The sequence below is a fragment of the Canis lupus genome, chromosome 17 (assembly GCF_003254725.2).
Source record: "Canis lupus dingo isolate Sandy chromosome 17, ASM325472v2, whole genome shotgun sequence".
Taxonomy (NCBI): Eukaryota; Metazoa; Chordata; class Mammalia; order Carnivora; family Canidae; genus Canis; species Canis lupus.
In genome coordinates, this window is record NC_064259.1 from 58351118 (window position 1) to 58457558 (window position 106441).

The window sequence follows — 106441 nt, forward strand, 5'->3', positions numbered from 1 at the left end:
GCAGAAGAATAGGGTTTGTTCTCTTCCATGTCTCTGACAACTATAGGAAGAGTTGAAATTACTTATTACAGGTCAAAATAGATAACTCAAAATAAAATTGGCCCAAAAATTCTTCCTGGGATTTACCATGTCACTTCTCTGCTTAACATCCTTCAATAGTTCTTCATTATATACCCAATAAATTCAAAATTCCTCAACACAGCTTACAAAGCTTTTATAACTGACTTCAACCCACCTAGATAGTACATCTGTTTTAAACTGTTCTCCAATCTGTTCTCCCTTCTCTGATAATAACATCTTGATTTTATCTGGGGGGAAATACACTTCCTCAGTTAGAGACAGTCTTGGTAGAGCTCTAAGTAATGTTTATCCACTTCTTCTGGTCAAGGCTCAGGTCTTTTTTACCCAAAGGGGCCAATCATACCCTCTTCTCCCTTGAATGCAGATCTTGAGTGAAGTAACAGAGAGACTGCAATTTGACTGGAATTCATTCATCTTGACAGAATCCCCTTGAACAGACCCACAACGAGTTCCTGCTTACTTAGATTTCTGGGCCATGCCTGATTTCTCCTTTTTCCAGATCCTGGACACTAGCCTCCCTTCAGTTTGCTGAATGATCCCAGAGTCTTGTTTGTTTGTTTTATTTAGCTTAGCCAAAATTATTTCTATTGTTTGCAAGGCCTTGATTGTCATACCAGCTTTGTAGCCTCATCTCTCACATCCACCCACATGCATCTGTGCTCCCAACCTTCTGGAACCATTGGCCTATCCTTAGTATAGACAGGCCTGGCCCATGGTGATGAATGAATTCCATGATGTTTCAGGACTCTGCCCTGGCCTGCCTTTTTCTCCATGGTCAGCTCCTTCTTACTCTTCAATATTCAGCTCAGTTTTCTCCTTCTTTATGAAATTCCATGAACTTCTCACACTACAGTTAGCTGCTCCCTCCTTTGTGATCCCTCAGTATTTATGTACACTTCTACCATAGAGTTTATCAAATTGTTTTATCTCCTTTTCTCTCATCTGGCTGCAAGCAATCTTAGGATAGAGGTTTAATCCTATGTAACTGAATATTCTTTACTTAGCAGAGCTCCTGGAACATAGTAATGTTTGGTGAATGCATGAATGAGGACTGAGACATCTCCCATGCAGGAAGGAAATAATTGGCCAAGTGCTCCCCATTACCAAATGGGACGTACTGTAAGCTGGCACTACATAGGAATATATCTGAGGAAGCGATTCCCTAAAGTCCCAGGGGTTCCAGGCTTGAAAGCAAGCAGGCTTGCTTTGTCATAAATAAAGGAAGGAGGGGAAAGAGATTTTTATCTGAATTGCTGGATGTCATCACCCAGAACAAACTTGGAAGTCATATGCTGAAGACAGCAGTCAGAGTCTTTGAATGATTGTAGATCAGAGGACCTTCCCATCCCTAGCAATTTCTAATTGGACTTTTGAACTTTTAATTAAATTAAAAATAAACTTTATTGTGTTAGTCCTCTGAGCCCTCAAGATTTATCTGTTATAGGATCTAGCAAATACCTTATCTATTTAAAGAAACTGAGATTAGATGTGGTTTTAACAAAAAACCTAAAATTTACTGTTGCTTTGACTTACCAGTTGAACAGTGAATGGTGAAGAAATGAAAATCAAAGGTACAAGGTTAGAGCTCCAGGCTATGCCATGTAAATATTTAGTGAAAATGTCACCTGTGATGATTGATGTATTAGCTATTTATTGTTGAGTAACAAATCACTCCAGAAATTAATGGCTTAAAACAACAATCAGCTTTTATCATCACTCACAGTTTCTATGGGTCAGGAATTCTGGAGCAGCTTGAGGTCTCTCAATAAGGTTGCAGTCAGATATTGACAAGGGCCTGCACCTGGGGTGATAGGATCGACTCACTCACATGGGTACATGACTAGCAAGTTAGTGCTGGCAGGTCGGTTGCCCTTGGGTCTGTTTGAGGGTCTCGTGAGCTGGTGGCTGCTTTCCCCCAGAGCAATTGATCCAAGAGATCAAGGAAAAGTTTCCATGTCTTTTAAGATCTAACCTTAGAAGGCACATACCAGTAATTACTTCCATCATATTCTATTGGCCACTTTCCCTCAGACCATCCAACTCCCATGGAAAGAATGAACTATCAAGGAGCAGGATTTGAGGTAAAGACATCAAATATTACTCCTTTTTCTTTGTTTTAATGATTTCATTGTACATATGTGTTTTAATCTGCTTCAAATGCTCTTGGAAGTAGGCAGGATTTGAATAATGCTAATCCAAATTGCTATGCAGTTGCCACCATGAGGGGAGCTTTTAGCTAAGAATAGTGTGCGGTCATGACTCTTTTGGCCAGAACAGAGTTTTGAGAGGCTTTCCCCAACTCTAGCTTGTTTTCTCTAACACTCAGCTTTCCTGAAAACTGGTCAGTTTTTCTAATTCATTCAGGTTTTCCAGGTATATTTTTATATTTTTCTCACTTGCTACAGCTATCATCTCTACAGGTGGCTGGGACTATAGATTGAAGAAAGAACAAGGATCAAACAAATGTGAGTTGAACCACTTACAAATCACTCCAGAAATTAATGGAACAAATATAATGTAACCTAAAAATCCTCAATCGTGTCTTTAAGCCAGACACAATGACAAGAGATGGTCTTATAGCATTACAACAAATATGAATATCTGTAATGTCTCTCAGATCAGAACTTCAACTTTCCTCATCTTCTTTTTTCACAATTGTATCAGACTGAAGCCATAATTTCTAGGACAACTCTGCATTATTCTTGAATTGCATACTAATTGTCTTCCCTTTAAATGTTTTTTAGATCCTCATTTATCCAGTAGTCTTTCTAAAAACCCCGTTGAGCTAATTACTGTGTCTAATTAGGTTCCACACATATCCTGGGACAGATGAGACTCTCATCTTTACATATGAGTAAGAGACAAGGAAAATAACAACAAAGAGACGGCTAACAACCTAGAGAAAACAGAGAATACCAAAAGTAAAAGAGTAGCATAATTTCAAAAGATATTTACTTAAAAAATAAAAGTAGGCTTAAAATCTGTTTTGTACACTCAAAAAATTTAAAAAAAACATGGACTCTGTAAAGCAAGAAATGAAACAGAAGATAATAAGATAGACTGAGTTGGAAAAGGATTGGGAGGGGTAGTAAGCAAAGCCACAGCAGAATTTAAGAATAAAGAGCAGAATTAGCAACACATAAACCCAAATCAGTACTGTAAACAATTGACATCAGTAATTTTCCAAGAGGAGGCCAAGAGGAGGAACAAAAGGATGAAAATTATCACAGAGGAGATAACAGACATGGAGAGAAGGCCATAGAAATCCAACACATAAATATGGATCCTCCTGAGGACAAGGGAACCATAACCATCAAAGATATAATGAGAGAAAGCTTCCTTAGAAAGTCTGATAAAAGACCCGAAATCACAAATTGGAAGGAATTCATCATGTCCCAGGAGAAAAAAATCTAGACAAATTTTGATTTGCAAGTATAAAGACATAATCCTACCAAAGTTAGAAATATAAGAAAACAACCCCTGCTATTGTTTGTGTGCTGCTGATTACCAGCTATGTTTTCACATTCTTGTCTGTTGTGAAGGTAGGGTATGATCCCACCCTGTTCATAGAGGTGAGGGTTTCTGTGAAGAAAATGGATATTTTGATGTCAAATCCTGAAAAGAGAAAGATTCTAGGGTAATAAAAGAGGACTTGGAAATAGGAAGAAGAGGGAGCTTTCTCCGTCTGAGCCTCATTCACCTAGGCCTGGAATCCAAGGAGTGACAATGTGCTCAATATGCTTCTAAAAGAAACAGAAGAATCTTGTCTACCATATAGAGAGGCAAGTCCAGGACTAAGGGAGTTAATGACTTACTGTATGCCAAGATCTAAGAATAATATCTGGCACATAGTAAGCACTTGGTAAATATTAGCTATTATCACCATCATAAATATTATTCTATGTGATAAAATAACTGCCATAGTCTTGCAACATATGACTAGCAAAGTTTTATTGTTAAATGCTATACCTTAGACTTTGCTGGGTTACAGAGATTTAAGGGAAGGGTTTGTGCACTTGGTCTCAAGGAATTGAGAGGAGGGATCTCCTTCCTTTTAGAGGCCATTGTTGGTCATGGGAGTTGGTAATAGCTCTGATACAAAAGAGAAGCTAAGGTGAGGACAAAAAAGCAAGACTGGCTCTCAGTTTCAGCCATCCCTCCCTGTGTTTTGAAAGGTGAGTCAGTTGGACATAAATCTAGTGTAAAGGTTTCTAGGCACATTCTGCAACCAAAAGCAAGGGGTAGTAGTTCTTTGGGTCACTGGGGCCTGGTCTTGACCTGGAGACAGGTGTTACAGTAGGGAAAATCCTGAATGGTGCCATTCAAAGCTTTGCACAGAGCTGGGGCCAGTGGGACTGCATACCTTTTCTCTGCTATGCCAAGGTCACTGAGACCCTGATCCCCACCATGCATCCCAGTAAGCCACCAAGGTAAACTGCCTCGATATGCTCTCCCAGAATTCTGCACTATCACACAGCCTTGAATCTCAGTTAGATGAGATTCTAATTCATTATGTGTAGGTGAATGCCTACGCAGTAGCACCTGTGTGAGCATCTACCTGCATCCCTGATAGATGTAGCCAGGGACACAAAGTTCTCTGGTTTGACTCTCCCATAGTAGGGCTACCTCCATGGCTTCCTAGCCTTCTATCTAAACATCTGACAGGTAGTTTGGGCAGCTTAGTATGGCAATTCAATTCTAAGAAAGAGAGACACCTTCCCTCGTGTGTAATACATTTGTAAGTCTCAAATTACTCAGATTGCAGTAGTCTAAACACTCTGGCCCTCAGTGCCAGTGTACTCAAGTCTATGCTTCCGGGTACGGGCTGCAGCTGCTCCCACGCTGGGTCATTGCTCTCTGCTAGTGCTACGAGAGTATAGGAACTACAGGACTAGCTAGAGCCCTAGAGTAAAAGGGTAAGCCTCACAGCAGTGCATTAAGCCTTCATGCAATGAGTATCCTCCGATGCATGAAGTAGTGATTCAGTCTATATTTGTGCAACTCCAAGGGAGGGGGAACTATTTCCTAAAATAATTCATCTTCAGACCCTTAAAGAATTATCCCTTGTTTTAAATTAAAGCTAGCTTCATTTAACATCCAGTCCTTTGTCTTACATATACCTCCAGGGGCCATATCAATTCTACCCATTCTTTCAAAGACAACTACCATGTTCCTGAGTCTCCTTACTTCAGCTCCTTCCATCGGTCCTCATCTGGTGGCTCAACTCTGAGCATGCTTATACTCTTAAGTGTAGTACGAAGAGTGCAGTAGTCCGAGTGTGGGCTGGTGGGTACCAACTACAATGAGATTTATCACTCTCTTGTTATAGACGGTGTGCTTTTTTTGGTTATCATATCAGAATTTCACTTGGTTAGCTAAATTTGCTAAAAAATATCATCTGCCTTTCCACTCTTCCTCACCTGTAATTAAGCAGTTGTTTGTGCATCGCCAGGTAGAAGTCGTACCATTCAAAGCACAATGCCTTAATTACGGTTTAGCTCACTATAATAATCATCGACTTCATCCTACTAGGCATGATCACTACCCAATGGAATTACCACTTTAGATGTTAGCTCAGGCTCCACCACCTTCGGCCCCAGAAATGAAAAGCTACCGGGCATTACATCAGCTCGGGGATTTTCGGACCAGCGAATTCCGGCCCGCGCGTTTTAGCCAGGCCGCCCTTTGTTAAGCCCCGCCTCCAGGACGACCTTCCTTGGCCCCGCCCCGAAGCCCGGCGGGGCCGCCGATTGGCTAGCTGGGGCGCCAATCCTAGCTCCGGGGCGGGCAGTGCCGGATAGAGCCGCCGATTGGCTAGCTGGGGCGCCGCTTGATGGCGTCGGGCTGGGGCGCCGCTTGATGGCGTCAGGCTGGCCCGCCGCAGTCCCGGCGGTGGCCCGGGGGCGAAGGCCTCCCCTCTGAGAGGGCCTGCGACCCCAGCTTGCTGCGGCTACGGGGGGCGGAAACTGGAGGCACAGGCCTTCCCTACACTTCGCCATGAGTTTCCTGATCGACTCCAGCATCATGATCACCTCTCAGGTGAGCTACTGCCTCCCTCCCCAGAACCCCTCAGCCCCTCTTCCGTGAATTGTCTTCTCGGGGTTTCGGAGATGCCGGCTGACCCAGGGTCTGTCTCGCCCTTCTCGTCCGCCGCCTAGGCCTGCCTCTGCCTCATCGGTTTCCGGAGCGCGGGGAGAGTGTGGGACCTGCCCTCATAGCGGCCGGCCGCGCCCTCACCCCGCCTCTAGCTCCCCGCTGTCTCGTCCACTTTGGGGACAGTCACGGCGCCTCGGTGCTCAGAGCCGCTGCCTCGAAAAGAGCGCGGTCCCCGAAGCGCCCCCGAGCTTGTGGACCGCGCCGCTGACCCGGGAAGAGTGGTTCCGGGCGCGGAGTACGCAGCACGCCAATCGCAGCTGGCTCCCGGGGACACGTGGGCACCTTACTGGATACTTGGCAGATTCTCAGTCCAGATTGGCAGCACTTTGCTGTGGTCAGCTCAGAGATCTTCAAAGTACTGTAAGGTTTGGTTTGTGCACCAACACCGCATCCTTTCGTCCTTTTTCTGCTGCCCATGCTCCTCGGATCTTTTTCTTGACCCTCCTTTCTGACCCAGTGGGCACCTTCATTCATTCCTGCAGTCAGCCGACTTTTATCCACCATCGTATAAAAACTCTTGTGGGTACAAACCCAAATAAACACTAACTGCTTGTTCCATAGAAGCTTTGTTCAGGAAGCCTCTTGCTTTTTTAAAAATTTAAGTTCAATGAATTTACGTACAGTGTATTACTAGTTTCAGAGGTAGAGTTAAGTGTTTTATCAGTTGCATATAACAGCCAGTGCTCATTATATCACGTGCCCTCCTTAGTGCCCGTCACCCAGTACCCCATCCCTCCCATCTCCCCTCCAGTAACCCTCAGTTTGTTGCCTATGGTTAATAGTCACTTATGGTTTGTCTCCATCTCTGATTTCCTCTTATTCTTCCCTTCCTTTCCCTATGATCCTCTGTTTTCTTAAATTCCACATATGCGTGAAATCATATAAGTGTCTTTCTCTGTTTGACTTATTTTGCTTAACATTATACCCTCTAGTTCCATCCATGTCATTGCAAATAGTAAGTATTCGTTTTTTATGGCTGAGTAGTATTCCAGTGTGTGTGTGTGTGTGTGTGTGTGTGTATCACATCTTTATCCATTCATCTGTTGGTGGACATCTGGGCTCTTTCCATAGTTTGGGTATTGTGAACATTGCTGCTATAAACATTGGAGTACAGGTGCCCCTTCGAATCACTATATTTGTATCCTGTGGATAAATCCCTAGTAGTGCCATTGCTGGGTCATAGGGTAGAAGTCTCTTGCTTTTACTGGTTTTCATTGTTGAGCTACTCTGGTTTTTTGTTTTGTTTGTTTGTTTGTTTTTCTTCACAGCTTTTACTGTAGCACTAATACTTATGTAATTATGAATTTATTTTTTGATGTCCTGTTTTATCCAAGCCTTAATTCTGCCCCCCCCCCCCTTAAGTACAAGTACTAAACACAATTATTTGCTGGCCAACTGTTAATATTTGTAGAAGCTCAGATTATCTAATCATTGATTTTTTTCCCCACTCTCCCAGTAGTTGAGTATATTTTCTTGCTCTTTTTTTTCAAGCGGCAAATGACAGAAACAGTTCATCTTGAACTGTTCAAATGAAACTAAATCTTTGACCCAGTTTTCATATTCCTTCATCCAAATGCTTCTGTCTTTGGAACAAAGCACTGTCCGTGTCTCTTGAAAAACTTTAATTATGGCATTTTTAGAAAGTATGAAACAAGGAACACTCTAATAAGATAACTTTTAAATTTTACCCTTAATATAGTTTTCAGAATTGTTTTTATTGGCTCATAATATTCAAATGTATTAACACACAAAAATCTGGACTCATAATTCTCTTGCTTTTCTAACTTTTCTTAGTCTTTTCTAATTTTTTCAAGGCTAATTGCCCTTTCTGACAATTCAGGTTTGTTTTTAGCCCAACTACCACCTCAAGAAAAATGACAATATTTCAGTAATTTTATTTTTTCACTCAATTTTTTTTAAAGATTTTATTTATTTATTCATGAGAGAGAGAGGCAGAGACACAGGCAGAGGGAGAAGCAGGCTCCATGCAGGAAGCCTGATGTGGGACTCGATCCTGGGACTCCAGGATCACGCCCTGGGCTGAAGGCAGGTGCTAAACCGCTGAGCCACCCAGGGATCCCCTACACTCAATTTTTAACGGGAATGTGAATGAGGAGATTGGCATTGCATTATAGCCTCTAAGATTTTTTAACATGGATATAATTGATAAGTTGATGCAAAAAAACAAGTGGCTTCCTGATTTTTTTTACATTACTTTAACTTTCATATGTGCTTTCACACACAATATTAATTTTTTTAATTTTATTTATTTATTCATGAAAGACACACAGAGAGAGAGGCAAAGACAGGCAAGGGAGAAGCAGGCTCCATGCAGGGAGCCTGATGTGGGACTTGGTCCCGGGACTCAGGATCATACCCTGGGCCGAAGACAGGTGCTAAAGCACTGAACCAACCAGGGATTTCCCAAAATTTTAATACTCTTTACAAATGAGGAATTAAGACCCAAAGAATCGTTTGTGTTGACTATTGTCTGCCCATATATTTGTGTAGCCACTTCATCATTATTTTGGTATCAGTAAAAATGTCAGTTTAGAGAGGTTTGTCCTGACCTCCTACGCCCAACACAGTAGCACCCATTCCAGCCACCTTCAATCTCATTTTCTTGTTTTATTTTTTTAGCCTCTATCACTATTATTTATGTCTGTTTGATGTAAACTGCATGAGGTCCAGATTATTCTCTTTCTTGTTCTCTGCTGTATTCCCCAGCATCTAAATCAGCTGCTGAGGGGATCCTTGGGTGGCTCAGTGGTTTAGCGCCTGCCTTCGGCCCGGGGCATGATCCAGGAGTCCCGGAATCGAGGGCCACATCAGGCTCCCTGCATGGAACCTGCTTCTCCCTCTGCCTGTGTCTCTGCCTCTCTCTCTCATGAATAAATAAATAAAATCTTAAAAAAAAAAATCAGCTGCTGATATGCAGAGGCCCAGTAAATATTAGGTAAATAGTTAGTTACGTTAGAAACCCCTCTTCCTCATTTTTCCTACTTTGTGTGAACTCAAAGATTTATTTTAAATGAAGTCTGTGGGGCGCCTGCCTGGCTTCATCATAAAGCATGTGACTCTTGATCTCAGAGTTGTGAGTTTGAGCCCCACATTGCATGTGGAGATTACTTAAATAAAACCTTGTTTTATTTTTTTTTTTTTAAGATTTGTTTATTTATTTATTCATAGAGACACAGAGAGAGAGAGAGAGAGGCAGAGACACAGGCAGAGAGAGAAGTGGGCTCCATGCAGGAAGCCTGACATGGGACTTGATCCTGGATCTCCAGGATCACGCCCTAGACTGCAGGCGGCACTAAACCGCTGCACCACTGGGGCTGCCCAAAACCTTATTTAAAAAAAAAAAAAAAAAAGATTTTGTTGATTTGACAGAGCAAGAGAGCACAAGCAGGGAGAGCAGGAGAGGGAGCCCAATGCAGGGTTTGATCCCAGGACCCTAGGATCATGACTTGAGCCTAAGGCAGTTCCTTAACTGACTGAGCCACCCAGGCGCCCATTAAATAAAACTTTAAAAAATAAAATAAAATAAATAAGTAAATAAAATAAGACTGGGGGCACCTGGCTGACTTAGTCAGTAGGGCATGCATCTGCTGATCTCAGGGTCATGAGTTTGAGCTCTATGCTAGACATAGAGCCTACTTAAAGAAATAAAATTAATTAAATAAATAACTATTTCAGACTTCATTTATTTTTCTTGAGACAATCAGGTGTTTGTTCCATTCCCCTCATAATTTCTCTGAATCTCTATCACTGTGCTCAAAGCCCCTTTTCCATCCTCATCTCTTGAACTCTTAGCAGATGACCTTGCCTCCTACCATATCAGTAAAAGTGAGGACAAAAGATGGTCTCACTACGTTCTAGGTCTTAGTCTAAGCAGTTATATATGTCTGCCACCGTTCCCAGCTGCCTTCCTCCCCTGTCAGAAAATAAAGTGCCCCTTAGTCTTTAAGGTTGTCCTCTCTATCTGTACCTTTGATCTTTAGCATAACTTATGTAAAATGCTTAAAAGCAGAAGCTTTGGAATCAGCCATACAGACTTCAGATTTGATCCTGATTTTGACAATTATTATCAATGAATTCACTTCTCTAAACCTCAGTTTTCTCTGAAATGAGGATAATCACACATACTTTAGATTTTATGATTTAGTGAGATTATAGTGCTAAGTATTTAGAGTTCCTGGAATATAGTAAATGGTCAATAAAGTATAGTTGCTGCTAATCAGAGTAAATTATTAACATCATCAGTTCAGTTTCCCTGTTAGTTTTCACCACAACTAATTGGCCATAAGGAAATTTTATGTAAAAGATAAACTCCCAAAAAATAAAATGGAACATTCATTTAAAAGGACATAATGAAATGTGAAAAATGAAAAACAAAATTAAAAAGGTTTATTTGTGAAATACAAAGTATTTGAATACATCCAAATGTGTATTGTAGGTTCGTGGTGATGCTATACCAATAAATGAATTTAATTTGTGGATTGTACCTAAGTCGTTCATTCATAGCAGTATACTTTTTTTTTTTTTTTTTGCTTGTTGAGTTGTCTTCTCATTTGATATCACATTTTCTTTTTCTTTTTTCCATAGAATTTTTTCCTTCATTAAGAAAAGTATCATTTTCCAAATACTGGGATTTGTACATTTGTAACTGATCTTTGCAATGCACTGTGAAAACCTTCCACAATACTGTCTGTTCTTGGTGCATTGTCACATGCCCCTTGAAGATGGTGACTATCTTTCTCATCTTTGTATCCCCAGCATTTAGTACAGCACATGTAAGTTATCACTAAAAAAACTGAAGTTGTGTTCTTTAAGAACAAACCGTCTTTCACTGTGGACCATTTACCTATTTAGCAAACGTTAACGGAGAGCCTGCCATGTGCCAGGCATTGTGCAGGAGCTAAGAATACAGATTAGCATTCAAATATCCTTGTCCTCACAGAGTTTACAATCTAATGTCTAAGAAAGTGTGTTTAAATTGTACATTGCAAAACTGTGTGGCAGGTGCTTTGGAAATACAGGATAGAACAGGATTATATAAAAAGAGCGACATATCTTTGAGAGGTCAGAGAAGGCCTTCCAGAGGTAGTAATTAAGTTAAGACCAATAGAGAATGGAGAGAAGTTCCTGTCAGAGGACAATGTCCATAAAGTTCTTTATGTGAAAGAGTATTGTGTCTAAAGACCCATAGGCAGTTCCATGTGGCTGAAAATATGAGTTTGATGGACAGGAGGGACACAGCAAGAGGCTAGAGGAGCCTTCTAAACCATGCTCAAGAGTTTGTGCTTCCTCCTAAAGTTCATGGGAAGGCATAAAAGAATTTTATTCTGAAAGTTCCCAACCAGTATAAGAAAAGGGGAGTTTTGGGGCACCTGGTTGGCTAAGTTGGTAGAGCATCTGACTCTTGATCTCCAGTTGGTGAGTTTGAGCCCTGCATAGGGTTTAGATATTTAAAACAAAACAAAACTGTTTAAAACCCTGGGTGGCGCAGTGGTTTAGCGCCTGCCTTTGGCCCAGGGCGCGATCCTGGAGACCTGGGATCGAATCCCACGTCGGGCTCCCGGTGCATGGAGCCTGCTTCTCCCTCTGCCTATGTCTCTGCCTCTCTCTTTCACTGTGTGCCTATTATAAATAAAAATTAAAAAAAATAAAGTTGTTTAAAAATAAAACAAAAAAGAAGAAAAGAAGAGCTGTGTCAGAGTGTGTGTGCCTGTACAGAGGATTCTGCTCACCAGTAAAAAACAAACCAGCTTTTAAGAACACTGAACAGTGCTATCATGTGGCTACTATCTCTGATGCCAGCTTGAATCAAAACTGACAAAGTGGGATCCTGCAATCTCTTGGTTTTACACTGAGAAGGAAACCATTTTATATGGATCAGGCAGGATTTTGGAGAAGATAGGAAAGTTCCGTGAAAGAAAATACATTTAAAAAAATCAGTTTTGGGGCACCTGGGTGGCTCAATGATTGAGCATCTGCCTTCGGCTCAGGTCGTGATCCTAAGGTCCTGGGATTGGAGCCTGCATCTCCCTCTGCCTGTGTTTCTGTACCTCTCTCTGTGTGTCTCTCTTGAGTGAATAAGTAAAATCTTTTTTTTAAAAAAATCTGCTTTTCTATCACTTTCCTTTTTTTTTTTAATTTTAACTCCTTTCCCATAAAGTTTTATTTTTTTAAATATAAATAGGCATCTACTCGGTGTCCATCGAAAGATGAATGGATAAAGAAGATGTGGTTTATGTATACAATGGAATATTACTCAGCCATTAGAAATTACAAATACCCACCATTTACTTCCACGTGGATGGAACTGGAGGGTATTATGCTGAGTGAAATAAGTCAATTGGAGAAGGACAAACATTATATGGTCTCATTCATTTAGGGAATATAAATAATAGTGAAAGGGAATAGAGAGGAAGGGAGAAGAAATGGGTAGGAAGTATCAGAAAGGGAGACAGCACATGGAAGACTCCTAACTTTGGGAAACGAACTAGGGGTGGTGAAAGGGGAGGAGGGCGGGGGGTGGGGGTGACTGGGTGGCAGGCACTGAGGGGGGCACTTGATGGGATGAGCACTGGGTGTTATTCTGTATGTTGGCAAATTGAACACCAATAAAAAATAAATTTATTATTAAAAAAAAAAAAGAAGGTGTAAATGCATGCTTTGAGTTTGTGTCTGTGTGTTGTGATATCTGACCAGGGATAATAAAACCTGTCTTTCATACCCACAATAAAATATATATATATATATATATTGGCATCTAATGTAAAGAGCAAGTTTCACTGGCTCATTTTTTGATTTGCTAGCTTCTCTAGCTAAAATGATAATCATAAGATTACAGGAAAAAGTATATACTTTCATTTTTGCCTAACTTAAACAATGTTCTTAAACATGGATAATTTCAAAACTTGAAGAGCATTTTAACATCTTCTTCCAGTGTTATGGACTTTAATAAGTAGATCTTATATAAGTGGATCTGGTCTTTAATCTCTGAAATAAGTTAACTGGTTAGCAGACCTTTTATCTTAAAATAGTCTGTATTGGGCACTTCTCAAAAGATAATATGTATTAATATTCTATCTTCTTTCTCTCCAGATACTTTTCTTTGGATTTGGGTGGCTTTTCTTTATGCGCCAACTATTTAAGGACTATGAGGTAAGAGGAGAACATTTTGATTATGAGTCTACCAAATGAATTTAGATTGTTGTAAAATGGGCAAGAATGGGGTACCTGGGTGGCTCAGTCAGTTGAGTGTCCAACTCTTGGTTTCGGCTCAGGTTATGATCTCAGGGTCAAGAGATCAAGCCCCCTGTTGGGCTCTGCACTCAGCATGGAGTCTGCTTGAGATTCTCTCTTCCTCTCCCTCTGCCCCTCTCCCTTCTTGTGTGTGCACTTTCTCTCTCTCTAAAATAAATAGATCTTTAAACATAAAAATAAAATAAAATGGACAAGAAAAATGCCTCTGTTCAAGGAAAGTCATGATCACTTCCAAGATAGGAAGTTTTAGCCAAATGAGTACTATATAATTCTTAAGTTGGAGAATATGATTAGGCTTAGTTGATGTTAAAAAAAAAAAAAAAGCAAATCCTATGTAGCCCAGGAGCAAAACTGACATGCCTTAGTAATATCAGTATAGTAGACAGTTATTTTTTGGAAGAGAATTTCACTTACAGTGTCTCCTAAATGTTCTCATTTATTTGGGTATCTGACCTTCAATGTTAAGGACTAATCTTACATCCTAAGTTAATACCAAAATCTTAAGTCTAACCTGGTTCTTAAGCCTTGAGTTCATAGAGGAGTACCTGGGTAGCTCAGTCCATTAAGCATCTGCCTTCAGTTCAGGTCATGATCCCAGGGTCCTGGAATCAAGCACCACATTGGACTCCCTGCTCAGTGGGGAATCTGCTTCTCTCTCTCCCCCCTCTGGTACTCTCTCTCGCTCTCAAATAAATAAATATCTTTTTTAAAAAAGCCTTGAGTTCATACAAACACCAACCTAGACTAGACATTTCGTAATTAATCCTCACTTAGTAATAATAAGCTCAATGGTTGTAGACTACTTTTAGATCATTCTAGATGTTCACCATTAAACCTCTCCAGGGAGTTTGGTTTGTTGTCTGAAAGAGTCCAGGATTCTAGAGATTCTGCTCTGCTGGATACTTTAAGCTCTCACCACCACCACCGCCCCGCCCCCCCCCCCGCCCTGGGGTAGGTTCCAGAACTGGTTTGAGGTCTGCAGAGTATTGAAGAAACTGTTTTAGCACAAACCTATATATATGTAATAAATCTGTCCTTTTTATGTCAGTGTGCATCAGGAATTCTGAGTGCTGCTTCTGACCCTGTCACTTCATCTTGTGCTTTAAATGTTTCATCCACAAGAGGATGATGGTAGTAGTGACCCATAATTTAAAAATACTACCTACTTCCATCTATCTTTTTAGCTCCAGGCAAGTTTATATTAGGGCCTCATTTCCAGTGACTTGAGAATTTTTTCATTAAGTTTTCTGACTTGTGACCAGATTATCAATTAAATATTTCATGCAAGGAAATGACTTGTGTTCTCTGTTTGACTTTTAATAGGTACGTCAGTATGTGGTACAGGTGATCTTCTCTGTGACTTTCGCATTCTCTTGCACCATGTTTGAGCTCATCATCTTTGAAATCTTAAAGGTATTAAATAGCAGGTGAGTGAGTACTAATTAGCTCTTCTTGTGAAGATACCTGTGTGATCAATCAGGTGGAAGCCTTAACCTGAGTTCCATTGTTGAAAAATCCATGTTTTAGTTTAATCTCAGTAACTAAAAATCATAGCAAATATGTATCCCAGTCACCAAATAACTGGTTTGACACAGATTGTGAAGTAGACAAAAAAAAAGGTCTAACCATAGCTCTGAGGAGTTGAGATTGTGGCTGTGAGAGCCTGGGTTCCAGGCTTCATTCCTAGAAGTTTTATTCTTCTCAGGCTATTCTTTGAATCCTGCTAATGGCCCTTCCTCCAAGTTAGTTATGTCTGGGCTTCTCTGAAGTCTGAACCCAGCTTTCACTAACTGAAGTTACCTTTGTTGATTTCAGGGGCATGGTCAAGTCTGTCTGAACTTAGTCTTCTTTATTTATTTATTATTCCTTTTAAAAGATTTTATTTATTTATTCATAGAGATGCAGAGAGAGGGAGAGAGGCAGAGACACAGGCAGAGGGAGAAGCAGGCTCCATGTAGAGAGCCTGATGTGGGACTCAATCCAGGGTCTCCAGGATCACGCCCTGGGCTGCAGGTGGCGCCAAACCGCTGCGCCACCTGGGCTGCCCAACTTAGTCTTCTTTAAAGCATATTTTAAAAGCAACTCCTATTCCCCTCCAAATAACAAACCTATTGTTTATTAGACAACCTGTCCAAAATATTTCTTGCTTGTTAAACTACAAACTTGAATTTTTTTTGTTTTTTTGGGTTTTTTTAAGATTTTATTTATTTATTCATGATAGACATAGAGAGAGAGAGAGAAAGGCAGAGACACAGGCAGAGGGAGAAGCAGGCTCCATGCAGGGAGCCTGACACGGGACTCAATCCCGGGACTCCAGGATCGCACCCTGGGCTGAAGGCAGGTGCTAAATCGCTGAGCCACCCAGGGATCCCCCCAAACTTGAGTTCTTAAAGACCATTGTTTGTGTGTGCATTATATCAGCTATTTTATGATGACTTTGTAGTTTTTATCACTGCATGGAAAAATCTTTTAATAAAGTGGCATTTGACTCTATAGTCAGGAATCAGTGCTGAGCTAAGTTGTATAACTTACTTCAGACTTGAGACTTACGGAGAGACTGTATTCTCAGATTCATTTGAGAATCAGAGTTGATAATTAATGTCTCTTGATGGATAAATCAAGAATTCATAGCATGTTAAAACAAAGTATGTCCTGACTCTTATATTAAACTAGTTCTTTAATAATCAAAACCTTTTTTAGATAAGCAAGATACAGGTCATATGACTAATGAGAATAGACCAACATTCTTTAACTTGCTAATTACAAATAATAAATCAGGGATCCCTGGATGGCTCAGCGGTTTAGTGCCTGCCTTTGGCCCAGGGCGTAGTCCTGGAGTCCCGGGATCGAGTCCCAGGATCCCAGGATTGAGTCCCACATCGGGCTCCCTGTGTGGAGCCTGCTTCTCTCTCTGCCTCTCTCTCTCTCTCTCTCTCTCTCTCTCTCTCTCTGTCTCCCATGAATAAATAAATAAATAATATTTAAAAAACAAATAATAAATCACAGTTGGGAACTTTGCTCTCTAACCAGAGGTCATCAAGTAGTTCAGTAAAGCGCTAGATAATAAACATTTGAGGCTTTGTGGGTTATACAGTTTCCATAACAGCTACTCAGCTATGCTGTTGTAGAGTGAAAGCAGCCATGGGTGATGTATAAACAAATAGGTGCGGCTCTGTTCCAGTAAAATCTCACTTATAAAAGCAAATGTTAGGTGGTTCAGTGGTTTAGCGACGGCCCAGGGTGTGATCCTGGAGTCCCGGAATTGAGTCCCACATCAGGCTCCCTGCATGGAGCCTGCTTCTCCCTCTGCCTGTGTCTCTGCCTCTCATGAATAAATAAATAAAATCTACCTCTCTCTCTCTCTCTCTCTCTCTCTCTCATGAATAAATAAAATCTTTTTTTAAAAAAAGGCAGATGTCAAAAAAGTAAAATAAAAGCAGATGTCTGGCAGGTAATAGTTTGCTGACCACTTATCTAAGTGTCCAAAGAAAAGACTATGGCTCAAATATTCTACACCCAAAATTGTGTTTGGTAGGAGATGTCTCCAACTTTTAACTCATTTATAATTAATTCATATAGTAAGACACATCACTCAGTTACTTTGATATATATTTCTTAAATAGTTTATCTTAAAGAATATAGGAAGTTGCATTGGTGAAATCTGGTTGTTATTTGGGTGCTTTTGGGGGGCTTCTGTTTGTATAGACTAAGACATATTCAGTTACACCTATTTCCTTCATACTAACATTTGGCCCTGCTGTGTAACAGAGTAAAAAGTTGTCAGTAGATCTAGACTAAATGGTATTGGCTTTCCGTAGCATAGCTTTTAATGAATAGCTCTTTGTTTTATGATGCCTGCCCGTCCATTTTGAGGGGAACAATTTTGAGGGAAAACAATGAAACTCATTTTCATGTTTCTCTTGAAAGAATGTTGTTGAAGAAAGACCTTGTTAATTGCCTTCACATTCTCTTTAGTAAATCTTTGGAGAAATTTCATTATGGTCTTGGTAATAATTCAGTAATAATAAATCACTAATAATTATGTTTCCTTGAAGCAATTGGTTTTCCTATAGCACTGTCACTTACATTTAACTGATCAGATTTTCTGTTTCACATCAACCATTGGAAACTTCAAGCTAAATTTATGATCCACTCATATCAAGTTTTTAGAACTCTGTGGTGTGCATTTTCATAATAGTCATCAGGCCTGGCCTGCTTTTATACCTATCTTTTCCCACTTTCTTACAGTTAATTTCATCACCCTGTATTTTATATATCCTCATAAGCCACTTAACTACCTAACTCTTTGAAGACCCACGTGTAAGTTTAAAATCTGCAAATACAAAAGACAGCATCAATAAAGTGAACAGATTCCCCAAGAACGAGAAAAAATTTTTGTAAATTACTTATCTGATAAGAGACGTCTGTCTAGTATATATAAAGAACTCTTAATAGTTCAATAATAAAAAGACAACACATTGAAAAATGGATAAAAGATCTGACTTGGCATTGCTCCAAACAAGATACAGATGGCCAGCGGGTCCCTGGGTGGCTCAGTGGTTTAGCACACCTGCCTTTGGCCCAGGGTGTGATCCTGGAGTTCCGGGATCGAGTCCCACATCGGGCTCCCTGCATGGAGCCTGCTTCTCCCTCTGCCTGTGTCTCTGCCTCTCTCTCTCTCTTTCTCTTATGAATAAATAAATAAATAAATAAATAAATAAATAAATAAATAAATCTTAAAAAAAAAAAACAGATGGCCAATAAACACATGGAAAGATGCTCAGCATCATTAGCCATTGGCAGGGAAGTGGCAATCAAAACCACAATGAGCTACCACTTGATACCCACCAGGATGACTATAATCAAAAAGACAGTCACAAATGTAGGCGAGGCTGTGGAGAATTTGGAACCCTCCTATACTGCGGGGGAGAATGTCAAATGGTGCAGCCACTCTGGGAAATAGTGGCAGGCCTCAAAAAATTAAGTAGTTATCACATGACCCAGCAGTTCCACTCCTGGGTATATCCCTAGACAGAAATGAAACATGTCCACACAAAAGTTTGTACCCAAATATTCATAGCATCACTGTTTATAATAGCTTAAAAGTGAAACAATCCAAATGTCCAGCAACTAATGAATGGATAAACAAGATGTGGCATATCCATACAATTGAATGAATATTATCTTGCCATAAATAGGAATGAAGTATCAATAGATGCCATAGCATGGGTGAACCTTGGAAATATGCTAAGTGAAAGAAAGCAGACATAAGACAACGTGTAATGTCCAGAATAGACAAATCCATAGTGACAGAAAATAGATTAGTGTAGGAAGTTGGGAGAAAAGGAGAGCTAATGGGAACAGATACACTATGGAGTGATGAAATACTCTAAAACGTATTTTGGTGATGGTTGCACAACTTTGTGAATATATTAAAACCATTGAATTATTTATACCTTAAATAGGTGAATTATATCTCAATAAAATTGTTTAAAAAAATCCACAGATGGGCGTTGGGCAAAATGGGTGAAGGGGAGTGGGAGATACAGACTTCTAGTTACAGAGTGTGTTAAGTCAAGGGAATAAAAGGTATAGCACTAAAAAAAAGCCCTAAAATTTTTTTTAATCAATTCATAAAATACAGTTTATAAGCAGTAATAAAAATAATGATGTAAAAGAAATATTTAAGTCTTTATAGTACATATTACTATTAACACTTATTTTCTTTTAATTATGAGACTCCCAGTGGTAAGTGAAACGATAGTCATTCTACTACTGATAGTATATGTTGTTATGTTCTTATACACTGCCTATGAATATAACTAGAGCATTAACATTCTCATTTGGATAGGTAAAATTCTTAGGAAGTTAGGATGTTCATCTATACGTTTCAGAACTCTAAAATATATTCTTTAACCTCTATAAACAATCAGACAGGAGCTTGCTTACCTAATTGAATGGGATATATTCGGTATTGAGTTCAAAGAGCAAGAGATCTTTTAGAAAACTGAAGAGAAGGAAAGTTCCTGCCTTCTTCCCCTCCTATTGATATTCTTTGATATTTATTTCAGTTCCCGTTATTTTCACTGGAAAATGAACCTGTGTGTAATCCTTCTGATCCTGGTTTTCATGGTGCCTTTTTACATTGGCTATTTTATTGTGAGCAACATCCGACTATGTGAGTATTTATAATCGTGAGTATTTTACCCTCTCGTGTCAGCACATAGATCGAAATGAGGATTTATGGGGATTGAGGCTTTGGAAAGCTCCATTTCTATGTAACTTTCAGTAGCAACTGTTGTTTGGGGTGCCTCACACACAGCCTCTTAAAAAGTTTGGCATAAAATCAATGTTGAATAGTTAGGTAATTGGTGCTACTACAGCTATACTTCTGTCTCTACTAGAATATCCCCCTTAACTCAACCCCCATCTTAATTTCAGCCAAATTCTTCTTACAGTGATTAGGATGCTTTCTCTAAAATCTGTATTACTCCATCACTCATTTGCCAAGTGAACAAGCCAGTCAAATATTAATTAGCATGATTCCATGTACGTAAGTAGAGCAAGCTCTGAAATACATATCTATTTAACCTCACAGTCTCTCTCTTCCTTCCTAGTGCATAAACAGCGATTACTCTTCTCCTGTCTCTTATGGTTGACCTTCATGTACTTCTTCTGGAAACTAGGAGATCCATTTCCTATTCTCAGCCCAAAACACGGTAAATGTCTTATGTGGTGGGGAGGGGGAAATAATTTTTTTTATCATTTTCTAATTTTGAAAAATAATGACTATTTATAAACTTCTGATTATGGCACATATAACAAGTTATTTCTCTAAAAACAGTCTGGTTGTGGTTTTTGTTGTTTTTGTTTTTGTTTTTTTTAGATTTTTTATTTATTCATTCGTGAGAGAGAGAGGCAGAGACACAGGCAGAGGGAGAAGCAGGCTCCATGCAGGGAGCCTGACATGGCACTCGATCCCGGGTCTCCAGGATCACGCCCTGGGCTGAAGGCGGTGCTAAACTGCTGAGCCACCCAGGCTGCCCAACAGTCTGGTTTTAAATTGAATTTCCCTTCATTCTAGGAAATACCAAATGCTGGCTTTGGAAACTACTTCTGTGATTTTAGAGCAGGCAGTTTTGACCTTAGGTTAGTGAATGAACTTCAGGAGAGCAAGGGGTAGGGGAAGTTGTCTTTAACTTAAAACTTCTGATATTGTATGCAGAATTATGGGGAAATATTTGTATGTTTATTTGGAATTAAAGTATCCATAAGCTTTTATAAGACTCTGAAAGCAGTCAGTGACCCAAAAGGTAAATGACCACTGCTCAAGTGATGATATATGTTGTCTTTAGGGAGTATATGTGAAATTTGGGAAAAAGCAGTGACATAAAACATAAAAATAGTAGATAAAGAAAAGCTTTCTAGGAATCAGTATGTCTCCTTACACAAAAAAGTTCATTTTAAATACAAGAGCAGGGGCACCTGGCTGGCTCAGTTGGTAATGTGTGCAACTCTTGATCTTGGGGTCATAAGTTTGAGCCCCACGTTGGGGGTAGAGATTACTTAAACAAATAAATACTCAAAAAATATATTTAAATATAAGAGCAAATCATAGAGCCCTAATTTCTGTGCTAAAAACCATGAATAGTAAAGTGTCAGCTAAAAGCCCTTCCAGAACTACTTCAGAAATATATATGTGAATATAGATATATATGCCATCTGTAAGGAATATACTGGTACTTTGATACTGGAGATTTTTTTTTTTAAGATTTTACTTATTTGAGAGAGACAGAGATAGTGAGAGCAGGATCAGGGCAGAAAGGGAAAAGCAGGCTCCCTCCTGAGCAGGGAGCCCAACATGGGGCTCAATCCCAGGACCTGGGATCATGACATAAGCCAAAGGCAGATGCTCAACTGACTGAGCCACCCAGGCACCTGGAGGTTTAAAAAAACACATACATCTATTCATTTTACTCTCATGCTGTATCAGGATTCTTATAGCAGAAAACAGAATCTACTCTAACAAGTTTAAATCAGAAATTTATTTCAAGGCATTAGGGAGTTTATAGAATTTTTAGGAAAGCAGGACATCAAACTTAAATGCTGCATAGTGAAGAGTAACATACAATCATACCACAGTAGTCAACTGGTTAAAAACCCCACTGAAGTTGTCACTGCCCCTGGGGACCTGTGACATCAGGGATCAGATAGAGGACCTCTGCTCCAGTGGCCGCAGATCCCAAGTGCTGTCCACACTCCCATGTTAATTCACTTCTACATTTGAGGTCTCACATAGGCATGTGAATTTGATACAGCCCAGGTACATTCAGAACCTTAGCTTCAAGGAAATCTGGGAAAGAATATTTGGCTTTCTAGATTCTGTAATACAAGAAGACCATGCTAGAAAGGAATCAGAGTGAATGTTGAGTAAACCAGTGTCTAGAATCTACCATGAATCCATTTGTGTCTACTCCTTGCCTGAAGCAGGGATCTGATGGAAAGAGGTTTTGAGATTATGCTGCAAGAGGATCAGAGAAAATGCACAATTTTAAAAATCATATGCAGGGGTCCTTGGGTGGCTTAGTCAGTTAAGCGTCTGCCTTAGGTTCAGGTCATGATATCAGGGTCCTGGGATTGAGCCTGGTTTCGAGGCTCCCTGCTTAGTGGGGAGTCTGCTCCTCCATCTGTCCTTCTCACTGCTTGTCTGTGTGCTCGCATGCACTCACTCTCATATAAATAAATAAAATCTTTAAATAAATAAATAAAAAGCGTATGCACTATCCTAACTTTTTTTTTTTTTAAGATTTTTATTGATTTAATCATGAGAGAGAGAGAGAGAGAGGCAGAGACACACAGGCAGAGGGAGAAGCAGGCTCCCTGCAGGGAGCCCGATGTGGGACTCGATCCTGGGACCCCGGGATCACTCCCTGAGCTGAAGGCAGATGCTCAACCGCTGAGCCACCCAGGCGTCCCTATTCTATTTTTAAATTAGAAATAGCTATTATGAAATTTCAAATAACATTTAAGAAGGTCAAAAAAGTTAAACACAGGCAGCCCCGGTGGCACAGCGGTTTGGTGCCGCCTGCAGCCCAGGGTGTGATCCTGGAGACCCGGGATCAAGTCCCACATCGGGCTCCTTGCATGGAGCCTGCTTCTCCCTCTGCCTCTCTGTCTCTGTGTGTGTGTGTGTGTGTGTGTGTGTGTGTGTGTGTGTGTGTGTCTCATGAATAAATAAATAAAATCTTAAAAAAAAAAAGTTAAACACTAGGTTACCAGAAACATTCAAACTATTAGCATGGTCTACGAGACCTTCCAGGACCTGACTACTGCTGTCTTTCTCTCTGTGTCTGTCCTATAGCCCTACTGAATTACTTGAAGTTTCTAGAGCTGTTCTGTTAGGACATTCCTTCACCTCTTGTTTATCTAGAAAATGCCTATTCTTGCAATATTCAACTCTTGTCAATTCCTCTTAAGATCTTTTAGGCCATCACTAGGAGATATTAATTGTTCCCACTTCAATGTACTTCTCTCACCTCTAACCATTATATTACTTGTTACCTTTTCTGACTTCCTCATTATCTCGCAAGCTCCATGAGGAACTTGGGGTCAAAATCTGTATCTTGTCTTTGTATCCCCTGTGTCTAGTGTGGAACCTCGCACATAAATGTTTAGTGCATGTTTACTTAATCAGTGAATAAAAAAAAAAAACAATTTCAGGCTCTCCAAGGTAGTAGAAGAGTTTAAGAATGTAACACTCTGGATAGGAATTTAGGGTTTGCTAATATGATTAGCATGCACATGTCCATGTAGGGAAGGATTTGGAGTAGAGAGGCCTTGACAATATAGCTCTCAATATGAACTATTTCAAATAAGCCCAAGAGAGACAAATTCGTAATATCAGAAACAAGGCACAAGAATGATAAAAGGCCCCCAAAGCTGTTTACAATGATAGCACACATGTGCAGCCCAAAGACAAGACTCTGATATCTGTCTTCAGCTTTTTCCTTGTGAGCAGTGAGTTCACGTGACCAGTGTAGCCTCCAAGGAAGGAGGCTTTCCAAGCCTCAGGAAAGATGAAGACCATCACATCTTTTCTATCTTAGTCCTTTTTTTTCCAAATTCTATAGAGATATTGTAAAGAAGACACTGAGGGGAAGAACAAGGAGATAGTTTTAGTTTTAATCTTTCCTTTATGCTCCAGGAAATAAGCATTTCGATTTTGCATCTGGTGTCTAATTGACTGGACTCAGGGAAGTAAGTAGGAACAAAGTTTTAGGCAATGGATGAGAAGCAGCCAGGCTTACCCTGCCATCCTTGAGCCTTTCCAGGACTATCCCAGCAACCAGTATGACTTATTACTGTGGAGACCACAAAAAGACAGTAAGACCTAATTCTTACCTGTAATGAAAAGATGTCTGTAAAAGTACTCCTTGTGCAGTGCCTGAACCTAGGAATGTTGGAAGGCATTCCATAGTGGAAAAGAGTGAGGGAGGCTAAGAAAGTACATGAAGTGCACAAAAATTAATAAAAATTAAGTGTATGCCACTTCATCCATCTGTCTTTCCATTTATTAGCTAGAAAAACAAGTAACAATTGACCTTAACTTCATAGAAATGCTAGGATTAAATAAATAGTATCTTCAAAGTTTTAGACCAAGAAAAGATATTTAATAAAGGGACATCGCCTTAAAGGGAATAAAAGTAGAGGGGACATTTTTCTAGTTTCTTATGTTTAATAACCTGTATTAATCCCTTGGGCTTTTTTGTTACTAGATGAAAATTATATACCTACAGTCTGTAAACATTTGCTGAACATCTCCCATGTGCCAGGCAGTAAGAAAAACAAACATCAATAAGACATGATTTCTTCCTATAAAGAGGATGTAAAGAGGTATGTGGGAAGTAGAATCAACAGAATTTGGATGAGGATTTAGTCATTCATTTAACATTCCACAAATATTTTTTGAACACCTAATTTTACTTTAAGTACTGGAGATACAGCCATAAACAAAACAAACTTGGTTTCTGCCCTCCTGAAACAGCCTTTGGTAGGAAGGATTGAACAGTAAATATATAGACAAATAATTGCCAATTGTGATCATTATGAAGGAGCAAACAGATTACAGTGATAGACAACAATGCAGATAAGGATGTAAAATTAGATGCAAGTGCCTAGTCAGCCTTTCTGAGGAAGTATTTTAAGCTGAGATTTAAAGAACAAGACCAAAGATAGACCCAGCAATGGCAACAGCACAAGACACATGTAAAGCCGTGAGGCAAAAAAAAACAAACAAAAACAAACTAGTGTATTCAAGGGGAAGTAAAAGACAATGGAGACTAGTGGTATAGATTTTTCTGTTTTGGTGACTAGATGGTTGATGATGTCATTCTCTAGGATAGGTTATGCAGAAGAAGGAGGGTAATTCGAACTTGGGATATGTTGAATTTGAGTTATGCACATCCAAGTGACGTTCAATGTGCAGTTGGATACACAAGTTGGCAATTTAGGAGAAAGGTATGGACTTATTAGTCCTCCTGGAAATAACTCCAGGAATCTAAAAATTTAGGCACCATTAGCTAAATGCCATAGATGAACCTGGGGAAATAGGCAGAATTACCCATGGAAAATGTATAGAGTGAAATGATGGAGGATTCTGGCCCATTCTGAGCAGAGAAAGACCAAGAAAATAAAATAACTAGAGAAGTAAAGGGGATGACTGAGGGAAATGGTGTAAAAGCTAAGAAAGGAAAATAATTTTAAATAGTATCACAAAAGATTAAACAAAGATCAATTCCAAATAGATTGGAAATATCATTGAATTTTGCAACCAGAGGAAAATTTGTGACCATATTACAGTAATGGTTAAGAGTATAGGCTGTGGCGCTTGGGTTTGAATCCTAACTCCCATTTACTAGCTGTGTGGCCTTAACTAAGTTACTTACCCTCTCAGTACTTCTATGTCCTCATCTGTAAAATGAGGTTTTTCGATAATACCTGCCTCATAGGGCTATATCATGAGGAGTAAATGAGTTAATACTGCTTCAGGCAGTGCCTAGTACATAACAGGTGTTTGATGGATATTGCCATTACAATTATTAGTGAAAGCAGTTTTCTTCAGGTAGGAGAATGGGATGAAAGTTGAATTGCAGCCAGTTGATGAATTAATGGAGGTGAAAAAGAGGTGATAGTAAGTGTAAGTTCCTTTCAAGAAGTTTGGCTGCAAAGGGTGAAATAGAGGATTGACAACTAGAGGGAAACTTCAAGGCTAAGGACAGACTTTCTTCAGAAGGAGACTTGAAACTGAAGGAAAGAACCAGCAAGGAAGAAAAGATTGAAGATAAAAGAGAGAGGACAGGTGATGGAACAAGATTCTAGAAGAGGTAGAAAAGGAATAAGATCAAAGCACAAGTAGAGAAGTCTTAGCTTCTTGGCTCAAGCTTACTCTTGTTAGGAGGGAACAAGTTGGGAGGATGATTGCAGTTGTGAGTATAGTAGAGTGAAGAGAGTATATGTCTAATGACTTCTGTAATAAGGACATTAGCTAAGGAGGGCAAAGACTGGGAAAATGAAGTTTATCTACTGGGGTGGGCGGATGGCACCTGGTGGCTCAGTCAGGTACATATTCGACTCAGTCAGGTACATATTCAACTCCTGATTTCAGCTTAGGTCATGATCTCAGGGGGGCTCCGCACTCCTCGAGTCTGCTTGAGATTCTGTCTTCCACTCTCCCTCTGCGCCTTCCCACCCAATGGTTGTACTCTCTCTCTCTTTAAAATAAAAACTTTAAGATTTTGTTTATTTATTTATTTGTTTGAGAGCAAGAGCACGAGCAGAGGTGAGGATGTGGGGGCAGAGGGAGCAGACTCCTTGCTGAGCAGGGAACCTGACATGGGGCTGGATCCCAGGACCCCAAGATCATGACCTGAGCTGAAGGCAGAACACTTAACTGACTGAGTCATCCAGGCACCCCTAAAATAAATAATCTTTTTTTTTTTAATTTATCTGCTGAGGGGAGTGGGAAGAGATGGCTGACCAAGGGCAAGAAAAGGGTTCCTCAGTAGTGTCATAAGCTCTGTTAAGACTAAGACCATAAATCTGTAATAGCACCAATATCCGAATGCATTCTACCAGTTTTAGCAGCTCAGGCAGAGACGCAGGGAAGATGGAGTGTCAGATAGATCCAAGATTGGGAGTTTTCAGGATCAGCGCTTCAGAAGGAGGAGAGTCAAGACAGAGTCCTAATGAGAGGAGTTGAAGCAAGCAAGTGTGGAGTTCAGGCTCAATGAAGAAAAAAATGGAAGGTAGGAAAAACCAAAAGACCATAGAGACCAGAGGTCACAAAGATCTCTGAAATGGTGTAGTGGAAACACAGGAGCCGGAGGACTGGAATGTTGGAATTTCAATTTCAAACTAACAAAATTCCTGAACGGCAGCCCTGGTGTTAGGCCAGAGTGGATAATGCTGAAGTGGATTCCATCCTAGAAATAGGAAGTGAAAACAAAACTAGTTTTGTCCTGTGATTCCAAACTTCCTGGCTTTTTCTTCAGCATTGCTTTCTCTCGTTTATCCCAAATATCAACAGCATGAATTTTAACTACTAATTTTCAGCATTCTCAAATAATAGGAAACAAGTGATAGTTAGAATACAACTGATAATTTAAAACTCACATGTCTGCCTTGAAAATACTCATTCATGTATGTATTCAGCTCATTTGTTAGATGCCTTATATGTTTATTGACAAAAATGAATAAGACATAATAAATAAGCTCATAAGACCTAAAGAGCTTATGATGACCTAAGGGGGAAATGTATATATTGATGGTAAGTATAATGGAAAGGATTACCTGGTATTTATACTTTTCCAGCAGATTTACTTTCCTTAATTTTTTTTGCCCAACTTTTACTAAAAGTACTTTGTTTTGTTAGAGTTGACACTACCTTGAGTAAATAAACAGTCAAAAAGTATTTTGACAAATATTATTTTAATATTACCATCACCCAGTAATAGAGATGATTCTGGAAGCATATGGGAGAGGAGGAAAATCAATAGACTTTTATACATATATAATGGACGATGTACATACTGCTAATAAAAAATTTGGCTTATTTAGTATGTAATGGTTGATTTCTGTGATGTTTCCTCTTGCAGTGCCATTTTGTCTTTTTCACCTGACATTAAGGTGCTTTGATGTTTTTAGGGATTTTGTCCATAGAACAGCTCATCAGCCGAGTAGGTGTGATTGGCGTGACTCTCATGGCTCTTCTTTCGGGATTTGGTGCTGTCAACTGCCCATACACTTACATGTCCTACTTCCTTAGGTAAAAAGAATGTCTCTTTTCTTTTTTCCTATTACTTCATGAATACGTGTGTCCTATCATGCCATCATCATTAATACTTAAATATTAGATCCGTGACACTGCCTTTTTATTCTTTCGCTCTGTCCTATGGACATTGTCCTAGGAATCTCTCAAAATAAATAAGTCTTATCACTTAGATTGTTTGCCCTTTAATTGTCCTACATTCACTGATTTTAAAATGGTTATTTTAGAGTGTCTGAGTGGCTTAGTTTTTTGAGCGTCCAACTCTTGATTTCAGCTCAGGTCATGATCTCGGAGTTATGAGATTGAGATCGAGCCCCCTGTCAGGCTCTGCACTCAGTGGGGAGTCTGCTTGAGATTCTCCCTCTCCTTCTGCCCCTTTCCAAGCCCACAAGCATTCATGCACATTCTCTCTCTCTAAAGTAAAAAATGTTTCTAAAAAAACAGTTATTTCAATCAGATCCTCTTTACTTCCTCTTACACTTTTTAAAGGCACATTTCTTGTGGACAGCAATGTTAGCTAATCCCTACTTCAGTAAATCAGCTCCTCCTAAAAGTAGAAAGTAGAAGACCATATGCCAAATTGCAGGTGTTCTTATATGTACATCGTAAGTGTCACTGGATCAAAGCTAAGAAAGACCATAAGAGAGCCAGTTACCTTCCACTGCCCTGAGACTGCAAAACTTTTTGCTCTCAAAAATGACAGCAGTGCTCACTTCGGCAGCATATATACTAAAAATGACAGCAAAAGCATTTTTGCTTTTTATAGTCTATAAAAAGCAAAAATGCTTTTGCTTAAATTCTCTAGAAAAAGGTCCTTGAATTACTAACAACTGAGGTTGATATGTTTCTCCAGCTGCTTTGTATTTATTATGCCCAAGGATGGATCCCAAAACAACTGCTAACAGTTTGTGCTTCTTATAGAAATGTGACTGATGCAGATATTGTAGCCCTGGAACGGCGACTGCTCCAAACCATGGATATGATCATCAGCAAAAAGAAAAGGTAAGATGTCAACACGTTAAAAAACTTGTCCTTAGAATTTTTCGACAAGAAAACATGACTTTGAATTAGGGCTAACAGGGAATTTCATCGTACTCGTTTTTATAAGTTAAGGTACCATCAGAGATTTAGTGTCTAGTCTTGCGTGAAAGAAATTTTCAAATTCCACTATTTCCTGACTTTAGATAAATTCTCTTGAGATAAACTGTTAAAATAACTTTTACATTTGAAGGTATTCTTCACTGGATACTTTTAAAGTCTATTGTCCTACATTTTTACAAGCTTTTGCATCCATGCCTAGTATCAATCTTTCAACTTCCTTTTCTCCAACTACTTAAAAAAAATCCTTCAAGACTTTTAGCTGTTGTCATTTTTATCATTTAAGAAGTACTTTTACAGTGTATGCTTTTAGAGTGGCCTTTCTAGAAATCTTTTTTTTTTTTTTTTAAGATTTTATTTATTTATTCATAGAGATGCAGAGAGAGAGAGAGAGGCAGAGACACAGGCAGAGGGAGAAGCAGGCTCCATGCAGAGAGCCTGACATGGGACTCGATCCCGGGACTCCAAGATCATGCCCTGGGCTGCAGGCGGCGCTAAACCGCTGCACCACCAGGGCTGCCCCTTTTCTAGAAATCTGTATCACAGTGGGTTACAGCCTAGGCTGTAGATTCAGACTATCTGAATTTGAATCCTTGGCCCACAATTTAGTGTGGCCTTGAGGCAATTACTTTATGTCTTGGTTTCCTCATCTGTAAAATGGAGATAATAAGTTGACATGTAGAACTCTTAGAATAGTGAACAGTACAGAGCTAAGGAAAACTATTGAACTTACTAATAGTCTCTGGGGGACAATCATTAGGTTTTAGTGCTTTGTCTTTATTCATTCATGTATTTTCATTCTCTTAATAACTATAGGAAGCCTAATTTATGCTAGGTATTGCACTAAATGCTGAACTCATAGAGATAGAATGAGGAATGAGATAAGTTACCGGGGTACCTGGGTGGTTCAGTCTGTTAAGCATCCGTCTTCGACTCAGGTCACAATCCCAGGTCCTTGGGATCGAGCTGTGCATTGCTGAGCAGGGAGCCTGCTTCTCCCTCCGCCTCTGCCCACCCCACCCTACCTCCCCAACCCAAGCTTGTGTTCTCTTTCACATGCCCCCTTCCAACAAATAAAGAAAATCTTTGAGAAAAAAAATATAATAAATTACTGTTTTCATGAAGCTCATTACTGTGCTTTTTTCAAAGTTGTATTCCCCGGGCAGTCCCGGTAGCCCAGCGGTTTAGCGCCGCCTTCAGCCCAGGGTGTGATCCTGGAGATCCGGGATCGATGTCAGGCTCCCTGCATGGAGACTGCTTCTCCCTTTGCCTGTGTCCCTGCCTCTCTCTCTCTGTGTGTCTGTCATGAATAAATAAATAAAATCTTTAAAAAAATAAATAAACAAATAAAGTTCTATTACCCAAATAAAAACAGTGGCATAGAAGTTTTAAATTGCATGAGTCTTGGGCACCCTGGGTGGCTCAGTGGTTTAGCACTGCCTTCAGCCCAGGGCCTGATCTTGGAGACAGGGATTGAGTCCCACATCAGGCTCCCTGCATGGAGCCTGAGCCTGCTTCTCCTTCTGCCTGTGTCTCTGCCTCTCTCTCTCTCTCTCTCTCTCTCTGTCTCTCATGAATAAATAAATAAAATCTCCATAGTCACGTCAAAGAAGGCTTAATGTAAAAAGGTAACAATAGACTATAGAAGATAAAGAGGGCCAGACTGGCCAGCTCATTATTTGTCTCCACTTGTGTACATTTGTACTAGGATATTGAAAGTAAATACACATGTTGTATATACATTTATTCTTTGCATTTTGTTTACATTCATTCTATACGGCTTATTTTACATAAAAATGTGAATGTAGATTTAAAAGACATAACAGTAAGAGCTACATTATTCAATACTGACAGATAATTATAAAGGAATAATACTATTTTGGTTCCTGGGATTATTCTCTCATTTACTATATTTCTCGCATTCATACGGAGAGATGAATGTAAAGATATGAATGACCCCTGTCAAGTATGGATGTACATTTTTTACAGATTGTATTTATTTATTTGACAGAGCGAGCGTGCAGGAGCAGGAGGAAGGGCAGAGGGAGAGGGAGAAGCAGGCTCCCTACTGAGCAGGACCCTGAGATTGTGGCTTGAGCCAGAGGCAGGTGCTTAGCTGACTGAGCCACCCATGGACCCCAGATGTACATTTTTAAAAAATGTTTTATTGAGGTATAGTGGACATACATTATGTTCAAGTATACACTACAGTGGGGATCCCTGGGTGGCGCTGCGGTTTGGTGCCTGCCTTTGGCCCAGGGCGCGATCCTGGAGACCCGGGATCGAATCCCACGTCGGGCTCCCAGTGCATGGAGCCTGCTTCTCCCTCTGCCTGTGTCTCTGCTTCTCTCTTTCTCTCTCTATGTGACTATCATAAATAAATAAAAATTTATAAAAAAAAAAGTATACACTACAGTAATTGAACAATTCTATACACTATGCAATGATTACTACAGTAAGTGTAGTTATCATCTGTCACCATGCAGTGTTATTAAAATATTATTGACCATATTTCCTAGGCTGTACTTTTCATCTCCATGACTTATTTATTTTATAACTGGAAACTTGTACCTCTTAATTCCCTTTGCCTATTTTGCCCATCACCCCCATCACCCTCCCCTCTGGCAACCACCAGTTCTGTGTATTGGAGTCTTTTCCTGTTTCATATGTTTATTTGTTTTGTTTGTAGACTCCACATAGAAGTGAAATTACACGGTATTTGTCTGTCTGACTTATTTCACTTGGCATAATACCCTCTAGATCCATCCATGTTATTGCCAGTGGCAAGGTATCATCTTTTTTTTTTTTTTTTTAAAGATTTTATTCATTTATTCATGAGACTCACAGAGAGAGAGAGAGAGAGAGAGAGGCAGGGACACAGGCAGAGGGAGAAGCAGGCTCCATGCAAGGAGCCCGATGTGGGACTCGATCCTAGGACTCCAGGATCACGCCTTGGGCCAAAGGCAGGCGCCAAACCACTGAGCCACCCAGGGATCCCCAGGTATCATCTTTTTTAATGGCTCTGTAATATTCCTCTGTGGGTATAGTGTGTGTGCGTATGTGTGTGTATACCACATCTTCTTTATCCATTCATCTATCGATGGACAGTTAGGTTGCTTCCCCCTTGGCTACTGTAAATAATACTGTAGTAAACATAGGAGTGCATGTAGCTTTTCAAATTATTGTTTTTGTTTTCTTTGGGTAAATACCTAGTAGTGAAATTACTGGATCCTCTGGTAGTTCTGCTTTTAATTCTTTGAGGAACTCTATACTGTTTTCTATGGTCATTGCATCAGCTTACATTCCCACCCCTGGTGCATGAAGGTTCCTTTTTCCTCCACATCCTTGCCAACACTTGTTACTCTTATTATTGTATCCATTCTGACTGGCATGAGGTGATATCTCATTATGGTTTTGGTTTGCATTTACCTGACTAGTGATGTTGAGTATCTTTTCATGTATCTGTTAGCCATCTGTATGTCTTCTTTAGAAGAATGTCTCTTCATGTCTTCTGCCCATTTTTAATCAGATTATTTGTCTTTTTGATGTTGAGTTGTATAAGTTGTTTATATATTTTGGATATTAACCCCTTATAAGGTACATCATTTGCAATTCAGTAAGTTGCCATTCAGTAAGTTGTCTTTTATTTTATTGGTTTCCTTTGCTGTGCAAAAACTTTTTATTTTTATGTTGTCCCAATAGTTTATTTTTGCTTTTGTTTCCCTCAGTAGAGGAGACATATCTAGAAAAATATTTCTAAAGTTAATGTCCAAGAGATTATCACTTGTGTTTTCTTCCAGGAGTTTTATGGTTTCATGTCTCACATATAGGTCTTAATCCATTTTGAGTTTATTTTTGCATATAGTGTGAAAAAGTGGTCTAGCTGCATTCTTTGCATGTAGCTGTCAGGTTTTCCCAGCACCCTTTATCAAAGAGACTATCTTTTCCCTTTGTATATTCTTGCTTCCTGTGTTATAGATTGAGTATTTAAGTGTGGATTTGTTTCTGGGCTTTCTATTCTGTTCCATTGATCCATACTGTTTTTGATTACTGTAGCTCTGTAGTATATCTTGAACTCTAGGACTGTGATACCTCCAGTTTTGTTCTTTCTCAAGATTGATTTGGATATCTGGGGTCATTTGTGGTTCCATACAAATTATAGTATTACTTGTTCTCATTCTGTGAAAGAGGCTATTGGTGTTTTGATGGGGATGTCATTGCGTCTGTCTGTAGGTCGCTTTGGGTAATATGGACAGTTTAACAATATAAATTCTTCCAATCAGTGGACATGAAATATCTTTCCATCTGTTTGTCTTCTTCAATGTCTTTTATCAGTATTTTATAGGTTTCAGAGTACAGGTTTTTACTGCCTAGGTATTTTGCTATTTTTTGGTGCAGTTGTAAATAGGACTAGTTTTTCTTTCTGTAAATAATTTTACTTCTTTCCTATGATTTTGGATTCCTTTTACTTCTCTTTTTCTTGTCAGATTGTTGCAGTTAGAACTTATAGTACTGTGTTGAATAAAACTGATTAAGAGTGGGCATCCTTGTTTTCTTCCTGATTTTAGAGCAAAAGCTCTCAGTTTTTCACCATTGAATATGAGGTTAGCTGTGGGTTTTTCATATATGACCTTTTTTACGTTTAGATAAGTTCCTTCTGAAACTATTTTGTTGAGAGTTTTTATGATCAAGTATTGAATTTATCAAATGCTTTTCTATTAGGATGAATATATGATTTTTATCCTTTATTTTGTTCATGCGGTGTATCATGTTGATTTTGTGAATACTAAACTGTGTTTGCATCCTTGGAGTAAATCCCAATTGATTGTGGTAAATGATCCTTTTAATGTAGTGTTGAATTGAGTTTGCTAATGTGTTGAGGATTTTTGCATCTATGTTTATCAGGGGTATTGACCTGTAGTTTTGTGGGGTTTTTTGTAGTGTCTTTAGGTGTTTTTGGTATCAGGGTAATGCTGGCTTTGCAGAATGAATTTGGAAGCCTTTATTCCTCTTCTATATTTTGGATAGTTTTCATAGTTAACTTTTATTTGAATATTTGGTAGAATTCACCAGTGATTCCATCTGGTCTTAGACTTTTGCTTATTGGGAGGTTTTTTTTTTTTATTATTATTACTGATTCAGTTTTGTTGCTAGCAGTTGATCTGTTCAGATTTTCTATTTCTTCCTGATTGAGTTTTAGAAGATTGTATGTTTCTAGGAATTTATCCATTTCTTCTAGGTTGTCCAGTTGGTTGGTTGGCATATAATTTTTTGTAGTAGTATCATATAATTTTTTGTATTTCTTTGGTGTCAGTGGTTGTTCTCTTTATTTCTGGTTTTATTTATTTGGGTTCTCTCTCTCTCTCTCTTTCTCTCTCTCTCTTTCTCTCTCTTTTTTCATGATGAACCTGGCTAAAGGTTTATTAATTTTGTTACCTTTTCAAAGACCCAATTCTCGGTTTCATTTATCTTTCTATTTTCATTTTTTAGAGTCTGTTTCATTTATTTCTGCCTGGTCTTTATTATTTCCTTCCTTCTACTAAACTTGGGCTTTGTTTATTCTTTCTCTAGTTCATTTAGGTGTAAGGTTAAAGTGTTTAAGATTTTTCGTATTTCTTGAGATAGGCCTATATTGCTATAAATATCCCTCTTAGAACTGCTTTTGTTGCATCCAAAAGATTTTGGATGGTTGTTTTTCCACTTTCATTTAACTCTATGTATTTTTTTGCTTCCTCTTTGATTTCCTAATTGACCTTGGTTGGTTAATAGCATGTTTAGCCATTATGTGTCTCTGTTTTTTCCAGTTGCTTTCTTGTGATTGATATCTTGTTTCATACCTTGCAGTCAGAAAAGATGCATGTGATCTATCCTGGAGAATGTTCCATGTCCACTTGAAAACAGCGTGTATTAAGCTGTTTTAAGGTGGAATGCTCTGTGTGTATCTGTTAAGTCCACCTGGTCTAATTCAGAAATATTGTTTATTTATTGATTTTTGGCCCAGATATTCCATTCATTGAATGTAAGTAAGGTGTTAAAATTCTCTAGTATTATTATATTACTGTCACTTTCTCCATTTATGTCTGTTAACATTTGTGTATTGAGTTGCTTCAATGTTCTGTGCAAAGATATTTACAGTTGTAATATCTTGTTGGATTGATTTCTTTATCATTATCATTATCATGCCCTTTTGTGTCTCTTGTTAAAGTCTTTGTTTTAGAGTCTGTTTTGTCTGATAAGTACTGCTACCCTGGCTTCCTCCCATCTCCCATCCCCAGCCCCACCCCGCTCTTTCATTTGCATGGTATATGTTTTCCAGCCCTTCACTTTCAGTCTGTATGTGTCTTTGGGTCAGAAGTAAGCCAAGTAACCCATCTGTATGCTGCCTACAGATGGGTCTTGTCTTATTTTTACCCATTCAGTCAATCTATGTCTTTTGATTCAACCATTTACACTATTTACATTTTAAAGTGATTATCGATAGGTAGGTACTTATTGTCCTTTTGTTCATTGTTTCCTGGCTATTTTTGTAGTTCTTCTGTTTCATCTCTTACTGTCTTCTTTTGTGATTGATGACCTTCTTCAGTGTATGCTTGGCTTTCTTTCTCTTTATATTTTGGTTATCTCATATACATTTTGGTTTTGTGGTTGCCATGAGGTTCATATATAACATCCCAAGTATGTAGCAACCTGTATTAAGTTGCTAGCCACTTAAGTTCGAACATATTCTAAAAGAAAATTTTTTACTCCCCACCCCCATTTTATGTATATGTTGTCATGTTTTATATCTTTATATTCATCATTTTCTTCTATTTAGGGAGGGCCTTTTTTTTTCACTTAAAGAAGTCCCTTTAACATTTCTTCTAAGGCCAATTTAGTGATGATGAACTACTTTAACTTTTGTATGTCTGGGAAACTCTCTCCATCAATTCTGAATGATAACTTTGCCAAGTAGAGTATTCTTGGATGTAGGGTTTTTTTCCTTTCAGCACTTTGAATACATTATACCATTCATTTTTTGTTCTGCAGAGTTCCTGCTGAGAAATCAGCATCATGATAGCCTTATGGAGTTTCCCTTGTATATTTTGCTTCTTACTGCTTTTAAGATTTAATATTTGAAATTTTAATTACAGTGTGTCATGGTATGGACCTCCTTTGGTCCATCTTGTTTGGAACTCTTTGCTTCCTGGACCAGAATGTCTATTTCCTTCCCCAGGCTAGGGAAGTTTTCTGCCCTTTCTTCTCTCTCTCTCTCTTATTCTGCGACGCCTATAATGTGAGTGTTTCTTTTCTTGATGTTTTCAAGAAATCCCTTAACCTGCCCTTATTTTTTTAATTCTTTTTTCTTTTTGCCATTCAGCTTAGGTGGCTCCCATTACCATATTCTAGATCACTAATCCATTCTTCTGCATCCACTAATCTGTTGATTCCCTCTAGCATATTTTTCGTTTTAATTATTGTATTCCTCAACTCTGGTTCTTTTTATATTTTCTTTCTTTGTTGAAGTTATCACTGAGTTCTTCTCTCCAGTCTGGTAAGCATCTTTATGATCAATACTTCAAGTTCTTTATCAGGCATATTGCTTGTCTCCATTTCATTTAGTTCTTTTTCTGAGGTTTTGTCTTGTTCTTTAGTTTGGAGCATATTCTTCTTTCTCTCCTTTTGCCTGCCTTTCTGTTTTTGTTCTGTGAATTTGATGGAACAGCTACTTCTCCTAAAGTTAAGAGAATGCTCCTCTGAATGGTCACCCTCTTTGTAGGTTGTGTGTAACTGGTAATTTTGGTTGACTGTCTGGAGCTGTGACTAGCATGGGCAGGGGCTCTTGGAGCACTCTTCTGCATCTGCCTTGGTGGGATTTTTAGAGCTGAAGTGGGTGTGGGCTAAGATGGTCCTGGGCCTCTGCAAAGACAGTGCCTTGTCAGGACAGCTGAAGCTAAAGTGGGTGTGGGGGGGGTAGGGGGGTGTCCTAGGCCTCTCTCTACAGAGGGCCCTGGCAAGACAGCTGAAGCTGAAATGAGTGCAAGTGAGGGTGTCCCAGGGCACTCCATGCAGGAAGCACCCTGACAGGTGGTTGCAGCCAAGGCTGGCACAGGACAGGATGCTCTACTCAAGTGGTGCCCTGGCAGGACCACTGGAGCTAAAGCGGGCACAGGCCAGGGGTTCCCAAGGTGCTCCACACAGTCAGTGCCCTGGCAGGGAAGCTGGAGCTGGACTGAAGCATCTGTGAGCCAAGAGGTCCCAGAGTACTCTGCACCAGGGGAGCTCCAGCAAACCATCTGGAGCTGAACTGGTATGGCCCTGGAGCATTCTAGGGTGCTTTGCACCTGTGTCTCCTAGTGAGATGGCTGGAACTGTAGTGAACACTGGCTGGGGTGTCCCAATGTGCATTGTTTTGGGGCTGCCTTTGTGGGACAGCTGGGACTCACTGAGGTGAGTGAGTGAGTGAGTCTGACTGGGGTGCCCAGATAGTGCTTCTATCTGTACTATCAAGGTGGAGGGGGAACATAAATTGTGGTGCTTGCCAGCCCCTCCCACCCGGAGGTAGTTCCAGCAGCTCCCCTGCTGTCTGGTAGGGTTCTAGAGCTGGCTCCTTTATATTCTTGTTGCTATTCTAAACCACAGCTTTTTTTTCTGTGCCTCAAGGCAGACAAATCTGCTAATGGTCCTTTAGTACTATTCCTTCCCCCTGCCCAGCCTCCCCAACCCCACATTTCACAACATTGGGGGTGGAGGGTTCCCTTTAATACCGAGTCTCCATTTGTTTTGCCATTCTCTATGTGGTCTATCTTTTGTGCAGAAGCTGTTCAGTCACCCTTAGTTATTCTTCAGGAGGAATTGCTCTATAAATAAGTGTAGATTTGGTGTGTCTATGGAGGAGGTAAGTTCAGGGTCTTCCTCTATCGCCATCTTCAACCTTTTCCTTGGATGTGTACTTTTTAAGCCATTTCATCATAATGGTTAGGAATTCTTTTCCTGTGGTTGGGAATTGGCCTTGATCCATACATGTATCCTATAGGTTTTTGTCTAGTCAGAATCTGGGATGGTTTGTGGTCCTGCAGTAGATCTCATTAATTTGAGTGGCTCTCAGAAGAGTCAGCCTCCCAACTTGGCCAGGTGTTAGCCCACTTAGCACAGCAGTGGAGCTAACAGGGCAGATAGGCAGCTAACATGACAACACTGGGGCCCTTGGAATTCATACTAGAAAAACTATTTTCACAACACTCATAGTTGAGAGGAGTAATGGCCAGAAAACCATTTTTAATGTAACAGCAGAGGGCCATAGTGAGATGGCATATAAGAAATATAACATCTGTTATGTGCAAAAGAGTTGAAAATGAGGGTGGGAAAGAGGCACGCTGTGTTCTCGCTTGGAACACTAAAAAGAAGATGAGGTTTATAGTATTTAGAAAACATTCATCAAACACCTTGTTCAGTTAGTAAGAACATGATGGTTTAGTGATCAAAACCTTCAGTTTTTTTCAGGTTGAGAGAATTAAGTCATCTGTTACATTGTTTTGTTTCTCTGTTGACTTAGGTATTTTAGCTTTTGTTTTAGGTATTAAAGTTTATATTCACAAATAATATTAATATGATTTTGAAATTTTGGTTTTCTGGAAGATAGAAAATACAGCTATGCAACTATACCATGGTATAATGAAAAGAACTTAAACTGGACACTTTATAATAAGCGTGTTAAGTGATCTTGAACAAATACTAGACTGTCTTAGTTTCCTCATAAAATGACAGGGTTGACTAAAGGGTCTCTAGGATTCCTTCCAGCCCACAAATTCTGAAGTTATAATTTTTCAGTTTGTAACTTACAAAAAAAAAAAAAACTAGAATATTATAACATGTAAAAGTTTAATGCATGCTATTACTATGAAGAAAAAAATCTTAACCTGTACTCTTGAGTTGGGATTTTTTTTAGGTTCTCTTTTGAAAATTTGTAGGGATGGGGCAAAAATATATTCACTGATAAAATTTTAGCACTAGCCACAACCACCCTCAAATATGAGAACTAGCAAAGCATTTAGAAATTTTGGAGAGATCCCTAGAAACAAAGGGACCAGAGAAGGGATAAGCCTTAAAATCTGACTATAAAATCTTTTCTGATTCTTTGTTGACCACTAACCTGCTCAGGCTCAGCAGAGACCACCAGAATCAAGCTAAAAAGAGAGCAGCTGGATGCTGAAAAAACTGAGTAGACATTAGTTGCTGCACACAATAGGTCTGACCATTTCACAGCTTGAGCCCAGGGAAGTTAACTTTTTTATTAGAACAACAACAACAAAGTCCTCAGAAAAACAAAACAGATTTCATAGTACTGCAACATAGTATCTACGGTGTTAAGTTTTCAGCCAAAACTTACTAGACATACAAAGAAATGGAGCCCTGCAATCCATATACAAGATTAAAAGCAGTTCATTGACACTTAACTAAGTGGGCCCAGGTAATAGATTTAGCAAATAGACTTAAAGCAGCTATTATAAATTCTAAGAAATGAAGGAAAGCATAATATTAGTGAATAAAGCATTCCAAAAAAAAAAATGGAAACTATTTTTAAAAGAAAACAGAAATTCAAAAGTTGAAAAGTACAGTAACTGAAATGAAAATTTTATACATAGGGTTAGCAGAAATTGAGATAGTAGAAGAAAGAATCGAGTTGAAGACAGATCCATAGAAATTATTCAGTTTGAAGAAAAGAGGGAGAAAAGACTGGGAAAAAACGCACAGTATCTCAGTATAAAACAAAGTCAATTCAACATGGAGTTGGAGTCCTAAAGAGTGAGAAAAGCAAAAAAGCATGTAAAGAAATAATGGCCAGGAACTTCCCAAATTTGGCGGAAAACATTAATTTACAGATCCAAAAAGCCTAAAGAACCCCAACTAGGATAAAAACTAAACTACACCGAGGTTCATTATAGTCAAACTGCTAAAAGATACAGATAAAAATATCTTGAAAGCGACAAGAAAAGAATGATATATACAGGGGAACTAATGTTTGTTTAATAAGAGTGTAAGGTACAAAATAAATATACAGAAATAAATTGTATTTCTTTATACTGGCAGTTCGATACAGTATCAATTACAATACCAATTACATTCACTCAAATGAACTACTCAGCTGAGTCTAACAAAACATGTACAGGACTTACATGCTGAAAAAGATAAAATGCTGTTGAAAGAAATCAAGTATCTAAATAGAGAGGCTGGACACCTGGGTGGCTCAGTGGTTGAGCATCTGCCTTCCGTTCAGGGTGTGATCCCGGAGTCCCAGAATCAAGTCCCACATTGGGCTCTCTGCATGGAGCCTGCTTCTCCCTCTGCCTATGTCTATCTCTGTGTCTCTCATGAATAAATAAATAAAATCTTTATAAATAAATAAATAGGCATAACCTGTTTATAGATTGGAAGGCTCAAAATAGTAGAGATGTTAATTCTCTCCACATTGATACACAGGTTTAACATATAGCAACAAGATTTTTTGTAGATCTACACAAAATTGTTCTATTATATGGAAAGGCAAAAGTACTAGAATAACTAAAAAAATTTGGAAAAAGAACAAGATGGGAAGAATCAGTCTGATTTCAGAACTTACTGTACAGCTATACTAATCAAGACTGTGTGATATTGGCAGAGATATAGCCGTATCAGTGGAACAGAGTTGAGAACTCAGACCAACATAAGTATGCCCAACTAATTTTTTACAAGGATACAAGAGCATTTCAATGGAGAAAATATAGCTTCTTCAGCAAATGATGCTGGAGCAATTGAACATCCATAGGTTTCTTTTAAAACAAGTAATATAAATCTCACATACAAAAATTAAACCGTAAAACTATAACTTAGGAGAAAAAAAAAACATAGGGATCTAGGGCTAGGCAGAGTTTGTGACACCAAAAGCATACTTTATAAAAGGAAACATTGGTAAATTGGACTTCATCCATACTAAAAACTTTTGCTCTGGGAAAGACTGTGCTCAGAGGATAAAAAGACAAATTACAGACTGAGAGAAAATATTTGCAAACTACATATCTGGAAAAAAAAACCCTAAAGTATATAAAGAACTTTCAAAATACAGAGTTAAAAAAAAAGTCCAGTTAGAAAATGGGCAAAAGACATACAGATATTTCATTACAGAGCATATACAGATGGCAATTGAGTACATGAAAAGATGTTTTAACATCATAAGCCATTACAGAAATGCAATTAAAACCACAAGATAACCAATATACACATACTAGAATGGCTAAAATAAATAGATGACACCATATTCTAATAAGGATGCAGAGAAACTGGATCACGCATACAGTGCTGGTTAAAATGTAGTAATAGTAATTCTGGATCAGATTTAGCAGTTTCTTTAAAAATTAAACCTGCAGCTACCACACAATCCAGTGAATTGCATTCCTGGGCATTTATCCCAGAGAAATGAGGACTTATGTTCACACAAAACTTGTACATTAATGTTTATAGCAGTTTTACTTATAGTAGCCAAAAATGGAAATAAGCCAGATATCCTTTAATGAATGAATGGTTAAACAAAATGTGGCACATCCATACCATGAATACTACTGAGTAACAAAAAGGAATGAACTATCAATAAAAGCAGCCTGGATGACTCTAGGAAATTATGCTGAGCAAAACAAGCCAATCCATAAAGGTTGTATACTATATGATTCTATTTATGTAACATTTTTGAAGGGGCAAATTAGAAATGGAAAACAGATTTGTGGTTGCTGGGTGTTTAAAGAAGAGTTGGAGGTGAAGGGGGGAAATGGGCTCCACAAGGGCAACGTGAGGGATTCTTGTAGTGATGGAAACTTTCTTTATCTTGACTACCAGAGTCAATACCCTGGTTGTAAAACATACTATAAATTTACAAGATATTTCCACTGGGGAAAGCTAGGTATAGGGTACTTGGGATCTCTCTATTTTTTTAAAATAACCACGTGTGAATTTACAGTGATCTCAAAATATTTAATTAAAAAAGAAGAGTAATATCTAAATACCTACTTTTCTGGTTTCCGTGAGAAAACAATAGAAGGGCATGGTTAAACCACAGTAGACCTTTTCAAGCCTCTTGACTTGCTACCACCAAACCTCAGCCAGGTGCATGTATTTTTCCTGACTGTGGGGTTTTTTAATGGCATTCAGCTAATAATGAATAGATAATTTCTCAATCTGGACTACCCTTGTTATAAAGAGGCAATAGGGACGATGATCACAGTAGGTGGAGGTAGTGATGATAGTGACAAAAAGTTCAATATAAAAGTTACCAACTTCTCTGGTACCTCATACTATTTTTTTCCTTTTTTTTTTTTTTTAACCATATCTCAGGAAGTTTGATATTGTTACTGTTTCTTTTAAAAATAGATATTAATTTTCATCTGCAACTTCTTCAATAAGAACAAAATTGATTCAGAGTTCAGTGATGAAATTAAAAGTGAAAGTCAGTTGTTTAAAACAAGGTTATGCTTGCTGTGTGGATAATCTTCACTTTGAGTGGATTATACCTTGCTGCCAGTTATGGGGCCATGATACAGTGTCAGTCACCTTTTTATAGTCAACCAGTTCCACTCCACAGCTGGTCATTGCGTTTGTTGTACTGTAGACATTAAAACTAAAGATAATAGAAATGGGTCTCTGTTCTCTCTCTCCCCAGTGCCTCTCCTTTAATCCAGCAGGGTAAACTGAAGTGAACCTTTAAGCAAGTGAGATAGAACCTTTTCCTTTTCATACACATGTTCTAGCTTTTCTACCTATGAAGATGGGAAAACTAAGGGTTATGAGTCTTGCCAAGTCAGAATCTCCCCAGGCCTGAGCCTCTTCTTAGTTGTTAATTACATTTCCAACAATGCTGAGTTACAATGAATGTATGTAATTAAAGAAAAAGACAGCTAAAACTTAGAGCTCTATTTCATTCACTCAGTATCCAGGCAAAAGTCATTTTGAGGAGGAAACAGTTAAGTCAGCATGGCCCAATACACCTAATATTTTTTTTTTAATTTTTATTTATTATTTATGATAGTCACAGAGAGAGAGAGAGGCAGAGACATAGGCAGAGGGAGAAGCAGGCTCCATGCACTGGGAGCCCGACGTGGGATTTGATCCCGGGCCTCCAGGATCGCGCCCTGGGCCAAAGGCAGGCGCCAAACCGCTGCGTCACCCAGGGATCCCTACACCTAATATTTTTATTATTTATATCATTTTAACCTGTGGCTTAAAGAATCAGCCTACAAAATACTATTTGGTACCATTGGTATTATTTTACATTGGTTCCAACAGGAAATATTAATGCAGCTTCTTCCTCCTTGCCACTTATCTCTCATGTCACCCAAAAATCTCTATCTTCAGTTCAGTTTTTCTTTAGTTCTACTTCTCTGTTACACTTCACGTGCTTTATTTTAGGCTGGTAGGCCGTGACCCACTACACCCTTGAAGTAACCATTTATTATGTACAAGAAATCTTTCTTTTCCTTGCAAGGCCCTTGCAAGGCCCTGTTCTTTTATTATTATTATTATTTTAGATTTTATTTATTTATTCATGAGAGACATAGGCAGAGGGAGAAGCAGGCTAGGGACCCTGGTGCAGAACTCGATTCCAGGACTCCGGGATCACGCCCTGAGCCAAAGGCAGATGCTCAACCACTGAGCCACTCAGGTGCCCCCTCAAGGACCTTGTTCTTAACACCAGTGCGGTAAGCTGGAACATGCCAGCAACTGCTACTGAGGCAGTGAGGCCTCCATACACTGAAAGGACAAGAGGAAGGAATAGTAAGTTTCTTGGCTTATTCAGTAGTTGGTGGGGGGAAGGGATAGCATTAGAGAATGATGTTTTAGAAGAGACTAAGTGCATGTGATTTTGCTGGATTTACTTTTTGTTCTTCTGTCTGCTTTTGCAAAGGAAAGAAAACATTTCTTTTTTTTTTTTTAAGATTTTATTTATTTATTCATGAGAGACACACAGAGAGAGGCAGAGACACAGGCAGAGGGAGAAGCAGGCTCCACGCAGGGAGCCCGATGTGGGACTCGATCCCGGGTCTCCAGGATCACGCCCTGGGCCAAAGGCAGATGCTCAACCACTGAGCCACCCAGGCATCCCGGAAAGAAAACATTTCTTAGTTCCTATCTGAACCTGGTCCTTTAGGTGTGTTAACTATTTTGTCCTTAAATAATGGTAATAGTTATTAAAATATACATAATGCTTTGTAGTTGACAACATGATTTCTTATGATTACCCATCCAGAGATGAGTAAATAGAAACTCTGAAGTCTCACAGCTTCTCAGTTAGAGCCAATCTCCACATTTATTGTCTTCTCCAAATTCTGTGCTCCTTTGCCTAGGCCACATTGCTGCTTGGGAGTGTGTAGTTTCCCCTCCGCTGTGAGTAGTGGAAAAGCAGGACTTCAGACTTTGCATTCTTTCCTGAACAGCTCAGCAAGAGAAAGGGGTAGTTATGAGACTAGAAGGTAGATGAGAATAGACTATGAGGGTCCAAGCTCCCTTCCTGAGGTTTTATCTTTTCTTTCATTTCAGGATGGCAATGACACGGAGAACTATGTTCCAGAAGGGGGAGGTGCATAACAAACCATCAGGATTCTGGGGAATGATAAAAAGTGTTACCACTTCAGCACCAGGAAGTGAAAGTATCCTTTATTTATCCCTCTGTTTGATTCTTTTTTCTCAACTCTGGACCAAGGCCAGAAGAAAAAAGTAGTATTGGGGTGGTCTCTCCTGAGGTACCTGACTGCATCAGAGTCCAGCTGGGCAGGGCTAGGCTTAGGAAATACAGAGTCATCTTTCCAATACCCCTAAAAGATCATAAAACCATTGTCCTTGAGCTAAAAAAGTCCCAAAAGTCACTCTTTCCATTTTATAGATAAGAAAATAGACCCAGAGAAATTAAGTCACCCTGTGGTTTGTGGCAAAGATAGGGCCTCCTCTTGGTTCTTTCCCCTGCACTATTCTGTTTCCCAGGTGTGAACAAGCAGCATAAAACACAATGGCTAAAAACACACACACACATACAATGGGTCCCTAAAATGGATGGTTTGTGTATGTATGGGATGGTAGGGACCTGTTTTCTAAAGCAGTCAGTATTTCTAAACACATTTTAAGCAGCGCTGTATCTTCAGTGACTTTTGATTTAAAGAATCAAAGAGACTGGGTTAATGGACTAGTCCTGGCCCAGCTGGTTGCAGTGTTAAACTGATGCCAGAAAAAAAAAAAAAAAAAAAACTGATGCCTAAATAGAGTAACAAAATCTCTCTGTGACTACCAGGCTCTTTTTTTTTTTTTTTTTTTAAGATTTTATTTATTTATTCATGAGAGAGAAAGAGAGAGAGAGGCAGAGACACAGGCAGAGGGAGAAGCAGGCTCCCTGCAGGGAGCCCGTCGTGGGACTTGATCCCGAGTCTCCAGGATCAGGCTCTGGGCTGAAGGTGGTGTTAAACCGCTGAGCCACCCGGGCTGCCCCTACCAGGCTCTTAAGTCAAAACTCTGGGGCATTGGGGGGTGGGGGGGGGGGTGCTGGTGTAAGATAGCATATTCTTGCTTCTTTCTCTGGCCTGAGGAAGCACAAATTCCCTTTTGCTTCAACTGGAAGAAAAGGATATAATCTGTTCTTGCTATAAATTGTGGCATATCTTTCTGGTGTCAAAAGTAGATAAGAATTAGACCAAAGAAAGACAGGATAACATGACTAGGAGAGAGAAAAAAAGGTTTACATTGAATGCATTTAATCCAAAAACATTTATTTCACGTCTCCTATTTCCAGGCAGAATCCTAAGGGATAAAATGATGAATAGAGGGCAGCCCGGCTGGCTCAGCGGTTTAGCTCCCCCTCCAGCCCAGGGCATGACCCTGGAAACTGGGGATTGAGTCCCACATTGGGCTCCCTGCATGAAGCCTGCTTCTCCCTCTGCCTCTCTCTGCCTCTCTTTCTGTGTCTCTCATGAATAAATAAATAAAATCTTTTAAAAAAATATGATGAATAGAGTATACTCTCTCTCCTCAAAAAGCTGGCTATCTAATCATGGGAGAGGCAGACTTGAAACTTAGTTACACCCTGTTGTTTGCCTGGACCATGCGAGTAGCAGCCACTACTGAGAAAGGAGCTGAAGGGCACTTGGTAATTTGAGTACTACTGGCATACCTAATACATACCTCAGAGATGTTACAGGTTTGGTTCCAGAACATCACAATAAAGCAAATATCACAATGAAGCATTCAGATGAAGATTTTTGGTTTCCCAGTATATATAAAAGTTATGCTTATACCATATCTTATTGAGTGTGCAATAGCATTCTTTAAAATATATATATATCTTATATTTATATATATTTTATATTTATATATATATATATATATCCCATGTGTGTGTGTGTGTGTGTGTGTGTATAAAATACTAACCATCATCTGAATTTTCAGTAAGTGGTAATTACTGATCATAAATCACCATAACAAATATAATAATGATAATAATAATGAAAAAGTTTGAAGTAAGGTGAGAATTACCAAAATGTGACACAGAGACACAAATGGTGCCAATAGATTTGCCCAACATAGGATTGCCACAACCTTCAATTTGTTTAAAAAAAAAAAAAAAAAATCTGCGGAGGGCAACAAAATGGGGTATGCCTCTAGTGAGAAAAATCAGAGTAGGGAGGATTTGTATCAAAGTGGATCTTCCAACTTGGGCTATCTTCAATATTTTTATTACTTAAAAGTCCATAAAAACCAAAGTAGGCTTAAGCTATTTTAGCAACAATATGTCAAGTCTAAATGGAGAAAGTAATAGGATCTCACTGAGTTCTTTGCAAAGTAGCATTAGTGTAATGGAAAGAACAGGCCTTGGAGGAAGGCAGATCTGACTTTGCATCCACACCTATTAGCCTCATGACTTTGAGCAAGTTATTTGACTCTGAGTTTTGCTTTCCTTATCTACAAAATGGGTGATAACACCTATCTCATGAGACTGTTGGGAGAATAATAGAAAATAATGTCTGTAAGAACCAAACAGGGTCATGCTTATAAATCCCAGCCTGTATTAGAACTCAGTAATGTTAATTCCCTTTCCTAATAATATATTTATTCAGATATTTTAGGGAAAAACTATGCTATTTTATAGTTACCTGTGTAACTATTTGAGATTTCAAGGTTATATTTGACTTACTCTAACCAAATCAAAGAAAAACAACAATGAACAGAACCATCTGTCTGAGCCACTTGAACTAGTGAAAAACTGAGTGGTATGTGTTTGATAATGCTCTTGCTGGAGAAGTTTTACACACCTGTGTTGGAGATTGGGAAAATTGCTCTGAAGGAGTACTGTTGGCCAGTGAAGCAGGAAATTGAATAAATAGGTAGTTTCTAGGATTACTCTAGGAGAAATCAAAAGCATATGCTTTCTTCATTGCTATTTCTTGAAACTTCCTTATGATTTAAACCTTGATGCCCATTTTGTGCCAGATCTTACTCTTATTCAACAGGAAGTGGATGCTTTGGAAGAACTAAGCAGGCAGCTTTTTCTGGAAACAGCTGATCTATATGCTACCAAGGTACAGATTAAGGAAATGGAAGTGCTGTTTTTACCAGTATGATTGAAAAGAGAACAAGATTTAGATTTAGTATCCTCTATGGCCAAGCTGTGCAAGAGAGACCTCATAGCTCTAGTATCAGCCATGAAGCATTAGGAGTCAGCATTCTTCATGACATTGCTCCTACCCGTAGCAAAATTCTTACTGGAACACTCTCAATAATAGAAATTATTGGGGTAGTCAAGAGAGGTTTTTCAACATCAGAAGGTGGCACACACTACTTCTACTGATTCAGGGTCAATATGATAACTCTTCTGATTGCTTTTTATTCCCTTATAAATTAGTAATATTGTAAGAGCAGTGCCATGATCTAGCCATATTTTAAAGGATCCAGATCAAGTGGCACCTGGGTGGCTCAGTCAATTGAATGTCTGACTCTTGGTTTTGGCTCAAGTTATGATCTCAGGGTCATGAGAATGAGCCCCTTATTAGGCTCACACTGGGTGTAGTGCCTGCTCAAGATTCTCTCTGTCTCTCTCTCCCTGCCTCTCTCCCTCTCTCCCTCTGCCCTTCCCCCTGCACCCTCTCAGCTCTCTTTCTCTTAAAAAGAAAGGAAGGGAAGGGAAGGGAAGGGAAGGGAAAGGAAGGAAGGATCCAGAGCAAGAAGTGACCTAATTGTAAGAAGTAACTTTACAACTAAAATACAATTTAAATAAGCAAAATCTAGGGGGATCCCTGGGTGGCTCAGCTGTTTGGCATCTGCCTTTGGCCCAGGGCGCGATCCTGGAGTCCCGGGATCGAGTCCCGCGCCGGGCTCCTAGTGTGGAGCCTGCTTCTCCGTCTTCCTGTGTCTCTGCCTCTCTCATTCTCTCTCTACATCTATCATGAATGAATAAATAAATAAATAAATAAATAAATAAATAAATAAATAAATCTTTTTTAAAAAATAAATAAATAAATAAATAAGCAAAATCTATTAGTTAAGTTCGTTTGAACTATTTTTATACTTTTCAAGGATCACTTCATAGGAATAGCCATATAAGATAGAAGTTAACATGGGCCTTGAAGACAGACCTGGGCCTAAATTCCCCAACTCACTGGCTGTGTGACCTTGGGCAAATTATCTAATCCCTGTAAGCCTCAGTTTTCTCATGTGTAAAATTAAGATAATAGAACATATAAGAGTTGTTATAAAAATTAAAGTAGATAATGTATGTAAGGGGTTTATCTTAGTATCAGGCTTAAAGTAAGCATCAAGTAATAAATATTGCCCACTAGTATTATTTTAATATTAATATCACGTGTGGGTTTTTCACCCTGGCAAAGCAGTGATTTCATAGAGGCAAGAATGTTTTGGTTGAGTATTAGTTTACATTTTGCTGAGACTAACCATGTTTTGTTGTTTGTTTCTCTCAGGAGAGAATAGAATATTCCAAAACTTTCAAGGGGAAATACTTTAATTTTCTGGGTTACTTTTTCTCTATTTACTGTGTTTGGAAAATTTTCATGGTAAGTATATTTGTTTTAACTATCAGGGTTTAGGTTATTTTCCCTGGTAATGACAGAAAGAAAAGTGGGTTTGACTGAGGCACAGAACTGAATACCAAATTCAGTTGAGTCAACAGAGAATGCTGCCTATCACATGGCCGAGCCTAACTCCTACCCCTCTCTTTTTTAGATCACCTAGAGGTTGCATTTTCCTTCAGTCAGATATCATTAATAAGGCCATAGCTTATAAATTATATGAAGGGAATATGAAAGTTTCTTATACTCTGCTTTCCCTATTACCCTTGAATATAGCTATGTGACATAATCCCTACCTTCAGCTCAGAACAGAAACCACCTCTCCTTTTTAATCACCTGTATATATCTTAAAAACTTCAATCCACGGGGCAGCCCGGGTGGCTCAGTGGTTGAGCGCCACCTTCAGCCCAGGGCCTGATCCTGGAGACCCGGGATCGAGTTCCACGTCAGGCTCCCTGCATGGGGCCTGCTTCTCCCTCTGCCTGTGTCTCTGCTTCTCTCTCTCTCCTGTGTGTCTCTCATGAATAAATAAATAAAATCTTTAAAAAAAAAGTTCAATCCAAAGTAAATTGTATAACTAAAACATATTTCTAGAGATAAATTCATCTTATGTGCTTTTAGCTCTTATTCTTTCGTGGCTCTCTCTTAACGTTCTATTCTTTATGTGCATTTTATGTACATTCTTGTGACTCCTCTGTAGATATTCATGGATTTCAGTGTGATTACAGAAAAGGCTGAACTTTCTGGTTCTGTGACTTCCCTACTAGAGCTGTGTTTGCACAAAGAGGAGCTTTGTCAGCTTGTTAATTTTGATTGATAGAGATAAATGGAAAATTCTGGATTTTAATGGATCTAACATTATAATAAATTGATGTCAATACCTATTCAGAGAACATTTTTAAATTTTGATTCATTCAAGTTGAAGATGATAAGTGAAGATCATATATGTTCAATGAGCTAAGCTACTAAAAAGTTTTTCTTGAACTATAGCCTTAAGGGGAGCATATCATTTTATCAGCTTTATTGAGGTATAATTGACATTCACTAAACTGCACATATTTAAAAGGTATAGTTGGGTAAGTTTTGACAGAGGTATACATCTGTTGCAACAGCTATCACCACATTTAAGATAGAGAACATCATCCATCCATCACTTCCAAAAGCCCTGTAACATATCTCTTGCAACCCCACTCAACCACCAATCTGTTGTCATTATACATTAGTTTATATTTTCTAGAATTTGATATAAATGAAATCTTAAAGTAGGTATCCTTTATCTGTCTGGAAGTTTCTACTCAGCATAATTATTTTATGTTTCATTTATGTTATTATGTGATCCTCATTGCTGAGTAGTATTCCGTTGTATGATTATGCCACAGTTTATCTATTCACCTGCCAATGGGTATTTGTTTCTGCTTTGAAGATATTATAAATAAAGCTGCTATGAACATTTGTGTGCAAGTTTATATGTGGACATATGCTGTCTTTCCTCTTGAGAGAAAACACTTAGGTGTAGCATGGCTAGGTCACATGACAGATGGATGTTAAACTTTTGAAGAAATGGCCAAACTTTTCCAAAGAGACTGTACATTTTACATCTCCACCTGCATTGTTTCAGTATTTGATTTACTCCACATCCTTGCTGACATTTTATAGTCAGTCTTGTAAATTATAGACATTTTAGTAGGTATGAGGTGGTATTGATTAATTTGCATTTTTCTAATGCCTAATGGTGCTAAACAACTTTTCATGTGCTAATTTGCCACCTGTATATTTTTAGGAGGAGGATAGATCTATTCAAATTTATTGCCCAATTTTTAAATTAGGTTTTATTGTGTTTTGCAAGTTTTTCACTATATTCTGGAAACCTTTTATCAAATATGTGATTTTCAAATATTCTCTCTCAGTCACTGGCTTAGCTTGTCATTCTCTGCACAGTGTCTTTCTAAGAATTGAAGTTCTTAATTTTGATGAAGTCTAGTTTATCTCTTTTTTTTTCTTTTTTTATCTTTTGTTTTCTATTATGGGTTATGCTTTTGGTGTTGTACCTAAGAAATCTTTGCCCAACCTGACTTCATAAAGACTTTTCTCATGTTTTATTCTACGAATTTTATATTTTGAGATTTTTACATTTAGGTGCATGATACATCTGGAGTTCATTTTCTCAGACGATGTTGGAATGTGGATCCAAAGGATGCCTGGGTGGCTCAATGGTTAAAGGTCTGCCTTTGGCTCAGGGCGTGATCCCGGGGTCCTGGGATCGAGTTTTGCATCAGGCTCCCTCTGCCTATTGCCTATGTCTCTGCTTCTCTCTCTGTGTCTCTCATGAATAAATAAATCAATCTTTTTAAAAAGGGAAGGGGGGTAGCCCCGGTAGCGCAGCGGTTTAGCGCTGCCTGCAGCCCGGGGTGTGATCCTGGAGTCCTGGGATTGAGTCCCATGTCGGGCTCCCTGCATGGAGCCTGCTTCTTTATCCCTCTGCCTGTGTCTCTGCCTCTCTCTCTCTCTCTCTCTGTGTCTGTCAGGAATAAATAAATAAAATCTTAAAAAAAAAAAAAAGATCAGTTTGATCTTCTTGAAGCTTATTTTAAAAATAATAAAATTAAATTAAAAAATTAGAAATTGGGCAGCCCCGGTGGCGCAGCGGTTTGGCACCGCCTGCAGTCCGGGTTTGATCCTGGGGACCCTGGATCGAGTTCCACGTCAGGCTCCCTGCGTGGAGCCTGCTTCTCCCTCTGCCTGTGCCTCTGCCCCTCTCTCTCTGTGTCTCTATGAATGGATAAATAAAATCTTTAAAAAAATTAAAATTAAATAATTAATTAATTAAAAATTTTAAAAAAGGAATGTGGATCCAAGTTCATTTTCTTCATATAGATATCCACTTGTTCTAGCACCATTTGTTGAAAAGATTATCCTTTCTCCATCGAATTGACTTTACAGTTTTGTTAAAAACTAATTGACCATATATGGACAGGTCTGTGTCTGTACTCTGTTCTTTCCTTTTTTTTTTTTTTTTTTTTTAAGATTTATTTATTTATGATAGACATAGAGAGAGAGAGAGAGAGGCAGAGACACAGGCAGAGGGAGAAGCAGGCTCCATGCAGGGAGCCCGACGTGGAATTCGATCCGGGTCTCCAGAATCGCCCCCTGGGCCAAAGGCAGGCGCTAAACCGCTGCGCCACCCAGGGATCCCTGTTCTTTCCTATTGATACATATGTCTGCCTTTATTTATGCCAGTACCACTCTGGCTTAATCACTGTAGCTTTATAATAAGTCTTGAAATCAAATTGTTTAAGTACTCTAATTTTGTTCTCTTTTTTAAACTCATTTTGGCCATTCTGTGTCCTTTGCATTTCCATATGAATCTTAGAACCAGATTTTTAATGGTGCTAAATACAAAAATACCTGCTGAAGTATGTACTAGAAAGTCACTAAATCTTCAGATCAATTTGAAGAGAAGTGACAATCCTAATATTGAGTCTTCTAATTGATAAACAGTGTAACTTCATTTATTTAGATCTTATTTAGTTTCACTCAGCAATGTTTAGTTTTTAGTGTATAGATCTTTTACATCAACTTTATCTCAAGTACTTAATATTTTGATGCTATTATTTATAATATAATTAAAATTATAGTTTATATTTTTATGATTTCAGTTTCTGAGTATTACTAGTATATAGATATACAATTGATTCTTGTCTGTTGATCTTATATTCCACAACCTTGCTAAATCCCCTTATTCTAAATGCTTTTTATAGATTTCATTGGATTTTTTATACATAGACAATCAGATCTCTGAAAACAAAGACAGTTTTGCTTCTTTGTTTCCTATCTGCATGCCTTTTATTCCTTCCCTTCTTTTCCCTTCCCTTTGTATCCTATATCCCATCTTTCTTCCTTCTCTGGCCTTATTGCACTGACCAAAACCTCCTGTAAAAAATTAAACAAAAGTGTTAAGAGCAGTCATCCTGATCTTGTTAAATACAGGGTTAGATAGGTACCCTTTATCAGGTTGAGGAAGTTACTTCTATTTATAGTTTATTGAGTGTTTTTAATCATGAAAGCGTGTTTGTTTTAGACGGTGCTCTTTCTGCATCTATTAAGAGGATCATATGACTTTTTAGTCAACTAATATAGTGAATTACATTGATTAATTCTTTAATATTAATCTGGCCTTGAATTCCTGTAATAAACCTTACTTGACCATGGTGTATATTGTTGGGTTTAATTTGCTGACATTTTCTTAAGAATTTTTGCATCAATGTTTATGAGGAATATTGGAGTATGGTTTTCTTTTCTTTTTTTAAGATTTTATTTATTTATTCATGAAACACACACACACACACACACACACAGAGGCAGAGACACAGGCAGAGGAGAAGCAGGCTCCATCAGGAGCCTGACATGGGACTCAATCCTGGGTCTCCAGGATCACACCCCAGGCTGAAGGCGGCGCTAAACCACTGAGCCACCGGGACTGCCCTGGAGTATGGTTTTCTTGTAATGTCTTTGGCTCTGGTGTCAGAGCAATGCTAACCTTAAAGGTTAAGAAGAATTCCTTCTTCCAATATGTGGAAGAGTTTATGTGGAATTATAATTTCTTTCTTAAATGCTTGGTGGAATTCACCAGTGAAGGCATCTGAATCTAGAGTCATCTTTGCAGGAAAATCATTTAACTACAGATTTAATTTCTTTAATAGATAATAAGGTTTATTCATGTTATTTGTTTCTTGAGTGAGCCTTTGTAGTTTCTGTCTTTTTGAAAGAATTTGTCCATTTTTATTGGAGTTGTCAGTTTTATTAGCATACGATTGTTCTTAATATTCCCCTATTATCCTTTTAATATCTGTAAAATCTGTAGTAATATTATCCCTCTCCTCTTTTTATATAACAACTTTATTGAGATATTCACAACAAAGCAATTCACCTGAAAAGAAATTCCCATTAGCAGTCATTCCTTATTTCTCCTCCAGCTTTAGACAGGCACTCATCTATTTTATGTCTCAATAGATTTCCTATTCTGGACATTTCATGTACCTTGAATCATACAGTATGTGATCTTTTATGATTGGCTTCTTAGTAAATGTTTTTAAGGTTCGTCTATATTGTAGCCTCTATCAATACTTCATTCCTTTTTCTGGATAAATAATATTCATTCCATTATATAGATATACCTCATTTTATTTACCCATCTATTAGTTGAGAAACATTTGCGTTCCACATTGGCCATTATAAATAATGCGGTTGTGACCATTCATATATAAATTTTTATGTGGATATATGTTTTCATTTCCCTTAGGTACATACCTGTGAAAGAAAATTGCTAAGTCAAATGTCAACCTTTTGTTTAACCTTTTGATAAACTGCCAATCTGCCAGGCTGTTTTCTGAAACAGCTGCACCAGTTTACATTCCCACCAACAGCATAAGAGTTGCTATTTCCCCACATCCTCACCAACCCTTATTTATCTTTTTATTAGAGTAATTCTAGTGGATGTGAAGTGGCATCTAATTCTTGGTATTGGTAATTTGTGTCTCTTTTTTCCTGATCAGTCTGGATCAAGATTTATCAATTTTATTGAACTTTTCAAAGAACCAGCTTTTGGATTAATTGATTTCCTATATAGTTTCTCTGCGTTCTATTTTATAAACTTCTGCTCTGGTCCTTATAATTTCTCTTCTTTGGCTTATTTTGGGTCTCCTTCTAATTTTGTAAAGTCCAAGCTAAGATCATTGATTTACAACTTTTAATATAGGTGTTTTCATTTTATAACTTTCTTGCTAAGCATCTCACAAATTGCAGTGTTTCTGATGTGTTGTGTTTTTATTTAGTTCAGTTCAAAATATTTCTAATTTTTCTTCTTTGACTCATGGGCTATTTAGAAGTATGTTATCAAAAAAATATTTTATCAAATATTTGGGGACCTTATTAATATTCTGTAATTGATTTCTAATTTAATTCCATACTTAGTATGATTTGAATCTCTTCAAATTCATTGAGACTTGTTTTCTGTCCAGAACGTGTTCAACTATGGCTAACATCCCATGTACAATTGAGTAGAATGTGTATTCTGCTCTTGTCGGTTGGAATGTTGTATGAATGTCAATTAGGTCAAGTTAGTTGGTATAGTATTGCTGAAGTTTTCTCTCTTTGCTAATTTTCAGTCTATCTTATCAGTTATTGAGGGAAGGGGTGATAAAATTTCAAACCATTGTTGTGGATTTGTCTTTTGTTCTATCAGTTTTTGCTTCATGTATTTTTTTTTTAATTTTTATTTATTTATGATAGTCACAGAGAGAGAAAGAGAGAGAGGCAGAGACACAGGCAGAGGGAGAAGCAGGCTCCATGCACCGGGAGCCTGATGTGGGATTCGATCCCGGGTCTCCAGGATCGCGCCCTGGGCCAAAGGCAGGCGCCAAACCGCTGCGCCACCCAGGGATCCCATGTATTTTTTTTTATCCAATTATAGTTAACATACAATGTTAATTTCAGGTGTATAACATATCAATTCAATAATTCTATACATTACTGAGTGCTCACCATAAATGTAGTCACCATCTGTCACTATACAATATTATTATAAGATTATTGATTATCTGCTTTATGCTGTACATTTTATCTCCATGACTTATTTTATAACTGAAAGTTTATGCCTCTTAATCCACTTTATCTATTTCACCCATCCCTTCACTCATCTCCCCTCTTGCAACCACCAGTTTATTATTTGTATTTAAGTCTGTTTATTTCTGGGCAGCCCCAGTGGCACAGCGGTTTAGCGCCGCCTGCAGCCCAGGGCGTGATCCTGGAGACCCTGGATGAATCCCACTTCGGGATCTCTGCATGGAGCCTGCTTCTCCCTCTGCCTGTGTCTCTGCCTCTCTCTCTCTCTGTGTCTCTATGAATAAATAAATAAAAATCTTTAAAAAAATTTTGTTAAGTCTGTTTATTTCTTTGTTCATTTGTTTTGTTTTTAAGATTCTGCTTATAATTGAAATCATGTGTTATTTGTCTTTCCTTGTCTGACTTATTTCACCCTGCATAGTACACTCCAGGGTTGTTGCAAACAGCAAGATCACATTCTTTTTATGGCTGAGTAGTACTCCATTGCATATATACACCACATCTTTTTATCCATTCAACTATCTATGGAAATTTGGTTTGCATTTGGAAATTTGGTCTGTATCTCAGCTATTGTAAATAATGCTGCTGTAAACATAGAGGTGCATAAAGCTTTTTAAATTCCCAAATCATATTCTTTTGGTAAATATCCGGTAGTAGGATTACTGGATCATATGATACTGTTCTATTTTGTTCCATTGATCTATATATCTGTTTTTGTGCCGATACTGTACTATTTTGATTACTACAACTTTGTAGTATATCTTGAAATCCAGGACTGTGAGACCTCCAGCTTTGTTCTTTTTCAAGACTTTTGGCTATTTGGGGTCTTTTGTGGTTCTATACAAATTTTAGGATTATTCTAATACTGTGAAAAATGCTGTATAAACATAAGATAAGGATTGCATGAAATCTGTAGATTGCTTTGAGTGGTATGGACATTTTAACAATATTAATACTTCCAATCAGTAAGCACAGAGTATCTTTCCATTTGTTTGTGTTGCCTTCAATTTCTTTCATCAATATTTTATAGTTTTCAGGGTACAGGTGTTTTACCTCTTACATTAAATTTATTCTCAGATAATCTTTCTGGTGCAGTTGTAAATGGTATTGTTTTCTTAATTTCTCTTTCTGGTTCTTAATTGTTAGGGTATAGAAATGCAGCTGATTTCTGTGTATTAATTTTGTATCCTGCAACTTTATTGAATTCATTTATCAGTTCTAATAGTTTTTGGTGATGTTTCTAGGGTTTTCTGTATTATCATGGCATCTGCAAATAGCAAGTTTAACTTCCTTTTTCTGAACGCTATTTCTTTTTCTTGTCTGACTGCCGCACTAGAAATTCCAATATTCTGTTGAATAAAAGTAGTAAGAGCGGACACCCTTATCTTCTTCCTGATCTTAGAGGGAAAGCTCTCAGGTTTTCACCAATGAGTAGGATGTTAGCTATGCATATTTCACATATGGCCTTTATTATGCTGGCATGTGTTCCTCTAAAGCCACTTTCTTCCCTCTAAATCTACTTTATCATGAATAGGATAGGATTGTAGTTTGAATAGGATTGTAGTTTGTCAAATGCTTCTTCTGCATCTATTGAGATGAGCAAGTAGTTTTTATACTTTATTGATGTGGCTTATCATGTTTGATTTGAGAATATTGAAAAACCCTGCTATTCCTGGGATAAATTCTTTTTTATTATTTATTTATTAATGAGAGACACACAGAGAGAGAGAGAGGCAGAGACACAGGCAGAGGGAGAAGCAGGCTCCATGTAGGGAGCCTGACGTGGGACTCGATCCTGGGTCTCCAGGATCAGGCCTTGGGCTGAAGGCAGCGCTAAACTTTTGAGCCACTCAGGCTAACCCCCTGGAATAAATTCTACTTGATCATGGTGAACAATTTTTTTTAATATATTGTTGAATTCAGCTTGCTAAATTTTGTTAAGGAATCTTGCATCAATGCACATCAGAAATATTGGCTTATAGTTTTCTTTTTTTGTAGTATCTGTCTGGTTTTGGTATCCGAGAGATGCTGGCCTTGTAAAATGAATTTGGAAGTTTCCTCCCTCCTATTTTTTTTTTAAATCCTCTGAGAAGAAGGATGCCTGGTCGGCTCAGTTGGTTGAACATCTGACTCTTGATTTCAGCTCAGGTCATATCATGGGTCATGAGATCAAGCCCCACATTGGGCTCTGTGCTCAGCGTGAAGTCTGCTTAGGATTCTTTACTTCCTCTCCCTCCATCTCTCCCTCTCCCCCCTCTAAAAGAAATCAATACATCTTTTTTTAAAAGTTGTTTGAGGGACACCTGGGTGGCTCAACGGTTGAGCGCCTGCCTTCAGCTCAGGGCGTGGTGCCAGAGTCGTGGGATCGAGTCCCACATCAGGTTCCCCTTGAGGAGCCTGCTTCTCCTTCTGCCTGTGACTCTGCCATTCTCTCTCTGTGTATCTCATGAATAAATAAATAAAATCTTTTAAAAATAATAAAAATTTAAAGTCATTTGAGAAGAATAGGTATTAAGTCTTCTTTATTGTTAGTAGACTTGACACACAATGTTACATACATTAATTTATTTAAGGTGTACAAGTATAGAAGATCTTTCCATTTGTTTGATTCATCTTCAGTTTCTTTCATCAGTGTTTTATAGTTTTCAGAGTACAGATCTTTCACCTCTTTGGTATTAACTCTTTGTTAAATGTTGGTAGAATTCACCTGGGAAGCCATCTGATCCTGGGCTTTTGTTTTGGGGGAGTTTTTTTATTACTGATTTCTATTTTATTACTAGTAATTACTAGTAAAATCTGTTCAGATTTTCTATTTCTTCCTGATTCCGTTTTGGAAGATTATGTTTCTAAGAATCTATTTCTTCTAGGTTGTCCAATTTGTTGGCATACATTTTTTCATAATGGTCTCTTATAATCCTTTATGTTTCTGTAGTGTTGTCAATTGTTATTATTTGTCCTCCTTTATTTCTGATTTGATTTGAGTCTTTTTTTTTTTTTTTTTTCTGAGGAGTCTGGCTACAGATTTATCAATTTCGTTGATCTTTTCAAAGAAACAGATTCTGGGTTCATTGATTTTTTTTTTCTATTTCATTTATTTCTGCTCTAATCTTTATTGTTTCCTTCTGCTAGCTTGTCTTTGGTCTTTCTCTAGCTCTTTTAGATGTATGGTTAGGTTGTTTACTTGAGATGTTTCTTGTTTCTTGAGTTAGGCCCATATTGCTATGAAACTCCCTCTTAGAATGGCTTTTACTGCAACTCAAAGACTTTGAACTATTCTATTTTCATTTTCATTTGTCTCCATGTACTTTTTTGTTTCCTCCTTGATTTCTTGGTTGACCTATTCGTTGTTTAGTAGCATGTTACTTGGCCTCCATATATTGACATTCTTTTAGATTTTTTTCTTGTGATTGACTTTTAGGGTCATACCAGTCTGGTTGGAAAAGATGCATGATATGAGTTCAGTCTTCTTAAATTTATTGAGACTTGTTTTGTGGCATAAGTTGTGATGTATTCTGGGGAAAGTTCAATGTGTACTTGTAAAGAATGTGTATTCAATGGTTTTTGGATGGAATGTTCAGTATGTATAGTATATAGTTCATCTAGTCTAATTAATGCATTGTTCAATAAGGACCTGTCTTCCAGATTGCTGATCCAGTCTGCATCCTCTAATCGTTGATTGCCTCTACTGTGTTTTTTCTTCTTTTTTTTCAGTTATTAAATTCTTCATCTCTGACTGGTTCTTTTTTATATCTTTGTTGAAGTTCTCATTGGACTCATTCATTTTCTTCTTAAGTCCAGTGAGTAATCTTTATGACCATTACTTTAAATTCTTTATCCAGGCATATTGCTTATCTCCATTTCATTAGATCTTTTGCTGTGATTTTGTCCTGTTCTTTCATTTGAGACATATTCCTTTGTCTTCTCATTCTGTCTAGCTCTCTGTTTCTGTGTATCAGAGGCTCAGCTCTGACTCCTGGTCTTGAAAGAGTGGCCTCGTGTAGAAGAAGACACCAGAACCAGGTGCCCCAAGGGTGCCTCCTATATGGGTAGCATGCACCCTACTATTGTGGCTGAGTTGCATTTGCCTTAGTTGGCATCAGTGACCTGCTTTGCCTGCTGTGGGCACCCTGGGCAGGGTTTGGCCCCTACACACCCAACTAAGAGACTCAGCTATTAGAACTGTGGGCACACTGATGTGGAGGGTTCTCTCTCTCTCCCCAGGGCTGTAGTCAATTTAGAGTGGTGTGGGTCTCTACTCAGTCTGCTTGCAGGCTGTGGTGGGGCAGGAACTGTTTTAAAGAGCCAACCCCTGAGGCAGGCAGGTCCCGAGGTGAAAGATGGGGCAGGGCATGTGGTGCCAGCAAGATAGGTAGAGAGTAGTATTAGTGCTGGTTCCCACAAGCATCTGGCTGTCTAGGCTGGGGGAGGAGAAGAGAAATGGTGCCCACCAGCACTTTTGTTCTTGAAGTCTCCTGAAGAGAAGACTCCCTGCCCCTCCAGCACATGTTGAGATTAGTAAATGAATATCCTTCGCATATACCCAAGCACTTTTCAAACAGCTATTTCTATACTCTTAAGCCAAGTTATTTATTCTAAATCTTTAAGAGCAGGGACTAGTTTTCTCTTGCCCTCTGACTCTCCCAGAATTAAGCCCTACTAATTTTTAAAGTACCTAGACTTAAGCCCTGCTGATTTTAAAAGCTCCCAAAATTAATACCTACTGGCTTTCACAGCCACATGTTACTGGGAACTCATCATCTCACTGCCAGGGGTGTCTAGCTTGGGATCCATCCTCTCTACTTCTCTGTGCTTGTAGTGTCCCTCCTGTTTTTGGTTAGTCTCAGGGGGTTTGGCTCCCAGGTATGTAAGCCCCTCCACCCTTTTCAATATGGCTTCCTCTCAACAGTTAACTGTAGAAGGTCTGTTCTGCCAGTTTGCAGGCTGTTTTCAGACTTGCACCGAGGTAGCTGTTCTCTTGATGTGAGAGAAGGTGAGCTCAGGAACCTCCTATTCCACCATCTTCCTGACACCCCTGCTTCATGTATTTTAAAGTTCTTTTATTTGGTACATATATCTTTAGGATCATTTTGTACCCCATTTTGTATCATTTCAATAAATGATCCTTTTATTGTTCTGAAATGACCCTTTTAATCCCTGGCAATATTTTTTACTTTGAAATCTACTTTGATATTAATACAGACCTTGCAGCTTTCTCTTGATTAGTGTTAGCATAATATATCTTTTTCCATTCTTTTACTTTTAACCTATTTGTATCTTTATACTTAAAATGGTTTCTTGTAAGCAACATATAGTTGGGTCTTGCTTTTTTTTTTATCCAATCTTATGGTCTCTGCCAGTTAATTGGCAGGTTTAGACCAGGATTCAGCCATCTAGAGCTCATAGGCCAAATCCAGCCACCACCTATCACTGTACATAAAGTTTTATTTGAACACAGCCAAGCGCATTCATCCACATACCATCTGGGGCTATCACTACGGTGATGGAGTTTGCCAACCCCTAGTTTAGACTATTTACATGTAACGTGATTATTAATATGGTTGGATTTAAACCAACTGTGTTGTTTTATGTTTTTAATTTGTCCTATCCTTTTTTCCATTTTCCTTTTTTTCTGCCTTCTTTTGGATTAATTGGGTATTTTTCATAATTCTATCTAATCTCTTGTTGGCTGTAACTCTCTTTTCATTATTTTAGTGATTGCTCTTAGAGCATTCAGAAAATAGAGTGTGAATGACCCTGGAATTCTTGATTCTCTTACTCAAACTTCATCCACCAGAATGTTACCCATCTAACTTCCGTGAAATTAAGGTGTATATACCATAGCCTTTTCTCCCTTTATTCTTTACAGAAAAGAACAATAGGGTCTGGATAAGGACTTTTGTTTGTCTATATGTGAATAACCAAAATAAATGTCTTATATATGATTTAGATTGAGAGTAGAATTGAAAAAAAAATAAAAAAAAATAAAAAATAAAAAATAAAAAGAGTAGAATTGCATTTTTAGGAATATCCCACCTATAATATATGTTATATTGATTCATTATTTTAAGTCACTTTTTGAAATAGTAATTATTGAGATGCTCTAATATAAAGGTCCATGTCTTTGCAGGCAACCATTAATATCGTTTTTGACCGAGTTGGAAAAACTGATCCTGTCACAAGAGGCATTGAGATCACTGTGAATTATCTGGGAATCCAATTTGATGTGAGTTGTATCAAGATCTTAGTTTCTTTTTTATCTGCTGTAAATTAAAATTGTTAAGATTCTAATTCCTTACTTCATTCTGCCTTTGTTCTTCACTCTCCTCTGTTTTTTTGACATATTCATATGGCAGATTTGTTAAGGACATAAAACCATAAGTGATAGCTGGTACTTATTACTGATTATTATTATTATTATTATCAATGCTGATTATTTCTGTAGCTCCTCCTCTGCTTTTCTATAGCCAGCTTCCCAGCCCAGTTTTTTCCCCAAATACTGGGTACATGAGATCTCTGATGCATGAGATTTTCAAATCCAAAACTCACCTTTGATTCCTCTAGTAGAAAATTAATCACTAATTAGTGTTCCATGTTAGAAGTGAAATCATGCCTGCCGTAAAAAGCTATCAATTAATGTGAACTTTGAGCTAAAGATGGTAACTGTAACCTGTGCCTGTTTTATAATATCACTATTGTTAAACACACTTTTTTTTTGTATATGTTTTTATTGAGTTCAGTTTGCCAACATAGAACATGACACCCAGGGCTCATCTTGTCAAGTGCCCCCCCCTCGGTGCCCATCACCCCATCCCCCCGCCCACCTCCCCTTCACTACCCCTTGTTCATTTCCCAGAGTTAGGAGTCTCTCAGGTTCTGTCACCCTCACTGATATTTTCCACTCATTTTCTTTCCTTTCCCCTTTATTCCCTTTCACTATTTTTTATATTCCCCAAATGAATGAGACCATATAATGTTTGTCCTTCTCCAATTGACTTACTTCACTCAGCATAATACCCAGTTCTATCCATGTTGAAGCAAATGGTGGGTATTTGTCGGTTAAACACACTCTTGTCCCAGTTTAAGTTTAATGTCTTTATTTATAGAAGAATATATTTTCCAAATACGTGCATGCGTGTGTGTGTGTGTGGCCAGTGAATCAGCACTTTGGTAGTAAGACCAGAATCATGCTATGATTCTAGTAACAGACTGCATGCTACCCCCAGCCATCCATCTCAGCTGGATATTCTCCTAGTAGCTAGATAAAATGAAAATTAAACACAGGAAATTGAGCTTCAGTCTTTGAAAAACAACTCAAAGCACATGTTTTTTGATGATAGGTCAATAGTGTAAACTTTTTCATGTGAAGGAGCATGGTATCTTTCCTCCAGGTAGTTTATAAATTCTACCATAAAAAAGGCTTCACTATTCTGCATATGTGTTTTCTTTTCCTCTTTTAAAATTCTTACTGGTCTCAATTATTAAAGTGTTCTTCTTCATCAGTGCTTTCTGAAGCTATTTAAGTTGCTGTAGTGTCTGTATATTTCATCTATAATCCATCTGTATACTCCACGTATAATACCTTTTAGATGTTAGTAGTAGCAGTTCCCCCATAGATACTTTTCAGACCTGAATCCAGCACAGGGTCCCACTGTGAAGCAATCCAGGAGAAGAAAACTGTACTATCATGTAATTCAAGTGAAGGTCAACTGTTTATTTCCCAGACCATAGCTGAGAATATTTACATAGTCTTTCATTATAAAAGAAAAATTTCTCTAAGTTTTGGATGATCAAGGGACTATCATTCATGGATGTCAAAAATAATTTAGCTGCTAATTTCCTTCTAATCCATGCTTTTCACTTAACACATTGAAGCTGTGTCATTGGTTCTGTCTGTTTCTTCAAATTGACTGGTGGTGTTTTCATCACTTCACTGCACTTGCTTGCTTCCATCCTAAGTTTTGATTAAATCTTCTTAGAAAGCTATCCACTGCAGTCTTCCTAGGTGCTGTAGTTGCCCCTTACTCATTTTCCTCCCACCCTAAATTTTTTTAAAACAGGTAGGGCCTACTGGAGTTCTCTCAGTCATGTAAGTGATCAGAATAGCCTTCACATGTCTCTCAACAGAGATTTCACACACACTTCTCCTTCCTTTTATGGTGGCAGGTGAAGTTCTGGTCTCAGCACATTTCCTTCATTCTGGTTGGAATAATCATTGTCACATCTATCAGAGGATTACTGATCACTCTTACCAAGGTATGTTGTATCACTAAGTTTAAATGGCTTACTATTTGTGATATTTCGTGTGACACCATGAGATAATTTTACCTAATAGAGATTTCAGCCTTCTGAGATCTTACATAACAGTTCACAAATATTTAAAAGACCTGCAATAAAGTTTTTTAAAAGTGAAACTGTTATATAAACTGATGTTGATGGGTTTACATAATACACCAATCAGTTGAGTGCATTTACCAAAGGTCATAGAATGAGATCATGGTCTGTTTGTTCACTGATACCGCATCGGCACCTAGCAGTAGAAACTAGCACATGGTAAGAACTCCAGAGATACTTGGAATGAACAAACAAGATACGTATTTGAGGTTAGGGTAACTTTGAAAGTCACTTGTAAGGAGGACATATAAGTAGGAGAATCAGAATATTTGACTGTTTTCTGATCAACATAGAAAGGCTTTACGGATGCAGAGGTAAATTTTCTCTTAGAGAAGAGGTGTAGGGATCCCAGTATCCAAGAATTGTTTGAATGAAAGGAGTGAAGAGGTTAGGAGGAGAGAAGAGGAAAAGGGCTCTCCAGGCATCTAGCACAATTTTGGAAAATGCTCAGGAGCCTAGTAATAATTACAAGGGCATGGAGTGGCCTGGAGTAATCTGTTTTAATGTTTTATAGTGATATGAAAGTCATGTGTATCACATAGTTTCTGAAAAATTTGACAGTGATTAGAATCCTTTCATGTCATAATGTAATTCTTAAAACCACCAGCTGTCCTTCTGGGGACATTACAGCTAGATCCTTTGCTCTCAGTCTCTTTCTCTTCTTCACGGCATTAATCTTATCAGTTGTTCTGTACTGGATTATTTGTGTGGAAGAGAAACTTTTAATTAAATGTTAACTATGGTACTTCATGTTCGTGACACAAGAATCTAGCAGTGCTGAATGAATTCTCCCTTTCTTGACAGTTCTTTTATGCCATCTCCAGCAGTAAGTCCTCCAACGTCATTGTCCTGCTATTAGCACAGATAATGGTACGTTTCATGAACTAGTTTTATGCTTATGACTGTAAAATACCAGAAGTGTTTATACTTCTACGTATTTTAACAATTCCCTTTGGCCCTTCACCACATTCAGAGTGACTTCTGGATTAACTTACAGGGCATGTACTTTGTCTCCTCCGTGCTACTGATTCGAATGAGCATGCCTCTAGAATACCGCACCATAATCACTGAAGTCCTTGGAGAACTACAGTTCAACTTCTATCACCGTTGGTTTGATGTGATCTTCCTGGTCAGTGCTCTCTCCAGCATACTGTTCCTCTATTTGGCTCACAAACAAGCACCAGAGAAGCATATGGCACCTTGAACACGTGCCTGTTACAGACTGCGACAGGCCAATGGTGTCAGGATTTGGATGTAAGAGGAAAAAATGGAGGGGACCAGGGCGTAATCTTTTTTAAACAATCAAAATGCTGAGGTAGCATATTCTACCCTCAGCTTATGCCTTCCTCCTCAGTGGATACTATGATCATGAGTAGCATTACCTAGAACATGAGAGTGTGAAGTAAACTCAAGCTAGCACTCAGCGGAGAGCATTCCATGGGGGTTTGAAGCTGGTGCAGCATCGGGACAAAGAGGTGGGAAAAAGCCAAGAAACTAGGTGGTGGGAATACACTGGAACCTGGGGAAAGGGGCAGTCACGGGTAGCTGTGCCAGACACCCAGATTTTCTGTTCAAGGCTCACAGGGAGGAGGTTATGGCTTTCCCTTAAGATCGACTATCATTAAAATCAGATTGTAACTCTTTGGCTTTAGCTTCATTTTATCAAGGGTAGCTTGGTGTAGTGTGTTTATGCAATCTAACATGAGTTGGCATTCCCCTGCCAACCCCTGCCCCATTAAAATAACCAACAGGTTCTCTGTTCTTGTCTGGGATAGGACAGTGTGCTACTGAAATCGATTCTACTGAGAGCATTCAGATATATCATCTTTATTGATTTCCTTTTAAGTTAGTATCACCTGAGAATGAATTACTGTACATTTAATTTGCTGATGTTGCCTCGTTTTTTGTTTTTTGTTTTTTTCCTTCCATCTGCCCTTCATGCTGTGGGGGTAAAACAATGAATAACTGTTAACTGGAATAAGTCATTTTCCTATCCTAGACCCTACTCTCTCATCTGTCAAAGCACAATGCTAGACAGTTTATAGAACACTGCGAAATGCAATTTGTGGAAAGCCATCCTGAGTTTTATTACCAGGAAGTCTCTAAGATCTTATGCTGAAGTTTACTGTGGTTTGGGTTTCTAGAGGCAAAATGAAGGGTAAAGCATAAAAGCAAGTTTACAAAAAACAAAAGCACTATTAAGGTTTTATCAGCTAACAGGGAAGATTCAAGTATACTCGAGAGGCATTTTTAATGGCATCTATTTTAGCAATCACAACATTCTTACAAAAGCATAATTTTAATAGGCTTATCTGCTCAGATATTTTATAGCAGCTCTCACATATACAGATTTATGAATCATCTTTAGTGCACAAGAAGCCTATAGAATTAAGAAATATCATATAGAGAAATGTAGTGAAGTTGAAGCTTGAAAGAGATCACATGTAAAGAATCTGGTTGCTGCCTTAAGTTGACCATAAATAAACCATCTATTGCAATAGTCACCCCCAAGACAAATAACAACAGAAGACAGTCAAACATGATGAAGCGGTTCCCAGAGGAGTTCTTCTCTAATAGAGACAGTAAATGGGTGGCAGCTCATTCCTCGGGAAAGGATTTGTACTAAAAACCCAGAAACAGCTGTCAGCCAAAGCCATTATTTGCTTTCATCACATCTCTGTGTCTTCAGAATTGGAAGAAGAATGTGAGGCTGTACTGTGAGCCTGTGCAAAAGAAAACAAAGGATCTGTAAGTGCGAGAGTGTGAATGTCAGCAGTTGAATGACTTAAGGCAGGGAGTAGAGTCACTCACTAGAAGCCAGGTAACCTGAATTTCACACTTGGCTTTGTTTCTACTTTGCTGTTTGACAGTAACAAATTTCTTAATGTCTGTATCTCTTTTCTATAATTGCCTAGCCCTATAACTGACTTGCTATAGAAATAGAGAATTCTTTAAAGACAAGTAGAATGCTTTCTTTGCTAAGCAATCAAGAATGGAAGGTCAATGGCTATTGTGTGTGCTATGGTCTAAATGTTTGTATCTCCCCAAAATTCATATATAGAAATACTAATCCTAAGGTCAGGTGATATTAGGAGGTAGGACCTTTGGGAGGTGATTAGGTTATGAGGGCAGAGCCCTCATGATTGGGATTAATGCCTTATGAAAAAAGGTCCCCCCAGGGCTCCATATCCCCGTCTACCATGTGAGGACATAGCAAGAAGTTGGCCATCTCCCACCTGGATGAGGGGTCTTCCCCAGTCACCAGATCTGTCAGTGACTCAATTGATCTTGGACTTTTCACCTTTTAGAACTGTGAGAAATAAATGTGTGTGATTTATAAGCCACCCAGTCTATGGTCTTTTATTATAGCATCCCAAACTAAGTGTGTATTCATTAACAAGTAGTATTTAATTTATATGACCAATCTGTAAAATTAATGTAAATGGAGTAGAATTAAATATAACGGAAAGAAGAATGACATAAATCTTTTGGAGTTTTGGCTTTGCCGTTCATTTCCTTTATGAACTTGACAAAAATATAAAAGACTTATCAAGGAATTTAATCCAGAGTAATGCTTTTTCCTATTAATAAAACATACATACCTGCCAATTATCTTAAAAAGAATGTCTCTAACCACTACCATTCAGTTTCAGGCTTACCATTATTAACCAGGCACTGTTTGAAGCACTTTAATAGTCTTAGTTAATAGGAAACAAACAGGGTTGCTGGAGGGGAGGTATCTGGGGGGGATGGGGTAACTGGGTGATAGGCATTAAGGAGGGTACGTGATGGAATGAGCACTGGGTGTTCTATGCAACTGATGAGTCATTAAACTCTACCTCTGAAACTAGTAATATACTATATATTAATTGATTTTAAACTTAAAATTTTTTTAAATTAAAGAATAGTTAATATAATCCTAATAATCCTATAAACTGTTCTTGGTTTACAAGTGGGGTAAGTGAGGCAGAGAGAAAATAAGTCCATTTGCCCAAGGCTGTTAAGTGACAGAATCAGAATTTGTACACAGTCTGATTCAGGTTCTTCTGGTGGTTCCATTATAATTTTGATAAACTTTTATTAATTGATTTTTCTCCAGACAGTTACTGTCAACTCCATGCTATGAAAAAGAAGCTTGTCCTCATACCACTTCCTCTCCACCAAAATAATTTAACTTGCTTGTTCTCTTTGTAATTTTCCAGTATTCTAGGAAATGTGTGGTCAACACAGACCTGGGGTGTACTTATTAAGGACTTTATCATACCCTGATAGGTTAGATCACTAAAAGAAGTCTGTCATCACTCACTCGTTCTTTTGCCACATGTGACTCGAGCTCTGGTTCTGCCAGTGTTTCTTCTTTGGAATCAGGAGTTTCATCCAGTGGATCAGCCATGGAAGAAACAACAGGGATTTTCTTAACCTGGAAATAATCATAGGCCTTCTTTCCACAGACCAAGAGTGTGACATTCTTCCCACTGCTCTGGATTCTGTCTACCACCTTCTCATAGGGTTCATCCACCACCTTTGCTCCATTCACTTCAATGATGATATCTTCATCCTCCAACCCTGCCAATTCAGCAGGGCTGCCCTTCTGTACCTATGAAGAGAGGTTCTAAATTATCACTTCCTGACATGGATAAAGGAATTTAGTTTAGCTTCCCTTCAGAGGAGAGAGGAGTTTGAAAATGTACTCTTAACCATGTTATTTCTCCCTAAGGTACATAAGAAAGGTGCTCTAATGCTTTTCCACTTCTGAAAGATTCAACTTCCGTTCTCAAATGAATACCACGGTAGGAGGGGTCCGACATGACAGCACAAAAAGACTCTGAACTCACCTCCTCCCACAGACACCAAATCGACATCTACATAAAGAGCAATTCCTCCTGAAGAACTGAGGGCCAATTGAGCAGCTTTTACACAAAAAAGAATAGACCACAGAGAGAACAGCAGAAGAGATGGAGACACAGTAATGATGAAACCCCCACCCCTGATGCTACAAACTACAGTAGGGAGAGAGACCACTGAGGAGTCTGCACACAGTTTCCCCAGACCTGGGGCACAGAAAAATAGTAGCAGTTTAAAGAGCAACTAGAAAAAAAATAAATAAATAAAAATTAATTAATTAATTAATTAATTAAAAAAAAAGAGCAACTAGACTAATCGAAGAGAACCAGTTGACTAACCCGAGAGCATCTGCCAAATGGTAGAGAAACTGCTGAAATTCTCAGGGGCACAGGGTATTAGCAAGTACCACTGTTAACATTCCATCTCCACCTTGATAATGCAAGATAAGCCCAGATGCTCTAGCCATCCTCAACAAGCCCTGGGACCCTAGCCCACACCAGCTCAATGCAGGCCCACTATGGCACACACCAGGACACCCTCAGCTACCTCACCAAAGCAATCATGGCATAAAGCACTCCAAATCAGCCCAGCCCATGCCTGCTTCAGCTATGCCACCAGAGCTGGCTCCACCCAAAGCTACTAGGCACCTGCAGTCTACACTGGGGACATTTCTACACAAGATCACTCCTTTAAGACAGGAAGATGTAGCTGTTTGAGACAAAGGAATATGTTTCAAATGAAAGAATAAGACAAAACAAGAATTGAACAAAATGGAGATAAGCAATCAACCCGAGGAAGTTCAGAGTAATGGTCATAAAGATGCTCACCAGACTTCAGAGAAGAGTAAATGAATTCAGTAAGAACTCAAAGAAATAGAAAATATATTCTTTATCTCTGATTCATTCTTTTTTATAATTAAAATTTAAAAATACATAAGAGGGAATTAACAGATGATACAGAACAAATCTAGTGATCCGGAAAGACCAGTAAGCACTCAAGCTGAACAACAAAAAGAAAAAAAATTTAATTGAGGTTAGGTTAAGGAATCTCTGGGACAGTAACATTCATGCCATAAGAATCCCAGAAGGAGAACAGAGAAAGGGACAGAAAGCTTTTTTTGAAGAAATAATAACTGAAAACTTCCCTAATCTGGGGAAGAGACAGACGTCCAGGAGAACCCCAAGCAAGCTGAACCCAAGAAGGAACACCAAGACCTATAACAATTTAAATGTCAAAGATTAAAGATAGAGAATCTTAAAAGCAGCAAGAGAAATGCAGCTAGCTACCTATGAGGGAAATCTCGTAAGGCTATCAGCTGATTTTTCAGTAGAAACTTTGAGATTATATATACATATAACATATAGACAAATATATGCCATTCCCCCTCTGGCCTGCAAAAGACCAAAAGAAAAAAACCTACGTGCAAGGATGTTCTACCCAGCAAACTCATTTTCAGAACTGAAGGAAAGAGACAGTTTCCCAGACAAAAGTTAAAGAAGTCACAACCCCTAAACCAAACTTACAAGAAATGTTGAAGGGCCTTCTCCAAGTGGAAAAGGGCATAACTAGAAGAAAATTATGAAAGGAAAAAATTTCACCAATAAAAGAAAACACGTAAAGATAGTAGATCAATCACTTATAAATCTAGTGTGAAGGTTGAAACACAAAGGTAGTAAAACCAATTATATCAAATAAATAAATAAGAGATTTACAGAATAAAAAGATGCAAAATAAGACACATTAAATGTGGAGGGGAAGGAATAAAAATATAGTACTTTTAGAATATATTTGAATTCGGGATGCCTTGGTGTTTCAGTTGGTTAAGCATCTGACTTTTGATTTCAGCTCAGGTCATTTTCTCAGGATTGTGAGATCAATCCCTGCATCGGGTTCCATGCAGGGCATGGAGCCTGCTTAGGATTCTCTATCTCCCTCTGTCCCTCCTCTCCCATACTCACTTGTGCTCTCTCTTAAAAAAAAAAAAAAAATATATATATATATATATATATATATATATATATACACACACACACACACACACACACACATACATATGTTTGAATTTAAGTGACCATCAACTTAATATACACTGTTATATATTTAGGATGTTATATAGGAATGTTATATAGTAACCATAAATCAAAAACCTATAATAATACAAAAAATTAGAAAGGAATCCAAGTGTAACATTAAAAGAAAGTCATCAGTCATAAGGGAAGAGAGCAAAAGAAGAAAGAACGTCATCAGTCATGAGGGAAGAGAGCAAAAGAAGAAAGGAATAGAACTACAAAAATACCCAGGAAATAATTAACAAAATGTCATAGGTACATACCTATCAACTACTTTAAATGTAAATGGTCTAAATGCTCCAATCAAAAGACAGGGTAACTGAACGGATATAAAAGCAAGATCCATTTATATGCTGCTTATAAGAGACACTTCAGGCCTAAAGACCCAGGCTGAAAGTGACAGGCTAGAAAACATTTACCATGCAAATGGAAGCCAAAAATAAAAACAAAGTAGCAGTGCTTACATTAGATAAAATAGATTTTAAAACAAAGACACTGGGGCACCTGGGTGGCTAACTGGTTGAACTAGAAATCACAAAAAAAAGTCTAAAAAGAACACCAATAGGGAAGCCCAGGTGGCTCAGTGGTTTGGCGCCACCTTCAGCCCAGGATATGATCCTGGAGACCTGGGATCGAGTCCCACGTCGGGCTCCCTGTGTAGAGTCTGTTTCTCCCTCTGCTTGTGTCTCTGCCTCTCTCTTTCTCTCTGTCTCTCATGAATAAATAAATAAAAATAAAAATAAAAAAAAATAAAAAATAAAAAGAACACCAATAACATGCTACTAAACAATGAACGTGTCAACCAAGAAATCAAGGAGGAAATAAAAAAATAAATGAAGACAAATGAAAACACAATTCAGTCTTTGGGATGGAGTAAAAGCAGTTCTAAGAATCTCATAGAGCTACTGCCCTACCTCAAGAATCAGGAAAAACCTCAATTAAACCTTGTGCCTAAAAGAACTAGAAAAAGAACAAAGCCTAAAGTTAGTAGGAGAAAGGAAATAAAGATCTGAGTGGAAATAGAAACTAAAAAAAAAAAAAAAAAATAGGAAAGATCAGTGAGGGATGCCTAGTTGGCTCAGTAGTTGGGGATCTACCTTTGGCATAGGTCGTAATCCTAGGGTCCTGGGATTGAGTCCCGTATCAGGCTCCCCACAGGAAGCCTGCATCTCCCTCTACCTATGTCTCTGCTTCTCTCTGTGTCTCTCATGAGTAAATAAATAAAATCTTTTTTAAAAATCAATGAAATCAGGAGCTAGTTCTCTAAAACTGTATACCTTTAGGCAGATGCAGCAAAGGAAAAAAAGAGGACTCAATGAAAAATGAAAGAAGTTATAACCAACACCATAGAAATACAAGGAATTGTAAGAAACTGTTATGAAAAATTAGAAGCCAATAAACTGGACAACATTCCTTCTTGCCACTTTTATCCAACATAACAGTGTGAGACTTAGCTGCAAGGATCAGATAAGAAATAAAAGGTATCCAAATTGATAAGGAAAAAGTAAAATTGTTATTATTTGCAAATGACATATTATACAAAGAAAACCCTACAGACTCTACCAAAAACTATTAGAATAAATGATTTCAATAAAGTTGCAAGATAAAAAATTAACACAAGTCAGTTGTGCTCTACTACTAATAAAGTAGTAGGAGAAAAAGAAATTTAGGAAGTAATTTTGTTTACAATTGCACCAAAAAGAATAAAATACCTAGGAATAAACTTAACCAAGAAAGTGTAAGACCTGTACTCGGAAGACTTAGACATTGATGAAAGAAACTGAAGATGACACAAACAAATGGAAAGACATTGCATGCTCATGTTTGAAAAAACAAATATTGTTAAATATGTTCATACTACCCAAAGCAATCTATAGATTCAATGCAATTCCTATCAAAATACCAACAGCATTTTTCACAGAACTAGAACAAATAATATTAAAATTTGTGTGGAACCACAAAAGAATGCCAAATATCCAAAGCAATCTTGAGAAAGGAGAACAAAATTTGTTATACCACAATCCCAGATCTCAAGATATACTACAAAGCTACAGTAATCAAAACAGTATAGTACTGGCACCAAAAAAATAGATCAATAGAACAGAATAGAGAACCCACAAATGATCCCACACTTATATGATCATTTAATCAACAAAGGAGGCAAGAATATACTGTGGAGAAAAGATAGTCTCTTCAATAAATGGTGCTATGAAAATCGAACAGCTATATAATGACCACTTTCTCACACCATACACAAAAATGGTGAAATATAGAACGAATACGTCATGGGATAAAAGGTAAGACATAGGGAATATGGTCAATGATACTGTAATGTTGAGTGCTGACAGATGATTAGCTACACTTGTGGTTGAGCATAGCATAACATATACAGTTGTCAAATCACTATGTGGTACACCTAAAACTAACATGTCAACTATATTTCAATAAAAATAAATAAGTTAGACAACCTAGAAGAAATATATAAATTCCTGGAAACAGAATCTTCTAAGGCTGAGTCAGGAAAAAATAGAAAATCTGAGCAGACTAGTAACCAAATTGAATCAGAAATCAAAAACCCGGGATCCCTGGTTGGCGCAGCGGTTTGGCGCCTGCCTTTGGCCCAGGGCGCGATCCTGGAGACCCGGGATCGAATCCCACATCGGGCTCCCAGTGCATGGAGCCTGCTTCTCCCTCTGCCTGTGTCTCTCTCTGCCTCTCTCTCTCTCTCCGTGTGACTATTATGAATAAATAAATTTAAAAAGAAAAAAATTAAAAAAAAATCAAAAACCCTCAACAAACAAAAGTCTAGAACTAGATGGCTTCACAAGTGATTCTACCAAACATCTAAAGAAGAGTTAATACCCATCCTTCTCAAGGTATTCCAAAAAAAACAGAAGAGGAAGGAAAGCTTCCAAAGTCATTCTACAAAGCCAGCATTCTACAAGACAAGTTTTTGATACCAAAACCAGACAAACACACCACACACACAAAAAAATTATACATCATTATGCCTGATGAACATAGATGCAAAGTCCTCAAAATAATAACCAACCAAATTCTACAACACAGTAAAAAGATCATTAACCATAATCAAGTGGGATTTATTCCAGGGTAGCAAGAATGGTTCAGTATCCACAAATCAATGTAATACACCACATTAACAAAATGAGGGTTAAAAATCTAATGACCACCTCAATAGATTCAGAAAAAAACATTTGCCAAAATTCAGCATGATAAAAACTCAACAAAGTAAATTTAGAGGGAACATACCTCAACATAAATAAGTCTCTATATGACAAACCCTCAGTTAACATCATACTCAATGGTGAAAAGCTGAAAGCTTTTCCTCTAAGATCAGGAGTAGACAAAAATATCCACTCTTACCTTTATTTGATGTGGTACTGGATGTCCTAGCTACAAAAATCAGAAAAGGAAGGGTGCCTGGTTGGCTCAGTTGGTTAAACTGATCTTGGTTTATTTCTTGGTTTCCACTCAGGTCATGATCTCGGGGACATGGGATCAAGCCCTACTTCAGACTCCAGATTCAACAGGAAGTTTGTTTGGGATTCTCTCTCCCCCTCTGCCCCTCCTCACCTCTTTTTCTCTCTCTCTCAAATAAATAAATCCTTTTAAAAAAAAATCAGAAAAGGAAAAGAAGGGTCATCAAATTAATAAGGAAAAAGTACAACTGTCACTATTTGCAGATGACATGATACTACATGTAGAAAAACCCTGAAGACTCACCAAAAACTATTAGAGTAAGTGAATTCAATAAAGTTGTAGGATACAAAATTAGTGTACAGAACTCTGTAGTGTTGGTGTACACTAATAACAAAGTAGCAAAGAAACTTAGAAAACAATTCCATTTTGGGGCACCTGGCTGGCTCAGTCAGAAGAGCATTTGACTATTGATCTCAGGGTTGTGAGTTCAAGCCCTACACAGGGTGTAAAGATTACTTAAATAGGGTGGTGGAAGGGGAGGAGGGCGGGGGGTGAGGGTGAATGGGTGACAGGCACTGAGGGGGGCACTTGACAGGATGAGCACTGGGTGTTATTCTGTATGTTGGCAAATTGAACACCAATAAAAAATAAATTTATTATTAAAAAAATAAATAAATAAAATAAAATCTTAAAAAAAAGATTACTTAAATAAAACTTTTTAAAAAGAGAAAGAAAAAGAAAGAAAGAAGAAAGAAAATAAATCCCATATATATTTGCATCAAAAAGAATAAAATATCTAGGAATAAACTTAACCAAGGAGGTTAAGAAGGAGGTTTGAAAGACCTGTACTCTGAGTTAAAATGTCCATACTACTCAAAACAATCTACAGGTTCCATGCCTTTCCTATCAAAATTCCAATAGTGGTTTTCACAAAACTAGAACAGAAGGTCCTAAAATTTGTATGGAACCACAAAGATCCTGAATAAGTAAAACAATCCTAAGAAGAACAAAGCTGGGGTCTTACAATCCCAGATCTCAAGGTATACCACAAAGTTACAGGATTCAAAACAGTATGATACTGGCACAAAAATAGACATATAGATCAATGGAACAGAATAGAGAGCCCAGAAATAAACCCATGCTTATATGGTCAATCAGTCTACAACCTTTGTTGTAGATTGTAGGCAAGAACATACAACAGTGTCTTCAATAAATGCTGGTAGGAAAACTGGACAGCCACATGCAAAAGAATCAAACTGGACTACTTTCTTACACCACATACAAAAATAAAATCAAAATGGATTAAAGACCTAAATGTGAGATCTGAAGCCATAAAACTCCTAGAAGAAAACATAGTAATTACTCTGACATCGGCCGTAACGATATTTTTCTAGATTAGTCTCCTTAGGCAAGGGAAGTAAAAGCAAAAAAGAAACTATTCTGGCTATCTCAAATAAAAAGGTTTTGCACTGCAGAGGAAATCAACAAAATGAAAGGGCAACCTACTAAATGGAGAAGATATTTGCAGATGATATATCTAATGAGGGGTTAATATCCAAAATATATAAAGGACTCGTACAACAACAAATAATCCAATTAAGAAGTGGGCAGAAGACCTGAATAGGCATTTTCCCAAAGAAGACATGCACATGGCCAAGAGACACGTGACAAGATGCTCAACTTTATTAATCAGGAAAATGCAAATCAAAGCCACAATGAAATTATCACCTCACACTTGTTAGAATGGCTACTACCAAAAAGATAAGAAATAAAAAGTATTGGCAAGGATGTGGAGAAATGGGAATGAACCCCAGTGTGCTGTGGGTGGGAATGTAAATTGGTGCAGCCACTATGGAAAATAGTATAGAGATTCCTCAAAAATTTCAAAACAGAACTACCATAAAACCCATTGATTCCACTTCTGGGTATTTTCCAAAAAAAAACAAAACACCAATTTGAAAAGATTTGTGTCCCCCTATGTTCCCAGCAGCATTATTTGCAATAGCCAAGTTACGGAAGCCACCTAAGTGCCCATGATGGATGAATGGGTAAAGAAGATGTGTGCATGTGTACGTCACAATGGAATATTACTCAACCATAAAAAAGAAGGAACTCTTGCCATTCACAACAGCATGGATGGGCTTAGATAGTATTCTGCTAAATAAAATTAGTCAGACTGAAAAAGACACATGCCTTATGATTTCACTTATACATAGAATCCAAGAAACAAAACAAATAGACTCACATCCAGAGAATAAAACTGGTGGTTGCCAAAGGAGAGGCAGATGGGGGATATGGGCAAAATAGGCAAAGGGGATTAAGTACAAACTTCCAGTTATACAATAAATAAATCACAGGAATTAAAAGTACAGCTTAGGGAATATAGTCAACAATATTTAATAACTATGGTGACAGTGGTAACTACACTTACTAATGATGAGCATTTGTAATATATATAATTGTTAAAACACTATGTTGTACATCTGAAAATAATAGAACATTGTCAACTATACTTCAACTTTTTAAAAAATTATTAAGATCATCAGAAGAAAAAATGAGTAGCATTGCAATGGTTAAATACCTTATCATATGTCTTCTGGGTTGAAGGCATTAATTAGATTTCATAGGTTCCCTTTCTTCATTCCCAACTTGAGAGCTATAGGGATAGACTTCGCACTGTCAGTCCCTATAGGCTAGGGACGTTATGCCAAATGCACAAAAGTAAATAATTATCACTCTCAGAGCTGATAGTGACTGTCAAGTACAGTCATGTTGATTCACTCTACTTGATTTGAAAGTATCTAAAGACAGTTAGGTGTTTAAGAAAAACAAAAGATGTGAGCTTAGGATGTACTACTCACTATCTTAAAGGGTACAGGACCATGACATTTCTTTAAAACCAAGTGAGACCCTCAGTGTAGGTCTTCAATGCAAACTTTTTACTAAGCCATGGATGAGTGGGAGAAACTATGGCTCTCCTAAGTGTGACTGTGGTCAGTGGGCTGCTGGAACCAGATTACCATACCTCTTTGATGAAGGAGCCTGGCTGACCCTGAATCGCATTTAAGTGGAAGCCATAGCCATTTTCGCCTTTAACCAGCCTGCAGAGCTTAGGCTTATGATTTCCTACTTCCTCTGTAGTATCTGAACTTGAAACCTCTGGAGGAGCAAGAGTAGGAGCTGGAGCCTGCTTGACAGCACCATTAGGCAGTTCTTGACTTTGATAGTAGAGAAATGGAGAAAAATGAGCCTTTTGAAAATAAAAGGGGAAAAAAAACATTAATTGTAAGTATGAATAGTTATACTTTATTAAATGTGGTAGCTTAATTTACAAGGTATCATACATGTTCCACAACTCTGGCAAATACATTTGATTGGGGGCAGTAAAATTTCTCTACTACCCCAACCAGGAAACGTATGAAGAAAGATTGAGCTTGGCTATGGAGTAATATGTATAAATATGTAAATAAATGCACATACACATAAAATAAAAGCAGTATAGAATGTTGCATAAAGATTCAAAAATAAGTTTAAAAAATTGCTAGTTTCTTTTGACTTTGTGATAGTAAGCAAGTCACTGACCAACTGTAGGCAGTCTCCCTGTGGGAGATTACACACATCAAGGGACTTGCTCTGTAGTTCATGCATAATAGGTTCCTATAGCCCTTCCTCTTCAGTAAGATGGTCTTCAGAGCTCCTTAAACACATCAGAGAAAGTGAAACAAAACACTATTTTTATCACCATCTTAAGTACACACAGTAATTTGTTGTACTCATTTTACTATTGTAATCTTTAGCTGACACTTGTTATGCCAAACTCTTCACCAACTTTTTTTTTTTTTTTTAAGATTTTATTTATCCATTCATGAGAGACACAGAGAGAGAGAGAGGCAGAGACACAGGCAGAGGAAGAAGCAGGCTCCACGCAGGGAGCCCAACATGGGACTCGATCCCAGGTCTCCAGGATCACGCCCTGGGCTGAAGGCAGCGCTAAACCGCTGAGCCACCCTGGCTGCCCTGTTCACCAACTTTAAATACTTCTACTCCATCTCCACTCTCAGACCATCCATGTGAAGAAGGGAATGATGGTCTTGAATACAAAAGAGACATAGAACAGGAAACATATGACTGATTTTTTAAAAGAATTAAGAGCTTAGTACACTGTGGGTTTTAATTGAGAGAATTAAAAGGGTAAATTTGGGTATGGTAAGAGCTGAGATCAGCAATTAAATTGCTGCCCACGAGTATACAGGACATTTGTTAGGCAATGAGTAGAAAATCAAGCAATTGAAAGTGAGTACAAAAAAAAAAAAAAAAGAAAGTGAGTACAATGTGTGCTCTGCCCCAAGTCACACTGTTCAGCAGCCTGGTTAAAATTAGGTTGGGGTCCTCTGATTATCATCTCTCTAACCACAAGACCACATCTTCCTTCCTAAGCAAGAATAGCACAGCTAAGAACTTCCTAGGTACCCAGTTCAACTAAGTTTCAGACATTTCAGTGATATATTTGCAAGTGTCCCACATTTCTTTCTGTCTTTAAAATGTGGAAAGTTATCAGTGACTCTTCACATATAGAAATACTGTTGAATCACTATCCAACACGCAAATCAACTGTAAGTGATAGTAGCAGCTAATCTTGAAGACAAGTACAGTAATGTTAAACACTTAATGAGTTTTTATTCACTTTCAAATATTTGAGTTAGGCATTTGTTTTATTCACTGATAGATCTCAAAGATACGCCCACCCCCACACACTCCTGTATGGAACCTACTTTAATTTTTTTTCAAGATTTTATTTATTTATTCATGAGAGACACAGAGAGAGAGAGAGAGAGAGAGAGAGAGAGAGAGGCAGAGATACAAGGCAGAGGGAGAAGCAGCCTCCATGCAAGGAGCCTGACGTGGGACTGGATCCCGGGTTTCCAGGATCATGCCCTGGGCTGAAGGCGGCGCTAAACCACTGAGCCACCAGGGCTGCCCTGGAACCTACTTTAGAGGGGATTTGGAGAGGAGGAGGAAGAAGATGGGGATAGGTATCTTTTTAGATCAAAGTTCTCTTTTATATTAACCAGAACATTATTTACATCATTGTCATAAATTTAGGAGGGACTGGAAAATAATTGGTGCCTGAATCCCCTTTACAACAGCCAGATCAGGAACCTCCTGACTTCTGCCTGAACTATCCACCACCTGGGAAGTCACCACTCAGCAAAAATGGCTCCCCCTGTTCCTGGCAGCTTCAGTGGTCCTAAGCCAAAAGCTAGCTCCCTATGTAATAGACTTCTGAATTCTTTTATATGTATATATTTACATATATATATAAATATAAAATATATATACATATACATTTATATACATATAAATATATATATTTATACACACACTATTTACCACATTTTTTTAAGATTTATTTATTTATTTATGATAGACATAGAGAGAGAGAGAGGCAGAGACACAGGAGGAGGGAGAAGCAGGCTCCATGCTGGGAGCCTGATGTGGGACTTGATCCCAGGACTCCAGGATCACGCCCTGGGTCAAAGGCAGGTGCCAAACTGCTGAGCCACCTAGGGATCCCCTATTTACCACATTTTAAATCCATTCATTTGTCAGTGGATACTTGGGTTGATTCCATCTTTGGGCTAATGTGACTTAATCTGTGGTCTAGCATATGGTCTATTCTGGATAATGTCCCATGTGCCCTTGAGAAGAATGTGTTCTGTTGTTGGGTAGATGTGCTCTGTATTTCTGTTGGATCTAGTTAGTTTCTTTTGTTCAAGTCCTTGAGTTCCTTATCTTCTGAGTGGTGGCTCTATTCACCATAGAGAATGGGATATTGAAATCCTCCAACTATTATGATAGAATTGTGTATTTCTACTTTCAAGTTTGTCAATTTTTGCTTTATGTTTTTTCCAGCGTCATTAAAGTATAATTGACAAATTGTATATATTCAAAGTGTACAGTGTTATTTGATAACATTGTGATGTGACCACCACAGTCAAGGTAATTAACATATCTATCACCTTACATAGTTACCATTTAGCCTTTCAAGTTACTTGAGGATATTCTCCTTTCTTCCCCAAAGCCTATGCTTATTCGAGTTAAATATTCACATGGTGATTTCCAAAATCTCTGCCCTGATTACCTTTCTTTTTTTTTTTTTTTTTTTTAAGATTTTATTTATTCGTTAGAGACACAGAGAGAAAGAGAGGCAGAGACACAGGGAGAGGAAGAAGCAGGCTCCGTGCAAGAAGCCCGACATGGGACTCGATCCCAGGTCTCTAGGATCACACCCTGAGCTGCCGGCTGTGCTAAACCCCTGCGCCACTGGGGCTGTCCCCCTCCCCCCGGGACTTGCCCCCCCCCCCCCCCGCCCCGGGGGGCTGCCCCCTGATTACCTTTCCTGACACTGGTCTTCTTATAGTCATGTTCTCAGAACTGGACACAGTGTTGACTTAACAAACATAACATTTCTATGTGCCAGGTATTATTCTGAATGTTCTAGATATTACCTCATATAACCCTTCATAGTAGCTATCCCCCATCTTACCACTAAGGAAACAAGCACAAGGAGCGTAACTTGCCCAAGATTCCATTACTAGTCACTTCAAGTATGGTCTGAATAACTCAGTACAGTAATACTATCGTCTCCAAAAGCCGAGTGTCAGTTAAGGTAACTTTAAATTGCCTTTTGGGGATGGGGGTAGCTATTTAGAGTATCATCAGGTTTCTGGTCTTTTTTTTTTTTTTTTTTTATAGTCCTCAAATCAGGTCTCACCATTTGGTACTCATACAATTTAGTTTTAAGTTAGTTTAGTACCTGAAGCTTATTCCTGTTTAAACTTAAACTTATTAGTTTTTATTCTTCTATCCTGACTACATATTTTGAATATTATAATCTCTAGTAAATTAATTACCCATCAACACATTAAGCCATTTGTACGAGTTAAGTATGTTAAACGTTTTCCAGGTCTCCATCCAAATTTGGCAGTAAACTAGCTTATGATAAGAAGTATACCACTGGAGACATCTATTCAGATTGACATTGTTCCAATACGAATTATTCTTCAGGTATGGTTGTACAACTACCTAAAAAGCCATTAATTGTTCTATCATCCAGTTCACTCTTTAATCTTCTTTACACAAGTATCTTGAAATAGCTAATCAAAATGTGCTGAGAATGTATATGGTATAATGAATTAAAAACTTGGGTTTAAATACTGGCTGAGGTATTTAAAAAAAAAGTTTAGAGAGACTAAGAAATTGGTAATCTATAAAAAGGAGCCAATGCCACCCCCTATCATATTCCTCCCTCTGTATCAGTTATGTACATTTAGATGCTTCCATTATTGTGTTATCACATGGAACAAGTCCATCTTTGTTCATCTTTGTGACTGTCACCTAGCAAGACAGATTAGGTATGTAGAAGGTCCCTAAATGTTTGTTAAACTAGACTGAATACCTCAGTTCTTGTGATAAAATTTAAAAATTATTAAAAAGCAAAATATGCACGTTAACACCTGTTGTGATTAAAAGTGGCAAGCAAATAAGGTTAGTTTGATCCTAAGGTTAGTTAGTCTTGCTGAATCCATGTTTCTCTTTCCTTGCTAAGGGCTTAGAAGCTATTTAATAATACTTTCTAGGCTTTTATGTGGGGTTAATGGAATTTATTGGTCTATAATTTAAAATCCAATTGTTTCCTATTTGGGAAAGTTAGTGCTACATCTGCCTATTTCCAGACTATTGTTCATAGATTTTTCTCAGATCAACAAGAGTAATTCTGTAGTTATATTTGCAAATTCTTTCAATATCTTAAATTTAAGGACTTAAAACTCATGTACCAATCACTTGGCATTCTCTTATGACTACCAATTTGAACTTCAGTGCAGTCTTAATGAGGATTGTTATGCCCTTCCAGTTTGAAAATCAAAGTGGTAACCTAGCCAAAGTTTGAGACTTGAGTGAATTGACCCAACCTTAATGCATGAATATGCAGCCTTAAATTACTTACCAGTCTGTACATGTTGTCCGTCTCTTTGTCTACCACCAGCAGCGAAGTCTGATCTCCGCCCTTTCTAATCATTTCCACCACACTGTCATGATCCAGGGATTCCACAGACTCGCCGTTGACAGCCACCAGCAGGTCATTGTTCTTCAAGCCAGCCTCCTCTGCTGGACTTCCGGAATCTATGTCCTTGATGACTTGACCTAGCCTCCCAAAAAATTAAACTATCAGAAAGACTTCTAGATTAAACTGAGGAAGTTCTGTGGGAGCCCACCACTCTAATAAAATGAATTTGGAAGGTGTGCTGAATCCTACTGCCCCTCCCACTGGCATCCAAGGATGACAATAAACACCCTATCCAGCCTCATCCCCTGCCCACAACTTACTCCACGAACAAACCCAACCACTACCAATGAAAGGATCTTACAGAAAAGAATCATGTTGTTACTAAAAGTGTGTGAGATTCAGTCTTGACAAAATAACATCCTAAGCATTAAGAATCAGCAAATTCCCAGGAAGTCAGTGAATATCTTTGTGCCCATACATCTTACGTAGAAGCTAAGCTATTAAAATGAGGAAGAAGAAAAAAGAACGACACCAAAGAACTCAGAGCCTAGGAAACACATGCTAGCATTTTAGTAGCGATTGGGTGTATTCAACTGTGAATGTGCTTGTATGTGTGTGCCTCAAGGATGTGTCTTTACCCTTCCTCTCCTGACTTGAACTGTCTTCATGAGATGCCTTCAGGTCTCTCACATTTTTTTGTCCCTCCCACTATTTTGAGAAGTTCCAGTTTCACTTTTCCAGCTAGCTGTTGGGCATCTCCAGCTAGGTAGCCCATAGATCCCTCAAATGTAACATATTCAAACCAAAAGTCATCTTTGCCCATCTCCCCCATCCCAAAGCTCTTCCCCTTGCTCACTTGTTCATGGGAGCATTATCCCCTCAGTTACCAACAGTTAGCATCAATTATTCCTCAGTATCCACTCCCCATATTCTAATCAACTGCTAGGTCATTTGATGCTACCTTAATATTTGACACATTTCTTCTCTGGTCCCACTTCCTCTACCCTAAATGCATATGGTATTAGTTCTGGCCTTAAACTCTACTGGACTATAGCACCTTACCAACTGCTCTCCCTGTCCCTAATCCTTGCCTTCTCCAATACAGATCTGCCTTCAGATTCATCTTTATGCAACATCTAACCAAATTATTCCCTGGTCCAGCAGCACAAGCGTGGGCTTTAGAACTGAACAGACCTGGGGATCCCTGGGTGGCGCAGCAGTTTAATGCCTGCCTTTGGCCCAGGGCGCGATCCTGGAGACCCAGGATCGAATCCCATGTCAGGCTCCCGGTGCATGGAGCCTGCTTCTCCCTCTGCCTGTGTCTCTGCCTCTCTCTCTCTCTCTCTCTCTCTCTCTCTCTGTGACTATCATAAATAAATAAAAATTAAAAAAAAAGAACTGAACAGACCTGAATTTGATCCCAGTTAAACCACAACTATTTGTCCTTATAGTTACTGTATCTTCTCCCAGCCCTCAATTTCAGAAATTCTTCTTGCAGAATTATTAGGAGTACTTGAGATGTGTAAAGCCTCCAAGATATGGTAGGCTTAATTTTTTCTTCCTACGCTGTTGAAAAAACTTTTAACTCCACATAAACTACAGAGCCAGGTCCAAACTCTTCAACCTGGCCTTAAAGGCCCTCATCATCTCTTTCCAACCTTCCTTTCCAATGTGACTTTTTGTGTCATGCATTAGATGCCAATCAAACTACGCCCATGCTTCCCTGCTTTGTTCACACAATCCTCATGGAACGGGCTTCGTTGTCCCCATACCATCTACTTGTCCAAATTGTATTCACACTACAAAGTCTGAGCTCAGGTGCTGTCTCAGGTGCTGTATGAGGCCTTCCGGTTCTTATTTAGTAAGAAAAATGTGCTCCAACTTTGAATTCCAATTGTACTCTACCCCATATGACGGTGCTCCTCACCACTCACCTTCTGTTATATGTGTTGTATCTCCTCTACTAAATAGTGGGCTCCTTGACTGAAGAATCCCTGTTTGATTCTCTTGGTATTATATAAGGCTCTGAAGATATTTTTATATAATATGAATCAAAATTAATATTTGACAAATTAATGTAAGTATACATAATGAGAAGAAAATATCAACGTCTAGAATGACAGTTTGCAAATGGCCTGAACCTGCATTCTTTTATGTCTTCAGCTTCCCAAGAAGGACCTTAGCTCTTTCCTTGTTGAGTTACAAGGAATCAGAAAGATTCCCAATTCTATTTGATTTGATTCCCAGATCCCAGCCGACACCCCTGTCTCAGATCTAGTGGTGTATTGGAGCTGGCTCACATAAGCTCATGAGAACCAATTCTGTTCAAGACTTTTCAACTTTGCATTCTGTGACAGAACATTGGTAGCTTGAAATCAGATGTATTGGGAGTACCCACACCACAAAAAAAAAAAAAAATCAACAAAAGCTAGAAATCAGGGTGCCTTTTTTGTCCAAGAGAGCAAATTTACAACATACTGCTGCCCAGATCCAAAAGTCTGCCTTATCATTCTGTTGAGGAAACCTTCAGATGCCTGTCATGCTCCCCCTAGAAAATGACCCAGCTATATTCTTTAATCTCTCACCGTACCCTCATGCAGCTGGTAGGGACTCAGGGGCCTAACAGAAGCCTGGAGTCAGATTGGGTGAAGAATTACATGGTGACACCACCAAGTTTTCTGCTCTACTAGTGCCTTACCTTTCTGTTCTGGACCTGCCCTCAGATAGAAACCATAGCCATTGCCTCCCTTCTTCATCTCTACGACCCGAGGCTGGCGGGGTAGCAGTTTCAGGCTGGCTGTTTCTCTCTTGAATTCTATCTTCTGCTCAGTATGGAGCTTGTCAGTCTCCTTGTCCACCAACAGGAACATGACATGGCTTCCGGAGTTCTTCACCTACAACAGCAGACACAGGTAACCCCATGGCCAGCTGCAAGAACAATGCTGGAAAGTAGGAAAGTCTCTGCCTGGAAGCACAGTCTCTAGATTCAATAGAATATAGAATGTAAGTCCCAAGTTAAACTGTGATACTGTTTCCTACCATCTCACTGATGTTGATCTATCTCCACATCCACAGTTGTGTTTCCCTTTGTTAAGTATGACCTCACCCACACAGGTGCTAACTGAACCCAAGTGAGAGCTAGAACTCCAAAAACCCAGACAGGTACTTAAGTGAGGTACTCAAGTCTAGAAAAGGAGTTTGGAAAAGCAAGTAAAGGTCTACTTTGAAAAATTATTCTACCAAAAGAAGACGAAGTTGGTCAGTTTTCAAGGTTCCATATTATCTCAAAGGAAAACCTCAGAGTGTTATCCATGTATCATGGAACCGTGCTGGGACATAAGATTCGGGGTAACAGGTCTTCCAACACTCCCCATGTGTAGCTCTATATTCATAACCACAATTGGTCATCTGCCAGCTTGTCTTAAAACATTTTAGTAAAATGTTTTTACTAAAACTGATTTTATTATAAATTCAGAGGGGTCTCCCAATCAGGTACAGATAAGATCCAAGAGATAAAGTTAACGATTCTTTAGAATACTTTTCTCCGAAAACCTGAAACTAGTAAAGGCCTTATTCCAAAACCCTATCTTAACACTGCTGATACCACTAGTGAGTCTGTTCATTCTTAATACAAAGGGTTGGTTAACTTCTCATCGTTATATTCCTCCCATCATAAACTACCATTCCTGTTTTCGTGTCACTTCTAATAAGAGTAGAGTGAAAAGTAAGTATCCCTATGGGCTATACCTTTGCAACCACTTCCTCATGGCTGGCATCTTCTACATTCTCTCCATTCACTTCAATCAAGTGATCACCTGCCAGGACACCAGCTTTCATAGCCACACCTTGAGGTGTTATATCAGTCATGTACACTCCCTTTTTCCCTGAAAGGACATGGATAAGCATTACAACCCTATTACACAGAAAGTCCAACAATAAAGGGTTTTCTCCCAATAATGTAATATACAACTTCTAATTTTATGGCTAACTCAAATAGTTAGCTTTTATGGCTTCTGATCTAGAATTAAAATTATGGCTCCTAATACAAAGCTTGACACAGACATTATTCAGTTGGTTCTTATTGATCTGAATAGAATTCCTGAGCCCAACTAAATGCAAGGAAGGAATCTCAGAGGGCAGTGGCCTCTTGAATCAGAAAGCACCAAGCCATACCCATGCTGTATCATTGTGTCTTACTCCCGTTCTTCATATTTGTGGAATTAGAAGGTATCTGTTCCATTCTGTCCTCTTTAATTAGTACTATCACCAAGCATCACATACTAATGAAGTCACTAAATCTCACTTATGCAGGCCTAAGAGCACAGAGGCACAGAAGGGAGAGGATGTACACACATATACAGTCAGGTCTGGATTACTGGATGGTGTGATTTAGGTGCTTCTTATAGAAATGCTGTCAATTCTTTCAAGATACTAATACTACAACCTAGGCAAAAGGTAGCTTCATAATGATGAAATAAATCATTTGTAGGGAATAACAGTATAAACTGCTGCCTTAAAATTTCTCCTGTTACCTTGTTATATATTTGTCATGAAGAAAACATTTTCTTCAATAAGCTAATTTTAAACCATTCATTATGTATGTTAGCACAAGGGTCAAATGAATAGAATCTGAATTATTATTTTTTTCACCATTTTGCTGATAATGGACTTCTAAGAAATGCCAAGCTTCCCTTGACCACCTACATCATTATGTTTAATAACAGAAAAACTTGAGAAATACCTCTTATAGCTACTTTATATCTCTTGCTATAGGTTAAATAAGCCTTGGAAACAACTTTATTTATACTCTTGTTCTGCTCTTTATTACTTACCCAAGACCAGTGTTTCTCTAGTATCAGAAAGAATGTGGGAGGAGCAACATTCAAGGTGGAACCAAAAGGCTAATATAGCTTCTATGGCTCCAACCTAAATCCCAGAGACACCATTACAGAACCACAGTCAACTGAGCAAAGGTCAGCGTACATCTCTGAAATCCTAGAAACAGAGCTTCTAGTACTTCCTGATGATTGGGGCTTTTCAAATCACTATGTACCTCTCAGAAGTCAGGGACACATCTCAGAGCAGTTGAGGCTGGGCCACAGTGGAAGGTACTATTTCAGTGTCACAGGAGGGTGGGGATTAGTATAGCATCCTTGGCAACTATAACAGGGCCTGGCATATCAACATACTCAAGAATGTGTTGAATAAATGATCACCTGAGCACTCAGTAGTAAAAAGATATCCTTATTCAAAAGTAGCTATTATGAAGAATCTTCTTTTTCTTGCCTTTTATTCCCACTTCTCCCCTCCACTCTCACCCTCAAGAAGTGAGGAAATAATAACAAAGGATCTGCGGTCCTCTAACCCCCTGCCCTCCAAGGCTCAGCCTAACAAACACTGGGGGACAGAGTGCCCAGTGGTCCTCCCCACCCTGTGCTGGCTCCAGTGTTTTGATTCCTCATTGCACAATTGTCAAAGCAAGGGAAGGTCCAGGGAGGGAGGGAAGAAGGGAAAGAGGGAGGGAAGGAGGGGGAAGGAAGGAGGGAGGGAGGAAGGGAGGGAGGGAGGGAGGGAGGAGCTGCAGTTGGATAATCACAGCATCTGAAGATTTCGTCAAAGAAGTCATTAAACAATTATATCTTTCTCCTGAAAATCCTACCCTCAAGCTCACCTTGGACGGTTTTCAGAGAGAAGCCATAGCTGTTCCCTTCCTTCACCAGGTAGCAGAGCCTGGGTTGGGTCCAAGTCTGTGCTCCTTCATTCACCACGGGGGACAGTTTCTCATCATTCAAACTCTGCTCCTTCTGATTTTGACCCAACTCTTTCAAGTCTACCTGTTTTTTCATTGCTTTCTCATAGGAATCCCCATCCAGGACTAGTAAAGTCACTGAATTCCCACTCTTTCTGACCAGATCCACAACCTAGAAGGAAGAAAAAGATAACTTTAACCAAGAACCCCATCAGCCACCATAGAGGATGTTCACCATCTGGCTCATTCTGGGGACCTAGAGATTCTGAATGCTGACCTCTGGAGCCCAAAGAGTCAGCAGGTAGTGCTCCAGCCATCTGTACCCCATCCCTCCTAAGATCTAGGTGCTGATTGGAGGGGGCAGGGCTCTAGCACTGGTGGAACCTAGAGTGGGGCCCAATCCCAGTTGGACTAATGGAAACAGCATGGTATATTGAAAAGAGCATCCACTAGGAGGCAGGCAGAACTGGGATGTCAGACCTTCACGTGTGTTCACTGCATGAACACATTAGCATGCGTTCTCGGAGCCTCTGAGCTCTCTTCTGTGAAGTGGTGATATGTAGCTCATGGATTGTATTCAACAAAATAAGGAATATGAAATTGCCTAGCATGGTTCCTGGCATATAGCAAACATGATGCCTATTGGCTCTGACACTATTCAATCCAGGAATACTTTTATAGTTTCCAGTTAATTTGGAGGGGATTTGATTAGCACGCAGAAAGTATAGCCATAAAGGTGTCTGCCTTGCCAGTGGCAGCCGGGAAATCTCTGATGATCCCAAAAACTAATCAGCAGAGATGTGGAGGCTAGAGATTTTTCTTTTTTAAGATTTTGTTTATTTATTCATGAGAGACAGAGAGAGAGAAAGAGAGAGAGAGAGAGAGAGAGAGGCAGAGACACAGGCAGAGGGAGAAGCAGGCTCCATTCAGGGAGCCCGACGTGGGACTCAATCCCAGGACTCCAGGATCAGGCCCTGGGCTGAAGGCGGCACCAAACCGCTGAGCCACCCGGGCTGCCCAGGTTAGAGAGATCTTAGAAGAAGAACCCCAGATGTCCCACTCACCTGCATATGCTCTTCCTTGTCCACAAAGACACCATTGATCCTAAGAACTCGGTCTCCATCCTGGAGGCCCGCCTTCTCTGCTGGGCTACCCTTCTCAACCACCCGGACCAGGTGGCCATCAGTGTCCTTCTCAATTCGTAAGAAGAAGCCATAGCTTTGCCCTTCTTGTTTAGACAGCTCACATTCTCGTGGATGGAAGGTGGAAGCCATTTCTGGAATGGGAAACAAATGAATAAACCCATGGGAAAGAAAAATCTACTAGGAGAGAGAAGCTTTGTCCTCCATCTCTCATAATCCTATTCTTCTAATCACGCTAAACCTAGGCCATAGCAACACTGGGAGGATAGAAGGCTGCCTTCCAGGACTTGCTAATGATTTCCAAATCTATTTCCCCAAGGATGTCCTTTTTACAGGAGTTTCAGACCCACGTATTTGGCTGGGTCTTGGACAGATTTTTCAGTCTCAGTAACTCCAAAACTAAATTCCTCTTTGTCCCCCTGATCTAAAGAAAGTAGGTCTTAACATCTGACCTAAAAATTTTAAGAAATTCCAAGCCCATTTTCATTCAAATATTTGGAGAGCCTCCCAAATACTAGGCCTTGAGGATAAATCTGCAGACAAGACGGAACTATACTTTGCCTCTCACATCAGAGAGAATATATTTTTACAACAACACATGGTGAATGATACGCTAGGGAAAAACAGAGTGATAAAGCAGAATATAATAAAGGGTGTTGGAAGTAGGGACTGGGATGAGCAGAATTAAGAATGGCTTCCTGGAAAAAATGACCTTCTTAAGACCTGAAGGACTAGTCAGAGTCAAGTGAGGTAGGACAGGATCAGGAAGGCTTCAAACAATTAAAAACAGAGAAACAACCCCTTCAGAGCTGGCCTGATCTATTGGAGAGGAGATGAGAAAGTGGTTGACCAGGAGCCCTGAAGTTCTAGTCAGAGCAGAGTAGGGATGGCCCATGGAGAAAGGACTCCTGTGGCCGGGTCCACTTTCTCCTGCCTGAAGCAGCTTCCATTTCCATCCCTCCTGCCCGTCCTTTTGCCCCACTTCTGGAGCAAGGTCCTGGGCCACAGAAGAAAGGACAAGTGTAAAAACCACCAGCTGGGCCTTTGGCACCCAGTTCCCATGGGGAAGGCTCCTGCCAATGTCATCAATCCCTCCTCGCTTAAGCATTTTCTTTTATAGGTGAATAAGATTGGAGGCCAGAGCGCCAGGTGCAAGGCAGACGCCCAAAAGCAGAAGGCTGGACTCTGCTGGTTATATTACCTACAGGGTGAGCCTTGTGTGTGGCTCATCACAGTTCCCTACCAGGAAATCAGAGAATAAATTGTCTGTGCCTTCCCTCCTGGATGGACAGGAACAGATGACCATGTAGGGAATGGATGGTGGGGTGGAGGAGAGAGGGCAAAGTGCTCCAGGCTCCCTAGAAGCCACAACATGGTGATTCCAGAGCCATCTCTGACCTTCTTGCCCACAGAGACATACAGTACAAACTGGGCAGAAAGGCTCCCGCTGCCTGACAACCTGGCCATTGCAGATAGTAGTCTTAGCAGAGCCTCCCAGCCATGCCACCAGAGGTACCAACAACTAAGCAGTCAAAGAAACAAACAAACAGACACTGTTTCAAGTGATCTCTGGCCAAGGGCCCAGGGCCTGAGCCCTCCCCACTGCATCTCCAGGGAAGAGAAAAATAGAACTACAATCCTGTGGTCATTGGCCACCACCCCTGGCAGAGCTTAGCAGCTCTCATAGCATGACCCTTCACCAGGAAAACACCACTTTGGGAAGAAATGGGGAAGGATAGTGGGGGGAGGGGACTGGGCATCACCAGAGGTGGTGGGGGGGCTTCCTCATGTGCAGGCACCTGGGATCCCTGAACCTTTACTTCTCTTTCTGCTTAGCATCTGACCTGCATGTATCAGTTCCATTTTCCAGCTCAAATCTACATCTATCCCCAAACTCACCTCTAGATCCTTCTCAATGTTCAGTTTCATAGGGTTGAAAATTGAAAAATACCAAAGCCCTCTGAAATTTGGGGGTAATGATGGAGAAACCTTAACCATGTCCTACAAAATCTGCAACATGTCCTTATAATCAAAATAAAAACCATTCAATGCTGTGTTTTCATCAAAAGAGGAGACAGTCTGCCATCAGCATATGCATGCTCGTGTCTAAGGCACCCTCCCCTAAAATTTAGCAATCTTACACTCTGGGTGTAGCCACAGGATCATAATCTCTTTCTCTGAAGATCTGTAAGGATAGAAAGTGAACCTTGCTAGCCAGACTAGTCTCATGTTTATCCCAAGGGGGAAGGGATAACATTTTCCTAGGTCTCAACAGAGACACACAGGAAAGACAGCTCTATTTCTTGGCAAAACCCCAAGTTGTTTATTTGTTTGGTGAAAGTTTTCAAACAGCCAGACAGCAATCACTCAGATCTGAACTTACGTGTTTGAAGCCTCGGATGCTGGCTGGGAAACAGCTGCCACTCTGAACCCCCTGCCCCCTCCTGCCACCACATCAGCCCCTCCCCACAATGCAGCCCATGAAGGATTAATGACAGTGCCCACCCCACACTGATGAGATATTTAACACCTTCAACCACAGCAACAGAGAAAAGCAGACCAAAACCCCAGAAGCCGGGCCCTCCCATGGGGCCCTTGGGTCCCTGAAACTATTTCCTTTGACATCTTGCCAAATAACAATTCAACTAGGATCCCAATGCCTGGGCTCTGGTCCAGCTCCAGACCTGGATCCGTCTGGTGTTACACTGGCCCCTAAGTCAGGGGTGGGACCCATGACTTTAGCAAGACTATCACTGCTTTGTGACAAAGATGCCTGGGACTCTGGAACACAGGGCCTCATGGGAAAGATCTTTGTATTTAAGGATACTCATTCCTGTTTCCTCACCCCCAACCCCATCTTCTGCTTCCTGAGAAAATCCAGATTGGACCCCTATGGTGGACAGGTATTTAACTAGTGAAGGTGTAAGGATTTCTATAATACCATATGAGCAATCATCCAATGCTGGAATCCATTAAATCTTCAGCAGCCTTTACCCCCAGTTCAGATAGCCAAAATAAAATACTGGAAATAAAAGAAAGCTCTAGGCCACTGCTGAGCTCTGGGAGGAAAGTCAATTCTTGGCAACAAAGTTGCTTGTCTGTGGGAAAGAGAACAAAGTGCTGGCTAGTGGACAACAAAGACTCAGAGCTGAGAGGCAGAGATTTTTTTTTTTTTTTTAAGATTTTATTGATTTATTTGAGAGAGAAAAAGAGAGAAAGCATGAGCAGGGGGAGAGGCAGAGGAAGGAACAGACTCCTTGCTGAACAGGGAGACTGACCAGCAGCTGGATTCCAGAACCCTGAGATCACAACTTGAACAGAAGGCAGATGCTTCACTGACTGAGCCACCCAGGCATCACTGTCCCCCCAAGATGTTTTTAATCAATCTTAATTATTCATCATACCTTTAGACTCCACCTTCTTCCAAAGGAATTAGATTATTGCTACCAGGAAAGAGAATAACATGCTACCGTCAAGAAGAAAAGTTCTGCACACTTTAGAAGTTGGGAAGGCAGGACAATGACAACAGAGGTGTCAGAGACTTGTGGATGTGACCAGAGAAGAAAGAATTGAAGCCACTGGGCTATTTTCCACAGGAAAGAAATAGCTGATGAGACTCAGGGAACTCAAGGCAGGCTAAGGTTTCTCAGCTCCCAGGCAGCCACCAACCTGTGCCGGTCTCTGGCCCCAAGTCAGCACCACTCACCAGCAGCCTGCACACAGGACAGAAGTCTGAGCCAGAAAAAAAAAAAAAAAAAAAGAAGAAGTCTGAGCCAGGAGCTGTTGCTGAAGGGAGCATGATCTACATAACAAGACCCAAAAAGCCAGGAGAGTTCAATTCAGTTGGCCACCACTGAGAAGTCATCTCATTGTCCCCTCTGTTTGCGTGCATGGGGCTGGTGGCTGTGGAACTCTCCTTAGCAGAACTAGCTGGGAAAGCAGGGAGACTCCATTCAATTGATTCCAATGTCACTGGGACTTGTAGTGAAGTATGCCTGCCCTGACACCTTGCACATCAAAAAGTTCTCTGTTCTACCAAAAAAAAAAAAAAAAAAAAAAAAAAAAACACTCAAATAATCTGATTTTTAAAAATGGGTAGAGAACCTGAACAAACATTTTTCCAAAGAAGACATTCAGATGGCCAAAGAAAACTGCTCAACATCACTAATCAGGTAAATGCAAATCAAAACCAGAAGAGGTATCCTGTTACACCTGTCAGAATAGCCAGTTTTATAGATATATATTATATATATATATGTATGTATATATTACTCAGCCATTAAAAAGAATGGGATCTTGCCATTAGCCACAACATGAATGGACCTAGAGGGTATAATGCTAAGGAAAATAAGTAAAAGAAAGACAAATACCATAACATTTTCCATTATATGTGAAATCTAAAAAATGAACAAAGAAGAAACAGCCCATAAATACAGAGAACAAATGGATAGTTGCCAGATGGAAGGGTGTGGGAGGATTGGCAAAAGGGGTGAAGGGGAGTGGGAGATACAGGCTTACAGTTATGAAATGAGCAAGTCATGGGGATGAAAGATACAGCACATGGGGCACCAGGTGGCTCAGTTGGTTGTGCGTCTGCCTTTGGCTCAGGTCATGACACCAGGGTCCTGTGTTCGAGCCCCATATTAGACTCCTTGCTCACTGGGGAGCCTTCTTCTCCCTCTTCCTCTGCGTGCTATCCCCCCTGCTTGTGCTCTCTCTCTCTCTTTCTGTCAAATAAATAAAATTTTATAAAAAAAAAGAAAGGTACAGCACAGAGAATATAGTCAATAGTATTGTAATAGCACTGTGTAGTGACAATTGAGCACAGCATAACATATAAAGTTGTCGAATCACTATGTTGTACACCTGAAACTAGTATAACACTGTGTCAACTATACCCCAATAAAAATAAATAAGAAAATTCTCCATCCCATAATAATGGTTATAAGTGGAGATTTCTAATAAAAACTATCATAAAGGGATGCCTAAAGGGATGCCTGGTGGCTCAGTAGGTTGAGTAACTCACTCTTGATCCTAGCACAAATCTTGATCTCAGGGTCATGAGTTCAAGCCCTGTGCTGAGCTACATATTGGGCATGGAGCCTACTTAAAAAAAAAAAAAGCAACCTATCTTAGGCATGAATACTCATAAGTCTACCCACTGTAGGAAACAGGGGTGGGAGTGAAGAAATTTAAAGCCACTTAACTCATCAAAAATCTATGATCTAACAATATTTGAGAGTCTCAAGGTCAGTGGGAGCCTGACAAAAACACAAAGAGTTTCCCAGTACAAAAGTGAACATTTCCCAATACAAAAGTCTCTGAAACATTCCCTACTCCAAAACAGAGTTATTTGTCTAACACCTGTGAGCTTCCAGGTATTATTTGGTAAAGGAATCCTGAAGTTGCTAAACGAATCCAGGTATTATTTGGTAAAGGAATCCTGAAGTTGCTAAAGATCAGATACAACACAAGTCAGTAGAGAGCAAATTCTTCTGAGGAAGGAAAAGAAAGGACAGCTCCTAGAAAAGTAAAGTAAAGCAAGAATTATAGGATCTTCATTTATCTCCTCAATCCTGGGAGTTGTCCACTCATGCCCAAAGGCACCATCTGGTTTTATCTGAGCGAACAGAAATATTTAGCTGAAACAGTATAAATCTATAGGCCTTCAAGTGATGCCTGCAATAATAAATCACTTTGCCATTTGAAAACTCACTATGTGTCAGGCATGGTACAGAATCTCACTGAACCCTCACGTTCACCTTACAGATTTTATTTTTCAATTCCCAGTGACCCCCAGAGATTTGTAAAAATAAATGCTTATGCCTCACCTCAGATCTACAGACTCAACCTCTCTGCTTGAAACCTGAACATGCCCATTTTGAGAAACCACCCCCTCCACTAGCTTAAGACATTTGTGCTTAAAACCACCCCTTTCTGCTTCTAACTGCTGTTTTCTCTCCTCAGTCTTGGGATAATACCCTCATTGGGTCAGAGAAGAATGTCAAGGTTGGGTGAACTATTAACAGCTACCTTAAGCTCACCTTTACTCAACAGGAGAAACCAAGGGGGCAAGTTAGGAGAGGCCCTTGCCACACTATGCAGTCCTTGGGATCCAGCTCTGATTATAGCCAATGCCCTGGCCAGCAGTATAGAGGGTATGGTGACCTTAAGTCTGTGCCTTGCGCCTCCCTTCCCAAGTCCCAGTTTTGAGCCAGACAAACAGAATCAAGCAGATGAAAAAAAACCTTGAACAGCTTCCATGTGTTCTTTATTCTAGGAATTACATCTGTGGGGCCACTCCCCATCCCCTAAATCTAACCACCTTAAAAGCAGAGGCCATGCCTCCTCCCCCATCACCCTGTGGGTAGAGTTTCAAGTTCCATTCATATCTGAGGCTCTACTGGTCATCCTGTGAGCTCCTAAGGAAAAGTAGCACCTGCCAGCTCTACCTCATGGTTTCTTGTTCCCTGCCAACCTCTTCCTCCCCTTAGCTTCTTCAGTTAACATACTGGACTGGGTAAAGTCTATCTAGGATCATGAACAAAGGTCCTTCAACTTTCTCTTGAACATCAAGACCTATGACTCCAAACCTGATTTCATTTGTCCATGCCACCTTGGATTGGCTCACATTCAAATGCAAAACACTCATAAGTGGTTGATGGAATAAAGTTGAAAACCACTCTATTCTCAAGGGACTTTATAGTTGAATAGAGGTGAAGGAAAAGTTTTAGTACAAAAATAGCTACCAGTATGAACAGAGGATAAATATCATAAGACTTCCAACATGGAACAAATTCAAAAAAGCTTCACAGATTAGGGAGGACTTGATGTAGACCTTGACAACAGATAGGTAGGATTTCAGTATGTATGCAAATAGGAAGAAACATTCTAAACAGAGAATGTGAACATCAGGTATGGAAGTGGGAACGCTTTTGTGTATGATTAAAGAAGAGTTAAAAACTCAACATGAAAAAAAAAAAAACTCAACATGACTGAAAGCCAACTTTCTGTCATGGTGACACATTAGACTGTAAAGGCCTTGAATGCCAGCCCAAGGATCTGGCCTTCGTTTGGTGGTCAGCAAACTCCACTCAAGGCTTATGAGCAGAGGAATGACAGGACCAGAGATGGGCTCCAAGAATAGCAGGTGGGATGAACTGGAGCAAAGGTACACTGTGGGAAGTCCAGGTAAGAGACTGTTTTTTTTTTTTTTTTAAAGATTTTATTTATTTATTCATGAGAGAGAGAGAGAGAGAGAGAGAAACAGGTTCCATGCAGGGAGCCTGATGTGGGACTCGATCCCTGGACTCCAGGATCACACCCTGGGTTGAAGACGGCTAAACTGCTGAGCCACCTGGGCTGCCCAAGAGACTGTTGTAATAACCCTCCTCACATGCAGCAAGGCCTGGACCAGGATGGCAGCTGTGAGAGTAGAGTGGAGGTGACAGTGGCAGAAGAACTACAGTGAGGGTGGATTGTATCAACTCTTCAATCCCGTTCCCTCAGATTTCTCCATGACAGGTGGCCACAGACGGGACAGTTTTCATAACACAAATGTCCAAAACACTTAGGTGACCAGTGAGCAGGACATACAACAGATTTGCGGCCCCCAGCAGTGTCAGGGGTCCCTGGTCCTCTCCCTAACATAGGCTTCCCTTACTCACATGCTGCTTGCTTGTGGCCTCTCCTTCATCAGGAAGGGGCCTCTGCTGCACTCGGTGGCACATGCACAGTAAAGTCTGCTGAGGCCACAGCTCTATTTGAACAGAGTTCTGAGTTTCTGTTCAAAATTATTTCTGTGTTTCTGGCTCTTCTCCGTTCTGAGCTACAAGGATACTACAGCCCTGGAGCCATCTTCTCATTCTGTCACTGCTCCATAAAGGTCATTTGTTACTTAGATTTGCTGCCTTACCTCAGTGTTTCCTGCTGATCCACTCTGACATCTTTCCTATTTTCAACCCTAGACTCCCCTTCTGTATGGACTGAACTATATCCCTCCCAAAATTCTTAATGTTGAAATCTTAACCCTTGAGGTGACTATATTTGGAGATAGGCCTTTAACAAAGAGATAATGAAGGGTAGGTAAGGTCACAGGTTGGGGAAATAATCTAGTAATCCTTATAAAATGACAAGACACCAGGAGTACATGCACCCAGGAAAGGCCATGTGGGCGCATGGCAAGAAGGTGGCCATCTGCAAGCCAAGGAGAGAGGCCTCAGTCTTCTGCCTGCCAACAGAAGAAATCCTGCCAACATCTTAATCCTGGACTTCCAGCCTCTAGAACTGTAAAGAAATAAATTTCTGCTGCTTATGCACACACACGTTCCACCATCCAATCTATGGTATTCTTGTTATAGCTGCACAGAGACTAATGCGTCTTCTACTTGGGCTGGGTGTTGCACAGGGAAGGGGTCAGAAAACCAAGCTCACTAACGGAAAAGTGACACCATTAAAACATGGTGTCACCATGACAAATGCAACAGCCACATTTGAGATGGGCTTAAATCAGAGGACTTGCAGAACATCCTGCAGGTAGATAGGAGTGTGGCTGGAGCTCAGGGACAATGGATTGGGTGTGCACCACAGAGTTAGGTGAAACCCACCCCCCAAGTAGGAACATGGAAAGATGGGGGCCCAGGATAAGGCCTGGAGTAACCCTATATCCAGGCAACCAGAAGAGGAAGCAGAGAAGGAATAATCAGAAGGCCAAGGTTTTATGGCATAGTCAAACTAAAAGAAGAATTTCAAGATTGAGTGATTAGCAAGGCAAAATGACGTCATTACAAAGTAAAGAGAATGAAAACTGAATATGTCACTAAGCTTAGAACATGGAAGTCCAGGACGGAGAAGGCTCGAGAAGCTAGTAATAGAGGCAATGAATCTAGACACATCTCAAAACAGATGACAGAGAGAATCGGGATAGCAGCTTGAGGGGAAAGCAGGGCTGATGGTTTTATTCTCACGGTGAAGAAAATGAGCAGTATGTTGATGTATCAGGGAGGATACGAGGAGCATAGGAAATGGGTTCCACCCCGATGGGATGGAATATTTCCACTGGGGCAGAAGTTTTTTAAAAAATGAGATAAAGAGGAAAATAAAGTCACTTACCTCAGCTTCAATTCTTCCCGCAGAGTAACTGACACAAACCAGGAACTCTGAGGATATGGACCCAAATGTCCAATGGGCTCAAACTGACAAATCGCTGAGGGTGCCCAAGAGAGGCCCGTGGATTTGCTGCTATTAGCACCAAAAGACAGCTGCTGGGAGGTAATAGGAACCCAGAATGCCAGATCTCCCAATTTCTCAAGAGAATCTGGAAATCCAGCTTTATGCAAAATGTCACCACTGTAAAAAGCTGACAGCTATTTCAATTTTTTTTTCTATTTCAAATCTTTAAGAAACTCCATGTAAACTCAACAGAATTGAGACCCTGAGCTGGCAGTTTATAACCACTGGCCAAAAGGATTTCCAATAGCCACAGCATTGTTTCACTACAATGAGTCAACAAATCGAATCCATTTTTCTAAGAAACAGCCTAGGGTGATTTTTTTCCCCCATTAGATATATAGGTAGATCTCATTAATTGATAACAGACCAATCAGAATGGCTTCTCAGGGCTTTTCTCACCACAGTGTCCGCCAAGAATAGAAGGAGAAAGTAGTAACTTTTATCCTAATTTTGGGTTTGACATGTTTAAAAAACAGAAGGCTCAGAGATGAGGATTTCTATACATACGATGAGCACAGAGCTGGAATGTTAGACCAACATGAGTTGGCAGGTATGAGAAGACAGAAGGTAGGGCTGGAGAGATAAAGTGTGTTAGGGACTGGTTCAGCAGGATGAATGGGGAGAAGGAAGAAGAGACTGAATGAGTAGTTTCAAAAATTAGGGGGGTCACCTTAAAAGTCATCTTAAAAGACCTGTAGAACAGAGTAATTTCTAGTCATGAAAAATCTAAAAGAAATGTCTAGGTGTGTAGCTGCTGTGAAGGGAATCAGTATTTTTATTCCATTGTCCCACAATCATTTGAGTCTGGGTAAAGGACATCACTAAGAACAAGCGTTTTAGAGATAACCCAGTTTGTAATTCCAGCATCACCACTGACTAGCTGTGAGAGCATGGGTGACTTCCTTAACCTTGAGCTGAAGACAGAAGTACACCTGGAATAGGAAATGCACACAGTGAAGGTTACTTAAGATTGACTATGTAAAGCATCTAAGCACAGTATCTGGGGCAGAGAAGTCAATACATGCGCATCGTCTTCCTGTCCTCTGGTGGGAGCCCCGATGCCATGGGAACCCCTCTTTCTGTGAGAACACTTGAGCAGTGTTTCCAGTTTTCTCTCTGAAGCAGACTGGAAGGGATGGGCTGGGGATCCCCAGGCACCTTGATCATCAGGCCAGCGATTCTCTACCTGCTGCTTGCAGTCCACCCTTATAAAGTTAGCATTAGCTGTCAGAAAAGTCAGGGCTGCAGATCTTGTTCCTCATGAAACAAAACTCATATAATGAATTCAGATTTCTCTGAACCCAGAAGTATCATGTAAGCCTGAAAGCCAGGGAATTGCAAAAATAGAACCAAATACCATATATCAAGGAAGTATAAGTTTCTTGGGAGCTTTTATAAAACTTCAAGACTAAGTGGGTCAGGAGGTGCCACCCCTGGAAGCAGCTGAGCTCTAACTGGTGTGTGTACCAGGTAACCAGCACAGGGACCAACGAACAGAAAGGTAGAGCAGATAGAATGAGGAAAGCGTGACCTTACATACGGAGAGCTGCTCCGGGGATGGACCATGGTAGCCAAGGAATAAGTAGCGAACAGGCTCATTTGCCAGGAAGCATCATTGAATTTCCAAAAGATTAAAGAAAGGGTATGGAAAAAATGCATTCTGTTTGGAGGCAGAAAAACAGAAGGGTGCTGTCAGTGACAGACAACCAGGTACAATGACTTCATCAGGAAAGGGGTCCCAGGGACTGTCTTCCATCTAGGATGCAGCAGGATTATTCTACAAACATGGTACCCAACTGCTAGTCACGAACACTATGGATCCAGCACCATCTTATCTAATAGTTGGGAACCAATGGTGCAGTTAAGTACCAGACCACAAAGAAAACGGTCTCTCCTCAAAAGGCTCTTATGTAACCAACACTCAAGCCATGAAAAACTACACAGCAAAAACTTAGCAAGACAGCAGGTAAATAATGTTTAACCCTAGTCATCGTGACTGTGGATAGATATTTGACTGTATAACTAGGATGTACCATAGAGGAAATTATTTCCGTTTCATCAAGTCATGAGAGGAAGATAGGGTGGGAGCCCAGGGTAACATTCAACCTGGATGGTATTCACTTTGCACTGAATTCCTTGCTGGTCTATAAAACCCTTGGAACTTCAGCAAGGAGAAGGCAACATTCCCAGGAAGTTTGGCTGGGCAAATCGCACATTGTGCCCTCACAGAGAATGCTGTTCCTTCACTACTGGTGTGCATCTGTGTAATTAGACAAGCAAAACACTAGATTTCTGTCAGAAAAACACAGTTGGTATAGACTATGAGAGATTAAGTCAGCACCTGTGAATGGGCCAAGAATCCCTGCTAGCCGTCGGCCGTGACCAAGGGCCTCCTTGTGCCCTCCTCTTGCCCTGAGCCGGCATGTCCACCTTCTTTCAGGGCCAGCCTCAGAGCCTCAGACATGCAGTTGCTTCAGACAGCATAAGAGGAAACCCATTGTGTCGCAGCTGGTATTGACTGATGTCTCCAGCAAGGAAGAGATAAAGGCCATTCAATTTCATCTTTCTTCAAAAACATTTCACCTAGAGCAGATCCTATGTCTTTGCTGCAGATAATACATTTAAGGCCACCTGGATCCCTTCTTGGAGAAGCAAGACCTATGGAAACTCAAACACTCAAGTGTATTCATTTTAAAGAATTAGTGTCAAAAACAGAAGGATAAGTGGGGCCCTAAAATATGTATTTGCTAACTTTACTTTCCCATTGTCACAATTACCATTTGGTCTTAGCCAGCAAGAGATTTCACATGTGGGAAATTAATGAAGTGCATTCCATTGAGCATTATGTGGAAAAGAATGATCCCAGGCCCAGTGAGTAATTCTTATTTCTCGTTTATGATAAGGAATGAATCTGCTTATCTCAAAGTTCATTTGGCCTGCCAGCGCTAAATACTACCCCCCAACCCCCAGGCATCATGAATGATACTTTGTTCTATATGGCAGGACTCTGGGCTGGAGGTCAAGGTCTTTCACACTTGACTTGCTTACCTAAGAGTTCTGCAAGCTGGGAGAGAGACAGAGTCAATATTTTGTAGGAACAAAGATGCCCTTAGAGAGGATACCCTTTTGCTGCTGGTAAAGCTGAAAAAAACCTGAAAATAGCCAAACCGTCCTGAGATTTGGCTGGAACAGAGCTATCCCCTCAAACTGGCATCTTGTTCTACAAGACCTCTTGACCTTGCTTTTCTACACATTCATTGTTTACGTATGTTAGGGAGTTCTCCCGCCTCCAGGCTCTCCCACTCACTGCCTTGAGATCTTGCCGTCATCATGTCAGGTTCTAAAACAATCATTCAAGGGGCACCTGGGTGGCTCAGTCAAGTGTCTGACTCTTGATCTGGGCTCATTATCTCAGGGTTGTGACATCCAGCCCCATGTTGGGCTCTGTGCTGATCATGGAGCCTGCTTAAGATTCTCTCTCCTCCTCCTCCTCCTCTGCTCTCTCTCTCAAAATAAATAAAATAAAATATAAAATAAAATAAAATAAAATAATAAAATAAAAATAATAATAAATAAAAACAAAACAATCATTCAAAAAGCAGAATCCAGACTCCCTGCTCAGGCTATGAGCCTCAGCATAATCCAGCCCTACCTCATTACCCTAGGCTCCTCAGCAGACACCCAAATGGCCTATTCATAGTCACCCACACCCAGCCTACCCTTGGCTCATGCCACCTGCTCTGCCTGGAGTACCTTCCTCGCTCTGATTACTTATTCATAGTAGATCCTAAGTAAACATTCTTTCCAAGTGATGAATTAAAAACCTACCCATTTTCAAGGCTCAGTCCAAATGTTAAGTTAAACACAAATCCTTTCCTGACCACCACAGTCTGAAGGCATCACTTCATTGTCTGAATTTCAAGTATCATTTCTATAATCAACAAGTTATATTTTGTTCCTACCATGGGGCAGACAGATACCAAGGCCCTAACCAGACAAGACACTGTCCTGCCCTCACAGAGCCCAGGAGTGCAGTGGGGAAAGTTATAAACATAATTACCCAACAGTGGCATGAGTGCTGGAATATTTAAAAGAAAATGTCTTACTATTGTTATACATATTTACTGAGCTCTACCAAGTGCCAATCACCAGCCTAAGGTGCCTTTCATGAGCTTACATTTAATCCTAATGGTCCATTCCACAAGTTAAAAAAAAAAATTCTACAAAGTTCAGTTGATTTCCCATAGCTATCTGGTTAAGCCCCAGAGCCTAGATTCAAACCCACTTGAGTCTGGGTTCCTTCCACCATCTCCCCAGCCTCCCAACCGTGAGGTATATGCTGTGTTAGGAGACACAAGTAGTTAGACTGGAAGGACCGAAGACACCCTAGGTAAAAGGAACAGCACAGGTGTGTTCAGGAATGGTGAGTGGTTCAGAAAGCCAGAGAATAGGTATACGTGGAAAGGAAGAAGCAGGTCAGGTTAGACTGGGAAGCACCGTAGGCTCATTCCTACAGATTATGGAAGAGCTTCAGTGTTTGTGTCACGTGAGGCTTAGAGCCTCAGAAGCTGGAGGCCATCTCAGACCAAGAGCAAACTGTATAGCTGCCATCAAGTTACCTAGCGGTTATCCTTCCTATTTATCACAACTCTTTGCCACTGCCTGGGCTCCTTCCTTCCTGGGGTCATGCTTATTGCAAAGTTGTCTGAAGATCATCAGAACACTAGCACCTATGGTGTGCAAGGCCCTACGTGCCTTCTCCCATCTAGTCCTCCCAACACTACAATGAGGTACTATTGTGCCCATCTGATGGGGGAGGACAAAGAGTCTCAGAGAAGAAGAATGTGTCTGCTTGCAGTGCAGGCTTCCAGTGCCGATGCCTATGCTCTTCATCACTTAGCCACGACCACCAAGTAACAGGATTAAGAAAATTTGGGCAGTTCCTCACGAAACACAAAGGACAGATGTTGCTGAGATCTTGAGGAAACATGCCTAGTTGAACTACTCTTATCAAACTCCTATGCAACAAATATGAAAATCATTTAACCAAGATGTGACCAGAGACGCACATCTCCCACATGATCAAACCCAGGATCTTAGATGATCTGAGAGTATCAGAGTTCTTAAGCATCCTCTTCTTAAGAGCAGTTTATCAAAACACCATGATTCTATCCTTTCAGCTCATTCCCTGCCACACTAACTTCAATTTAACCAAATATCTAAACATCTACTCTATGCCAGGTAACATCCTAAGAATGAGGATTGCAGCAGGTAACACAAAGGACAAGATCCCTGCTCTCCTGAAACTTGACATCAGGCAAGGGTGACAAGTAGAAAGTAAACGAGAGGACTTCTGGTGACAAAGGCTATGAAAGATGGAGATGCGGTGGTGGGACAAAGGGAGAGGCTGGCTTGGAGAGCCCTTCCTGGGGAGGTAACATTTGGATTCATACTCAAATGACAAGAAGGAGTCAGCCTTCCAAGCTGCAGGATTATGAGGTCCTCATACTTAAAGTTCCAGTGGGCTGGAGAGGATGTTAGCAGTGATCTAGTCCCAACTCCTGATTTACAGAGGAGTAAAGAGAGGCTCATTGAGATGCAAACACCAGGACAAGGTGCCCCAACTGACTGCAAGCCTATTTCTTCCCACAGATCCTTTGGACACACACAGGAGATGTACATGCCTTACATTTGTGCCTCTAATCCCCTCATCCTGTTTATAATTTTATTTTCAGCACAGCCCTGGGGAAAGAGAGGCCCTCACTGATAGATGGTGAAATTGAAGCTCCAGTTGGCTGACTTGTCTAATGGTCTGTCACTAACAACCAAACCACAGCCTAAGCTCTTTGCATTCCAGTCCTGTGTCCTTTCCCCTGGAGGAGAGGGAACTGTCTGGCCAGAACACAAGACATCATTACTAGCAGCTTCATAGTTTATGGTGCAAAGAACATGCAAAAAAGCCAAAGATAAGAACAATTTACTTAGTCATAACACACAAACTCAAAGTCCCTGAGTTATTTGCCGCAGGAGAAAACATGTGACTACAGGTGACTAGACAACCAGCTCCTGTGACTTCTGGATACGGAACCGAGAGCAAGCACGTCGGTGCAACATTGCAGAGACAGCTGAGGAGGAAGGAACCAGCCCAGACCAGAAAAGTCTTTGGCTGGTGAGCCCTTAGACGAATTTCATATTTAAGTCCCTTGGACTCTTCTGCTTAGGAAGTGGCCAGGGGTTCTCTAACCAGGCTGCACACCAGAATCATCTGGAATGTTAAAGAAACAAAAATTTTCAGACCCACACAAGATCCAAAGAATTATAAACTCCAAACGGTAGAGCCTGGGGAAGTTGCTTTAAAACTCAGCCTAGAAACCCACTGTCTTTTCTTCATTTCTTAGTGCTATAACGTGATGAAAGGAGGAGGTGTCTGTTTTTATTATCCAGTGGGAAAATTAAGTTAGGTTTTATTCTTTAAGGGCTGCTTCCAGAAGAAAATCTCTAAAACACAAAGCCCTTGCCTACTGGGGAGCTCCGAGGAGTATATCCCTGGTGACCTGGGAGGTCTTTTGTCACACTCCCTTTTGGCTGCACATCAAACTCCCAGGCAACCCTTGGAAAGCTTTTTCTGGTAAATCAGTTTACCAATTCCTTTGTGAAGCAGACCCTAACCTGCAAGGGTCAGACATCACAAGCAGAGAGAACCTCAGAGTGTGGCCCATACCTACCCCACCGACCACCACCACCATCATAAAAGGGCCACTGGCTTCCCCATAAGCCTCCCTTCTGCCCTGGACAGCCAGCTACTGCTTGGAAAAGGAGAAAGGAAAAGAAAGAAGGTGGTTCAGGCCCAAGCAGCTGGCGCCCTAAGTCAGAGGGACAGAGTCAGTTCTTACCTGGAACTGGGAAGAAGAAGAGCCAGTCCGTTCTGGAAGTTCTCTCTCTGCTAGTGAGCTCCAGTCTTGGAACTCACTGGACTTTGAACAAAGATTGATTTAAAAGCTGATGTATTTAACAGCGACCTGTGGTCTGAGTTCAAGTGACCTCTGTCCTGCTTCCTGCCAGCTGGTGGGCCCTGAGCAGAGCAAAGCTGAGACATCTGCAGCAAGCCCAGTGCTGGGCCCGCCTGCTTCACCCCATGGGGACGCTGTTGCTCACCTGCCCCTCCCAAAGAAGAGAAAGGAGAGGAGGGAAGGGGCAGCTGAGGAGGAGGAGGCGCCTCTGCCTTCTTTGCTTTTCTCCCTTGGCAGATGCGTCAGTCACACCAACCAACACTCAATGCATTAAGAAGCTCCACTGTGCCCTGTTCCAGGGTCAGGGCTTGGGGTACCACCTGAGCATCCTCACCCATTCAGGCCTCCATGGGGAGCAGGAACCTCTGTGACCCCTACCTAGTAGAAGGCCTGTGTGCCAACAAACCACAGTAAATGGAGCAAAACCCCTCAGGCTCCCTTCTTCCTCCCCTGGGAGTTTTTACCTACATGCAAAACCCTGGTCTTATTTCCCAGACCTCTCCTCTTCTTACATGTTCTCTCTTCACTCCCTTCTGTTACCTGAGGGTACTGTGTTCTATTCTCTAACCTAGTAACAATTGTCTTCCACTGCCACCCACTCAGAGCCTCTCAGGCAAGCCCAGCAGGGGAAGGTGGAAGGCATTTCCACAAGCTCCTCAGCATGGCTGCCTGGGCAGTGGGGAGGGGCCCCGTGTTCGGCCCCTTGCCCCAGCTGCCCTGGAGCAGCAGCCGATCCCATCAGCAACACCCACACAGGCAGACCGAGAGCCAGGCTTCTGACTGACCTGGGTTCTCAGCCCACACTGGAAATCAGGGCAAGAAATTGCTCTAGGCAGTAAGGCAAAGCAAACCCCAAACTGAGGACAGGGTGATCTCAT

General features: G+C 39.7%; 2 protein-coding genes across 8 annotated transcripts; one reads left to right on the forward strand and one right to left on the reverse strand.

The window, feature by feature from the left end:
• Positions 1–5898: 5898 nt before the first annotated feature.
• Positions 5899–67352, forward strand: LOC112664066 (Golgi pH regulator). 5 transcript variants are annotated; one of them, XM_025453264.3, is made up of 14 exons: positions 5899–6120; positions 13348–13407; positions 14833–14936; positions 19581–19687; positions 20127–20228; positions 27712–27832; positions 28757–28837; positions 44471–44580; positions 47387–47493; positions 48889–48981; positions 61745–61840; positions 63781–63870; positions 64813–64878; positions 65006–67352. In XM_025453264.3, the coding sequence occupies exons 1-14, from the start codon at positions 6079–6081 to the stop codon at positions 65210–65212; spliced, it is 1386 nt and encodes a 461-aa protein (XP_025309049.1). In that variant the 5' UTR covers positions 5899–6078; the 3' UTR covers positions 65213–67352. The 5 variants fall into 5 exon arrangements, with proteins under 5 accessions (XP_025309049.1, XP_048951576.1, XP_048951577.1 ...); XM_025453265.3 differs by having other exon boundaries at positions 5900–6120; positions 47405–47493; XM_049095619.1 differs by lacking the exon at positions 48889–48981.
• Positions 66243–106109, reverse strand: PDZK1 (PDZ domain containing 1). 3 transcript variants are annotated; one of them, XM_025453262.3, is made up of 10 exons: positions 105447–105903; positions 92992–93054; positions 89245–89456; positions 88103–88352; positions 86179–86315; positions 85130–85325; positions 82372–82568; positions 77389–77613; positions 68315–68605; positions 66243–66731 (listed from the first exon to the last, which is right to left on the reverse strand). In XM_025453262.3, the coding sequence occupies exons 3-10, from the start codon at positions 89452–89454 to the stop codon at positions 66678–66680; spliced, it is 1560 nt and encodes a 519-aa protein (XP_025309047.1). In that variant the 5' UTR covers positions 89455–89456; positions 92992–93054; positions 105447–105903; the 3' UTR covers positions 66243–66677. The 3 variants fall into 3 exon arrangements, with proteins under 3 accessions (XP_025309047.1, XP_025309048.1, XP_025309046.1); XM_025453263.3 differs by lacking the exons at positions 92992–93054; positions 105447–105903 and adding an exon at positions 106032–106109; XM_025453261.3 differs by lacking the exon at positions 92992–93054 and having other exon boundaries at positions 105447–105893.
• Between the last annotated feature and the right edge of the window lie 332 nt (positions 106110–106441).

What these genes read in the sequence shown, in the direction of transcription:
- LOC112664066 (XM_025453264.3), top strand. Translation starts at nt 6,079, where the DNA reads ATGAGTTTCCTGATCGACTCCAGCATCATGATCACCTCTCAG. An exon ending in TATTCTCAGCCCAAAACACG is followed by an intron (nt 20,229 to 27,711) that starts GTAAATGTCTTA and finishes TGATGTTTTTAG; the next exon opens with GGATTTTGTCCATAGAACAG. An exon ending in TACATGTCCTACTTCCTTAG is followed by an intron (nt 27,833 to 28,756) that starts GTAAAAAGAATG and finishes TGCTTCTTATAG; the next exon opens with AAATGTGACTGATGCAGATA.
- PDZK1 (XM_025453263.3), bottom strand. Translation starts at nt 89,454, where the DNA reads ATGGCTTCCACCTTCCATCCACGAGAATGTGAGCTGTCTAAACAAGAA. An exon ending in ACAAGGAAGAGCATATGCAG is followed by an intron (nt 88,353 to 89,244) that starts GTGAGTGGGACA and finishes TCTTCCTTCTAG; the next exon opens with GTTGTGGATCTGGTCAGAAA. An exon ending in GGCAGGTCCAGAACAGAAAG is followed by an intron (nt 82,569 to 85,129) that starts GTAAGGCACTAG and finishes TTGGGAGGCTAG; the next exon opens with GTCAAGTCATCAAGGACATA.